The sequence below is a fragment of the Dendropsophus ebraccatus genome, chromosome 3 (assembly GCF_027789765.1).
Source record: "Dendropsophus ebraccatus isolate aDenEbr1 chromosome 3, aDenEbr1.pat, whole genome shotgun sequence".
In the NCBI taxonomy this organism is placed as follows: domain Eukaryota; kingdom Metazoa; phylum Chordata; class Amphibia; order Anura; family Hylidae; genus Dendropsophus; species Dendropsophus ebraccatus.
In genome coordinates this window covers 57,055,571-57,199,749 of record NC_091456.1, presented here as the reverse complement: position 1 = coordinate 57,199,749, position 144,179 = coordinate 57,055,571, and the positions used below count along the sequence as shown (strand labels likewise).

At 41.5% G+C, this 144,179-nt stretch overlaps 1 protein-coding gene across 11 annotated transcripts; it reads right to left on the bottom strand.

The window, feature by feature from the left end:
- Window positions 1-24,116: 24,116 nt before the first annotated feature.
- PRUNE2 (prune homolog 2 with BCH domain) lies at window positions 24,117-119,951 on the bottom strand. Of its 11 annotated transcripts, XR_011362129.1 has the most exons (13): window positions 107,532-107,639; window positions 84,064-84,125; window positions 79,988-80,188; window positions 68,101-68,277; window positions 64,626-64,728; window positions 55,149-55,280; window positions 54,447-54,533; window positions 50,363-50,461; window positions 40,533-40,568; window positions 38,720-38,755; window positions 36,437-36,470; window positions 31,052-31,099; window positions 28,412-28,439 (listed from the first exon to the last, which is right to left on the bottom strand). XR_011362129.1 is itself a non-coding variant. In XM_069961817.1 (12 exons), the coding sequence occupies exons 2-11, from the start codon at window positions 84,098-84,100 to the stop codon at window positions 36,458-36,460; spliced, it is 921 nt and encodes a 306-aa protein (XP_069817918.1). In that variant the 5' UTR covers window positions 84,101-84,125; window positions 107,532-107,639; the 3' UTR covers window positions 24,117-28,439; window positions 36,437-36,457. The 11 variants fall into 11 exon arrangements, 8 of the variants coding, with proteins under 8 accessions (XP_069817918.1, XP_069817915.1, XP_069817916.1 ...); XM_069961817.1 differs by lacking the exon at window positions 31,052-31,099 and having other exon boundaries at window positions 24,117-28,439; XR_011362130.1 differs by lacking the exon at window positions 38,720-38,755.
- Between the last annotated feature and the right edge of the window lie 24,228 nt (window positions 119,952-144,179).

Below are 144,179 nucleotides of genomic sequence, written 5' to 3'. Positions count from 1 at the left end.
AAGTATGCAGAGAGCTATTTGCGGGTTACACACATCTTTAAAGATTGAAAAGTGAATAATGGGGGTGACAGTGTCACTTTAAGGACTTTTCATGAAGAATGTAAAATAAAAATAATGCCACAAAAATACAGAACAAAAAGCAACACACGTTATTTTTACACGCTTTTTCAAACTGAAAAAAATGGAGCTGTAACTGACCTAGAAAAGGCACCCAAAAGTAAGAAAAAGCTCCAATAAAGAAGAATCGTTTTAGGCACAGGGGGAATTTACGGCAACAGGGATTCTGGTCTTAAACAAAGCCCTGTCCCCATGCACCCTGCTGGATTTACTAAGAGGTGTAAGCTGCTTAAGGCCCTATTACACGGAAAGATTATCGGCCGTATTCGGCCAATAATCGTCCTGTGTAATAGAAGGCAACGATCAGCCGACATGAACGATGTCGGATGGTCGTTGCTGTTGTTTGTCTTTCAACCACTGCTATCCTCTATGTTGCGTCCTCTATCCTCTAGCGATCACCCAGGCAGCCACCCTGCAGCTCCCTGCGGCCTCCCCTGCCCTTACCCGCTCACTGCCGCCGCATGTAATAAAGCTGAAAGCGCTCGTTGCTCCTGTATGTGACCCCCTGATTTTTATTTAAACTGGGTGTTTTATGTATAAATCTGTGCCCTTTCCCGTAGTTCAGGTGCGTCAATGATAAATTCCCCTATTGTGTTTTACTTTTGTTTTCCCTCTTGACTTTCAGCTAACATCTGGCTACAGCGTTTTAGTTAAATGAACTATGGCGGATGCTTTTCTAAGCAGTTTTTCCAGGCACCCTATGAATTAAGTAGAAATATGATGGGCAAAGAGCACAGTAATATGAATTCAATTATTAACATAAAATATTTATTGGAAAGCATATTGGCTGTTTTGGGTGTATTTAAGGACTTGTCTGATTATGTAATGGTCCAACGTCATTGACATGTATATCTAATTATGAACAACATAATGATACAGGACTGGTGGACATGATTTCCTTACAGCACATATTCCATCTTGCTCAATGGAAAGCTTGTTAGTCAAGAGTAGAATAATGTTGTGACAATTTTTTTGCCCTGAAAAATCCCCATGAGCCAGCATTCATCTTCTGAATACTATTTTGTTTAATGTGGCATTACAGTCTCCAAGGACCCAGTAGTAAAAGTCAATGAAAATAAGCGATCTGGACATGCAATAAAACACAGTCAGCTAATGTTTTTAAAAGGTCTTTGAGATTCATTCAGGGAATTTCCCCATAGTGGGATTATTAATGATTCAGTTCAAATCATCTTTGTGGCTTATTTTGGTCTTTTATTTTATTTTTTACTCTCTTACTTTTCTATAGTTATTTTACATTTTGTTGAAAAAAAAAAAAAGGAACAGCTCAACTAGTGGCCACATGACAGGCCTATGCAGCTTTAGAGATTATTCTGATAATTGTAATTTTCTAGAAAATTACTAGGCTCATTAGGCTGCTATTAGCAATCCCTCCACCGAAATCCTAAATCCTCTAATGTTCACCTAATGCTGTAAATATGTATGGTTTTACTAACTCAGATATGGATTTCACCATTTAATAACAAAAAGAGGAGCTCTGCAAGCTATGTGTGCAAAATTACTCCCAGATAAAGCGCTGCGGATTTGAGAATTTGTAGCATATTCTGAAAACTGAAAAGTTCTAATAGGATTTTTTTTTCAGGCCTAACTACCAGTTGATGTCAGAGCTGCTATTATTTAGATAATCTGGGGCAATTAACAATAATATGGGGTATTTAACAACTTAGATCAAATCTTGTCAAATGTAAAGCATATAATGGTAGAATCTTTAAAATTCACAAAAATATTTTTCTTTCAAATCAACTGGTGCCAGAGATTTGTGATTTACTTCTATTAAAAAATCTCAAGTCTTCCTGTACTTATCAGCTGCTTTATGTCCTACAGAAAGTGGTGTATCCTCTCTAGTCTGACACAGTGCTCTCTGCTGCCACCTCTGTCTATGTCAGGAACTGTCCAGTGCAGTAGCAAATCCTCATAAAAAACCTCTCTTGCTCTCCAGACTTTAAAGAATGCCACTTTGTGCAGGACATACAGCAGCTGGTAAATATAAGAAGGCTTGAAATTTTTAATAGAAGTCAATTACAAATCTCTGGCACTTTCTGGCAACAGTTGAAAAATTTTTGGTGAACTTTAATGCCCTCCCCCCTTAAAGTCAACTACGTAAATCCAGGAGAATATTAAACTGACAATAATCATCGGGTGGAAGAATAGATGCAAGAAGGAGGAAGTCTACAGAGCAAAGAAGAGGAAATTAAAATGGATTGGGCAAACAACAATTCTTTCCCATTACACAATGTGTCAATGTACATTATTTATGTAAGTATCCACCATGGAATACAGTTTTGGGTTCTAATGTACATAGGCCCAAAATCTTGGCTTTATCACTTCAGGAAGAAACCTATTTGACATTTGGGACAGCAGGTATTCCTTGGGTATTGTTTTGCTATATTTATTTTGTGCCTTGGATTACGAGCATAATTTGTTCTGGCACCACGCTCGTAATCCAAATCACTCTTAAACCAAAGCAAATTTTCCCATAAGAAATTATTGAAATGCAGACAACTGGTTCCACATCCCCAAAAATAATGATTTTTTTCTGAATAACATGTAAAACTAATGAAACAAACATTTGGAAAGCTGGATATGTGGTATTTTAAGTTACTGTACAGTATAGCTATCAGCTTGTGGTGTATAATGTATAGTAAGTGCATAAGAATGAAAAAACAGCAGCATTTTGTAGATTAGCGTAGTACAACAGGCTAGAATAGAGCAACAGGGCTGCTGTCAGAGGGCTGTGTGGTCACATGACTGCAATAGGGAAGTGGCGTGTGTTCAGCATGGACCAATCAGGAAGTGAGAATCCCAGAGCTGTTCAGAAGGACAGTGACAGAAACTTTTCTATACAGCAGCGTGTATAGCCAAGTATAAGTGCAGGCAGATTATAGCAGGAATGGAGGGGATGGGAAACACAAGGGCTTACTTGATGCTATATAGTAAAATAACAGACATATCAATTTATAGAAAACCTGGTAGGGATATCTGATGGTAGTGGATCGTTTGCATTGAACATATTGGGAAAACATACAATTAAATAAATAAAATATCATTTACCTGAATGGAGGAATGTAACTTTGTAGAATTAAATAAAGTGCATAGATACAAAACAGCCCAAATGGAGGAATAAAATATGCTAAGTAGTATATTTTCAGGACTACAATAAGATCTAGTGAAGCATAGGAAATGAAGATGCGACCTATGGTCGTGGTGAGACAGAGTGAATAAGGAAAGGGCCAATATATTTGAAGAATAAGAATGTGACATCACTTCTGGTAGATATAATTAGAAGTGCGTCACATGAGAAGCGAAAATCAAAAGGAAGAAATGACAAAGTAGGACAAAAGACAAGTAAAGAGCATGGGAAGTCAGTAGAATAGTAGAAATAGAAATGTAGAATATCACACAAAAAATAAAAATCTTACTATTTAAAGTGTCACTGTCATTATAACTTTCAAAATCTAAATCAACAGTAGATGTGATGTAAAGCGAGTCTGCAATATACATTAAGTTTTTTTTTTTTGTTATCATGCTGTAAAACAAAGTTGAACATACCAGAAATGCAGGTCCAGTCTCCTGAAGGCAGATTTTCTGACTTGTGCTGGTTGTAAATAACAGACTAAAGACAGGAATTCCGGCCAGTACAGAGAGTCACAGCTCAATGTGTCCATCAATCACATGACTGCCTTCTCTCTGTGAGCGCTCAGATGGCCTGGGATACACAGGACTTCCTGTTTTCTGACTGTTTCCTGTTTTTATGAGAAAAAAAAAATCAGAAAAGAGGAAGTGCCGTGTTTTCCATAATAATTAAAAAAAACAATGAATGTAAATTGCAAACTTGCTTTATATCACATCTATTCTTGATTAAGATTTTGAAAGTTATAACGACAATGACACTTTAAAGCCTGTGAACCGGAAGAATACTGATGGGATGTGTTCCAAATGGCAGAGGTGGCTATGACAAAGCAGAGAATCATGTATAGATAATGTAAAAACTGTAGACATTGATCTTAGACTCTGTATAGATGAGTGAGTGAGCTGTTCTTACTGTCTGTCCTGCAATTTTGTGATCTGCATGATGTCAAAGAGACCAAACAATTCACAGGTGACAGGTCCCTATTGAATAGTAAGATGTACAATACTGCACAATGACTCGTATTTGTCAGGTTATGCCAACAGACTGCTCTTTTACTTATGCAAAGAACAAATTCTAATGCCATTTTGTATGTGACCTGCACTTAAGATTTATTAGACTAAACTGGGTCAAGGCAACATTCTGTAACCAAGTTCAATTGAAAGCTGGTATTGCTCATTATAATACAATGAAAGTTGGCATTGAAACTATATTCTCTGAAAAGGCAACCCTTAATTCTTTGATCTTTTTACTATAAAATAATTAAAGATGAGCAAGTAGTACTCGATCAAGTATGAAAATGAATATTGCACTATTCTACGTATTCGTTCTCGATTGAGTATTGGGTGAAAACACAGTACAAATTTGATTCTCCTTCCACCATGGTTGCCGCTTTTTTTTTCAAGCCAATAACCATGCAGGGAGGCTGTGACTGGCCCTAGGAGCATGCATATATTGCAAGAACAGCGTCTACATTGATTGGATGGCTTACTCACATGACCTCGAACTATATTGCCTTAGCTCCCACTGCTCAACATCAGATGCCATCTTGATACTAGTTAGAGAGGGATCTTGGACTACGGGCAGTTATGATTTTAGATTATTTTAGGCAGGAAAGACCCCAAAAGCCCTTCTTAACACCTTAGCATCCCATGACGTACCTGGTACGTCATGGTGGGGCAAGGGGGGTTCAGAAAGGGGTCCCGCCGGGACCCCGCTCTGAACGGCACCGCTCCCGGCTGCTATGTGTAGACGGGGAGTGCCTCTATTAGGTCCTGTTGCTGCGACAGCTAATTAAGCATTTTAATGCAGCTGTCAAACCTGACAGCTGCATTAAAATGCTTTGTACCTGTAGTCCCTGGTGTCTAGTGGGTCGTACTTTTGCCCGGGCCTCGGCGTCGCAATGACGCTGATCCCGGCTCGGCAATACATTGCTCTGGCCTGCAGCAGGCCAAAGCAATGTATCACCGATCTAATGGATCATTGCTGTGTATATACACAGCATTAATCTCTATGAGAGATCAGTGCTGTGTATATAGAAGTCCCCCAGGGTTAATGTAAAAAAAGTAAAAAGTGTTCTTATTAATAAAAAATCCCCTCCCCTATTAAAAGTCCAAATCACCCCCCTTTTCCCATTTTATAAAAATAAATAAATAAAGCATATTTGGTATCGCCACGTGCATAGTAGCCCGAAATATTAAATTATCACATTCCTGATCTCTCACGGTAAGCAGCGTAAGCGCCCAAAAAATTCCAAAGTGCAAAATTGCGCATTTTTGGTCGCATCAAATCCAGAAAAAATGTAATAAAAAGTGATCAAAAAGTTGCATATGTGCAAACAAGGTACCGATTAAAAGTACAGATCATGGCGCAAAAAATGACACCTCACACAGCACCACAGACCAAAGGATAAAAGCGTTATAAGGATGGGAATAGAGCAATTTTAAACACATTTAGTTTTTTTAAAAGGTTTTCATTTTTTAAAAGCTGTCAAATAATATAAGCAAGTTACATATCGTTGTAATCGTACTGATGTAAGGAACATAGATAACATGTCAGTTTTACAATAGGGCGAACGGCGTAAAAGCGAAACTCCCTGAAATCAAAACAAATTCCTTTTTTTTTCAATTTGACAGCGGTTTTTCCAGTTTTGCAGCCTATTTTATGGAAAAATAATGCCTGTCATTGCAAAGTACAATTGGTTTCGCAAAAAAAAATAAAGGCTCATATGGATCTCTAGGTGAAAAAATGTGCTTGCTGCTGGCGAGGAGCAGCGAGCATTCTGCTCAGCCCGCATCCTTGACTTCATCGGGCAGTTAAGCAGGTGGTGGGGTACACCGCTGTTTAAACCAGAGCAGCGCGACCAGGTGGTCAAAGTGATAGCGGAAAATACTTCAAATGAAATGAGTGATCCCACCTTTGGCAACTACCAGGAGCTCTTCTCAGGTTCTTTTTCTCAGACTCCTCACAAGTACTGCAAGTATCGCAGCAGGTACCTGATGATTTTGTTTGTACTGATGCCCAAACATTGGAGCATCCGCCATCTCCAGGTGATGATGGTGTGGACCGGCAACTTGAGTGTCAAATGATCAGTGATGACGACGAGACACAGTTGTCAGAAAGGGAGGTTGCTATGTCCAATGGTCGGGAGGAGGAGCAGAGTGAGGAAGTGGAAGAGGGGGTGGTGGACGTTGAAGTGACTGACCCGACCTGGGCAGGTGTTAATGCTAGCAAGGATAGCAGGGAAGATGGTGAGGCATGAGCAGCAGCAAAACAGGCAGGAAGTGGCCGAAGAAAGAGGACAGTACAGATGGAGAAGGCAGGCTAGGGCAAGCAGGCCAGCATCTCTTCACCGTAGCACCCCCTCACGCAAAGCTCCCCTATCAAGGCCTCAGTCTTTGTTGGAGTGGAGATATTTGAAAGAATATGTGGATGATAAATTGAGCGCAGTTTGAGCAAGTTGAGTAGGGCCTCTGAAAAGAGCAACCAGGCCACCTCAGGCATGTGGCGGCACATGGAAGCTAAGCACTGGACTGAGTGGGAGAAAGCATACAAACGACAACCTGCACCAGTGGGTGACGTCACTGTCCTTTCCCCTGTTTTGGGTGCTGGCACTGCAGTCCAGTTCACCAGCCAGAACACATGCACACATGCTGCATCTACCCCTTTGCCTTCATCTGCCACTTCTTCTGCACCATCATCCACCACATCTACTTCCACGTCCCTTCAGTTGTCCATATCCCAGTCTTTTGAGCGCAGGCAGAAGTATCCCTCCACTCACCCACCTGCACAAGCGTTAAACGGCCACATTTTTTAAACTGCCGACACTGGAGATGTTGCTGTTTAGGCTTGTTGAAAAGGAATCTTTCCGTACCTGATAGCGGCAGTCATCCCTCACTTTTCGGCCCTTAGCCATCACTATTTTTCTCGCTCAGCCGTCGCAGCCTTATACCAGCACATGTCCAGTAACATCAAGCATGCCCTAAGTAATGCGGTTACCACAAAGGTCCACTTGGCCACCGACATGGGGACAATCGCTTGTGGCCAGGAATGTTACATTTCACTGTCGGCACACTGTGTGAACATTGAGGAGTCTGGGACCTGGTCGCACCCTGGGATGGCACACGTGCTACCCATGCCCAAGATTGTGGGCCCTAGGTCTGTCAGGGTTTCCGCAACATTTTATGACAGTACGGACAACCCCCTACTTCAACAAAGAGTGTGAGCTGTGATGACGCTATTGACAGCTTAAAAAGAACACTTCTCTGTACACCTAAAGAATCTCTGATCACTATTAGGGAGAATGTGTTCTGGATGAAGGAGGCCAGGATAGAAAAAGGCATAACAATGCTTTACACCCAGAGCACATTTGTGTCGGTTTCGCAGCGCCAATTTCAGGAGGAGCAGGAGGAGGATTCTGTTGTCTATACTCAAGTTGGGTCCATTCCATTTGCTCAGCACAGATGGGGCGATGAGGAAGAGGCAGAGGAGGAGATAGAGAGTTATCCAACTGGTGGGGGAAGCGTAGTCATGCCTTTTCAGAATCTGGCATACATGGCTGACTTCATGTTAGGCTGCTTTTTCCAGGACAAACATATTTGACAGATTCTGGCTAGCAAAAAATACTGTCTCTTCACACTCCTCGACTCCCAGTATAAGGATTACATCTCCTCTCACTACGGTAGAGGAGAGGAGCAATAGGTTGGCGCAATACCAAGGGAGAACCTGATTCAAAACATGATGGAAATGTTCCCACCTAACATCACTGGTGCCAAGCAGCATAGGTCCGCCCAAAGTGTGGAAACATGCAGCAGGTTTACAACCAGCATGGGAACACTCTTTAAGGTGTGGAACACTTTAATGGCACCCCTTTGGGAAATTTACACCATGCGAGACAAGTATCCTCGGATGTTGATTGAGTACCTGGCTGACAGTAACCCTGTCCTTCCTGATCCCTGTGTCCAAGACAGGTGGCTAGAACTGTCCCTCTATGCCTTGGAGCTGCTGGCCTGCCCTGCCACCAGCGTTCTCTCTTAGAGGGTATTCAGCGCATCCGGGGGATTATCACTGACAGGCTGAGGCTTATAAAACAAAACAAAACAGGTACTGGATTGACCCAGACTTTGCATCTCCAGTGGTGGAAAGCAGCAAGACATGAAGTCCCTGGATTTACCCAGACTTTGCATATCCAGTGGTGGAACGCAGTAAAACATGAAGTCCCATGCCATACAATTCCCATGCACCCCTATCACCCCAACAAAGTGTGTAAAGTGTATGGTTTAGCCAACTTCCTCCTCCTTTTACGGATACGATTACAGCAATTTTTTAAGGCTGGATGCTTCTGGATTCCTGCTCACAACTTTTGGAGGGCTCACCTCAAGGGCCTCAAACAGATTTTTTTAGGGCTCTCTTTGCTGAAGGGCCTCAAACTGAATTTTTGAGGGCTCACCACAAGGGCCTCAAACCCACCTCAAGGGCCTAAAACTCCATTTTTGAAGCCCTCCAAAAATTCTGTTTGAGACCCTTTAGGTCAGCCCTCACCTCCAGACTTGTCTCCCATTGAGTACATATGGAACATGATTGGTCAGCAATTGCAAAGGGAGTTGCTAGCAGCAGATCTTTATTATTTGCATACCCAAATGCATTTAGTGTTGCAGAACATTCTTCACAGAACCATTAATAACCTTATTAATAGTTTGCCAAAGCATGTAATTGCATGTATTTCAGTGTGTGGTGATCATATGCCTGCTTTGTTTTGATAACCTGTTGCCTTTGGTTAAGACCCACTAGGTTTGGTCACTCATGCTCAAACAGTTCAACTGTCTCTTGATCTATCCCTTTAGTACTGGCAGTTGGTTTTCACTTCACAAGCCAGCAAGAGAATGTCAGGAACGTAAGTGAAGTACAGAGGAGAAGGGTCAGAGGGAGGACAAAAACAGTGAGCCCTAGCCTGGACCCACTCCCTTGGCCCTGCCTACTTTCTACCAACAGCCCTAGGCGACTGTGGACAACCATGGTGAGGGTCCCTTATATGAAGCTATAGTGAAACCACAGAACAATAGGAAAAAAGGAAGCACAGCAGCACCAATAGGAAAAATAAGCAAAAGGGTGCACGTCTCACCAACCGGGCCCCGGACGGTCACAATCCAAAAAAAGAACAGAAGGCGGCACATCCAAAAAAGGTGTCCAAGTTTATTTCAGTACATCAGAGTGCAACGTTTCGGCTATATTAGCCTTTCTCAAGCAGTGGTACAACACACAGTGTAAACGAGATATATATAGCACACAGCATAATCAATGTGAGTAATCAATCAGTGATAAATCAATTATTACAAAGCATCAAAAAATATCAAATGTCATACTAGTATATGTGGAGAAAACATGTCAGCATATACGGGGACCTAGGTCCTAAGTGACCCACAAAACTGATCGTGTAGCACAGCAATCTATAAATATGAAATCTTTAACATTTATCTAATGAGATCCCTATCTACCCAGGTGCTCTTACTAATGATAAAAGATAACTTAACAAATAAACCCATGTGGGTATACATACATCGGGCAGGCTCGGGGATACGGCAGGCATGGGAACGCCGTCCCTCCCGGGTCACGTCACACCGCAGCGCCGCTCCCCCGTGTCACGTGATCGGACCCAGTCACATGACTGCCGTGTCTGGCATCGGGTCTGAGCATGCGCCGTGTGGGCGACGCCGTCCGGAAGGACGTCACTCACCATATGCAGTAAAAAAATGCCATGTTGTGTAAGGGCATCTATGCCCTTAGTCACCCAAACATTAGAGCTATCAAAACAAAAATTATTAACTAGAACTCATCATAAATAGCATGTATCGTACTGGGAATAAACCATGTATTAAAGGAATAATAATGAAGAGGAAAACACAGGTCATACATGGGGTATGTAAAACATTTAAGGGAAAAGAACCAATTGGCCATATCTTGTGAAGGTAAAGGGGCTCATATATTGGGATATAAGGACCGCGGACCAAATGCCAACTAATAGTGCTTCTGCTATGCCATTCCGACACCAAAGTCACCGCAGTTGGGGTGCTGAACTTCCATCACGCCGTGTTTCCACCTCGCGTCAGGGTCTGCAAATGGAACCGTCAGTCCATCCCTAAGTCCTATATATATATACCGACACTGGCCTAGTTCATGAAAGTGGCTTACGCAAAAAAAAGTGGGTTTTTACCACCTATAAATAATCCTATTGTTGACACATTTATGCATACGGTTAAATGTCAATTAACTAAACTCAAAGAGAGTCCCTAAAAAAATTTTTTTGCCAACATGACAAGAGCAGAAATGACAGCTTTACATAACATACAAAACAACAAATCACTCACCATCAAACAGGCCGACAAAGGCGGGGCGGTGGTGGTGATGGACACTAGTGATTATGTAAATGAGATGCTGAGACAACTGACTGATACAACTGTTTATGAACGACTTGATGGTGACCCTAAATTCAGGATAAAAAACACAATTGACCAACTCATCTCTGAAGCTCATTCCATCAACATCATAGATACAGCACTCAAAGAATTCTTGACAGTTAAATTTCCTATTACACCGGTCCTATATGGACTACCAAAAATACACAAAACAACAGACAAACCTCCTGCCAGACCCATTGTATCTGGCATGGGCTCTCTATTTAACCCGCTGGCACAGTTCTTAGATAGAGTTTTAAGAGAACATGCAGTATCCGCCAGATCTTACATTCGAGACACAGCTGATTTTTTGAACAAACTTACTGAAATAGAAGTTCCCCCTGACTGCATTCTTGTTTCATTTGATGTGAAAGATCTATATACTTCCATTAACCACACTAGAGGCCTGAGAGTCATCAAACAGACATTAGACACCTGTGAGTTTTCCCAACATACAGTCGATTTTTTGATGAAACTTTTGGAGATTATTTTGACTGAAAATTATTTTTTATTTCAGGACAGTTTTTTTGTTCAGCGGAAAGGGACAGCTATGGGCTCCAACGTGGCGCCGACATATGCTAACATCTTCATGTCGGCGCTGGAGGAGTCCCAGATATATACCTCACACCACTTCGGCTTAGTGCTGAGGTGGTGGAGGTATATTGATGATATTTTTGCCATCTGGACAGGAACAGAACAGGATCTACATGATTTTTTCAATTTCCTGAATTCAATTGACGAGGACATTAAATTCACAAGGGAATTTTCAAGGGAGTCCCTTAATTTTTTGGACACCCGGGTCTTCGTACAAGACAACAAACTACAGACTGACTTATATTCTAAGCCAACTGACCGCAATACACTGTTACATTTTGACAGTTTTCATCCTCGTGCTATGGTTGAATCTCTACCATACAGCCAACTTCTTTGAGTTAAACGCATTGTTCAAGACCCACAAACATGTGAGACACAACTGGACAGGATGTGTCACAGATTCTCAGAAAGGGGTTACCCCAGACGCATAGTGGGTGACATGAGAAACAGGGTTACACAGGTAGATAGAGACACCTTACTATCCCCTAACATTCCACAACCCAAACCACACAGAGTGGCTTTTGTTTCCACTTATGGTACAGAAAGCAAAAGGGTAGCAAATGTTATCCGCAGATCCTGGGGTATACTTACTGATGCTTTCCCAGGAATTCACCACACCTCCCATTATGGCATATAGACGCCCCAGAAATTTGAGGGATAGATTGGTAAAGGCAGATCTAGGCCCCAACACGAGAAGCACACAAACATTCCTAGGCGCACCCAAAACTGGGAGTTTTCCATGCTTGGGGTGCGGTAACTGTAATCAAATGATCAAGGGGGAGGAGTTCATTCATCCACTCACAGGTCAGAGATACCCAATTAAACAACATCTAACCTGCAGGTCTGACTTTGTGGTATATATTCTACAGTGCCCCTGCAAGAAACTGTATGTAGGGGAAACCACGGGCCAATGTCGATTAAGGATAAACCAACATAAATCCACCATCAGAACAGGCAAAACTGAACTCCCAGTACCCCAACATTTTTTATGGATCACAACCATACAGTCAACGACCTCAGATTCACTGTGGTGGATCAAATCCCTAGACTGAGACGAGGGGGCGACAGGTTAAAAAGGTGCGAGTTAAAATGGATATACATGCTTAACACACTTACCCCCATTGGTATGAATGTGGACTTCAAAATTGGACCATCCATGAGTGCTTAAATTCTTCTCCCTGCCCTTCTTTTCCTTCCCGTTCTTTTCCCCTTTCCCCCCGTTCCCCTCCCTTCTCCCCCCCCCTTTTCTTTTTCCCTTTTCCCCCCCTTCCCTTCCCCCCCCCCCCCTTTTTTTTTATTTTTTCCTTCCCCCCCCCCTTTTTTTGTCTATTCCAGTGGTGACCACTCGGTCCACCAACGATATATGGAAACAGAGTACAACACATTCTTCTACTATTTATTTTGATTATGCTACATAGTACAATGGTACGATAATATGGGAATGCCTTTTTGATTCTTTGTATGCTTAATAGCCTTTCTCTCTTTTTTTCCAGATTTCTGGATGTTGAACATTCTAAAACCCAGGAGTGGGACATCGCAGACATCGTCCAGGACCTGAATTGGGGATTTTTTTTAAAAAAAAATTTCTATCTTTTTTCATGCCTATATATCACTAGAGCAATTATTTATGATTTTTTTATGGTTATCGCACTAGTATGTCACTCATTTCATTGGAGCTATCAAATTAAAAGCTTATGCTTTATTAATTATGTTTTGTCTATAGTCTTTAGTTTATCACAGGTCCATTATTGAACTAGGCCAGTGTCGGTATATATATATAGGACTTAGGGATGGACTGACGGTTCCATTTGCAGACCCTGACGCGAGGTGGAAACACGGCGTGTTGGAAGTTCAGCACCCCAACTGCGGTGACTGTGGTGTCGGATTGGCATAGCAGAAGCACTATTAGTTGGCGTTTGGTCCGCGGTCCTTATATCCCAATATATGAGCCCCTTTACCTTCACAAGATATGGCCAATTGGTTCTTTTCCCTTAAATGTTTTACATACCCCATGTATGACCTGTGTTTTCCTCTTCATTATTATTCCTTTAATACATGGTTTATTCCCAGTACGATACATGATATTTATGATGAGTTCTAGTTAATAATTTTTGTTTTGATAGCTCTAATGTTTGGGTGACTAAGGGCATAGATGCCCTTACACAACATGGCATTTTTTTACTGCATATGGTGAGTGACGTCTTTCCGAACGGCGTCGCCCGCACGGCGCATGCTCAGACCCGATGCCAGACACGGCAGTCATGTGACTGGGTCCGATCACGTGACACGGGGGAGCGGCGCTGCGGTGTGACGTCATCCGGGAGGGACGGCGTTCCCATGCCTGCCGTATCCCCGAGCCTGCCCGATGTATGTATACCCACATGGGTTTATTTGTTTATGTTATCGTTTATCATTAGTAAGAGCACCTGGGTAGATAGGGATCTCATTAGATAAATGTTAAAGATTTCATATTTATAGATTGCTGTGCTACACGATCAGTTTTGTGGGTCACTTAGGACCTAGGTCCCCGTATATGCTGACATGTTTTCTCCACATATACTAGTATGACATTTGATATTTTTTGATGCTTTGTAATAATTGATTTATCACTGATTGATTACTCACATTGATTATGCTGTGTGCTATATATATCTCGTTTACACTGTGTGTTGTACCACTGCTTGAGAAAGGCTAATATAGCCGAAACGTCGCACTCTGATGTACTGAAATAAACTTGGACACCTTTTTTGGATGTGCCGTCTTCTGTTCTTTTTTTGAAAACACAAAACAGAGACAAGAAAAATGCCAAAGAATACTTATACAGGCAGGGGTCAAACAAAAAAGCAATGCCACACAAAATTAGGAACCAAGAGAGTAGTCAGAAAAACAAGAGTGGAGGTCAGGAAAGCCAGATAATAATGTAGAAAAGGATATGGGGATGCTTATATGCTAGTAATTCTAATAACCAGCAAGTACTGGGAGAATGAGAAGACATTATAAAGGAAGTCCGGGGCCCTGTCCAGAATGTAATTGGACAGGCCCCCTTATCCTCACTACAATCACCTGTAAAGACCTATAACTGCCAGTCACAGATACCTAACGAGCACAGCTTCAGGATTCATTATATTTATGAGAATATTAATAGAGATTGTAAAACTCATTGCTTACTAGCTCATTGTAAATCTGCCGGAGTGCGCTCTTGGAGGCCAGGGCCACACCCCAGCCGAGGAGGAGGAGGACATCGCTGAAACACAGGGAAGGTAAGGTTCTGATAGAGGGATTTTAGGAAAGTGTCTGCACAGGCAACAGCAGGGTCACATTTAAGTGAGGAAACCAGGAGGTAATCAGATGCATAGGAAGGAAAAATGGCGCTAAAAACAGCAGATTTGTACTGCTTTAAAGTTTATAGTAAATATCTTATTTTACCTTCTTTGCTTCCTGACACAAACCCTTTAACGTCCTCCTGTCGTTATGCAGGTCTATATTGACCTGCGGTCCTGCTACTAAAAGATAGTGTTACCATGGCTACCAATTAATTCCAACCATCAACAGGTCATCAGGGCACGGACGAGTGAATAGGCCAAAACTGCATGCATCCTCTTGGCCCTGGCGTCTCTCTGTTGGCCTGTCCTTATTTATGTACATACAAATGAATAACAATAAGCCACCAACATCAATAACAAAACAACGTATCAGGGTACAGGACATACGAATCAATTTATTTGCAAGTTTGTAATAAAGAGACTAAATTAGTCATACTTGACTTGCATATCTGAGAGTTCATTCAGACCTAATGGTCCGAGAGCTTCCAGTCTCAGGATTAACTGTTGTTATAAAATTCAAAATCAACAGTAGATGTAAAAAAAAGCATGTTTGCAATCTACATTCTTTTTGTTTTCTGTTATCATGCTTTAAATGTGTTTAGTCTGTTTTTTACAACCAGCACAAGACTAAAAATCTGTCTTCAGGAGACCGGACCTGGATTTCAGGTAAGTATAGCTTTATTGTTAAGCATGATAACAAAAAAAAATAAAATTCATGTAAATTGCAAATTTACTTATTTCACATGCCCTGTTTATTCAGAAAGTTGTAATGTAATGTAACTGACACTTTAAAGGTCTGCTGTGTCTATCGCCTCCTGCTGGTAAATGTTTAATTTGTAATAGGCCCATGAAACATGTATTGGATAGTACATCCCCCATGCTCAGAGTGTACATGTGCAATAAGACTCCTATGTGCATCCTCCACCCATACGCTTATGCTCGGCAAATCTTTTAAACAAGACAAATAGTCTTACCAATGTAAAAATACCTGCAACTACATATCACTGAATATACTACGAAGGGGTACGACAGGTAATGAAATCCTTCACCACCCAGTTAACTCCTCCTAAATGTACATCTTAACATTATTCCGATAATTACAATAATTACAGTGACCACACTTGTAATCGCCTGGTAAATCATTCCTTTATAATCACGTCTCTTTCCATATTTGTGAACTAAGACGGCCTCTCCCCAATTCGTCCATTAAAATGAATGTACCACTTTCATGTAACCTTATTAATGCTGCAGCGCTGATTGTGCTGGCCCTTTTCTCAACCCGTGCCCAGTTCCTGATATCTCTGCTGTTTTACAAACATGCTAAAGGGGATTAAATGTGGAGGCAGAAGCCCTCCTGGAGCTGCTCTCTATTCACTACCTTCTCAGATCTTTCATCTTGTAGTTCCATAAGGGATTTTAGTACATACCTATCCTCTTGATCAAACTGAGGGTGCATACTAAAAGCCAGAACCCCAACCTCAACTGGATTCTCCCCTGGAGTACTTCTTGACTCTCCTGTCTAGGCCTATTGAAGAAAAACTTTTTAAAATGTAACTTTCTAATTCTTTTATGGTAACTCCGTCATAAATTCAGTGGAATCAAAATCAGTGCTTATATTAGTAGTGGTGCACAATCAATGGTCAGTGTCAGGTCTGTTAAATTAATTACTGCTGTCACCACCCCCCTTCAACTCCCCCCCACGATGTCTTCAAGGGTAGAGATAAGCAAAGCAAGTCCAGTAAAGCTGACACAGACCCAAGAGTGGCAGCCCACTCAGCTGGTTATTGACTAACTCAGACAACGCCAGTGATTGGCTGAGCATGTGGCACAGGGGAAGCATGGACAGGTATGTATTGTTACTTGTAATCTCTAGTCATGAACATTGACAAATACCTCCTCCAGGATACGTGCTTCCTTTTGTACAGGGGAGTTGACAGCAGTTCACACTGTCCGATAATAAAAACACTTAAGTGGTAGTGCTAAGACTTTTCTGTTTTTGAGTATTTAGCAGGTCCTGTGCCTTTTTGTGTTATTTTGGGACATACTTGAAATATTACATGCCACTTTTATTATATCTCAAACTGTTTGTCCATGTGCAAGGAGCTAATGTAATTACAGTGTCAGACAAGATTCTTCTATGTATATGGACTTGACAATTTACAATCCAATCTTTCAAATATTTATAAAATTAGAATTAATGTCTGTCTGTCCTTTGTAGGCATCTAAATGCCTGAACTACTTGACCCCAACTTTGGCACAAAGGTGTCCAGGAACAAGATCTTGTAAGTAGAAAATATATAATTCAAAGCAAAAAGATGTTGAACCTGGCTACACCCAAAGCCTCGCTGTTTTTATTAATTATAACTTCCAGGAAATCTTTCATCATTCGCTTCTCACGGTATTGTATTACTCTACATGTTCATTAACAATATGCTTCTCATCTTTTTAGTGTCTGACTACCCCACCTTTTATATTTTCCCTATACATTTTCCCTGTCTGGGAATGAGCTCTTTGTCATAAGGCATTGCATGCAATTTTTATTATTCTGACAGTGGATTCACTTTATCAAAGATTGTCACAAGCAGGATTGATGTGTTTAGCCCAAGGTAGTCTGTGAAATGCCAGGAAAAGGCCTCAGAGTTGGGAAAATAAATTGTGAGTGGCTTTAAAACTAATGGATTTAATGCAGCTATAGTTTAGAAACATAGCTAGGGTTGTAACTACTGGTGACTAGAGATAAGTGAAGCAAATCTAGCAAAAATATGAGAAGTTGACGAAGTGACTTTTTGCTAATTTCATTAACAAAAGTTGCCCCCCCCCCCAAAAAAAAAAAAGGTTTATTCACTTGTCCACGCTCCCTTGGTGTCCTTCTTCAGCTGTCTCATGCCCACTCAGGCAATCACTGACTGAAAGATAGCACCATGGCTAGTGATTGGCTGAGTGTGCTGTCACTCTCGAGATACAAGAGTGACAGCCTGCTCAGCCGATCACTGGCTGTGGTGTTGTTCTTTTTCAGTAAGTCAGTGATTGGCTGAGTGGGCTGTCACTCTTTGCTTAGCCAATCACTGACTGAGAAGGGACAGCGTACAACCAGTGATTACCTCAGTGGGCTGTCACTCTCTAAACAAAAGTGACAGTCCGCTTAGCCAGTCACTGGCCGCTGTGCTGTCTCTCTGTCTCTGTTCTCAACATCACTGACCAAGTAACAGAGCCATGGCCAGTGATTGGCTGAGCAGGCTGTCACTATCGAGATACAAGAGTGACAGCCCACTCATCAAATAACTGACTGAGAAAAGACAGCACCACTGCCAGTGATTGGCTGAGCAGGCTGTTCACATGGTGTATGGTGTTATATGCATTTAATTAGTTTTTTCACCATAACTCACACTGGGACCTGTGCTAAGGTTTTTTTTCTACTATGGATTTAAAATCCACATTGTGTAAAACATGTGTAACGTTATTTATTCTGTGCAAAAAATGGGGCTCATCCATGTCCAAACTATGGCAAAATCTACAGCAGAAGAGAATAAAATACAGACAGAAAACTAAGGGTATATTTTGGACTGCTGTGGATTTTCCTGTATATTTTTATGTCTGAAATGTGAGTTTTGGCATTTGGTTCATTACAGGGTTATGTATTATATATGTTCTGGGTCACCACAGCAGGTGGCAAATATTCACACAGTTATTGTGGAAACGCTCGTGTTAAATTTATGCGTGCCCAGATTAATGCCATCTCTGCTGCTCTCCCCAGGGCAGTGGGCGTGTGAACCCCCCCATAGGGCACACTTATGGGGTAACTGGACAGGACTAATGGTAAAATGATTATTGTGGGTATGTGTATCACATGGCAGCCTGTCATTAAGCAATTTGTAATATGGCATTGTTTATGGAAAACTGGCAAAGAGGTGGATGATCAACCAGTTTTAGTATGATCAACTGATTTTAGTAATGAACAGGATGGGGCCACAGACACAATACTTGGGAGAATAAAAATGTACTTGTGTATCATATAGATTCCTGTAGCTAGATAACAAAGCAGACACTTGGGCTATTTATGCAGAGGATAATTTTATTACCCTTTGCCTTAGTTATTATTATTACTGAACAATCTTTTATTTTCCAGACTTCCCTGTAATTTCCAGATTTCCCTGTAATTTCCAGATTTCCATTACTGTTTCTTTGTAAAACTCGTGATACACAGGACACTTATTTTACCAGACTGTATTTGATCAGGAACAGGATTAATCTAATTTTCCAAATGTAAAAAAAGACACAAAACAGTTTTCTTTCATTTTTTTCAAGGACATCTCTTTAATAAAACATTGACAAGGAATTACGCAGTAATGATACCATAGGAAAGCACAACCATGACTTGACACTAAGGTGATAAATACATGTGGCATGTCATGAACACTGGATAAATTCATGAGCATATACCAAGGATTGGGAAGAGTATATGATATTTAACTATGTAGCCAGCTTTTGTTTTCTTATATGGCACTACAACAAAATAAAATTGAAAGGGAAAAAATCGATAGCTAATGAAACTACATGAAAAAGGTTTATTAATAATTTAAGTTAGGCCAGTCTCATCAGGTTAGTATTTCTCATTAGTGTTTAGATGCCAAAGCCAGGATTGGCAGATGGAAAGGTTTGCACACCAACTCCTGGTTTTTCCTTACACATATTGAAGCACCTTAGACACAATGTAGCCATGGACACAATGGACTCCTGACTATGATAGTGCCACTTTATGGACATATCCTATTCTAGAATATCAGATCCCCACCAATCAGCTGATCACTTCTCAGCTGGCTTGCTATGATAGCCATCTTGCTGCAGGACACAGGAACATTAGACGAACTGTGAAGGCTTAAACACCCAAGTGGGAATATTTTATTGTATGCTTGCAAAAATCTACACGGGATTCACAGACAGGACTCCATTTAAGATCTGCGTATGGGTACACTGATCTTAATAACCCCTTCCCTCTTGACTTGAAGGTTATGTCAACACTACTGAATCCTGGCGGATCCCCTACCATGGATTCCCCAGCTCGCCCCCATTCGCGGATGCTAGGTTTCATTCTAAAGTTTGTCAGATTCCGCCGTACAACCGACCATCTGAATCTGGAAAACCAGCGTCTGCGAGCTGGCGTGAGCTGCGGAATCTTCGGCGCGTGCTCCACCGGGATTCTGTAGTGTGCACATACCCTAAATGTTAAAAACTTTTTAAATCTGTTGCAAAATTTACGAGGCTTCCAGGAGGCTAAAGTGGCATCTCCGTATCCACTGCTGAGGTAAACTGCTCCACGGAGGAGGTAAACCATTGCAATAACACAGGGTACACAAACAACATTCTTTTGGATCTTCTGGAGTGACGCCTCTTCCATTGGGGTGAATTGTTATGTTTTGGAGTACTTGCACTTACATCAAATAATTTTATAAAGAGCAATTGTCTAATAGATATTTGTGGAATTGCCTTCCTAAATCTGTGAAAAAACAGCAGGAAAGTCAGAATAAAGGAAAAGAAATGGACATATGTATTTATTTGTGTATATATATATATATATATATATATATATATATATATATATATTGTGTTAAAAGACATGATACAGTTATAGGAATTTTATATTTAAAGGATAATTGCTTATATTACTTTCTTTTTTTCTTTAAACAATTCCAAAACCCCAATTAGCAAATGGAAGCAATGCAATGCATTATAACTAGGGATGAGCGAATGTACAGTAGTAATGAAGCGCTTTGTTACACTCGGCTGGCAGCTTTCAGGCTATTGCTTTTGAACTGTGCTCCGGGTGCCTGGAAAAGCTGGGTGTGGTCCTGGGAAACTTCTCCCACAATGGCATCCAGCTTTTCCAGGCACCTGGAGCAGAGCAAAGTTCAAAAGCAATAGGTGCCTGGGAAAGCTGGATGCCATTGTGGGAGAAGTTTCCCAGGACCACACCCAGCTTTTCCAGGCACCCGGTGCAGATTTCAAGAGCAATAGCCTGAAAGCTGCCAGCCGAGTGTAAGGGTATGTTCATATCTTGTTTTTAGCCGCACGTCGGGCTATATGGCAGAAATCAGTGAAAAAAGGATGCTGCCGTGCAGCCCGACGTGCGGCCGACTCATCTCTAGTTATAATATCAGCCCTTTGATCTAATAGAAAAATGTTTTTTGTTTTTTTTTTGTAGTTTTGATATTTTAACATATAGTCTGACAGGTAAAGGAAATACATCAATATCCTATTTCATTTATTATTCAGGAAAAACATGTCCGTGTGTATGTTTTAATAAGATAGACTGTGATATGTCACCTCTGATATTGTTATTGAACATAAGTAACTTCTTATGTAGTGAAATTAGTCAATTTTACGATTAATCAGGAAAATCGTTAATTAAGCAAAACTCTATATCTTTACTGATGCTAAGTACAAAAAATAGTTGTAGACACTAGCAGAGAATAATAAGCTTTATATTACTGTATGGTATGTCACTGTACTCCTTTCACTCCTCATTTTACTCCTTCTTTCTTGTTGGAACGTTGTGATATCAAATGTTTGATACAACATTCACTGCAGTTTTCTGTCTATTCATACATAGTTCTCTAAGATCCTGCAACAAAGCAACATAGAGTGTGATAAAGGTTCACACCTCTGGCACTGGCAGATGTTTGAGAATCGCTTTTCTTTGAGTATATATATATATATATATATATATATCAGTCTTCCATATGCCACCAGCTGTTAAGGTGTTTGTTTAAACTTTTTTGTAGAGCATATTAAAAGCAAGAAGAACCTGCATCATGAGGGATATGTACATAGGGCTCTTTCTATTACCATACCTTATGTAAACAGTCTTCGGCTCCTGTGATCACCATTGGCTACAGAGCACCTGTCGTATACTCTGTGTCAGAAGCTTTATGCAAAGAAAATCTCTATATCTCCCTAACTACCCTTATATCTTGGGCGTTAGGAAATTGCCTTTTTTCACCCTTGTTTTTTCAAGACCCATAACGTTTTTTATTTTTCTTTGATGAAGCTGTATATGGGCTTGTTATTGTTTGTTATTATTATTTTTTATTTATTTATTTTACAGACCATGTTTTTTTAATAGTATGCTTTTAGGTCCAGATTTATTAAAGGGTGTAAAATATACACTGGTTTACACTGCCCCCAGCAACCAATCACAGCTGAGCTGAAAGCTGAGCTGTAATTGGCTGCTATGGCCGGTTTATACCCTTAGTATATCACTCCCATAGTGTACATATCAATCTTTTTTATTATAATGGGGAAAATACAAGAATATGTATTTAAATACATAATATGTTTCCATATTCTGAGAGCCCTAACTTTTCTAGTTGACAGAGCTGTAAATGTTTTTTTTAAGATGAGTTGACATATTAATTTGTATCATTGCAGTGTACATAAATTTAAATTAATTTTTTCAATTTTTTCTTTGGTAGGCAATGTGTTATTAATAGCCACACTGGATTCAACATTGCTTTATGGCAACATAGTCATAAATTAATTAGGGTTTTTTTAAGGGTTTAATTACTGGAAAACTTAAGGTGACTAATTCTTTGATGCCAGCAGTGAATAACCATATGTGACTGCATAAAAACTATGATGATGCTAACAGTGTATGGAGCTCAAGCCTACGCCACACCTGGTGACACTCAGCTGCTTTCAGCAGCTGAGGGACGCTGCTAATAGCCAGCACAGAGCAATCTCTGCTGCTAATAGCCAGCACAGGGCAATCTCCGCTGCTAATAGCCAGCACAGGGCAATCTCCGCTGCTAATAGCCAGCACAGAGCAATCTCCACTGCCTGCTATTTCAACTGATTAGATGCCACTGTAGAAACAAAGAGCAGCATGTAAACCATATGGACACCAAAATTTAAATTTCTTGTGTCATTAAGGGATTTATAACAGGAAGACTTAACTGTTTAACTTAACCACTACAAGACAAATCTCTAGAGGTCATTTATATGTTGAAACCATTCAGATGCTAGATGTCCATAGGATCATTTGGTGTGCTAACATACTAAAAAGTCAGTCTGGTGTACTAGGAATTACACCCCGGCAGCTGACATTAGGCCAAATTTTTTATTTATACAGCTGGATAAATTGATGCTCTGAAAGGTTGTAAACAGTGGTAATGGATGAAAGGGTTGGCCCATGGATCATGTATCTGTCATAAATTATTTGTCTATGTCTCAACTAAATGACCCACATGTGTGAATGTCATATTATTATTGGAGAATATTACTTATTACAAATAAGTGTCCACTAAAAATTCACAGCAACAGATGTTTACTGGTAACATTTCACCACATAGAGATCGATGCACGTAGGATTAATGTTTAATGTCTACTCCATTGTACCACTATTTTTATGAGGCACTGCATTCTCCTCTAAAATCAACCCATCTCACAGATTCAAGTGGCCTGCCCAGCATACCTCTCCTCTGCATGTACTCAGCGGGCACTAGAGAAAATCTATATAATCTACCCAATGTTAATGCATTCAGATTTGATATGGGTTAAATGTTTGGAATTCTTTGCAGATGTCTAATACAAGAATTTGGACTACCTATTTCAAAATCATACCGCTCTCTTTTTCAGGCCCACATTGTAAATTAAACTTTGGAAAAAGTTGAAAAAGAATACTTCCCTGTAACTTTTCTAATTAATAGTCAGTAAATATATTGATGCAAACTAATAAATCACTTTATAGACAATGCAGTTCTTGGGAGATACAATACATAGCCATTATAAAGGTAAGAAAATTCTGATTTTGGGATTGTTGATGTGAGATTTCTAGCATTAGAAAGTCACTCAGATTTGTAGCCACTTAAATCTATTGTTTACAGGTTCAGACACATAAATGTAATAGGAGTTATGTGAGTATTGGTAAAATCTTCAGTATGTTTGGAAACCCTTTGTTTCATGTAACCTTTACCTGGATTCTATGTTTGTTTATTCTCTTTCAGAGTGTTTGTTTTGTAAAACCATTATATTATTGGCCGTGACACTAATCCTAATAGGGAGAAACCACATGCACAATTTATATAGTCGTGATTTGGTTTATTTGGGAAGAGTCCTTTGCATTTGAGATTGTTTTCATCTATTAAATCTACTAGAAAAGATGTCAGGATCTAAAGCCCCTATTCCACGGGCCGAATTGAGGAGCAAACAAGCCCTCTCAGCGCTCGTTAGCTCCTCGTTCTCCGCCCGCTGCCGCCGCTATTCCTCGCAGCAGCATCGAGCAGGTGAGTCCGGGGAGGGCCGGGGGAAGCTGCGGGGGGGGGGGGGGGGGCTGCCTAGGTGATCGCTAGATCATCCGGGCAGCCCATAGCATACAGCAGCATCTGCTGCCGACACTCCTATTCCACCGAGCGTAGGCAGCAGATCGTTGCTGTATCAGTCGTTTGTTTTTCAACATGTTGAAAAACAAACGACTGCAACGATCAGCCCACATGAACGATGTTGGATGATAGTTGCCTTCTATTCCACGGGACGATTATCGGCCATATCGGCCGATAATCGTTCCATGGAATAGGGCCTTTCGTCCTACATAATGCTTGCTTTTGAAGTGATATTTTCTCGTAGGTGTAGGCTATCCAAAAGGATGTGTCAATGTCTGAACAGGATCCTTTTAATTTGCCTGTGGACTTTAATCTATCCTGTAATAAAATTACATATTTATTTACTAATTGTTATTTGTTATTTTTTATTTATCATTTAGGGAAGTTTACTTTCCTCTTCTTGCGGACCTGCTTATATTGTATCATCAAAATTGCATCCACTGGATTTGACTATTGCTGTATACTGTAAACCATATCAGCTTAAGTTTGCAATGTCGAAATTTTGTGATGAACTTAAAATGAATATAGCTATTGATATTGAAAATGAGTCTAAATTTTTTAGTGAAATTTACCAAATACAATATCTAAAATGTTTACTGGAATCAAAACTAAGTAAAATATAGCCATTAAATTTTGGGTATAGGGCGAAGCAAAAACTTCCTGTGCAATTGAGGGGAATAAAAAAGTTTATTGGGCTGGGGGGGGGACATTATTCATCATCTTCCTGGTTCCTGTGACATTTTATTCAAGTGGGAACTCTCCACTCACTGGGTTAAGCAGTCATTTCCAGCCTGAACAAAATGTCACAGGAACCTGCTGGAATGGACCGCAGTGGAGATGTAGCGCTGTCAGAGTGGCAGCTGGGGGATCGAGGAAGGTGCAAATGCTTCTTTTCCCATTTCTACTGCAGCATGATGTAGTTAATAAGTTTCTCTCTGTCTGTAAAACTCCTTACATTTTCTAACAGTTATAAACTAACCATTCCCCGAGCCCATTGTCCCTGTAAATAATGACCCAGGCAATCAGTTATTCAATCATCCCACTCCCAACAACCTTTTTAAGACTTACCCCTAGGTACAGAAAACCTATTTAACAGTGACATCATTGCACAACACATATCAACCAATATTTTTGGAACATATATTTGGAGTCTGCAAGCTTCCATAGGCTTTGATTCCCTCAGTAAGGATGCTATGTGCTAAACCTTCCCTTTAATTATAATGCACCCTATCCCCTTTGAGAAGACCACCCCCTTATCCAAACCAGATTTTATGTGACAAATTATAAATCTGATTACACAATTATAATATGATTACACAATCGGCTGATTACACATCTGCATCTGTTTCTCCCACCCCTGGTGGGGACGTCCCCCAGTACAGCTGCAGAGTACACTGTTCTACGCTTTATATAGAGTTGTGCCTAATACTTGCACAACCTATCCAGGTGAGTGGATCCCTGCTAAACCCTGCTACCACACACCTGGTTACCTTTTACCACACGAGGAAGCGCCCCCTCTCTTTTCTCTTCTCAAATGATAAATCTAGCATACATTATTCATAGTGGTAATTTTCTTTGAGAAGACAATTTCAAAGAAGACAAACTCTTAAAGACACTCAGTGACACAAATGTACTTGAAGGGATTTATCATTGTTGTCCTTGGCGTACATTGGCAATAAGTCCCACATTTTTGTGGAACCAGACTGGTTTGTACATACATGTGTGACTTTTTATAATTCTGGCCCTACTAACCTGATGCGTGGGCAGGGGATGCGCTAAGGAGTGGCCTCCTCCTGTGCCCGATTTACTATGATTTACACCTGTAATCAGCTGTTAAAAAGGATCAAAATCTATGACAACTCCGAGTGGACACAGTATTTTAGAGACGGCTTCACGGCAACCAGATTTTTTAGGAGGTGTGTGCCTATCGATAAATCTGGTGTGGGATATAGGGGCAGGAAATTAAAGTCATACAGACATGTCTAAAGTTTTTCTCAGTCCTTAACTGATCATGAAAACGAGCAGAGAGAAGACCGTGCTTAGCAGTTCGTTCTCATGATTGGTACAGGTCTCAACACTTTTTTTTAATGATGATGGGTACACTTTGAGTTTAGGTTAGGGTACAGACACCGGTGTTGATAAATCCCCCCCTTGTTTTTATATTACTTGCCTTAACCTGTTAGGGATTTTCTCTTTGACTTGCCACATTGGTAATGAAGAGCTGAAGCTACGTCAATTGACATTGGTTTTGTCAATTAAATATATCTATCCATGAATTGTACTAAATTATTTTTATGCATTCATTGATGGTTCTAGGTCATACCTGCTAGTTTATTAAGAACAATACAGATGTTTTACATGTAATGTGGAATTGAGGAAGAAAATTATTTAAAAAAATAAATGGTGTCCAGAATCATCTTCTGTCCATGTGGCTGTTGTAAAGCATTCACGACATTTGTTACCCACATCAGTTCTGAACTGAACACCAAGTAGGACTGGTATCACCGGGGTCTGGATGTGGAACACCCCTTGCATCTGTTAAAAAAGCCTACTATAGTATTATGCCAAGATAAGGTAACACAACAAGGTGCGTCTCTTTCAAAAGCAAATGCTAGAGGAAACCTGACCTGTTGCACAATGCACCGCCTTAGTGGAGCCCGGCTTCTTTTTTAAGAATGTATTAAAAATGGTAATCCCCTTACATTACTTTGACTAAATGAACATTAAGATAGAAGATTTCTTTTTCAACATTTCCCTTAAGGACTGAGTTTACAGTGTTTCCCATTACAGTGAATAAAAAATACTGAGCAACTATGAAGAAAGCAATGCAATGTATACATTTATTCTTATGCATATGCATGATCTGAGACTATTGGCATGCAGAGTGTGTTATGGTTTTGTATGTGCACAAACATGTACCATGTTACAGGTAAAGTTCTACTAGCTTGTTACAAAAAAAAGAGCTATATGTATGTATTTTGCACTGCTGACTGGTTTCTTTCAATATAATTATAGAAAGATTCAATAGTTACTATGGTGCATAGGGCTGCATGTAGTGGTGTACAAACAATGCATGTGCTGCTTCTGCTGTAGAGGCACCACTGATGGCCTCATATCTGAAGCTTACAACAGACAGGAATCTTGCTATAAATTGCAATGCAGTAATATTTACATATTATATAGCACTGTCATTATATTACTTTAGTATGCATCTGTCCATTGCTCACTGTGTATAAGTAGTATGTGAGCACTGTATGGTAGTATTTGTTAAGGCAATGTGTGGCACTGCTACTTAGGCACGGTAGAGTGTATTATTTCTGCAGTATACAGTGTTGGCAGCACTGTATTGCAATATTATTTAGGCTACTGCAAGGAATTATGCTAGTAACTGTCTTGTTTGCCCAGGGTATAGCACTGTATGCTATCTACTACTATGATATCTAGTATCTACTGTACTATACAGATGGCCCTGATGATGCACATTAGTTTTGGTGGCTACAAGTTGTTATTATTATTATTAAGGGGAGTCTTAAATATTTGTGCATGCTGTAATCTTCTCATTGATTAATAAACTCCAGGCAATGAAAAAGAACCAGAGGTTGCTGGGGGTGGAAGCAGCGCCATTGCTTACAGTCACCCACTGACATCATGGTCCTGCTTAACCATGGTCATTGACTGGCTGAAAGAGTTGTTCTTGTTGTGTTGTAACGACACAGGAATCAGAAGATAGAGAAGACCAGAGGCTGACAGTGAGTGACGGTGCTGCAGAGGCACCGGGACAGGTAAGTATTACTTCATTATTATGCTCCCCTCCCTGATTTTTTTTTATTTGTGCCCGGAGTTCACCGTTAACTGTTATTTTTCACATTGGTAGTACTAAAAATATACTACATGGTGCTTAAGTTACTTTAAAAGTCCACGACCATAACAGCTAAACAGGATATTTACCACCAAAAGTAAGTGTTTCACCATAGCAAATATTGAATCAGACACGGGGGGGGGGGGATTTATTATTCCATGCGGCCGTGCAGAGTGGCAAAATTGCGTGAATTCTTTTTCAAGCTTAATTTTTGCACAAAACATTTTGCACAAAGTGGGAGTTTGTGCAACATTTTAAGTGCAAACAGGCGGCTTTCAATCTGCCACTCTGCAGGGAATAATATATCGCCCTTTTGTTTTCTTCTAAACTGCAAGTCTAATGAAATGCAACCCTTTCCATCTATGCAGAATGACTCAATAAGTTCTGATCGAGATGCCATTTTAAATTAAAGAGATTTCCTTATTGTGTTCTATTATTAAATTACACTCTTAAAAAATAAAGTACATAAGATATCTTGGCCTATACATCCACAAAATAAAACAAGAATTATCCATGATGATTCTCAACTCTTGTGTCCCAAAGTGTTATACGTTGTCTTCACTCTTCTTCTCGAATCTTAGGGGAAACAGAAAATGCCAATGTTAGGAGCATTATCTCACGTGTAAAAAATATACATGTAATACAATATAGCAGTGCATGCAATTTAATGGTGGATACACTGACAACAACATGCATACAGGTGCGGAAGAGCTGAGCTTGTCATTTGGAACAACTCATTGTATTATTGGACTATGTTGTTTGGGGTTGTCCACTTGAGAATACTGAATAATGACAAGTAGATTTTGCTGCTTCTTTATTTGAAGGGTATATACATATTACTCTATTACTTTATGTTCTGCTTAGTGAAGGTTCATATCGGTTTGTTAACTCTTTGCTTGATTTACATTTGTCTGGTATAATCTGGCATCAGAAAAACAGGAATGAATATATCCCATTAGTTTCAATATCAGTTCCACTCAGTTCGCATCTGTTTTGTTTTCTTTCCATTTTTTGAATAATGTGAAAAAAAAATGTGGCATGCACAAAAAAAAGTGAAAAGCAAATGTACATTCAGAATTTCCCATTAAAGTCCATGGTGATGGATGTAAATGGAAGGGTGCTCCCTTTGTATTAGTCTTTTTTTAGGATCTGTTCATCTGCTTGAATAAATATGTTCAAAATGAATGAAATAACTGAGATGTGAATTCAGACGGTCACCTTGTTGATATCTGGGTAGTAGCACATTTATCGGGATTTTAGCACAATAATAAAACAAATTGCCTGTATATCAACCTGTCTGCCTGTACTTAAAGCCCTATTCCACGGAACGATTATCGTTCATAAACTCGCTCCAACGACCGCTCGTTAACGATAATCACCCTCATGGAATTGGTGTAAACGAGCGAACGACAAAGACAAAATCGTCATATTGTCGTTCAAAATAGTTTTTCAGCATGTCGAAAATAAATCTTTGGTCTTTGAAAGATAATTTGTAAAATTAGAAATCTTTCAGTTGTTCGTAAAAACGTTCAAAAAAAGTAGGTGTGTCGTATGGTCATGATCACCCCGGCAAACGTTTTAACGACCATGTAATGACCGCAAAATAATCGTTACACTACATGTGTCGTTTACGTTCCCACCTTTGTTATGTGTTATCATTCGCTAAAAAAATCTTTAACGAGCGGTCGTTGGAGCGAGTTTATGAATGATAATCCTTCCGTGGAATAGGGCCTTCAAGTGGTCACATTTTAGTGTGTCTTTAAACTGAACCTATAAAAATTACATCAGTACATTTTTAGTTGGCATTGTTGATGGGGTATTCCACCTCATGCTTTATTCCCCTGCTGGGCATCTGCACCAAAGCAGCATCTTTAAAACTAGGGTTCAGGGTTAAAAAGTAGTGATGAGTGAACGTAAATGTTTGTATGTTTGCATGAATATGACGCTAATTGTTTGTGTCCGCCGATCACAAACACTTTGTTAGATGATTGGAATGGTCATAACAAATTTCGAACATATTGTATGCCACTGCGTAATTTACGCTTAGCGCTTGATGATCTATACGCATGTGCGTAACTCCAGACCGAAACGTACGCAAATGAGTGCAAATCAAATGTGTATGCAAATGCGTAATTTATGCTTTGCACCCGTAATCTGTCCCCATGTACGTAGACTGAAATATATGCTTCTACTGTACGTTCGTTATTTGTTCGCGAACACAAACCGATTACAATCATTTTTTTTATGTTTGTGTTCGGGATCCGAACCGAACATCAGGATGTTTGCTCATTACTATTAAAAAAGTTTTTTGAGTAAAGTCAGGCTGGACAGAAAAACTGAGGTGACAGTATCACAAACAGGTGCTCTAGGATCTTAACTAAAGCATAAACATAGGGCACCATTTCAAAATGCATGCTTTCAACATGGCTATGCATGTTTCCTACAGTGCTGTTTCCATATAAATTTTGAATCATGATGCCCTCCTTCCTGGAAGGAGTGGGATGGGGGTTTCCTCCTACTGGGGGTGGGTTGGCCTGCCAGTACTTCACCCCGTCCAGGAACTGGGCCGCGATTAAAAAAAAAGGACCACGGCACCTGCGCCGTTTTATCCATATGACAATCTTAGAGCTAATGTACTGATGGTACATTCACTTTAACTGAGTGCCCTAGCTTATACCCTGATTAGTAAACACTGTCCTAGAAATAACTGGGAGCAGAGGCAGCTATAGGCCTTAAGCCTTATGGTCAGCAGCTCCTCATCCAACTCTAAACTTTTCACAAGTATTCCAAACATATCGCATTATTTCTCTATTTCTTCTGATTTGGAAGAGTACTGGAGAAGAAGCTGGGAGGGACATAGGCTGCGCCTATAAAACCTGTCAACACTAATGTAATCATATTGACAGCACCCTTGGTATAGTTACAATTTCCATCCCCTGCTTCTTCATTAACCTTCCAGCCAGGCTTTCATGTTGCAGCCTTTACGCCATTTACATAAGATCATAAGTACCCTAACCTCTTACAATAACCTGAAGTAACTCTAGTCTGTTTACATGCTCCTTTCATGTTGTAGTGATGTATTCTGGACGTATCTTGTATTGTGGGATTGTTTGGGTGTCTGTAGTAGAATGAAGCATATATTTATTGCATTGCAAGACATGTTTGACTAGACCCGAGAAGAATCTTACTCCTGATCCAGAGAAGACATTTCAGGCTCCATGGGTAAGCATCCAGCTCTGGTTGCAATAAAAAAGAACAAGTGGCAGGGCATGTCATTTACTTGCACAGTTATTATGGGACATGGCGCTCATGCATTTTATGAAGCACATAACTTGCTGCAGCCAACACAGAGAGGAAACCATTCTTTTTGTGCTTTCTGAAAAGGTGGTGAAAGATATATTCCATGACATTTACACTAATCCAATATGCCAGGATGAGCATGTGGTAGAGATAGGAAGTGCCTAGCTGTACTGTAACTATATCATTATACAGGAAGGGAGCTGCACACTGAAGAGATGCACAAAGCAGTTGTTTACAGGCGAGACGTGATGGGCGACTCTCATGATGACCTCTTCAGCCGAGTTCAGTTAGTCTTGTGATATGGCAATTGAATTAAAACCTTTATACATGAAAGTAAAACAGTAAAACATTCCCATATGAGTCACATTAGAAGTACTGGGACCTTCTAAGTCAATGAAAAATAAGACAAAGAAACCTGTCAATACACAACAGTTTTTTGGGGGATTTTAGATTTTACTCATAGAACACAACAATGTACAGGACTCTTAGGTCTCTAGTTCCCTACAAACCTTGCCCTGTACCTCATAGCTATAGTAAACCGTGTTTTGACATCATGCATTGCTGCAATTTGTAACAAAAAAAAACAACAACTTTTGGCTATGTTCACACTATGTAAAACAACGGCCGTTATTTGACATTGTTCATCTGGCAAATACTGCATTTTTCTACTGAACATTATTTCAGAATCTGGACGCCATATGGGTGTGCCTAGAAATCAATTAACCATTAACTTCCAGGCACATTACAGCCGACACGACAGGCACACAGTGTGTGAACTGTCAATTATTTTGTGGCCGCTGTTTCCAGATAACGGATGCGAACAATTGACAAGTCAATTATTTGTGCGGCCATATTGAACAACGGGCATTTTTCAATACAATGTGTGAACAACGGCCGTTGTTTCAATTGATTTCAATGATGTTCATTTTTTTTCTGACAAAAATGGCCATTGTTTTTTTCGGCAACAACAGCCATTCCTGTCAGGAAAAAATACATAGTGTGAACAAAGCCATATGGTAACTGGTCATGAAGGAACACAATACATTGGCAGGTATAGATGAACTTTAACATTAAGTTTGTGTTTGTCCGAAGTGAACCTTAATCGAACCACACTTAAACAGCTAAATGATTACAGGGGTTTAACTGTCTTAGTACAGTTCAAAAAATTTGCTCATCTATACTTACCTGTCTGGTAAGCCAATCACCTGGCCGCGGCACTGTACCATCTCAGTCAGTGATTGGTGGAGTGGGTTGTGACTCTCGTCTTGGGAGTGACAGCCCGCTCAGCAAATCACTGGCAGACTGGGACGGGACAGCGCCGCCAACAAGGATTGCCTGAGTGGGCTGTCATTCTCAAAACAAGAGTGACGGCCCACTCAACGGACTGGAAACATGGGAGACCTGGAGGAGGACACTGGGGGAGCATGGACCACCATTTTTCTGAACTTTGGGAAGTTTGGTTCACTCATCTCTAGTGATCCCCGATCCCCTCAGAATAGCGGTACCATGTGTAACTCTGACTGGGCATGTGGCTTTTCAGTCATTTGAACCATCCACTGGCCTTGATTGACAGATCTCTCTTTATATGCAGATAGGGAGAATTATCAATTGGGGCCAGTGAACCACCCCGTTCCTGGCTGAAGTTACAACTATCATTACTCTAAAATGGTACAGCCATTCTAAGGGAATCCTAGATCACTGCAGTAAGAGGGCCTATCAGTGCTTCATGTCTCCTGCAGTTCAGGCAGCATTAAACTAGTAACAGAGTCCCTTTAACACCATGCTATATAAACAAGAGTTGAAACCAAATGCTTTCAATAACTGGATATAAGTCTTGAGCATTACTGTTAAGAAATATTACCCCACTCTTCAAAAGATAACATACCTTTTATACAGCTATAGTTGCTTTGAGGCAGATATAATGGCCTCTATGCAGAAGTACACGGACAACTTGGCGATCATCCAGGTATTTTATTTTATTTTCACAAGAGACCCACATTTATAACACTTTTAGAGTGCAATGGTTTCCGCCTAACTTCTTTCTCATAAACGTTATTATCCAGCTGCTTTTTATGTAACGTTTTAAACACTTCTTTACACTCAGGCTATATTTCGCTTTGCAGTTATTTAGAAATCAATTTGGGATTTTTTGAGACTTCCTGGATGAGTTGTTCCCATCATCCTGACCACATGGATTCCTCACTATTTCAGCTGCCTCCAATGGGATGTAGTAACTGTCACTGTGGTCCAGTAGAATTCCAAGCCTTATAAATGGATTTATAACTTTTTCTAGACTGATATATTTAAGTGTTCACTGAGGTTTTAAACTACTTTGCGTAAATCAATGGGGAATGTGAAATTATGAACTTTTGTAGTATACTCTGGCTAAAAAAAAGTTTTTTTTTTTTTTTTTTTTTTATAGAAAATTGGCCCTCTACACGCCCACCAGGTATCGGCCTTCTCACTAACCTGCGATCCACTCTTCGTCACTAATGCAATTCCATCTCTAGCAACTAAGCACTAGAGACAGTGATGTAGAACCAGCTCTGCTCTGTGCGTCCTCCCTGCTATCACTCACAGAACAGTAAGAAAGAGCAGAGCATGCACAAACCCGCTCATACAGTGAGGTCATGAATATGTAAAGCGAGTGCAGAACCCTAGGCACAAGATTGCAGCTGATTGTCCTCTGTCCGCACGCTACCCTTGGGGCTACTGTGCCTCAGTGAACTGTGGGAATGAATGTTCCCTCATGAGTAGTATGGGCAATGTTGTTGTTTACCTGGGAATGCTCTCTGCCCTTAGGAGACAAAGGAGCAGGACACCGAACAATCATGTGAAACACCCCCAAAAATGTCTGTACAAGACTGTAGATTTTTTTCTTTGTTTGTCTTTTTTTTTTGGGGGGGAGGGGGGGGGGAATGATCTTTGTGATGACAGGTACACTTTAAACTTTTTGTTTGTTTGTTAAGTTTTGAAAATGTACGCTGGTCCTAGGGCAGATGAATCCCCCCATGACAATTAATAAGCCTGATGATGATGGGAAATAAGACACAGAGTATGGTCCATGTAACAAGTCTTTCTATATACATAATTTAAAGGGAACCAATCAGCACGATTTTGTTGCTATAGCTCCCAGCGGCACACAGTAGATCTCTATAGCAGCTCCCTTACTGTACTAGCTGTGTCTGCTGGGTTATCTTTATATCAGGGTGCAAGGCCGGGAGAGGGGCAGCAACTAGTCATCTGGGCAGAGAGCTATTTGTGACTAGCCACGGTTCTCTGCCTGTGCGTTCTGTGGGGATGATTGACAGGCAGAGAGACCAGTTAGTGGCCTCTCTGCCTGTCAATCATCCCCACAGATGATGTTATCAGCTGTCTTTGAACTCCATGCCACTCCTCCTTGGTGCCCGGAAAAGCTGGGTCCAGTCCTGGGAAAATTCTTTTGCTCATCTCTAATTTTCGTGTTTAACCTCTGTATGAATCTTAGACTTCATTTGTGCCTTGTACTTCCCCACAAGTCTAAAAGACCTACATGAGTACATTTTTTATCTTTTAAATCCTCGACCTTCTAGTAATTATAGCCTGACTATGACAACTAAATCTAAGGGTGCTATTACACGGCCCGATCATAAACTGTAAAAAAAGCACTGATCTGCTAGATTGCTAGAAATTACATGGGCCAACTATCAGGCAGCAAGGGCTGCACAGACATTGTTAGCGATGTCCGTGCAGCCCTTGGCTTTAGTGTAAAATAATAAAGTATTAACTTACCTTATCATGTTGCCTGGTGTCCTCGGAGGCCTTTCCTGGTCTCTGTAGCTCTGCCTTCTGTTGCGGTCTCTACACTGACAGTCTGTCAGCCACTTAGCCAATCACTGGCTGCTGCATGTCTTGGCCATTGATTGTCTGCGGCCTGTCAGTGCCGAGACCAGAACAAAAGGGAGCAGAAGGCAGAGCTGCAGAGACCTGGGAAGGCCTCAGAGGACAACGGGGAAGACCTTAGAACAGCAAGGAAGGCCTGAGGGCACCAGGGAACCTGGTAAGGTAAGTTAATACTTTATTAGTTTACACTACATTAATCACCCATCGTCCACTCATCACTATTAAACGTAGCGATGCAAGCTCGACGCCAGATGATTTTAGGTCTGGGCCTACAGTAAAGAAACAAGCCAATGTTTGTTTCATTGGATGAAGATTCTCTCTATTACACGGAGCGATAACCGATTATAATATTAATTAATAATTAAATAATATTAACTATAATTATAGGTCCGTGTAATAGGCCTCTAAGTGTACACAAGTGAGCAAAGAAATACAGAAAACATCAAGAAACTGTGTTTGTTTCAGTAACCAGAGTAAAAACTTGAATATTTTAGGCAACATGTATTTTTCTAATGATGGGTTTATTTTAGAATAGCCCAGTATTTACTTATGGTAAGTCCACCTCTCTCTCTCTATATCTATATCTATCTATCTATCTATCTAATATATATATATATATATATATATATATATATATATATATATATATACACACACAGCGGACTACACATGTCTTGGTTATAAAGCTTGAGGTATGTTTCTCCTTCACTGTATTAAATTTACTATTGAGAGTAAAGTATTTGTATTTAACCATTTCCTTTAGTTCTGTATGTATACAGTAAATATATTTATTACATCACCACAAGGAGAGTGTTTTTCCTGGCACTTATATAAAGTCATACAGTTGTAGTCAGTAACCTTAAGTTTTACTTTGCCAAAACATCCTTGGGTAGAGAGAGGGTTCTTTCAATCAGTTATTTACCTTAGTGACCTATTTCTAGCAAGAATAGTAAAATATATGGTCAAAGGGGAAGCATAATAAATGTGGTCCGCATAAGGAAAGCACTATATATATTATTCTGTTGCTTTAATTAAACCATTGCAAAGAATAATGAAGCTATTGTTACTGGCAATGGGGACCATTTCTAGTTTCCTCCTTTACACGTATGACATAATTCTGGAAAAAGAGCGCACAGTATAGAGCATGTGTAGTGTCTGAATACAGACTATGTGGATCACTGACAATTAAATGGCTTGGAACAAGCAACAGCAGGGTGGAGAAGGCACTAGTCATCCACTAGACAGGGAGTGTTACTGTACAATGTGTTAGCAGCTTCAGTTACATATGCCAAATGAATTGCCAGTGGTGGTTAAGAGGTTAGTTTCTGGCACTGGGAATTGTTATGAAAGCCAAAAAGTTTCTCATGCTGTTGTAAATAATTTTTTTTTACCTGTTTCTGTAATATATTTTTCTAAATACATACGCTTTTCAGGGGAAAAAAATAGATATAAAGGTAGATATAAATAAATAAATAAATAAATTTATATAATTCATACAGTATAACAAATATACTCATGTAGCAGCTATGACTGATGATAAACAGAGAAAGAACTAATACTTAAAAGGGTATTCACATAAATCTCTCTCATATATATATATCTCTATACATATATATATATATATATATAATCTCCTAAATAAGGCTTACAATATGTAGCTGCATGCTGGCTAATTTATTTGGGCCTCCAGCATAGCACACCACCTAGAATGCACACTTGTGTAAACTAAGTCTATAGCTCCCTCAAGAGTGATCATAAAGAATTACTATGCTCCATGGTAGAGGGGCTACTGTAATAAATCCTGGTCACTGCAGTTGAGGCCTCTAGGAACATACAGAAAATTATTGACAGACAAATGTTAGTTTAACCTTCAGTAACACAAGTTTTTTTTTTTTTTCCCCCTTTACTATAATTTTTATCCATTGGTTACACTGAATATACAACATTTGACAATGGAAAACTATGACATAAAATGCTAATAAATCCTGTGAAAATGTAATACAGCACATAAACAATTAGATAACATAAAAAAACCATGTAACCGGATGGCTCAGTACTGCATAGTCACACTGGTAGTCCATGCTTTACTTACTTGATGATGAAGCCCATGGCATAGCATTATCTTTACACACATAAGGTCATTTACTGTAAGCAAAAATGTAGGTCATAAGGTTTTTCCTTATAGGCAACTGTGCTGAGATTTGCCTTCAGATAATAGTTCTGCTAATTAAAAGATCCTAGCTTAAAGGGGTATTCACGTCCTCATTAATAATAATAATAATAATATTTATTTGTATAGCGCCAACAGATTCCGCAGCGCATTCATTCATTCTCAACTAATACAGTTAGAGTGAATGTACCATTAGGTAATTTGCTTTTAAGTGTTGCACATGAATAGAACGGCGCCGGAGCAGGGAAGACAATGCTGCGGTCCTTTTTTTAACATGGTTCCTGCACATGGTGCTGGTCTTTTACCGAGCACCAGCCCTGACTGAAGCAGTGGAGGCAGGCCGGCCAGTCTATTCATGTGCAACACTTAAAGCCAATGTACCTGATGGTACTGTACATTTGTTTTTAACTTGCAGGGCAAGGTCAAGAAAAATTTTTTGCAAACACATTAAAGGGGTTTTCTGATTTCAAAATACTTTTCCCATATCCACAGAATACGGGACAAGTATGAGATTGCAGGGGATATGACCTCTGTGCCCCCCAAGGAACTCTGTTTTTGCACCCTGACTTTGTCATGAATGGAGTCACAGGGCGGCGCATGACCCACAGCTCCATTCGTTCTCTATGAAGGCGTCGAAGTGTGTCGAGTACAGCACTTGGCTCTTTCTGACTCTATAGAGAATAAATGGAGCTGTGGATCATCCAGTCAGGCCGCCAATAGAGAGATCCGCTGGGGGCAGAGAGGTCAAACCCCCATGATTGCATACTTGTCCCCTATCTTGTGAATAGGGGGAAAGTATTTTTAAATCAGAAAAGAGATAGCAAACTTGCCTTGCTGCTCCTGTACATCCCATGTTCAAATGTTGTCTATCTTACCGACTATTACTCTGCTCTAAAAGCATATATAGTAGTGAGACTGGATATAGGAACCCTACATAATGAGCTTTCAAAAAGGGGAGAAGAGCCAGGTAAGTTTGCCAAATGGATGTCAAAATCAGTTGAGATGGGAATACCCCTTTAATAATGTTAATAAATTTGTGTGAGTTCAGCATTTACTATATGTAAAGAGAATACATCATCAATAGTTATGGACCAAGTATTTTAGAAAAATATAACATATGTTCTGAATTATGAGAATGTAATTTAAGACCTATCATTTCTTAGTCATTAGGGGTCCCACCCATGTCTGGCCCTCCTATAACACATCATTTAAAAGGTAAAGGCACAGAAATGGGATTGTTCATATTAAAAGATCATACTGGTAGTGTAAGTGATGGCTGATTTCTGGTGGTGATAGATTTGATCTTTTCGCCATAGATCTTCAACATTGCAGAATGTTTTTGTTTGTTTGTTTGTTTTTTAATCTTTTAGAGGTTAGAGATATTAACCTTTCCATTTTTGCTTCTTGTAAAAGACCTTCAGAACATTCCAGCACCAATAAGAAAGCACAAACACATCCATGAAACAACCCTATTGTAGGCACTTGTAGGCCAGCAATTTCTTACTTTGCTGCTTCAGTTTCTTTCAGTTCTTCATCCAGTCTGCATCAGTTATTAATTGAGGTAATAAAAACAAAAGAAAAAATGGGAAAGAAGCAAGCATAACATAAGCAAAGCAAAGCCAGATTTTAGGGCAGTCATAAATATTGTAAGCTTGTGCAGTTGAGTTCAGCTTGTACTGTGCTGTAGGGAATGAAGAGACTTAATCTAGGCACGGTTACATCTAGTACAGCGTCCACATGCATTGGCTGCTCTATTCTTCTTCTACATATTTCTAAATGGTCTCTCGCTGGGCCCTTATTATTAATATTATTGTTTTGGAATTTCCGAGGTTTTGTAGTGGACCAGAATCCATTTAAATCCGAAAACATCTAAAGAACTTTGTTTTTATAACCATGTGATACAAGAGATGGCTACATGCAGCAAGTGTATTATGATTTATATACACTGTCTGTGTCGCATGGGGGAACTTTCTATGTATAATATTATTCTTTGCAAGTAGATCAAAGTGACTTTAAAAGACATGTTGTTACAAAAGCATAAAGTGTACTCTAAGAAGGGGTTTAGCCTAACCACAGAACACTATTCTTTTCATTTGAACTTTACATGTGGACATACAATTGCACCAATGTCTACTAACTATTAAAGACAAAAAGCAACTAAGCACATGGAAGGGGTTTTCTTTGAAATATTATTTGATTAACTATCCTTATATATCTGCTGGTCAGCTATTTGCCAAGTCTGTGCTGCTGCCATACAGAGTAAAAAAAAGCAGGGAGCAGATGTCCCTATGCCATGTATCGTGACCAAGCTGGGAATTATAGATCAGCTCCCAGTGAAGTGATTGAGAGCTGAGCTGCAGTAACCCAGCACGGCCACCACATAATGTATGGAGCTATCTGCTCAGATAAGTGTGGGTTATCATTATCCTAAACAAATTTAAGCTTTGTTCTTAACAGTTCCAGTCTCCTATTCATTGGGTTTCCAGTGCTTTTGATGGCAAAATCACATATATGCCATATAAATATATATATATGGCATATACAGCACTGTTCTTAACATCAAAGACACCTAAGCCCCAACAGAAACATTTCAACATCTATTAGCATTTATTTGGCCTTGATTCCTGAGAACTGAACTGATATAAAGAGACAGGCTGATTAGTTAATGTGGACACTCCCTTGAATTTTTTTTGTCGGGAATTTGAAGCCCGAGCTATTGAGAAGCATAACATATATTGTTCTTTTGAAATTGAGCAACTAACATTCTTCAGGTTTTCATGACCCGAAGTCAGAGGTCTATCAGGTGACTACTCAGTGACTACTTGTTTAGCATGTATTACGGAACAATGAAGAATCAGATAAAGTTAGGTGATGCAACCAATGTGGAAAGGGCTTATATATTAGGGGTAGGTTCTCCTTTAGTAAACTGCAGTATATCTACGGCTATGTTTTCATGTGTATCAGATATAAAAGCCTTTGTTGGCCTAATAGAGATTGTATTTGAAAAGGCTTTCATCTGAAATGTGCAGTAAGATCTTTAGTCCCCAAACCTGGTTAAGCAGGAGGGAATAAGCACAAAGAGGGTAAGTAAAAAAAACATGCTCACTGCATAGAAAGCAACATATGATGTAATCATAAAGCAAGCTGCAGCCAGAAAGGACTACCTTTGTTGAGGTTCCTTTAGTTGTCACTATATGCAAAGCTATGCAGTGCCTAAGTCCACATGCTGGCATAGATAGGCATTCTTACTGCCGAGAGCTCAAGCCAAAAAGAATGCGCTATTAGTATTAGGAGTATGGGCTGTTTAATAAATTTACCTGACATTCCTTGGGAAACACCTTGTTTCTTCATACCTTCCGAGAGAAAAGTGATTGAATGGGTGTAGGAAGGAGTGGGGATTGGGGTCATTGTCTAAAAAAATGCTGATGTGCAGTTTCATATTCTCGGGTATAGTATGTCCGTGGATTTCACGGAATACACTAAAACACCACTCTGACTATAAGTTACTTCTTGTTACGCACAAAACAACTTTCATGAAATTTTAGAAAATTGCTGTCAAGTTCTCTGTTATACATATTATGGTTCCAGGGCCGATTCTGGGGTTTCTGCCGCCTGAGGCAAACCTCAGGCGGCCGCCCCGAGTGATGGCCGGCATCTCCCCCGCCCCGCAGCCAGCCACTTAAGGCTCATTCCGCCTCATGGCAGAAGCGGGCCTGTATGGTTCCTCCCTTCACTGTCATTAACTTCCTGTATTAGTAATCACATGTATATACATACTTCCTATAGATACAAAGCCAGTGGTCAGCTGGAGTTATTCTTTGCATTGCATACTGGACCCTTCCATGATACAGGATCGACTAAGAATCCCCTACGACTTTAATAACTGATGGCCAAATGATTGTCCGGCTGTCACTTATCTCTCTAGGAAGCGGCTGGGGGACTGGACCCACTGCTCTATTCACCAGAGGATAACTTTGCCAGTTGAGAAAACCCCTTTAACATTTTCAATGTCATGTGATGTGTTAGTTGTCAATCTAATGTCTGCAGCATTTATCTGGAAAAGGAGGATGAGAAATAGAACAAAGCAGTTTTGGCATTGACACTAGCACTTTATGTTTATACGCTTTAAGGTGAGATTTATCAAACATGGTGTAAAGTGAAACTGGCTCAGTTGCCCCTAGTAACCAATCAGATTCCACTTTTCATTCCTCACAGACTCTTTGGAAAATGAAAGGTGTAATCTGATTGGTTGCTAGGGGCAGATGGGCCAGTTTCACTTTACACCATGTTTGATAAATCTCCCCCTTTATGCTGAATGAATTATGTTGTTTACATATGTTTATATAGGGATGCACAGGTACTTTATAAATGTCTTGTCCCAGTAACATGGTCTCCCACCTCTTCTTTTTAAATGTGATGCCCTTTTTGTGATGGATTCAAATAAAGTTTGTTATATTGTCAATTGTTGAGTGATTATATTTACTTTTTTGGGTTTCCCAATATCAAAGATTGGTGTACGATGTTCACACAATGTAGCAAACAACGGCCATTGTTCGACAGAGCCGCAAAAATAATAGACATGTCGATTTTTTCAACCTTTGTTTTCCAAACAACGGCCGTTGCTTCTAGTTGTTTACACAGAGTACTTTTCTTTTGACTTGTCCTTTTCGTTAAAGTCAATGGAATTACAGGACAAGCCCAAATGGGACAGCAGTTAATATTGAGCTAAAATAATGTCCTATGGCTGATATTGAAATGTCATCCATAGGAACGTGCCAAACAATGGCCATTGTATGTACAGCATGTGAACATAGCCTAAATATAACATTCTTTATCCTGTACTGTGATTTAACGTTGCCATAGTTACAATGGGGGAGGGCAGGCTTTGTGGACAGCCCGGGGCCTATGGTACATTTCAGCTACCACTAGATTCAGCCCAGACAACAATCCTCTTTAAAGAGGTAGTGCCGCACTAAGAAATTATTCACTAAATAACACACATTACAAAGTTTAATGTATGTATGTAATGTATGTTATGTATGTGAATGGCCCCCTTCCCTGTGTTCCCCGACCCCCGCCCGTGGACCCAGAAGTGTAGTGCATTATACATACCTAATACGTGTCGACCCCCGTCCGCCGTCTTCTGACAGTGAAGTAATCTTCGGGAGGCCAGCCAACCGCTCCTGCCATCCCTCATAGCGGCCCCCACTCTGCCGCGTCATAACTATGCTCAGCCGCGATTGGCTGAGCACAGTTATGCTCAGCCAATCGCATCTGAACACAGTTATGACGCGGCAGAGGGGGGGCCGGCATGAGGGACGGCAGGAGCGGTTGGCTGGCCTCCCGAAGATTACTTCACTGTCAGAAGGCGGCGGACGGGGGTCGACACGTATCAGGTATGTATAATGCACTACACTTCCGGGTCCATTGTATAACTTTGTAATGTGTGTTATTTTGTGAATAATTTCTTAGCGCCGCACTACCCCTTTAAGCTTTAGGGCAATTAAATCCATCCATACTGAGAGTCCCATATACAGTACCTGTAATCGGAGATGTTTTATGCTTCCTGCTGCCCAGGGCTGGAAAAAGAACAGAGGGCTGGGAAAGAACAGAGGGCTGGGCACATGTGACTTATAAAAACACTTGTCAGTAGTGAGTCAGGTTCTGTTAAAGCTTCATGTCACTACAATTTAAGCCCAAAGGTAGTAATATGACTATAGTGGATAACTAGATTTGCATTTGCAGGAAAATACATAGTGCTTGAAAAGAGCGCCCCTTTACCAGTGACTTCCCTTTAAGAGAAACTTGGATCCCATTCCTTTAAGAGCGACATGGCTCCCGTCCCTATAAGAGTGACTTGGGTCCCATGCCTTTAAGAGCGACTTGGGTCCCTTTAAGAGTGACTTGGGTCCCGTCCCTTTAAGAGCTACATGGATCCCTTTAAGAGCTACATGGACGCCTTTAAGAGCGACTTGGATCCCTTTAAGAGCTACCTGGGTCCCTTAAAGGGACCCAGGTCGCTCTTTAAAGGGAATCATTTCACTCATAAAGGGACCCAAGTCGCTCTTAAAGAGACCCAGGTCGCTCTTAAAGGGACCCATTTAGCTCTTAAAGGGACCTATTTCGCTCTAAAAGGGACCCAGGTCGCTCTTAAAGGGGACCCATTTAGCTCTTAAAGGGGCCCAGGTCGCTCTTAAAGGCACCCATTTTGCTCTTAAAGGGACATATTTCGCTCTTAAAGGGACATATTTTGCTCTTAAAGGGACCAAGGTCGCTCTTAAAGGGACCGATTTATCTCTTAAAGGGACATATTTCGCTCTTAAAGGGACATATTTCGCTCTTAAAGGGACCCATTTTGCTCTTAAAGGGACACATTTCGCTCTTAAAGGGACATATTTCGCTCTTAAACGGACCAAGGTCACTCTTAAAGGGACCGATTTTGCTCTTAAAGGGACATATTTCGCTCTTAAAGGGACCAAGGTCGCTCTTAAAGGGACATATTTCGCTCTTAAAGGGACATATTTTGCTCTTAAAGGGACCAAGGTCGCTCTTAAAGGGACCGATTTATCTCTTAAAGGGACATATTTCGCTCTTAAAGGGACATATTTCGCTCTTAAAGGGACCCATTTTGCTCTTAAAGGGACACATTTCGCTCTTAAAGGGACCCAGGTCGCTCTTAAAGGGACCCATTTTGCTCTTAAAGGGACCCAGGTTGCTCTTAAAGGGACATATTTTGCTCTTAAAGAGTCACTGTCGTATTTTTTTTTTTTTGCAGAAATCAATAGTCCAGGCGATTTTAAGAAACTTTGTAATTGGGTTTATTAGCCAAATCTGCCATTATCTGCATGTAAAAAGCCTTTTCCCAGGTCCCCCCCTCCTTCCTCTTTTTCATCCACTCTGAAAAATCTGAAAATTGTGACTTGTTGCAGGAGACGTACCCTGTCTGTTCTAGGGAGAGGGGAGGGGGGAGGAGGAAGGAGGGAGTTAGCCGGCAGCAGAAAGCAGATAACAGAGGATTACAGGCAGGAGCTGGGTGACAGCTGTAATCTGAGCTCAGACAGGTCACTGGTGATGGTCAGAACAGATAACGGGTGAGGGATTTGTAGATTAACTCTTTGTTGTCCTGTTTTGGTCTTTTCTTTAGCTCTCTCCATAGGAGAACAATGAAGACAGGGGGGAGAGCTTCAAACTGCTTTTTCATGATAAAAATGCATTTTTCGGATAATAAACCCAATTACAAAGTTTCTTAAAATCGCCTGGACTATTGATTTCTGCAAAAAAAAAATTCACGACAGTGACACTTTAACCCATAGCTGCACCAGGACGTTATTGAACGTCCTCGTGCCGCTATGGGAGTTCAGAGGGGGGTCGCGCGGCGACCACCCTCTGAACTGCCGCGATCCCGGGTGCCGCGTGTAGCCCGGGCTCGCGGCTATTAGCGGGCACGGTCCGATCGCCGTGCCCGCTAATTAAGTACTTAGAAGCAGCTGTCAAAGTTGACAGCTGCTTCTAAATACTTGCTGATATGCATACCTGGTGGTCTAGTGGGGGGATCGCCCCCCTGCGGCGCGATTGCGGGGGGGCGATCCCTGCATCCATCCCGGGCCGGGGTCTGCTCCGTAATGGCGCTGATCCCGGCTCGGCATTCTATTACTTTTGGCTGCAGCAGCCAAAAGTAATAGGACACCGATCTTATGGATTCATGCAGTATAACTATACTGCATGGATCTCTATGAGAGATCAGAGTACATATACTAGAAGTCCCCCAGGGGGGCTTCTAGTATATGTGTAAAGTAAAAGAAAAATGTATTTTTAATAACACAAAACCCCCTCCCCTAATAAAAGTCTGAATCACCCCCCTTTCCCCATTTTATAAATAAAAATAAATTAATTAATTAATAAACAAACATGTTTGCTATCGCCGCGTACGTAATCGCCCAAACTATTAATTAATCACATTCCTGATCTCACACGGTAAACGGCGTCAGCGCAAAAAAATCCCAAAGTGCAAAATTGCGCAATTTCTGTCGCATCAAATCCAGAATAATTGTAATAAAAAGCGATCAAAAAGTCATATATGCGCAATCAAGGTACCGATAGAAAGATCACATCATGGCGCAAAAAATGACACCTCACACAGACCCATAGACCAAAGGATAAAAGCGCTATAAGCCTGGGAATGGAGCCATTTTAAGTGACGTATATTTGTTAACAACGGTTTGAATTTTTTACAGGCCATCAGATACAATATAAGTTATACATGTTACATATCGTTTTAATCGTAACAACTTGAGGAACATGCATAACAAGTCAGTTTTACCCCAGGGTGAATGGCGTAAAAACACATTTCCCCCAAATAAAAGAAATGCGTTTTTTTTTTCAATTTCACCACACTTTGAATTTTTTTCTGGTTTCCCGGCACATTTTAGGCAAAAATTACATCTGCCATAGCAAAGTACAATTAGTTGCGCAAAAAATAAGGGCTCACTTGGGTCTCTAGGTGGAAAAATGCAGGCGCTATGGCCTTATATACACGAGGAGGGAAAAACGAAAACGCAAAAATGAAAACTGGCTGTGTCCCCTAAGGGTTAAAGGGACCCATTTTGCTATTAAAGGGACATATTTCGCTCTTAAAGGGACCAAGGTCACTCTTAAAGGGACCCAGGTCGCTCTTAAAGGGACATATTTTGCTCTTAAAGGGACCCAGGTTGCTCTTAAAGGCACCCATTTTGCTCTTAAAGGGACATATTTCGCTCTTAAAGGGACCCAGGTCGCTCTTAAAGGGACACAGGTCGCTCTTAAAGGGACCCAGGTTGCTCTTAAAGGGACCCATTTTGCCCTTAAAGGGACATATTTCGCTCTTAAAGGGACCAAGGTCGCTCTTAAAGGGACCGATTTTGCTCTTAAAGGGACATATTTCGCTCTTAAAGGGACCCATTTTGCTCTTAAAGGGACCCAGTTCGCTCTTAAAGGGACCCAGGTCGCTCTTAAAGGGACATATTTTGCTCTTAAAGGGGCCCAGGTCGCTCTTAAAGGGACCCATTTTGCTCTTAAAGGGACATATTTTGCTCTTAAAAGGGACCCAGGTCGCTCTTAAAGGGACACAGGTCTTAAAGGGACAGATTTATCTCTTAAAGGGACATATTTCGCTCTTAAAAGGACCCATTTTGCTCTTAAAGGGACCCATTTAGCTATTAAAGGGACATATTTCGCTCTTAAAGGGACCAAGGTCGCTCTTAAAGCGACCGATTTTGCTCTTAAAGGGACATATTTAGCTCTTGAAGGAACCCAGGTTGCTCTTAAAGGGACCCATTTTGCCCTTGAAGGGACATATTTAGCTCTTAAAGGGACCAAGGTCGCTCTTAAAGGGACTCATTTTGCTCTTAAAGGGGCCCAGGTAACTCTTAAAGGGACCCAGGTCGCTCTTAAAGGGACATATTTTGCTCTTAAAGGGACCCAGGTTGCTCTTAAAGGCACCCATTTTGCTCTTAAAGGGACATATTTCGCTCTTAAAGGGACCCAGGTCGCTCTTAAAGGGACACAGGTCGCTCTTAAAGGGACCCAGGTTGCTCTTAAAGGGACATATTTCGCTCTTAAAGGGACCCATTTTGCTCTTAAAGGGACATATTTCGCTCTTAAAGGGACCCAGGTCGCTCTTAAAGGGACCGATTTTGCTCTTAAAGGGACATATTTCGCTCTTAAAGGGACCCATTTTGCTCTTAAAGGGACCCATTTTGCTCTTAAAGGGACCCAGGTCGCTCTTAAAGGGATCCAGGTCGCTCTTAAAGGGACATATTTTGCTCTTACAGGGACCCAGGTTGCTCTTAAAGGGACCCATTTTGCTCTTAAAGGGACATATTTCGCTCTTAAAGGGACCCATTTTGCTCTTAAAGGGACCCTAGTCGCTCTTAAAGGGACACAAGTCGCTCTTAAAGGGACCCAGGTTGCTCTTAAAGGGACCCATTTTGCCCTTAAAGGGACATATTTCGCTCTTAAAGGGACCAAAGTCGCTCTTAAAGGGACCGATTTTGCTCTTAAAGGGACATATTTCGCTCTTAAAGGGACATATTTCGCTCTTAAAGGGACCCATTTTGCTCTTAAAGGGACCCATTTTGCTCTTAAAGGGTCCCAGGTCGCTCTTAAAGGGACATATTTTGCTCTTAAAGGGACCCAGGTCGCTCTTAAAGGGACCAAGGTCGCTCTTAAAGGGACCCATTTTGCTCTTAAAGGGACATATTTCGCTCTTAAAAGGACATATTTCGCTCTTAAAGGGACCAAGGTCGCTCTTAAAGGGACATATTTCTCTCTTAAAGGGACCCAGGTTGCTCTTAAAGGGACCCAGTTCGCTCTTAAAGCAACATATTTCGCTCTTAAAGGGACCCATTTTGCCCTTAAAGGGACATATTTCGCTGTTAAAGGGACCAAGGTCGCTCTTAAAGGGACATATTTCGCTCTTAAAGGGACCCAGGTTGCTCTTAAAGGGACATATTTCACTCTTAAAGGGACCCAGGTCGCTCTTTAAGAGCGAAATGGGTCTCTTTAAGAGTGAAATATTTCCTTTAAAGGGACCCAGATCACTTTTAAAGGGACCCATTTCGCTCTTAAAGGGACCCAGGTCGCTCTTAAAGGGACATATTTCGCTCTTAAAGGGACCCATTTACCCCCTCAAGGAACCCAGGTCGCTCTTAAAGGGACCCGGGTCGCTCTTACAGGTACTTAGTTCGCTCTTAAAGGGACCCATTTAGAGCGGCTTGGGTCCCTTTAAGAGCGACTTGGGTACCGTTCCTTTAAGAGCGGCTTGGGTACCGTCCCTTTAAGAGCAGCTTGGATCCCGCACCTGCTACATGGCTGCCTCAGCTCTGCTATTTTACTGACTGACCTCTGCTACTTATAATGGTAAAGACCATTGCTCGGTTACCATGACAATCTTACTCATGTCAGGGAGACAAAATGGTTAAGGACCTTCCATATATTACATCTTCTATTGGCCAATAGTGGACATGTGACTGTGGATGGTGTGATACAATGCATGACGAGACCTTAGAGTTCCTATTGGCTGCTATATTTCAGCTATTTGCATATGTGCTGTGATTGGCTGTTAGCGGTTAGAGTGTGGCCATTATTTGCAATGGACCATTATTTTCTATGGGAAATTTGTGGTCTTTAAATGTAAATTTCTTAAAAACGACAAATCCGATCGAAACGAAAAATAGATAGCACACCACACACCGCCGAGGGCTTCAAAACGCAGTTTGAACGGAGTCTGTGCGCAAAGCGGTTCGGGCTGTATTACGCGCAGAAAAATGGCTGGAAGAAGAAACGGAAGAAGAAGAAGAAGAATACGGATTACAATATAGTGCTTTTCAAGCACTATAATTACTACCATGTAAACTGAGGACAGGTTCTGGTTCATGAACTTATATAAACTATAAGTGCAGCTCTTGTGCTGGAGGACATGGAGAATGTGTGTATTACCTGAATAACCTATTATTTTCAGAGTGTGCAATGTAATAAGTTCAGTTTACCTATATGGGGCCCTTCTAGTAAAAAAGAACATGGAAAACAGACATGTAAAAGTTAATTAAACAAGACCAGTTTCTATCATCTCTATTTTCTTCTTTTTTTTTTTTTTTTAGAAAAACTCCAAGTGCTGTATATGCCATTCCAGGAACAGCTGCATATTAGGTAAAATGTATATAAATGTATATGTTAAGCGTACTGTACGATCTCCAAGGCTAGACCCTTTTCTATATTAATACTTTTTAATGGATTACCTAGATTTTTTTACTGATTAGATCCAGATAAATATGTTATAATATTTTTATTTCATTTTTTGAAAATTATTATGGGGGAAAGCCACAATGCCTCAACTTCTGCTCTATTCTTTTAACAGCATTTAGAGATATGATTTACAACAGGCAACACTAGAGTTAAATAGATCCATTGATCCATCCATTAGTTTTCTGGGCATACTCTTTGACCTGTGCAGAAATCATTGTGCAAGGAGGGGGAGGTGAGCTGTAGCCATAACCTGTTATTATTCAAAATGAAAAATGAGAAAAAAACACAAAAATTCTTAAAAAATAGATTTAACATACAAATTTGGTTTAAACTATAGGTCTTTTCCAAATAACATATTGGGGGAAATTTATCAAAGGGTGTAAAGTTTAGACTGGTAAAAACTGCCCACAGCAACCAATCACAGCTCAGCTTCCAGCTCTGGTGAAAGGAAAGAAGAGCTGTGATTGGTTGCTGTGGGCAGTTTGCACCAGTCTAAATTTTACACCCTTTGATAAATCTCCCCCATTAACTTTTTCCGGGTGCTGGGAGGCAGGTCCAAAACCCAATCATCACGTCTGGGCAAAACCATACCTGCATGTGATGTCCAACAGTAGCACAGTGTTGCTGCAACATCTGAGACACCATGCAGCTACTGGATATTGTGTGCAGGTGAAACAATGATCAGGACTTAGACCAGCCTCTCCACGGTTCGCAAGGGATACTTCCGAGACATGGAATGACAGTAAGTAAGCTATGTTCTGCCTATGTGACAACCTTTTTAATCAGAAATAATCTTTGAAGAGGTATTCTCATCTCAATACTCCTGCATTGCACCCACAGAATATGCCATACATGTCTGATAGATGCCATCTCTGGGATCTGCACCTATCTCAAGCTTGAAGGCCCTCACCTGTCATCAGCCTGGGATCCACAGTTTAACATGTAAACTATCTTGAAGTATAATAAAAAGAATAAATCTAGTTTCATAACATGCATTTTAAGGGCAATGGGAGTCCAGTTCTTGCTAACTGTGTACTTTATCATTATTTAGTCCTCAAAAAACTGACCTTGTTGCTAAAAACAAAAACGGACAACATAGTTCAAGAAATTGAAGCCGGAGCTCTCATTGAATGCTGGGCAGGACAAGGGGCAGTTTGAGGAGGCAGCCTAGGGTGCCATGAGGGAAGGCAATTGGAAATGTCAATGGCCTCAATCACCAATTGTCAATCATTGATTGGCAGGAAGCTGACACCTAGCACTTCCCATGTTATTTTGTTACAGCTACATGATATATAACAAAGCAACGAAAAAAAGACATTCTTCAGTTGTTGATATGTTAAACAATTGCCCTGACACAATGACTTACTTGATAATACTTTCTGGGATCTGCACATATTCCATTGGAATCAACTCTTTGAGCTCAGCTAAACTGGAGACATACTTTATCTTGCTGCTAAACTTGGAGCTGAGAGAAAAATATATTTGTTTAGGTATCTAAACAGTATTAATCATAATCTAAATACATAAAAAAGCACTAAGTAATAATAGGGTACATAAAAGGGGTAGTGCAGCGCTAAACAATTATTCACTAAATAACACACATTACACGCTAGACCCAGAAGTGTAGTGCTCTATACTCACCTGATCCGTGTCGACCCCCGTCCGCCATCTTGCGACAATGATGTAATCTTCGGGCGTCCGGCCGAACAGCTCTGTCCCACGTGCCGGCTGCCTTCTGCCGCCTCATCAGCTGCTCAGCCGCGATTGGCTGAGCATAACTGTGCTCAGCCGCGTTTGGGGCCATTCACTAACATAACATACATTACAAAGTTGTATAACTTTGTAATGTGTGTTATTTAGTGAATAATTGTTTAGCGCCGCACTACCCCTTTAACATGTACTGTGCTTGCTGTAGATTGGATGCTGTGTTCAATCATTTAGTTAGGCTGGGTTCACACTGTGTTTTTGCAATCCGTTTTGTTCATCCATTTTTTGCAAAAAACAGATGAAAGAAAACAGATGCATTTGTGTGTATCCGTTTTGATGTTTTTCCATTGACTTTTATTATAAAAAACTGAACCAAACGGCTCAGTTTTTTTTTTTAACAGACACAAAACTGAGATCGACTAAGTTTTTGTGTATGTTAAGTAAAACGGAACTGTTTTGATCCTTTTTTTTTTTTGAATGGAAGTCAACGGAGCCACCAAATTCTCAGCAAACATTACACTGGGCCACTTCTGCCATGAGACGTATTAAGGATTCTGCCTCAGGTGGCAGAATCTCAGGTCCTTGAGGGGGCGGCACAATCCTGCCCTGTCACTTTTTTATTAAGTCAGTCTGACTGAATGACAGGGCCTGGCAGACTAATCCATGCACTGTGGCCTGCTGAACTCTGCAGGGCCTGCTGGCTCCTCCCCAACAACACATGTCTGGCAGGAGGGGAATGACAAATACAGGAGCCCCATGACAGGTCAGCCTTCCTTTTGTAGCAGTGAATTACTGGCACTGTTAGGGATCCCTGGGGGTGGGGTGGGCACTGTCAGGGCCAGCACTGGGGGGTAACCTCAGAAATAGTTTTGGGACCCCATCCCCAAGGCCCCTGAACAGCTCTGGCACATCACTCACATTATTAAGTTTTTAGGGACCAGTTTCAATTTCCGCCCCAGGCAGCAGAAAACCTAGAATCACCCCCGTTAGTACACCAGAATGTAAAAGACAGAGAGATAGGTAATCCTGTAGCAAAACCTTCCCAGGTACTGACTGGATGCCCGTCATTAGACTCCTACAGTCCATTCACAGAATAAATACTGCTGTAAAACCCATTTTACTTTTACCCAGCTCTTTTGGCTTTCTATATCAATATGTTGTTTAGCTAATGCAAGTTTAGCCTAAAAGTAAACAACAGGATGTCTTGAAAAGCCATATATTACTGGCTATATTATATTTTTACACTAATGGTTAGTGGTCGGGCATAGCCATTTATTTTCAAACTACTGTGCTTACTCTTTTTAAATAATAATAAAAACCATAAACATCCAAATGACCCTGATAAAAAGTTTAAAAACCCCAGTTAATACTTAATACTGTGTATTGCCCCCCTCTAACATCAATGACAGCTTGAAATCTTTTTTAGTAGTTATGAAACAGGCTATTTATTTTCTCAGATGGTAAAGCTGCCCTTTCTTCTTGGCAAAAATTCTCCAGTTCCTGTAAATTCCTGGTCTGTCTTGCATGAACTGCGTGCTTGAGATCTCCACAGAGTGGCTCAATTATATTGAGGTCAGAAGACTGAGATGGCCACTCCAGAACCTTCACTTTGTTCTGCTGTAGCCAATGACAGGTCAACTTTGGCTTGTGTTTTGGCTCTTTATCATTATGGAACGTCCAAGTACGTCCCATGCGCAGATTCCGGGCTAATGAGTGCAAATTTGCCCCCAGAATTTGCTGATAAAGTGCTGCATTCATCTTTCTTCAACTTTAACCAAGTTTCCTGTGCCTTTACTTTACAGTACGTTTGGCATTCCTTTCATCATAGGTCTTGTTGACTCCTCTCCAAAGGTAAAATTTTTAGTTGTGGCCAAGAAGTTTAATTTTGGTCTCATCATTTTAAATGACCTTGTTCTAGAAGTTTTGAGGCTTGTCTCTGTGCTGTTTAGCGTATTGTAGGTGACATACTTTTTGGCATTTGCCCATTAATAGCTTTCTTCTGGCGACTCAACCATGCAGTCCATTTTTCTTTAAGTGCATCCTTATTGTCCATCTATTTTTTAGAGAGTCCTGTGTTTCAGCTGATGTTATTTGTGGGTATTTCAGTTGTGGCTGAAATGTTTGTTAGTTTACCTGACTGGTTTGCTTTTTACAGAGCCCCTAATTTTCCATTAGTTAATCACAGATTGAACACTGCTGACTGACATTATCAATTCTTTAGGTATTAGAACAAAGTGAAGGTTCTGGAGTGGCCATCTCAGTCTCCTGACTTTAATATCATTGAGCCACTCTGGGGATATCTTAAAGGGAACCAATCATGTATAAATGACTATTCACCTGAGGAAGTGTGCTGATAAATCATTTAGCACACTTCCCATACATATCTTTATATCCTCCGTCCCTGCAAATGAAAAATTATAATCTTACTTTTATAGATTGGCGCACTGTATGGTAATCACCGGCAAGTAGTCATCTGGGCGTTGGGCTGTGGGAAGGTAGTCACGGTCCCCTGGGCGGTTCGACGATGTAATCACACCCCTCTGGGCGTGAGAGGTATAATTTAAACTCCAGTAAAGCTGTGACGTCCTCTGGAGTCGTGCTGTAGCTTCCGGCGGCATGGCAACATTCTCACAGCTTCACTGGAGTTTGAATCACGTCCCTCACGCCCAGATGGGCGTGATTACACCGCTGAACCGCCCAGGGGACCATGACTACCTTCCCATAGCCCACCGCCCAGATGACTATTTGCCGGTGATTAACATACAGCATGCCAATGTATAAAAGTAAGATTATAAGTTTTCATTTGCAGGGATAGGGGATATAAGGATATGTATGGGAAGTGTGCTGAATGATTTATCAGCACTCTTCCTCAGCTAAATAGTCAATTTATATGTGATTGGTTCCCTTTAAGCGCGCAGTTTACACAAGACAGACCAAGAATTCACAGGAATTGGAGGCTTTTTGCCAAGAAGAATGAGCAGTTTGACCATCTGAGAAAATTAAAAGCCTCATACACAACTACCACAAAATACTTCAAGCTGTCAGTGATGTTAGAGGGGGCAATACACGGTATTAAGAACTGATCAGGATCATTTGGATGTTTTTGGTTGTCATTATGATTTAGAGAAAACAGTAGTTTGACAATAAATGGCTTTACATAACCACTAACCATAAGTTGAAAAAAGTTTTGTGTTATCATTCTCATTCTCTGTAAAAAAAAAAAAAGGCAAGAAAATTAAAATTCTGCCGGAGTATGTAAACGTTTGCACACAACTGTATTGTTTGGAAATGGCCCATAACTTTGCCAGCTCCAAATATGGAATGAAAAATAAAAGGGCACTGACACTTTACTTCCAGGGCTTGGGGCCAGGAATACTCGTTCCTGACACTAGTGGCGGTATAAAATAATAGGATACGACATGGAGAGAAAGGAGCACTGCACCTCACACCTATGGCTGACACTAATGCCACTCGGCTACATTTAAAAACCAACGCTAGGATGTTGGTATATAATTTGATCGAACCATATTGCCCCATGTACCACGTGCCGGTCTCCTGTTTCACATGGTCTCCTGTTTCACATGGTCTCCACACTGTCGGTCAGCAACCGCCAACCCCGCAAAGTAGGGTGTCAGCCATAGGTGTGATGTGCAACAGCTCCTTTCTCTGCATGTCGTATTAAATTATAGCATATCGCACAATGTGTGCTCAATAAAATAGATTACAACTATACATATATTTACCTTATGAAAGGACGTGTCACGGCTAATATAGTTCTGATAAACCAAGATGGATGAACGATTATGAATGACTTCAAGTTCTTCCTTAACCTGTGATAAGGGATAAAGTAGTTAACATATGCATTAACATCCAATATTTACTATACATCATTTGTTACCATAGAAATATTGTTGTCGGATAACCATAGCAGCTTATGCAATCGTTGTGTGACCTGCAGAAAAACTTTGAGATAACAGCACCTCACATAGTGCATATTAATAACAAAAAAAGACTGTGGACAATATATGGGGGAATGTATTGTAGTGTCTAATCAGGACAAATTTTCTAACTAGTTTTAGACCTTTTTTTTTCTAACTTCTGTTTGGTGAATTTAATAACTAGTCACTAAGTTGACTAATAAATAGTCACTACAGATGAACTTCCAAGTTGAAAGCATTGCACTCATGCCTCCCAAAAATAAGGTATTCGTAGCCTTGCATCAACGGAATTTTTACAAAAATTGTGAAGTTCTTAAATCAGGCACAGCAGCCAAAAACCTCAAGTATATATTTTTGAAGCCAAAAATGAAGCCAAATTGAAGCCAAAACATATTTGACTGGCGAATACTAAATAGTAAATACAACTAACAACAAAAATAGGCACAAATACGAGTTATTTACAGAAAAAGAACAATGACAAATATCCATAGTCTATTGTTTTTTCACCTTCTATCTATCATTTGATAACACTTCTTCATCCACCCAAGTCCTGGCATCTTTCTTCTTGGTGTGGCTCCATTTAAGTACACAATCATATAGTCCTCTGCAACCATGAGTTCCAAGGTACTTATTACATATCTAGAATAGAATGGATAAAAACAATAAAATACTATATTTAACCCCTTAAAGACAGAGCCTGAAATGGCCTTAATGACAGAGACAAATTTTATGAATATGAACAGTGTCATTTTATTCATTAATAACTTCGGGATGCTTTTACCTGTCCGGCTAATTCTAAGACTGTTTTCTCGTGACATATTGTACTTTACATTTCTGGTAAATTGGAGTCGATACTTATAACAAATCTTTATGAAAAAAAAACAAATAACGTGAAAAATTGTGAAAAAATGCATTTTTCCAACTTTGAAACTTTTCTGCTTATACAGAAAGTGGTTATACCACATAAATTATATATTAAATAGCATTAGCAACATGTCTACTTTATGTTGGCGGCATTTATTAAACAATCTTTCATTTTTTTTAGACAATAGAAAGCGTAAAACATAAGCAGCAAATTTCCAAATTTTCTGTAAAATTTCAAAATCAGATATTTTTAGGGACCTGTTCAGGTTTGAAGTGTATTTGAGGGGCCTGTATGTTAGAAAGCCCCACAAAGCACCCCATTTCAGAAACTGCACCCCCCAAGCTCTGCAAAAGCACATCCAGAAAGTGTTTTAACCCTTTAGGAGAGTCACAGAAATAAAAGCTAAGTGTGTAAGAAATTTGAACATTTTAATTTTCTGTGCAGAGATTTTATTGTAATCCAATATTTTTCATATTTATTAACTTATTACCAGAGAAATGCACGCCAATATTGATTGCCCCATTTCTGCAGTTTATAGAAATACCCCATATGTGACCCTATTGCACTATTTGACACAACCACAAGCCTCAGATATAAAGGAGCACCTAGTGAATTTCAATGGCTCCGTTATATTTGATCATTTTTGACTGTACCACTTCAGGTTGGCAGAGGCTCTGGGGTGCCAAAACCTAAAAAACACCCCTAAAGGGACACCATTTAGAAAACTAGACCCCTCAAGGAATATAACAAGGGGTGCGGTGAGCATCTGGACCCCACAGGTGCTTCACAGATTTTCCTAACAATATGGCGTGAAAAAAGAAAAATTTATTTTTTACACTAAAACGTTGTTCTAGCCTTCAATTTTCCTTTTCACAAAGGGATGAAAGGAAAAAAAACACAAATGTGTAGCGCAGTTTCTCTCAAGTACGGAAATACCCAACATGTGGACATAAAGCGCAATTTGGGTGCAGGGCGAGCCTCCAAAGGGGAGGAGCGCCAATTGGCTTTTGGAAGCTGGATTTCACTGGAATGGATTTCAAGGGCCATTTCGCATTTACAAAGCGATTGTGCTGCCAAAACACTGGAAACCCCCCACAAGTGACCCCATTCTGGAAACTACACCCCTCAAGGAATCTAATAAGGGGTGCAGTGAGGATATGGACCCCACTGGTGATGGGCACAAATGTAGAAAAATGTGACGTGAAAGTGAAAATTTTAATTTTTTCACTTTCACGGCACATATGTGCCAGTCATCCAGGGGTACATATCCTCACTGCACCCCTTGTTAGATTTCTTGAGGGGTGTTGTTTTCAGAATGGGGTCATTTGTGGGGGTTTCCAGTGTTTTGGCAGCACAAGGGCTCTGTAAATGCGACATGGCGTTTATCATCCATTCTGGCCAAATCCAACCTCCAAAATCCAAATGGCGCTCCTTCCCTTTGGAGGCTTGCCCTGCACCCACATTGCGGTTTATGTCCACATGTGGGGTATTTACGGACTTGGGGGAAATTGCTCTACACATTTTGTGGCTTTCTTTCTCTTTTAACCCCTTGTGAAAATGTAAAATTCAAGGCTAGACCAACATTATAGTGTAAAAAATGTAATATTTAATTTTCACGCCACATTGTTCCACATTTGTACCCGTCACCAGTGGGGTCCATATGCTCACTACATCCCTTGTTACATTCCCTGAGGGGTGTAGTTTCCATAATGGGGTCACTTGTGGGGTGGTTCAACTGTCTTGGCAACACAGGGGCCTTTTAAATGCAACATGGCCCCTCGAAATCCATTTCAGCCAAATCCAGCTTCCAAAAGCCAAATGGTGCTCCTTCCCTTTGGAGGCTTACCCTGCACCCGCATGGTGCTTTATGTCCACATATGGGGTATTTTCGTACTCAGGGGAAATCGCTCTACACATTTTGTGCTTTTTTTATCTTTTAACTCCTTGTGAAAATAAAAAAATCCAGACAAGATCAATGATTTAGTGTAAAAATTAAACATTTTTTACACTAAATGTTGGTCGAGCCTGGATTTTTTCCGTTTCCACAAGGGGTTAAAAAAGAAAATGAATGCAAAACGTGTAGGTTAATTTCCCCCGAGTACGAAAATACCCCACATGTGGACATAATGTGCCATATGGGCACAGGGCAAGCCACCATAGGGACAGAGCGCCATTTAGAGTCTGGAATGGAGGATGGAGGCCATGTCGCAATTACAAAGCTCCCGTGCTGCCAGGACAGTAGAAACCCCCACAAGTGACCCCATTCTAGAAACTACACCCCAAAACTACTCTCCTGGCCACACAGAGGCTTTGTAATTGCATCATGGCATCCTCTAATGGGAATGGCGGCCATACCTACTTAGCTGGGGAAAAGGGACAATTCTAATTTATTTGGAGGTATTAGGCCAATTATTAGTTTATAAGGTTGAAAATGACAGGTGTCCATCAAATTCAACCTGTGTTGATGCAGAGGAAGGCAAAAAACCCTTGTGAGGCAGACGACAATAGCTTCATCACAGGGGAAAAATTCCTTCCCGACTCCATAATGGCGATCAGAATAATCCCTGGATCAACGTGACCCCTGAAATAGGAATAAGGGAAGGAATTTAGAAAATGTAGAACTCCAATGACGTGTGGTGCGCCTTGAAGCGATCCAGTATGCAGAGGCCGGGGTGATCAGGACAGGCGTCACACTGGAAAATGGCGTCCTTCCTGATCCCCCTGTTACGCCACACTCTGCACTTCTTCTGGGGTCTCCTGTTTTCCAGTGTGGGGGACGTCACCTGGAAAATGTTTCCCTCGTGCGATACAGGGTCTCCCTTTCTCCAGAAGCGCTGGGTCCGCTCCATGGCTGCTAAATATTAGGGCTCTATTACTACCTCCGATATTTTCGGATCGTGCCGCAAGCTACAGTAGCTCGGGCAGCGAGGGACCGGAAGAGGGGGTGCTGGTATAAAAGTTATCCCCGTACAGGTGGTAACCTTTATCCAGCAGTGGGAAGATCAGTTCCCGAACGATCTTCCCACTAACTCCGAGGATGGGGGGGGTCATCTGGGGGCTGGATTCGGCTGTCCCTTCCTTCATACACTCTAAGGGTACGTGCACACTGCAGAATGACGAAGGATAACCCTTTGTGCATTCCGCAGCTGCCACCCGCCGGCGGACTGATGGAGGCGCGCGTCTCCGCTCATGTCACACTCCATTCTATGCACAGGCGGATTTCGCCCTCTGTCCTAAGAATGAACGTGTTCATTCTTTGGACGGACAATGGAATCTGCCCGTGCATAGAATGGAGTCTATGACATGGGTGGAGACACTCACCCGCATCAGTCCGCCGGCAGGTGCCAGCAGCGGAATGCACAAAGGGTTATCCTTCGCCATTCCGCAGTGTGCACCTACCCTAAATCTATAAGTGTACCCTGAGGTACTCTCACAGAGTTTGGAGAATTTCACGCCATACCGTGATCTCTTATTGGTACGGTACTGGCGGGAAAGACGTGTCTGGGGGGCAGCGTACGCTACGCTACCCCCAGACACGTCACTGGATGATGAGGAGGATGAGGATGAATGGAGGAAAGAAGGATCCCCCCATTCATCCTCACTGGCTGTTTCAGTGTGGGAGGCAATAATAACGTATGCGTCCGACACCGAAAACACCCTGGGGGCCATCTTTATACGGGGACTAGTATATGGGGTATGTAAATGTGTAGTGTTGTAGTGTAAAACTTTATTTCATGTAGTGTGGTGTAGTGTAGTGTTTTTTTACGTCTTTTTGACAGTAAGAAAAAAATATCTCTACGCCAAAAAAGAAGCTGCTGATAAATGCCGCACTTGTGTGCGGTACTTATCAGCAGACAGTGGCGGTAGGATATAGGGGGGAAAAACGCCCCTACGCCAAAAAGGAGGAGTTGCTGATCAGCGGCGCACTTACGTGTGATGCTGATCAGCACTCAGCGGCGTTAGGGTGAATAAAAAGTTTAAAAAAAAAAATTTAAAAAAAAAAAACAAAAAACTTTTTTTTTAACCTAAAGCAACTGATCAGTGAATGATATTCACTGATCAGCTGCTAGGGGGCAGTACAGAGAAGCTGACAAAGACTGCCGAAGATAGGGGCCACGGAAATGCCCGAAGAGCCGGAAATTGCCGATGGGACCCGATCGAACCCGGAAGTGAAGACGCGAGGACGCGCGGGACCCAATCGCTGCTCCGGACTCCCAGATCTGGTGAGTATAGTGCACCTACACTATACACACCTGTTCTGCACCCCTCAGCTAACTAGCTGAGGGGTGCAGAACCCGGGGACACTGTTTTTTAACGGTTTGATCGCCGTGATGGGCCGGCCGGTACTGGCCGGCCTATCACGGCGATCGTGGAGGTGGCATCGGCGCCATCTTTTCCCCGGACACTAATGGTGATTGGTGCTGTCTCGGACAGCACCAATCGCCAGTGCTTTCCGGGTCACCGGGTCACCGATGACCCGGAAAGCTGAATTTAGCTGCTATATGCTGTTCTGTATTGATCAGCCTATAGCAGCGATCGTCGGCACGGGAGGGGTTAATCACCCCCCGTGCCGACGAGCAGAGATGGCCTGCTATACATTATAGTAGGCCATCTTCCCCGACCGCTGTGTGTGAACACACAGCAATCAGGGAAACATCGGGCGTAAATTTACGTCCATTTACGCTAAGTACCAGGGCGCGGGGGCGTAAATTTACGCCTGATGTCGTTAAGGGGTTAAAAATCTTTCATAGAGTTGGCATACACTCCTTCACTTGCTCCCCTCCCATTATAATACAAGGGAACCCCTATCTATGATGTTTGTATGCACTACAAGGGGACATGAAAAATAAAACTATTTGTTGACACAATCAAAATGTGAAATACAACATAAAAAAAAAAAAAAGCAATTATAAAAACAAGTAGTCCATGTGAACCTGATCACAGCAAAGAAAAAAGTAGTAGAAAAGTGAGGGTTACCAATGTATGTAAACCCATACACTGTTGCACAGAGTAGGTAAATCTTATTGGGCTAACAAGCAAAAGCTAAAGTGCAAAGTGGAAAAAGGGAAGTAAGAAAGTCACACAACTAAGAAATACTGGGCCATAAAACATCTAGGTAGAGACAAAAGGAGAGGATGAACCCCAGGCAACCTTGTGTTTGCTTTGCGTAAATGCTTTGTCTGGGGTTAAAAATGTAATGTGACAGTAACGTTACAGTTAAACATTACCAAGAATAAAGAGTTACAGTCTGAGACAGCCAATCACTGTCTCAGATGGGAGAACGCTGCAGCCAGTAATTAGCTGAGTGGCCTTTCACTGCAGAGACTGCTTCAGACGTGCAAGCGGAGGCTGCGGTGAGTGGGGAGAAGCCAGAAGGACACCGGGGACAGGTAAGTATAAAGTTTACACATTCCTCAGCTCTCAGCCACACATCGCTGCATGTAATAACACCGCCATACAATGATTTTTAAACATGTTAAACCAATGATTGTTTCTTTAGCTGATTGTTGTCTTTATTACATGGATTAATAATCTGCCGATTGGATCTAATCGCTCTGTGCTCCTTTTCTTCATATAGTAAATAATAAACAAGTATATTTAACTGCCCACACTTCCTGGTGTCCTCCTGCCTCTCCCCAGCTGCAACCGAAGCTTCTACACCCATCTCTGAAGTGATAGGCAGCCAATCACTGACTGAGATGCAACAGCTAATGACGGACGTCTATAATGATCATGATTGCTGAAAAATGTCATAGTGTAAACTAGTGTATAACCCCTAGACGAACCTTGCGGGTACAGCACAGGCGCCTGTCACCAGACGACTCATGAAGTACCCGTGCGGCACAGTGACGTGAACAATACTGATCAATATTTTGCTATGGCAAAGCATTGACCAGTGTATACAATGTAATAATTGCATTTAATAGTCCCCAAGTTTTTTCAAAATATCCCAAAGCTCCTCCCCCAATAAAAGTTTAAACCACCCACTTCCCATTATACAAATAAAAACGAAAAAATAATTAAATAGATTATTATCGTAGTGTGCCTAATTGTCTGATCTATTAAAGTAATAAAGTTATTAAGTGATCAAAACATCCAATCTACACACATATGACAGTAATAATAGTATAATAGTAAAAACTAGAGATCATGGCACCATAAATAATATTTTTGGGATTCCACCATTCATTTTTTGGTAGATTTAAAGGCCATTACAAAGTTTACTTGTTCTTGAAAATGCAAAAAAGAAAATTGGCGCAGTCATTTAAGTCATTTTGGGCTGGGTCATGAAGGGGTTGAATGGCACATATTTAAGTAGAGAGATACCTCATTTACTTCCATTAGAAAATTGTGATTTTGGTCATGCAAAGTTCTGGCTCACTACACCTGAGGCATGCAACCTTGTAACAAATAAGAAATAAATCACAACTGTAGTATACTGCCCTTTGTACACTGCAGCAACTGATCCTAACTACCTGATAATTCCACATCTATTCCTCCAATACACGTGGCTCTGGCCTTTCATGCCACCTGAGTATGTCAGAACAGAAAGGGTAGCTTTGTCTTTCTATGAATCCTAACAAGGGGTTTTTCATAGTGTTTTTCCAGTTGACTGAGCTAATCTGGAAAGTGCATTGTGAATTCTTTTCTTATATATTAGAAGACAATAGTTATGCAGGTGTAAGGAAACTATAAGCTGTTTTTCATGCATAAAGCAGATGAACAATTTTGACCATTGTTATCGGCAATTTTGGCATGAAATTAAAGTAGATTTTTAAAAAAGTCTTTAAAAGGCCAAGCAGTAACCATATACCAACATATTTATGAACAAATTAATGACAGCTTTAAAGAATAAGGCTATGTTCAAACACTGCCAAAATGATGGCCGTTTTTTTGGAGGGGGGGTGGACAGCCATCATTTAACAACAAATAATGTTATGAAGTTAAACCACACCCCTCATTAGGTCAAACACTAAAAGTGACCAGCATGGTGAAAAGTGCAAAAAATAAATAAATGGCACAAATGCTTTATAAACGTGTCTAATGTGTACGTTACAGAAACTGATCCTTACTACCTGTTTATTTTACATCTATTCTTCCAATACACAGATGTGTGGCTCTGGCCTTTCATGCCAACTGAGTATGTCACAATAGAAAGGGCAGCTTTGTCTTTCGATAAAACCTTACACAGGGCTTTTCAGAATAATTTTCCAGGTGATTGAGCTAATCTGGAAAGTGCATTGCAAAAAAGAAAAAAATGCTTAAGGGTGGCTTCACATGTACCGGAAGTTTGCAAGGAAATCCGCTGCGAATCCTGGTACAGTCACTTCAATGGAGTTATATACCCACAGCAGAATTTTTATTCCGCTGCGAGAATGTAACCCGGCCCCTTTAACCCTCGCCGCCCTCAGCAAACGTTACCTGCTCAGCACCGCAGGTCACTGATTGGCTGAGTGGGACCGACGGGAGCTGGGAGCCTCACATGCAGCCGCGGCACCTAGCAGGTAATGTATGCTGCGGGGGGGGGGGGGGGTTAAAGGGGCTGGGTTACATACTCGCAGTGGAATAAAAATTCTGCTGCGGTATGTAACCACATTGAAAATCACACTACTAGGATTCGCAGCAGATTTCGCTGCAAACTTGCAGTGTGAAATCCGCTGCGGATCCGGTGTGTGTGAAGCTACCATAAAGGAGAAGTTTGTTGGCTGTTGGGGGTTGGGGATTGGAAATTATTATGGGCGGAGGGGGGGGGGGTTGGGGACAATATGCTTACCCCTCCCAGTGGAGCATCATGGAGCTCCTGAACCCCGCTGGCTGTCATCCTCTCAGATTTCAAGTACATCACAACCCAGATTCAATATTACAAGTGGATGGGATTAAGCCGCTCAGCCAATCACTGACTGCAGCGGTCTCCTGCCCCAGTCACTGACTGGCTCAGCGTTGCATCCGTCAGTGGGGTCTTGACATAGTTGGAGGGAGCTCAGAAAACAGCTGGCAGGGTCCAGGAGCTGGAAACGGCTCTGCGTGGGCACTGGGACAGGTTACTTCTTTTATTCCCCCCCTCTGGCCCGTAATGAATTTTGTCACACACACAACCAGCGGACTGCTACTTTAATAAATTTGTCTAAAAAAGAAATCGAAGACAAAAAATAGCAGAAAATACTTGAGAAAGCTAACCAAAATACCTTATAACTTCCGACCTTAGACATGTCAAACCAAATTTTCTCTGGGTTTAATAATTTTTAAAGGGCAACTGGATAGAAGCATCTACCCTGCTGACATGTTCCTATAATGTACAGGGTACTGAGGATGAAGGAAAGTTTCTTCCCTCAGCACCATTTTCAGAATAATACCAGTTTATTTGATACGCTAATGATGTGTTTTTAGGGACATTTTTATTAATTAAAATAAGAGAAAACAAATTGAAAGGCTGCTGACACATCATTTTCTTTATTGTTTGAGAACTGAGCCATAGCCAGAAGTGGATCCAGCAAAAAGCATATATATTAATCCTTCCTTTATATTTCCTATGCCTTTTCAATCCATTCCTAGTTTTGGCACAAAAATTGCAGTGGCAGCTCTCCAAAAAACTGCTGTGTGTTTGATGGCAGCCTAAGGGAAGACCAGATGGGCCATGGAGTCTTTTAAGCTGTCAATCTTCTTTGTTTTTAGATTATTTTAGCTCTGTCTTATTTGCGAGCTCGGCTCCCAGTGACTCCAAACATGTCTTTAACTTAATAACCAACAGGGAGGACAAACATTAGATAGGAAAAGAGCAAAATATATCATTTTACTCCAGAATGCCAACAGATAGGATTTGTACCACTAGTCTTGGCAATACTTGACGTCATAAATCAACACTAGATAATAAGATGCTGAAATGGTTCTTTTCAACATAGTTGTCTATAACATTTGTACACTTTTTTCTTTGAACTATTTACATGTAATTGTTCTCTCTTACCCGCACCTATCCTTTTGGTCTTTTACCCTTTAGCAAAAAGTGACGTGTTCTTTGTCCAAATAAACTCAAACCATATGTTTTCATATGAATTGTGCCAAGATTTTGCAGACTCTTTGTCACAATAAAGAGTGTGATCATGTTTATGGGAAGTACTCACAGGAAAAGATTTTCCATGACATAGCTATAGTCAGCACGACTGCTGTCAGGAAGAAAACAGGCAGCAAATACAATGATGGCATTCACTCCCTCGCCATAGTAACCTGCCAAGAAAACAAAGTGAAGAGTTATTACTAAAGATTAAACATAATAAGCATTATGTAAGACATCATCTACACACACAAATCACTGAAATAATGATGATGATATTATAATAATAATAATAATAATAATAATAATAATAATAATAATAATAATAATAATAAATTAAACTTATATGCAGTGTTATAAAGAATATAGTACATAAGCCACAGATTTGTTAAAAGACCGTACTTACCTATATAGGTACCTGTGCTTGTTTTTTTTACTGGCCAATGAGCGTTACTAGAAATGCCTGACACAGCATCCAAATCAACCAAAATTATTCCTTGACTTAAATCTTACATTTATGGGAAGAAATCGGCACATTGCAACGATCCCCACTGAATGTCTCAACATCCTTTTAGTAATAATATTATGCATACTACACTATTCCAATGGAAACATAGTCATCAGAGCTATAGCAGAGACACCAACCTTGGACTGGTGAGCAATGTGCAAGAACTGCAGAGGAAACGCATGAAAAGAGCGCATGTGGTATAAAAAAACAAAACAAAACGTGTGTTTTAAACTGATCTATTAGGCCCCCTTCACACGTCCGGAAAATCTGTCCGGATTTCCTATCAGGAAATCCGGACGGATTTCCGGACTCATAGACTAACATTAGACACATTTTATTATTATTTTTACACTTATACTAGAAGCCCCCCTGGGGGACTTCAAGTATAGTCTCAATGATCTCTCATTGAGATCTATGCAGTATAGTAATACTGCATAGATCAATGAGATAGGCTGCTGCAGCCGAAAGCAATAGAGTGCCGAGTCGGGATAAGTGCCATTACGGCGCAGCCCCCGGTCGGTGCTGGATGCAGGGATCGCCCCTCCACCATCGCGTAGCTGGGGGGGGGGGGCATCCGCCCACTAGACCACCAGGTAAGGGCTGCAACAAGTATTCAGATGCAGCTGTCAACTTTGACAGCTGTATCTGAATACTTAATTAGCAGACACGGGATCAGACCATGCCATGACATGTTATCTATGTTTCTCACTTCAGTATGATTACAAAGATGTGTAACATGTGTAACTTTTATATTATTTGATGGCTTTTAAAAAATTTAAACCTTAAAAAAAAAACTAAATGTGTTTAAAATTGCTCTATTTCCATCCTTATAACGCTTTTATTTTTTGGTCTATGGGGCTGTTTGAGGTGTCTTTTTTTGCACCATGATCTGTACTTTCTATTGGTACCTTGTTTGTACATATGCAATTTTTTTTGATCACTTTTTATTAAATTTTTTTCTGGATTTGATGCAACCAAAAATGCTCAATTTTGCACTTTGGAATTTTTTTGCTCTTACGCTATTTACCGTGCGAGATCAGGAATGTGATAATTTAATAGTTCGGCTGATTACGCACGTGGGGATCCCAAATATGTTTGTTTATTTGTTTATTAATTTATATTTATTTAATGGGAAAAGGGGGGTGATTTGCACTTTTATTAAGGGAGGGGATTTTTTATTAATTAAAACACTTTTTAACTTTTTTTTACATTAACTGGAAGTCCCCCTGGGGGTCTTCAATATACATAGCAATGATCTCTCATAGAGATCAGTGATACATTGCTCTGGCCTGCTGCAGACCAGAGCAATGTATTGCCGAGCCGGGATCAGCGTCAGTGCGACGCTGAGGCCCGGACTGGGCAGGAGATGGGATCTCCCCTCCTCAATCGGAGATCAAGTATAAAGTATTTAAATGCAGCTGTTAGGTTTGACAGCTGCATTTAAATTCTTAATTAGCCGACACGGCAACAGGACCTGCGTCGGCTAATAGAGTCACTCCCCGGCTGCAGATAGCAGCCGGGAGCAGCGCTGTTCAGAGCGGGGTCCCGGCAGCACCCCTTTCTGAACTCCCCTCGCTCCGCCATAATGTACGAGGTACATTATTGGAGTCCTCTGCATTATGTCACTGAGCGCTGTAGTCCTTTCTATGCACATAAAAAAATACACATTGGGAATCTGTGTCCTTTGAACTAATTACTGATGATCTCTTGGGGACTTGGGGGGGAGGGGCAGAGTATATTTAAAAGTATATGCATTGTTTTCTTTGGTATGCTGCTAATAGACTAGCCACATACTGTTATAGCACTGGAGGTGAGCTTCAACTTTGGTTACAGTAACATGCCATAACTTCTAAAGGTAAATCATAATGTTCCTCCAATATTGGCATCATTCCACTTTTTGAAAGGCAATGTTGATCCTAGAAAATATTTGAGGAACTTAATACTTTATTAGGCTGGGTTCGCACTACGTATATTTCAGTCAGTATTGTGGTCCTCATATTGCAACCAAAACCAGGAGTGGATTAAATACACAGAAAGGCTCTGTTCACACAATGTTGAAATTGAGTGGATGGCCGCCATATAACAGTAAATAACTGCCATTATTTCAATATAACAGCCGTTGTTTTAAAATAACAGCAAATATTTGCCATTAAATGGCGGCCATCCACTCAATTTCACCATTGTGTGAACAGAGCCTTTCTGTGTTTTCAATCCACTCCTGGTTTTGGTTGCAATATGAGGACCACAATACTGACTGAAATTTACGTAGTGTGAACCCAGCCTGAATGAGGTTAGGGGTCAGGGTTATATTTGAAGTTCATGATGCCCTTAGGAACTTTTATATTCACAGTCATATTGTTGAAACAGGGCTCATGTGTACCATTACCTGGTATCTGATAACTTAGTGATCAGACTTTAGTAAGAGACATCAGTAAGGTCCTGTCTTTCTACAGGGTCCTTAAAGTTGTCCAGGATTTCTCAATAAACTAGCATTGTATTGACCTCTTTGGGTTCTGTTTATTCTACATACACTTCTATTTTTATTTAGAGTGCTTATTGTGTTCTCAGGCTGTCTTATCTACTTCCTGTGATGTCACGTTCCCTTTCTGTTTCCTGTTCCTGCCAGTGAGGGATCAGTGAGTCATCAGGTGGGTGGGCTAATACATAAACATTTCTTTAGCCCCACCCCTGTAGGAGGAGCTAACATCTGAGTCCAGTAGAAACTGTAGCAGACAAAAACATACAAACAAAAACAAATCCAAAAAACAGCATCAGAGGAAGATGCCCCGGGAAACAGAGGCGGAAAAAGGTCAGAGAGAAAACAGAAAGGGACAGATTACAAATTATTTCCTTTTCCAATAAGAAACAAATGTTGGATAACCTCTTTAAGGCACAGAAAAACTTATTTATGAAAACAGAGATGGCATTATGCCACTAAGTTATTAGACTATATGAAACCTTCCACATTTATAATCAGTGGATATTTAAAACAGCAGAAAGTGACTAAACCTTTAGGTGTCTGTACTCATATCCATACCTCCATGTGAAATCACTTTCTTGTATGGCTCAATGACTCGCATATCAATTCGTTGCTCTTGATCACCGATGATGACAGTTCTCCATAGCTTATTATCAGCTCTTTCTTCTTCTGCTGTGTATTCTTGGATAGATTCTAAATCTCCCTGTAGTGAGTGGCCGAGTGCAGGACGATCATCTACAATGAATTATACATGAATTATTTAATCAATGTTACTTTTATTCTTTACTATTAAAGGGAAACTGTCCCCAAACTGCTTAAATGGCTACATAGCTATGTAAGGGGTGAGACTATCCAAACGTTGAGACATGGTTGGAAAGGAAATCTGTCAAATAAAAAATGCAGTCCAATCTGCAGGCATAATGTAGAGCAGGAGGAGATGATAAAAACTGATGTAGCTTTGTGTAAAAACTTCCAGTGTACCTTGCCCCCATTCATGGAAATCTCTGCTTATTGTGGGCCAAGTAGTCATGTGGGCTGTCCTAAACAGTGATGGACAGCTCTCTTTACATGCACACTTATACACAGACAACTGCCAATCACTAAGTAGGACCGCCCACATGACTAGCCCAAAATAGGCAGATATTTACCTAAATAATTTACCTAGTTATCCTGGAACTTTTCCCAAAATACTATATCAAAACGAGAAAGAACAAAAGGGAAGGACCGCGCTCAAGATAAACCAAAATGTCAAGAGGATTACGGAATTCACTTACTTCGCTTGGGGGATAGATAACCGGTATCTCATCCCCCTCCAAGAAAGCCAATTAAGAGGAGCAATCCCAGTCCATGCGATGCGACGCCACATAAGCAATCACCGAGTGTATAGGATAAGGTTTATTTGACAACGCGTTTCAGTGGCATAGCGGCCACCTTTCTCAAGCCAACAGTACACAATAATAAACAGACAATTTATACAGTGATAGTAACTTACAGATGTTTCAAATCTCGTCCTTAATTTCTCTGGGCACGGGATCGATGCCTCCTCCCCGCGACTTCCGGGAGTGTACGCCGAGTGCGTGTCACGCTGGACCGCAGTGCGCCACATCCGCCACGCCGCCCGCCGCAATGCATCAGACTGCACTTTACTAAATGTTACCCCTTTAGAAAAAGTTAACAAAGAAACATATGGGAGTTTGTGCAATAAAGAGATGTTCTGGATATTTCGTTTGGACAGTTTACACCCCAATGGCTTAAACGAATCCTTAGAACAGATTTACTAGACACCCGTGAGAAAACAGAATGAGTTAATTTTGCATTAGAAATGATATACCATCATGGCCCCTTTTTATTTATATATATATATATATATATATATACATATGTATATATATATATATATATATTTATATGATCATATATAGAATTTTTTATTAATTACATAGATATAGTTTTTTAGAAATTTACAGCACAATATACACATATGGTTTTTAAAGTTTAATTATTTTGGTAGTATAATGTCTATCTATTAACCCAATTATGAATTCTTAGAACTTAATGTTATGTACGTTTTAGTGGTAAATATGTTCCTGCTTGTACTCATTCCACGTGCGTTCCAGGTTGAAGCGCATGTGTTAGAGTTACGTCATCTGGACGCCGCGGGCGCCATGGTTGACGTGTTCTTCCTCCCTTGCGTTCCGTGGTGCGTGTGCGGACCTGGCGTCGGGCCGGCCGCGTCCGCTGCCCAGTGATGCATTGCGGCGGGCGGCGTGGCGGATGTGGCGTACTGCGGTCCAGCGTGACACGCACTCGGCATACACTCCCAGAAGTCGCAGGGAGGAGGCATCGATCCCGTGCCCAGAGAAATTAAGGACGAGATTTGAAACATCTGTAAGTTACTATCTCTGTATAAATTGTCTGTTTATTATTGTGTACTGTTGGCTTGAGAAAGGTGGCCACTATGCCACTGAAACGCGTTGTCAAATAAACCTTATCCTATACACTCGGTGATTGCTTATGTGGCGTGGCATCGCATGGACTGGGATTGTTCCTCTTAATTGGCTTTCTTGGAGGGGGATGAGATACCGGTTATCTATCCCCCGAGCGAAGTAAGTGAATTCCGTAATCCTCTTGACATTTTGGTTTATCTTGAGCGCGGTCCTTCCCTTTTGTTCTTTCTCGTTTTGCTTTTGTTACCGGTGTGGATCTCTACACTCGGGCACCGGACCTGCGCCCTCCCCTTGTGGATGCATAACCATTGAATCTACCTGGCTCTAGGTGTTGTGGGTGTTCCAAGCTATACCGACAATCACCGGGTGAGTGTCACTCTGTGTTTACATCTTTTCTTATTGGATGAGCGCTGCTCTATGTACTACTCCTACCAAAATACTATATATCAGTCTGTCCAGCTCCTCCTGCTCTATAACATGATACCTGCAGATAAGTCTGCATTTGTAATGTGACAATAAAGTACAATATTTCACCTATAAAACATTGGTTTCTAACACCTAACCACATACCACACTACCAACAATAGAGGATAGCCCAATAAAAGGCCTTATACACACATGCCATGTACATGCTGCCTTTACAGCATTGCTTCTAAAACAGAATATCTGGGTAATATGAAATACAATAAAAGCTGGACCATTTTTTTTTTTTTTTTTTACAATTGTTTCCATATGAACCAGGTAAAGTATGGACCCCTAGACTTAAATGAGTGGGCGTTAAAAGATCCTGGCAGCATACTCATGCTGCTATAAATACAGGCAGTATGATAAAGTGACAGGTGCCCTTAATGGCTATCTGTCATTACAACTTTCAAAATCAAGATTTTGTCAAGATTGACAAAATTTTTAAATACGTGTTTTTTTTTTTTTTCTTACTGATCAAGCTTCTGTAATATAGAGAACAGTGCCAAACAGCACTTACGATCCATCAATCTACTGCATAAGGCATTCTTTCTCCTTACAGTTGTTCTTTTCCCATGCTCAATGTTGTTTTGTGCCTGTAAAACCACAAAAATCTGTAATTGAAAAACTGAAATCTGGGAATCATGAAATTCACTCACGCCCATATCGAAATCCATTGACACTGCTAGTATGAACAAAACAAAAGTTTCTGTTGACCATGTTAGCTTTCTAAAGCTGCCATTTCAAGATCACACCCTGTATTTACATGAAGAGTTAGCAACCCTCTCCTAGTTACCATACGCTTATTAAAGCTAATGTGCTCGACTGCTTCAGAGGAAAAGGTCAAATAATAGCAAACAAAGGCGCAATTGTGAGCATAGAAACGGAAGAATTGGCCAATTAGAAGACTCTCTGTTTTATCTGCGCTTCATAGTTACTCTTCCAAATAAATATTGAAGTAGGCCTTTGTTCTCAAATTCAGCATTCCCTGGCATGCTTCATAATCTAGTTGACAAGCGCTAGCAGGTTACATAGCTATGTCTTATCCAAAAGATCATCCAGACAGGATTGAAAACTTCTTGATCACTCAATACCAGAATGAACTTTTAACCCTTGTATGCCCCAAATATCCTGGTGATGTCTAAGCTTTACCAACAATTTCTATATCCCATATATGTGATAAAGTATCTTCATATGCAGTGGAACTTCAACCCTAATCCTTGTTATTGTGATTCTTTGTACGAATTAGACATCTCAGCATGCTACTGAAATATGTTTGGTGTCCTAGACAACAGTTCTTGAGTTATACTCTTCTTTAAATATGCCATCACTGTTCGTGAGTAGTTACCCAGCTTTTATATCGCACTAAAAAGAGACTCTACCTAAAATAGCAATAGCATTTCATTAGCTAACCTATCCTTTTGATGGCTAACCAAAAAAAAAAAAATATATATTTATATATATATATATATATATATATATATATATATATATGCAAAAAAGGGGTCCGTGGAGCCTCAGTTACGAGTCTCAAAACACGGGAATAGCCAGATATCCCTCTCTCCAGAGAAGGAAGCCCATTGCCAAGGGGTGCCTCCTAGTGGGGAGAGCTGGCTATTCCCGTCTTTTGAGACTCGTAACTGAGGCTCCACGGACCCCTTTTTTGCATATTCAAATTTTGCATGGGACAATCAATGGAGACTCGTAAATGAGTACTCCATTGGAATTTCTCACTGTTCTCCCTGAGTTCAGTGATTGTTGTGTTTTGTTGGTCTATTTATCATTGCCCCAGTAGCCAGAATCCTGCTCCACACTGACGAGGGGCAAATACCCCGAAACTGCAGTCTGTGGATGGATGCCTAGCCTTGGTAACCCTTGTCTTATGTCGTTATACTCGCCACAGAGTTAGACTTTGACTCACAGGGGCCACCCTGGTGTTTCCCTATTTAGGTCCCAAAGCTCGCTACAGAGTGAGGACCTGAGGGACTACGTATCAGGGTGGTTTAGGTGCTCTCCCCACTAGGAGGCACCCCTTGGCAATGGGCTTCCTTCTCTGGAGAGAGGGATATCTGGCTATTCCCGTGTTTTGAGACTCGTAACTGAGGCTCCACGGACCCCTTTTTTGCATATTCAAATTTTGTATGGGACAATCAATGGAGACTCGTAAATGAGTACTCCATTGGAATTTTTCACTGTTCTCCCTGAGTTCAGTTATTGTTGTGTTTTGTTGGTCTCTCTCTCTCTCTCTCTCTCTATGTATATTGCAAGCTTTTGAGAGTCTCTATGTCTCTTCATCAGGGACAAAAACCTATGGGAATACTCATGCTATCATACTACGTATATTGGTTTTCCTGTTACTTACATTTGATATTTTTATTGATTTCATTGAACAATGATTTTAATAACTTATATAAACATAAAGGACAACATACTGACCTTAAAGTGCTACTGTGTACCCCTTCCTGCAGTCTGACTTCTCTACACAGGTGTAAAGGGTAAATTTTGCACTTTTCATACCTTATATCATATCACACGTCATGGTGCTTCTTCAAGTAAAAAGTGATCTTTTATCATCTGCAGATTGTGCTAAGTGGGCGGGGCTTCAAAGGTTTTGAACTTTTGGATGAGACAAGATGGAGATAACATCTTGAAACTGATATAGTGAAAGATTTGTCTTTTGTTTGCATATCTGATAAAGGCAGAATACCAGGAAATAGTCTAGTTACCAGGAAAAGGTCTAGTTACATCCCTGACATGTACATGTAGAATGACACCACCACTGTCTGAAAATACCACTGTTGATTTGCAATGGTTGCTAGAAAGAACAGTTGATTTCCTATATCATTTGGATGTGTTGTAAAATAATAAACTACAATACTCACCTCCCCTGCTCCAGTGCCAGTGCTCCAGTCTGCCCCAGTCCCTCTGTTTTTATTAATCTTAACAAGTTCTCCAGGGAACGGTGATGACGTTCTAAACACACCACCGCCTCAACAATTGGCTGCAGTGTGTTTGGAATGTCTTCAGGCACCGGGCAGATCAGAGCACTGGCACTGGAGCAGGCAAGATGAGTATGCTGTAATTTATTACTTTACAGCCCTAGAAGGCAATAGTTTAGAGGTTTATTTATACGAAATTGAAATATCCCTTTAAATTGAGCAGAATTTGTTTAGCATCCTAGGTACTCTAATAAAATACTATACATATGGATCTCTCCACATTTGGGCTCATCAAGGAAAACAAATTATAGAACTTTAACACATCCCATATATTTTTTTTATAATTATCTTGACTAAACCTTGAAGAAAACTTTGGATGTGTTTGCTAATAACAACACACTATGTGGTAGGCAAAACAGAACATGCTGGAGAGATTAGATCATCAAGATCATTCTTGGCAAATTTAAAGGGCTGGCACCATTTACAAAGTTCCCATATTATTTGTTAATCAATGCCAGTTTGTAAATATGAATGTTATGTTTATGGCCGTAGAAGTAGATTCTCTAGCTGCAAGCAGTTTGATGCTAGTGTAGACTGGGGTGCGATTTTTTTTTCTTTAAAGGGATATTCCAATGAAATGTACAGTGTTAGCGATACTGAGCCTTCCCTAATGTCTATTCTTAAGCATATTAGCATTAGAATAGACATTACAACCAAGGACGCTGTCTGCCTCAGGGGCGCTGCAGCTGCAGTACAGTGAAGAGGACTGAGCAATGACTGACAGTTATCCCCGCTCACTCTACTTCACTGTAAGGTGGGAGCAGCACTACTGACACAGGCTGCTTCTCCAACACTAATGTCTATTCTCATATTAATATGCATTTGAATAGAAATTCGGGGAGGCTCAGTATCACTACCAGTACATGCAGCAGCAATAGTTATATCAAAGGGCACTATTACATGAAGCGATAATCGTCCAAATTAATCCGAGTATTGGTCCGTTTAAGAGAGACAACGATCAGCCAATGAAAAGATCATTGGCTGATCATTTATTTAGGCCCAGACCTAAAACCATCGGCCGCCAACCGTGCATCGCTATGTGTAATAGCTGTCAGCTTGGACAAGCTGCTCTAAAGCCACATTGCATGCTGTCGGGACGGATATAGAGCATGGGAGAAGACCTGAGCGTGGACAAGTGAAGTATTTACTGTTTGGGCAAGGGCTCCTCGGACATCGCTAATGATGTCCATTAAGCCCTTGCTAAATGATTTTCAGGCCGTGTAACTGGCCCAGTAAACGAGCACCGATTTCGCAGATATTTTCACCAGAATACCCCTTTAATTTTCACAAGGTATTCAAGACAAGGTATTCTGGGTCAGATTACCTGGAAGAAGTGCCTAGTTAGTTACTGATTAATGGCAGTAGCACTATTGAGCAGTATTGTAGTCAGAAACTAAGCTAAGAGTCCGCATCAGGACATGCATCAGACCAAAGGAAAAGATGGCAGCGTAAGTGGACGGCTTCAAAACAGGGCTAGACAAGTTCTTAGACCAAAATAATATAAATTCATATGTATAGAACTTATCATCCCTCCCCCTTCCCTGTATCCATCCCCTCCTTGGTTGAACTTGATGGACATGTGTCTTTTTTCAACCGTATTAACTATATAAGATCAGGATCTATAGCAAAAAAATCGAGAACCCCAATCTGCAGGTAAGGCATAGCAATCTGCTTAACCTTTAACCCTATTTGTAAATCTACATCCTGGGAAGGTTCCATTTGTACATCTTGATGTACATGTACAGTACATGATGGTGTGGTGATCTGATGTAGACAAGCTGTGTCTATGCAATCGCCATGTAGTAAGGAGTTTTATTTGTTGATAAAACAAAATTACACCAACAAGTGAAAAGTAAAGTTCCCTGAGTTGCAACAGATTTGATTTAGAGCTAATTTTGCGCTAATTCTGTCAGTCGACTACACCATGGGTTCAGCTTTCAGTATAACGTATAAGGTGTGGTGGCCTTTTGAGGTATAAACGCAGGGGCGGTCTTGGCATTTCTGGGGCCCCAAGCGAAGTTATGTCTGGGGCCCCTCCCTCAACACAGTAATATATTCTCCTTGTGTGCTTCCCCCAATAGTATATACCCCTTGTGTCCTGCCCCCAGTAGTATATACCCCTTGTTTGCTTCCCCCAGTAGTAAATAGACATCTGTGTGTTCCCCCAGTTATATATAGCCCCCCCGTGTGCTCCCCCAGAAGTATATAGACCTCCTGTGTGCTGCCCCAGTTGTATATAGACCCCCTGTGATCTGCTCCCAGTTGTATATACCCCCTGTGTGCTCCCCCACTAGTATATAGGCCCCCTGTGTGCTCCCTCAGGGGTATTTAGCCCGCCTGTGTGCTCCCCCACTTTGATATAGACCTTCTGTGTGCTCCCCCACTTGGATATAGACCCCTGTGTGCTCCTCCAGTAGTATATAAACCCCCTGTGTGGTTCCCCCAGTAGTATATAGACCCCCTGTGTGCCCCACTAGTATTATATAGACCCATTGGGCGACATGTATCATCCGGCGTATGGATGATTTTCGGCGGAAAGTGCCGATTAGCGTATTTTTTTATTCGCAAATGGCCGATTTGCAAATAAAATATTTGCAAATCGGTACTTTCCGCCGAGTACGCCGGGGGGCAGGGAGGGGGTGTGAAGGGGGCGGAACGGAGGGCGCGGACTCAGAGTCCGCGCGATTCACCATCCGTTCCGCCAAAAGATATGCCGAAAACCTACTCCAGTCCTCAGCTGGCGTAGGTTTTCGGCGGTGCGCACCAGAGCGCACGGGATTTATGTAGAGGCAGTTGCCTCTACATAAATCCCCGTAGCGCTGGAGATGCGGGGACATTTATAAGTCCGGCGTAAAAAACGCCGGACTTAATAAATGTCCCCCATTGTGTGCTGCCCCAGTAGTATACAGACCCCTGTGTGCTCCCCCAGTTATATATAGACCACCTGTGTGCCTCACAAGTAGTATATAGACCCCCTGTATGTTCCCCCAGTAGTATATAGCCCCCCTGTGTGCTCCCCTATTTGGATATAGACCTCCTGTGTGCTCTCCAAGTTGTATATAGACCCCTTTCTGCTTCCCCAAGTAGTATATAGACCCCCTGTGTGCTGCCCCCAGTAGTATATAAACCCCTCTGTGAAGCCCCAGTAGTCTATAGCCCCCCTGTGTGTTCCCCCTGTTATATAGCCCCCCCTGTGTGCTCCCCCCATTTATATAGACCCCTTATGTGCGCTCCCCCAGTTAAACAGACCCCTGTGTGCTCCCCCTCCCATATAGTATATAACACAATAAAACAAACACTTATACTCACCTGGGTCCGGGCGTCTCCTCTTCTCTTTACTCTTGTGGCCGCAGGAAAGGTTTTCCCTGCGATCACAAGAGGCCGCACTCCCCTTGTCCTGGCGCCGATGCTCCAGTGATGTCACCACAAGGACAAAGCTGCCACTTGTGACTGCAGGGAAAACCCTTCCTGCGGCCACAAGAGTGACTGACAGGAAGGGAGACAATGTCTCCCGCCCTGTCAGTGCTGTTGCATGTAACTATGAGCGCTCATTACGAGTGCTCATAGTTACAGTTCAGATGGCAGCAGCGAGCAGGGCAGCGGCCCTGTCCAGTGGTCTTGAGCACAAGAGCGGGGCGTGGGGGCCCCCCTGGATGTTGGGGGCCCCAAGAGATCGCTTGGGGTGCTTAGTGCCAAAGACCGCCACTGTATAAATGACAGATAATGTAGTTGGAAAAAGGGATCGGGCATGATGGAAAATCACTCCCTGACCCCTTTTGTTCTCAGAGAGATAAACCACTGTCAGCAGCTGCCTGCTGCTCTCTTTGCGCATTCTTGTGACCAGTTTGGGTTTCAATGCTCAAAGCCCCAGCCAATCAAAATGTTTGGCATATCCCTAGTAAGAATTCTATGAATGTAAAGTCACAAATGTGCACTGCTATCTTCATTATACTCTATACAAGTACTTGGTTTGCTGTTTCCATAACCACAATAGCCAGGGGCGTAACTAGAAATGGCTGGGCCCCACAGCAAACTTTTGATTGGGGCCCCCCCCTCCTCGACCAACCACTATGCCATCAACACACCCAGCTCTACACAGGTTCTATACACCATATAAATTACACTGCAGTTATATTAAGTGACTCACAGGGGACGCCTTCTCTCATTAGAGTTGTTTCCTTTTCATTTTCTTCTCCATCTGTCCTGGGCCATTATAAGAACTCCGAGCCACGAATCCACAGAATCTGCCAGACAGACAAATTAGGCTCTGTGTAGACAGCTTATAGATTGCCCCTTGTTCAGTCCTCCATATAGATGGCCCCATGTGCATCTACTATAGTAGAGATCCCCCTCTGTGTAATCCATTTATAGTAGATGACACCCTCTGTGCATCACCTATATCAGAGGTAGGGAATCTCTGCTCTCCAGCTTCTGCAAAACTACAACTCCCATCATGTATGGACAGTCAAAAATAAAGCTGTAGTTTTGCAATAGCTGGAGAGCCAAGGTTCCCTATCCCTGCCCTACAGTATATGGTCCCCTCTGTGTAGTCCTCTTAGATGACCCCTCTGTGTCGACCCCCCCAGTGTAGTTCCCCTTATAGATGCCCCCTAGTCCCCTTCATAAATGGCCCCTCTGTGTAGTTCCCCTTTTAGATGGCCCACATTCCCCATAAAAGTAGCCCCCAGTGTTGTCCATCCCGGTCCCGCATATAGGTAGCCCCCAGTGTTGTCCATCCCCGTCCCGCATATAGGTAGCCCCCAGTGTTGTCCATCCCCCATATAGGTAGCCCCCAGTGTTGTGCATTCCCATCCCCCATATAGCCCCCAGTATTGTGCATCCCGCCCATATAGCCCCCAGTATTGTGCATCCCCCATATAGCCCCCAGTATTGTGCATCCCCCCATATAGCCCCCAGTATTGTGCATCCCCCATATAGCCCCCAGTATTGTGCATCCCCCATGTAGCCCCCAGTGTTGTCCATCCTTAGCCCCCAGTGTTGTCTATCCTTAGCCCCCAGTATTGTCCATCCCCTTCCCCACATAGCCCCCAGTATTGTGCATCCCCTTCCCCATATAGCCCCCAGTATTGTGCATCCCCTTCCCCACATAGCCCCCAGTATTGTGCATCCCCTCCCCCACATAGCCCCCAGTATTGTGCATCCCCTTCCCCACATAGCCCCCAGTATTGTGCATCCCCTTCCCCACATAGCCCCCAGTATTGTGCATCCCCTCCCCCACATAGCCTCCAGTATTGTGCATCCCCAGCCCCCACATAGCCCCCAGTATTGTGCATCCCCTCCCCCACATAGCCCCCAGTATTGTGCATCCCCTCCCCCACATAGCCTCCAGTATTGTGCATCCCCTTCCCCACATAGCCCCCAGTATTGTGCATCCCCTTCCCCACATAGCCCCCAGTATTGTGCATCCCCTTCCCCACATAGCCCCCAGTATTGTGCATCCCCTTCCCCACATAGCCCCCAGTATTGTGCATCCCCAGCCCCCACATAGCCCCCAGTATTGTGCATCCCCTTCCCCACATAGCCCCCAGTATTGTGCATCCCCTTCCCCACATAGCCCCCAGTATTGTGCATCCCCTTCCCCACATAGCCCCCAGTATTGTGCATCCCCTTCCCCACATAGCCCCCAGTATTGTGCATCCCCTTCCCCACATAGCCCCCAGTATTGTGCATCCCATTCCCCACATAGCCCCCAGTATTGTGCATCCCCTTCCCCACATAGCCCCCAGTATTGTGCATCCCCTTCCCCACATAGCCCCCAGTATTGTGCATCCCCTTCCCCACATAGCCCCTAGTATTGTGCATCCCCTTCCCCACATAGCCCCCAGTATTGTGCATCCCCTTCCCCACATAGCCCCCAGTATTGTGCATCCTTAGCCCCCAGTATTGTGCATCCCCTTCCCCACATAGCCCGCAGTGTTGTGCATCCCCTTCCCCACATAGCCCGCAGTGTTGCCCCTCTGATTAAAAAAACAAACACATAACTCACCTAACCCCACGCTCCCCCGTCGGTCGCGGGTCTCCTCTTCTCTCTGCCTCCGCCCGATGAGCAGCCCTCTGGTGAAGTCCCGGCAGCGTCATCGCTGAGCGCTCAGTGTGCGCCGCGGCGGCTGGGACTTCCGGTTTGTGTTCTTAGTACCGGAAGTCCCAGCCGCGGCGGCGCACACTGAGCGCTCAGCGATGACGCTGCCAGGACTTCACCAAAGAGCTGCTCATTGGGTGGGACACTCTTGTGATCGCAAGCAGAATGCTTGCTTGCGGTCACAAGAATGATTGACAGGGCGGGAAGCCTATGGCTTCTCGCGCTGTCAGTCAGAACACTGAACACCCGGGAGGCCCGCTCGGCCGCCGGGTGTTGCAAGCGGTCATCTTCGGGGGGGCCAAGGCCACGGGCCCCCTGATATTAGGGGCCCCGTAGCAGCCGCTACGGCTGCTACGGCGGTAGTTCCGCCCCTGACAATAGCCTGTTACCACTGTTAATACTCTGGTAACATGCATGCTGTCAGTCTGTGCTCTTACCATTTCCAGTGTAGTCAAAGGAATCAGCTTCATCTGGAGTATCAAGATCGTCTACGTTAATATCAAGTTCATCTGGAGTATCAAGATTGTCATCAGAAAGGAGAGAACCTTCGCTGTGGTCCAGGGAAAGGTTAATGTTGGGAGCTGTGAGCTTGATTTTCCTGGCATGGGAACCATTTAGATCCAATGAATTGGGAGGCTCTAAAAAAAGAAATAAGAAAAAAAAATCTTTACTTTTCACGGTAAATACTTGGTGCTATACAGAATGGCCATCACCATAGAATGTACGACAAGTACAAAATGCTTGTATTACATATTGACACAATTTAGCTTTCGAGCTTCATGGGCAAGGAAATGCTGGTGTATTGCTCAGGCTGGTTTATATCAGAAATCTTTATTGTTGTATAAAATATATTTGTGCTTCTAGTAAACCACTCTTTACTGGTAATAATCCACCTACATTTACATATCTTTCTATAGTAAGGGACCGTGTTAGCCAGAAAAATCCATGTGGGGGTAAATACTTTCCATCAAAGTATTTTAGGATCGATACCTTTATTGGCCAACAAAATTGTTATAATTGCTAGCTTTCTGGATTCAAAAGATCTCTTTGTGAGACAAGTTTACAAATGAATATCTTACAGAAACAGCACAAACGGGAAGACGGAGAAAAAAAAAGACATCTGTGAAAGACATCACATAGATAAGTCAGTGCAATAAAAAGAACGTGTTGTAAATCACAATTTTTTTTTTTTTTTACTTGTGATTTATTTCCTGTTTTTTTCAGTTGTAGAGATAAAATTATTCAGAATTTGGTTGATTTCCTGTTACCAGAGAATGATGGAAACTCAGATAACAGTCACATAGTCTGTCATGTCTTATTATATCGATGTGATAAACATTTATAATAACTCTGCAACCTGAATAATCCACCTCTCACCTCACTCCTCCTCTGCCAATCCCTTCACAGGCTCTCCATTGCCCTACAACTTCAGTTTAAACATACAAGGCCATTCACAACCTGTCCCCTCCATACTTTCTCTTACTTGGTCTTCCAAAACCGCCATAGTATGTGAGTGTTACTGCTCATCCTTTTCCAGAATGTTCCTTACTGTAAGCAAATATTTAAAAGACTTTATCACTGCACTATGTAAACCTCACTGACACAGCTACCAGTGTGATTTTTCTATTCTTTTGTACCTAGTACAGTCTGTCTAACAAACTTTATTACTAATTCTGCACCCTGAGGCAGTGAGGTTCCATCTCACACGTCTTGTTCTTGGCATTGCAGGCTGCAGGCTGTTGACTGTCAAAAAGTCGTTCCGATGATTGCTTATTACGGCTGTCTATAATGATCACTTTTTTTGAACGACTATTGAATTTAGTACATAAAATAGTGAAAGGACGGTGAAAAACAATGTGTCTTAACAATTAAAAAAAACGTCCGCAAAGTCAGTTTAAAACGAAGTGGCTAGAGTTTCAAAACCTAACTGTACCCTGAATCTAGAATAGATTGTCCGGCTCCAAGGCTGCTCTGATTTGCTATCATAACTATGTGCTAATAATGACTATTTGATTTTTTTTTAAAAATACCCCCTCTAAAGCTTTACTTTATGTTATGACCATTGAGTTTTATGTCGTTTAAACACTTATCATACTCGGTTAGACATGCTGAACTGTTTGGTTGTGTTTTTGATGTTCTGTTCTGCTCTGTATGGAGCAATGTATTTGTGGTATTGTCGCATGATGGTAATGTTTGTATTGCTATAAACCTTAATAAAAAATTTGAACAAGAAAAATAACGTCCGCAAATCATTGTCATGAACATTAATTTGACTTCCGCACAAACAGCATCTGTTATTTAACACATTATGGGGGACATTTACTGTATGAAACTGTGAACCTTGCATTTTCTGGTACAGAGGGGTCTGATGTTAAAACTTTTATTCACACATGCTTGTTTTGCAAATACATTTTTGCATCTGGCCCCCGTACGCCAGACACACCAGAGGGGCAGATAGGGGGCAGAAAAAGGGCAGAACAATTTAACAATTTGAAATTGCTTAAAGCAAGACAGTGGACATTGACTTTAATGGGTTTGGCTACATAATATTATGACCATATTCAGATAGAAAACTGTTCTCTTACCTGGCACCATCTTTCCTGTATAGTCTGCATTTTTATTAGGATATTTCATCCTAACTCTCTAGATATAATCTCATTTAACATCAAATTCAATGACTGTGTTTTATATCCTAATGTGAGTATGTGAGCTAAAAAAAAAGAGTAAATGTAGGCTTTAAACTACTGTTCTGGTTTGTCTCATTGTAGGTTCCCTGATAAGCCTGTGTACATTTGCTGTTTCTCAATATCAGCATTATGCTGGATGAAAGCCGCTCAGTCCTGAGACTGAATGGGAATAACTGTTCTCCATGAAAAGATATTTATGGAAAGCTGCAATTGAAGTTGGCAACAGGAAAGTAAGATTTGGCTCAGTTTCTTGAGTATATTAGCCCTAGTGCTCCTTGAAAATGTGTTCATAGAGAGTAAGCAAGCTAAAAGGTTTAGAGTGTGTATGGAGACAAACTTTATTCAGCATTTTCTGTCCATTCCCACACAATGACCCAGATTTATCAAGCTGCTTGAAACCCACATTGTGTGGTTTTTCCCACAGCAACCAATCAAATCTTGTGTTTAACACCTTCCCGCTCTGCGGCAGTAAGGTAGTTAACACTTAGGGGGGGATTTATGAAGACCGGCATACAAGTACGCAGGTCTAATATTAGGTCCTGCCCCCTTTTCCCCGACTGGATTCACTAAGAGGGTGATCATGATTTATGCCTTTGAGCAGCCCTAAATCATGATAAATGAGGCATGGGAGGGGGCCACGCCTTTTACCCGCCTTATCACGCCCCCACAAGCTCCGGCAGCCCACCTATCAGGTGAGCGGGGCGTACGGGAGGCATACGCCAGGGAGAAGGGGCAAATCTGCACCTTCTCCCTGGCGTACGCTTCGGGTGTATGTTTCATAAATATCCCCCTTAGTGCTGTACATGTATAGCGATGGCGTTGGATGAGTTTAGAAGCCCACATGATCAATGATTGGAGTCAGCTGTCAATGACACTCAGGCTCCCAGACAGGCAGAGACCTCTGCATGTATGGGGTTGAAAAGAGGAGGGAACCATGGCAGTCAATACTGCTGTGTACTATACTAGAGATCACAGCGACAAGACCACTAGAATTACAAGTAAAAAAGTAACAAAAATTTAAGTGTAATCAAATTGTCCTACAACCAAAAAAGAATTATTATTATTAATAATAATAATAATAATAATAATAATAATAATAATAATAATAATAATAATAATAATAATAATAGTGGCCTATAACGATAAAGGGAAACTGACAGCACAGATATGTATATATCCATGCTGTCAGTTTCCAGATCACCCAGCAGTACATACTTACCTAGTGCACAGCTGCTGTGTCTTCAGCTGTGCTGTGCCCTGCCTCCTGCAGATGATTGACAGCCGGAAGAGGTGAAGATACAGCAGCTGGACAGGAGAGCCAGAAAAACAGGATGCTGGATAAGTATGTACTGCTGTGTGATCTGGAAACTGACAGCACAGATATATGTTTATCCAGGTGGTCAGTTTCCATGGCTGCACATTCAATACGTCGACCATTCATGCAGCCCAGCTGCTCGATTTGTCGTGCGTGTAATGGCCCCGAAAATGAGCGCTTATCTTATTGACTGGCGCTCATTTGTAGCCTCTGCGGATGACAAATCTTTAAGTCTAAAAGAACTTTAAGATTTTCCAAGACAATTTTAGTATACCTGGACAAACAATTGGAAAAGCAAATCACTGGATCTCTTTTCTGCAATTTCTGCAATTACAAAGCTTGCTGGTTTTCTTTCACAAGTGAAGTTAGAGTCAATTTACTTGCTAAGTCTATAAATAACTTTCCACACTGCTTGGTACCAATCTCGGTGTGACTTCACTCACTTGCTGAATAATTAAAAACACAAGAAAAGACATTCATAAGAAAATCAGATTCTGTATGATCTTCCTACCTGGCCTGATTTCTGCTGCATCAAATGGGATGTCCATTCCCACATCATCCGATACAATTGATCTGAAAGATAAGAATTGCATAAGTTGATTTATCTTGCTCACAAGAAAATGTACAATAAACGGATATAAATATGCAAAGTGTATTGCAAAAAATTATAGGCAATTGCAATTTGAATTATCACCACCAACCTAATATTTTCATTAAAACCCAGAGTATATACTGGTGTGCTCATGAATTGTCCACACTAATTCAATCAATCAATCACACTCCAACCTCTCCACCATCGCAAAGACCAAAGAGCTGTCTAGGGACACCAGGGAAAAAACTTTACACCTGAACAAGGCTGAGATGGGCTACAGGATAGGCATGCTGCTTGTTGAGAAAGCAACAACTGATTGTACAATTATTAGATAATGGAATAACACAAGATGACTGTCAATCTTTCTTGGTCGGGGGTTCAAAGCAAGATCTCATCTCGTGAGCTAAGGATGATTCTGAAAAAGGCCAGATATCAGCCTCGAGCTACATAGGAGGACCTGGTCAAAGGACCTAAAAAGAGCTGGGACCACAGTCTCAGAGATTACCGTTAGTAACACACTTCGCTGTCATGAAATAAAATCCTGCAGGGCACACAAGGTCCCCCTGTCGTGCCAGCACATGTCCAGGTCCGTTTGAAGTTTGATATTAACCATCTAGATGATCCTGAGGAGGCATATGAGAAGGTCATGTGGTCAGATGAGACAAAAATAGAACTGTTTGGTATCAACTCCCCTCGCCATGTTTGGAAGAAGAAGGTTAAGTACACCCCAAGAACATAGTCCCAGCTGTGAAGCATGGGGGATAGCATTATACTTCAGGTGTGCTTTTCTGCAAAGGGGTTACGATGACTGCAGGTTACTTAAGGGAGGATGGATGGGGCCATGTATCGCCAACTACCTCCTTCCCTCATTGAAGATGGGTAGTGGCTGGGTCTTCCAGCATGACAATGACCCGAAACACACACGCAGCTAGGGCAACTAAGGAGTTGCTTCCTAAGAAGTATTTCAAGGTCCTGGAGTGGCCTAGCCAGTCTCCAGACCTGAAAGTAATAGAAAGTCTTTGGAGGGAGCGGAAACTCAATGTTGCCCAGCGGCAGCCCACAAGTTCGATAGATCTGGAGAAGATCTGTATGGAGAAGTCGGACAAAATCCCTGCTGCAGTGTGTGAAAACTTGGTACAGGAAATGTCTGACCTGTGATTGCAAACAACAGCTTCTCACAGATGAATTGTCCTTATGATAAAAGTTACAGACCTCTTCATTCATTGTAAGTGGGAAAACTTACAAAATCATCATTGTATCAAACACTTTTTTTCCCCCACTGTACATCTGTAACAACAATATTAGCGGCTGATAGGGAGGTAGAATTCTGACAGCAAGCTTGGGAATTGGTGGTTGGCAATGACCAATAAGGATGATATAGGTGTTCTGCCTTGTTACAATCCCCATAGGTGAGTGCATTTGGATAAGTGCTTTATATCACTATAAATATATTATCCTGCCCTATGAAACACTTTATTTTTCTAAGTACTGAGTAGTAGTAAAAATTTGTGTTGTGTGGTCATTAACAGAAAGTTATCTTTTCCCTTCCCTGTTTCCTTTCCTAGGTCTCCGTAGCCAAGACCCCATGCTTTTTATGCCAACTTAGATTAGTAAACAAGAAATGTTGAGATGAAATGTTTGTACTGTCACTTACCGATCGGGATCCTGATCACTCTGCCGGACCGTCGGAGGTATCTTACCTTCCTCCGTGCGGTCCGATCGGCGCTCTGCCTGTGGCAGACTCAATGAGCAGAGAGCCTATGGCATAGCAATAATCAGTATATATAACACCAATAAACGTCCTGTCTCCCCCAGAAAAGTTCAAACTTCAATAACAAAGCTTTATTTAAACCATCACAAAAAACAAAAACTCATAAATTAGTTAAAGTGCATGTGCATGTTTGTAAACCATATAATGAGCCTATTCAGCATAAATGCATATATCAAATAAAGTGCCAGTGCTGTAATACGCTGAACAGAGAATAATACAGGATATACTATTGCACATGTAACAGTTGTTACCCAAAATGTACTGTGTCCCAGTCCGCTGGCCTCCCACCTCACTCCAACACCGTAAATTTGCCAGTAAATTGATTGATGGACTGTACACACTTGTGCTGCATGTTACTTGGCGGTTTACCTACGCAATTCCCCATCAACAGCGCCGCGATGTGCGGAACCGGAAGTGACGTCAGGCGCATTGCGCCGTCAGCCAGCCCAGTAACCCGTCACCACATCGCTGCCGCAGGGTCAAGCGTATTGGACCGCACACAGTATGGCATAGCAATGATCATTGTATGTAATCTAAACATCGCATGTAAAAGTCCCCCAAGTGGACTTAAAATGTGCAAAAAAAATTTTTTAAATATTTTTAAAATACCCCAAAGCCCCTCCCCTAATAAAGATTGAAATCACCACCCTATCCCATTATACAAATAAAACATAGAAAATAATTAAATAACTATATTATATACCATAGCGTGCGTAATTGTCCGATCTATCAAAAAAACAATAGTCATCCCCTACGGCGTATGGCGCAAGCAAAAAGAGGAAAAAAAGTGTCAGGATTACCGATTTTTGTTACATTATATATAAAAAAAATATTAATAAAAAGTGATGAAAACGTCTGAACTACACAAATATGGTATTAATAAAAACTAGAGATCATGGCGCAAAAAATTACATCTCATACAGCCCCGTAGGTGAAAAGCTAAAACCGCTATAAGCGTCACAATAGGGACATTTTATTAATAATTAATTGCAAAAAATATTTAGTAAAAAAAAAATATATATATAACATTAGAAAATCTGTGTAAACTTGCATATAGTCGTGTTCGGACTGACCTATAGAATAATGGTATCATGTCGCTTTTACCATATAGTGCATTACATAGACACAGGAAGCCCCCAAAAGTTACAATATTGCATTCTTTTTTCCAATTTCACCAATTTATATTTTCAAAAATATTATTTTTGGGGTTCCATCATACATGTTATGGTAGAATACAAGACGCCATTACAAAGTACAACTACTCCTGTAAAAAACAAGCCCCCACATGGCCCTTTAGATAGAAATATGGAAGTGCTAGAGCTCTTAGAATGGGAGGAGGAAAAAAATGAAAATGTAAAAATGAAAATTGGAGTAGTCCACTGGGTCTTTTGGGCTTGGTCCTCAAAGGGTTAAGATAAAAAGAACATGTGAAGGGAAACCCTTCTAATATATAATAACAACAATGAATGGACTTATGGCTATGTTCACACATAGTATTTCCGTCAGTCTTATGGCCCGTTTTTTCCAACCAAAACCAGGGGCAGAATTGAGAGGGCAGAATTATAATGTAAGGATTTGAACTGTTTCTGTTTTTTTTTTTTTAAACCACTCCTGGTTTTGGTTGAAAAAAGACTGACCAAAAGACCAAATGAAATAGTGTGTGAACAGAGCCTCAGTCATGAAAGCTGTATGCAAAAAAATGACAGGTACACTCATTGGTCTAATACATAATGGTACTGTAATAGTACAATTTCAGTCTGGTTAATTCAGTTTAGTTCCGTCTGGTTTGGATGTTACAGGAAGCTGCTAGTTCAAAGCTGATGGTTAATAATTAATGGAGCTACAAGCTTATCTTTCATTTGCCTTTGTACAGTCAATGTAATCAAACTGGGCCATGCTGATATTATTACACTTAGGAAAATCTTATAGAATGTGTTATGCATATAATAAAAAAAGAACTACCAGGAATGTAATATAGACGCTCCAAGTGTGAAAGAATTTAGACGTAGAGTGTCACCTTGGTTTAAGAGTAACTTGGATTGAGAGCGTTTTGCAAGAAGAGCTCACAGCTTTTAAAATTGTAACTTGGTGTAAGAGCATTGCTTTGGTTTAAGAGCTCGCTGTACTGGGTGGGAGGGGGAGTAGAGGAGGGGCATGGTCTGCATAGCGGAGTCTACAGCTCTGTACTCTGACCCAGGAAGTCTCCCTCACTTTCCAAATCATAGCAGATCCACTTCAGGCTGGGGCTTGCATTAGGGGACAGGACTGTGGAGGTAATCTCTCCATAGCTGTAACCCCTCTCCCCCCGGACAGAGAGTGCTGCTATACTGTGCCCACATATGCCCTGCTCATTCCTTCATGCTCCTGTCAGCCCTTGTGTTTCCCATCCTCTCCATTACTGTACAGTAACTTATAATATCTTATATTCTACTGTTTCTCATTGTTTGTTTCATCTGTTCTACATGTTATTCGGAATAATAAATAATTATTTTTGGGGTGTGGAACCAATTGTCTGGAAAATTTGCTTTGGTTTAAGAGTAGATTTGCATTACAAGCACGGTCCTGGAACAAATTATGCTCGTAATCCAAGGCACCACTGTTTAACTATTACACATAAAATTACAATATCACCTTTCCACAAGATTTTAAAGTGATGTAAGGCGATTCATGCTTATTTGACCAATAGAGGATTCTTGTGGTCAATTAGGTCTGTATAGTTACCAATGTTTTAATTCCTTCAAAAGCTATTTATTGGGGTTGAGGTCAGGGCTCTGTGCGGGCCACACTTCTCACATCATGTTTATATCTTATTTTGCTCACTGGGCACAGTCATGCTAGTACAGGAAAAGGCTGTTATGTTATTGCATGCAGTAGTATTAGCGGTACCCTTTGTAAGGGAGATAGGTAATATATAGAGATGAGCGAACCGGGTTCGGGTTCGAGTCCATCCGAACCAGAACAATCTGCATTTGATTAGCTGGGGCTCTAAGGCTCTAAGGTTGTCTGGAAAACATGGATACAGCCAATGACTATGTCCATGTTTTCCACATAGCCTTAGGGCTTTATCCAACTTCAGCAGCCACCGCTAATCAAATGCCGAAAGTTCGGGTTCGGATGGACTTGAGCATGCTCTAGGTTCGCTCATCTCTAGTAATGAAATATAAATCATATGTTGTAAATGTTCTACAAGCTTCTAGTCAGACCAGTAACACAAGGAAGCTTTTGAAATAAAGATCTTGGGGCATTTATTGGAAAAGTTTCTGACGTTTCTAGTGTTATTGTGAAATGGTCATAAAACATTGTTTCTACAATTAAAGGGAAACTATCCGCAGGTTATAAGCTAACCTGCTGACATGTCCCTATAGTGGACGGGGAACAGAGGATGAAGGTAAATCTCTTCCATCCATGGCCCTATTTTGGGAATATCAGCAATTAATTTAATATGCTAATGAGGTCACTGTGCCAGTTCCTTCCAATATTGGGGTGGTGCTCTGCTCTGCTATTATTAGTTTGGAGGGGGAGGCTGGCCAAGATGGATCAATGCACTAAGCGTGGTAGCCCTATCCCCAGTGGACTAAAACACCTCATTAGCATATTGAATAAACTGCTAGTATCCTGAAAATAGCACCAAGGATAAAGGTAAGAAACCATGTATCTGTGTTTTCCACGCAGCCCTAGAACTGCATCCAACGTCATCAGATGACGACACTTCCAGCGTTTGGACTGACTCAAACATGCTGTGATCATCTAGTAGTGGATAGTATGTAGAAAAAAAAAAACTTTAGTTATTCCATTTAGCAAAATAATATTATTTAACCTGGACACAATCTCAGGGCCTATAATCCTGGAAGAAAATGGCTACAGGGTAGAAAAATCATCTGCAAAGCAGTCAAGCATATAGGTGGATCTTGCCGTGTGCAAACAGTATTTGCACAAAAAACTAGCTTAACAGCCAGCTTATACTTTCCTATGAATAGAGCCTCAGTTCTATAATTAGTCACTTCCTAGAAAATGGATGGGTTCAATACCTGACGCTGGTATTGTATAGATAAGAAAGGTCAACTCTGAAAAGAAACCTGGATTTGTAATATGATAACTTTCCATTGCTGAAAATGACAGTAAGATTGGTTTCATTCATTCATTTTTGAACCATTGCTCTGATGTGTACAAAATTGTAAGATGACGATGTCGTGTATAAATTGACATGGAAGAAACCATGCTGTATATCACTGTAAGCAGACTGCATATTTACTAACACTTTAATGCCAAAATCTGGACATTTAAAGGGGTTATACAGCCTAAGAACATGTCTGCTTTCTGCTAGAAACAGCAGCACTCTTTGGGTGTGGTTTTGCTCAGTGTTCAATGAATGGAGCTGATTTGTAATACCACACACAACCTTGGGATAGTGGTGCTGTTTTTGCAACAAAGCAGCTGTGTTTTTTTTTTCCAGTACCAGATAACTTCTTTAAGCCCCCCACCAGGACTACCACCACCAGCATCACCTGGGACCCCTAAAACAATTAGATGTAGTTTACATAAACCATGACTACTTTACATCACTGAAAGTGTACTGCACGTGTGAAGGCACTCCATAAGTTTATTCTTTACAGAACAGAACTTAAAATTAACAGCACCTATGATTTAAAGTTACAGGACCTAACAGGTGGTATTTCCACAATACTGGCCCTGATTTACTAATGTGTTTCCATCATCACATTGGCATTTTTTTTTTTACAATTTTTCCCTCTCAGTTTCTTGTTTTACCACATTTACTAACATTGTGTGCCACAAAAATCTGTAAAAATGCATACAACCATCATTTTGCATTTTAAAAAGTGGGCATGTAATGGGTGTGCCTCTTTAGAACCTGCCATATTTATTAAACAAACTGGAATTTTTTATGGATTTTGCATTCTAAAAGTCAGCTATCCCTAGTGTGGCAGGAAGTTTGGCGTTTTATCATGTAGAGAATCTGCCAGATTTACTGAGGGCAATTAGACACAATAATAAGTCGCTTTGGGAAACTAAAGCCCTAGATGTCTAGTTCTTGAAAACCAGACAATTTTAGTAAGGGCATGTTCACACATTGTATGCTTAAATACAGTGTGTGAACATGTCCTAAATCAGGAACACTGTGTCAAGGACTATTGGAATTTTGCTGTATATGTGAAAGAACAATGAATCTTTAAAGAAAAGAATGCATAAAGATGAGAATAACCTTGTCAAGGAAATACATGCTAAATTTATTCAGCTTAGAGAACTGACATTGTGCAACCCTGAGACAGGGGAAAGAGTTATTAATTTTTTTTATTCTTAGAGATGTATTTATAGTAATCAAACCAGGAATGTTCAGCTTTCAATAAGCGTATTTAAGGTACAACCCTCCTTTTTCATACAACTAACTATACACCAAGGCACCACACCTGCACAATAAAAATGAGTCAGACATTCCAACCTAAATTAATACATACAATTTAGATCTATAATTTATTGTTACATCAAGTCATAGATTCTTGGTGTTGAATAACTGTATGGTTGTAGGATATTTACATGTTTTATAGCATGGGTCTCCAAACTGCAGCCCTCCAGCTGTTGCAAAACCACAATTCCCATCATGCCCGGACAGCTAAAGCTTTGGATTTGGCTGTCCAGGCATGATGGGAAATGTTGTATTGCAACAGCTGGAGGGCCCCAGTTTGGTGACCAATGCTTAAGAGTAGTGTTTCTCAACCTTTTCAAGCCAAGTCCCCCCATGCGACGAGATGCTCCAGCCGAGTACCCCCAAGGATGCCATCCATTAAAAACATTGCCTCAGGGTAGATTCATGTGTACCTTTCGCAGCAAAATCCACTGCTATACTCTGTACTGTTATGGCCTATGGCTCTGCGCTGTGAAAATGTAGCCACAGCCTATTTACCTAATTAGCTGCCGACCCTTAACAGATCATACTTACCTGCCTGTACTTCCACCTCCTTCTCTGACTCCCGGCTCACTGACAGTCTGTTCATCTAATCAGTGGTTACGGTGGGACAGTGCACTGATTGGCTGAGCAGGCTGTCAGTAAACCGGGTGTCAGAGAAGCAGGTGGGATATATCCCACAGAGCTGGATAAGTCCCCCTGCAGCCAGATACCTCCCCCCATGTAGTCAAGAGGCCACCTTCTATGTAGCCAGATATCTCCCGATGTAGCCAGATACCTCCTTATATGTAGCAAGATATCTCTACTGTGTAGTCAGATACCTCCCCCATGTAGTCAGATACCTACCCCATGTAGCCAGATACCTACCCCATGTAGCCAGATACCTCCCCATGTGGTCAGATACCTCCCCCATGTAGTCAGATACCTCCCCCTATGTAGCCAGATACCTCCCCCTATGTAGCCAGATACCTCCCCCATGTAGTCAGATACCTCCCCCTATGTAGCCAGATATCTCCTCTATGTAGCCAGATATCTCCTCCATGTAGCCAGATACCTCCAACCATGTAGTCAGATACCTCCCCCTATGTAGCGAGATACCACTCCCTATGTAGACAGATACCTCCCCCATGTAGTCAGATACCTCCTTATATGTAGCCAGATACCTCCCCATGTAGCCAGATACCTCCATCCCATGTAGACAGATACCTCCCCCATGTAGCCAGATACCTCCCTCCCATGTAGACAGATACCTCCTTATATGTAGCCGGATACCTCCTTATATGTAGCCAGATATCTCCCCCATGTAGTCAGATACCCTCCCATGTAGTCAGATACCTCCTCCTATGTAGCCAGATACCTCTTTATATGTAGCAAGATACTTTCCCCATGTAGCCAGATGACTCCCCCATGTAGCCAGATACCTTCCCCAATGTAGCCAGATACCTCCCCCATGCAGTCAGATACCTCCTCCTATGTAGCCAGATACCTCCTTATCCAAGAAGATGTAGGAGACCGCACATCCAAAAAAAATATTCACTTTATTCACACCAATGCAACGTTTCGGCTCTATGTGTGTAGCCTTTCTCAAGCAGTCAGATACCTCCTTAAATGTAGCAAGATACCTCCCCCATGTAGTCAGATACCTCCCCCATGTAGTCAGATACCTCCCCCCCATGCAGCCAGATACCTCCCCCAATGTAGCCAGATACCTCCCCCAATGTAGCCAGATACCTCCTCATGTAGCCAGATACCTCCTCCTATGAAGAGCAAATATCTCCCCATTAGCCAGATACCTCCCCTTATGTAGTCAGATACCTCCCCATGTAGCCAGATACACTCCCATGTAGCCAGATACCTACCCCCTTGCAGCCAGACATCTCCGCATGTAGTTAAGATACCTCATTCTATAGCTAGATACCTCCCCATGTAGCCAGATATCACTTTTCCTTTTCTTCTCCATCCGGCCCAGACCACCATGCAGCTACAATTTATCTCTTGCCAGAGAACCTGCCAAATATCTTAGGCGCCACAGTTTTCCTTTAACTTCCCTCCCTTTTTCCTATAGGCTCCTATACAGTAATAATTCCGCTGTTTGGCGTCATGCGCAGTAAAGTGAGTAAATGTGTGGGTTGTCCCCGTATTTAGGATCCCTCATTTAAAAATAATATTCCCTTCTATGACCCCCCCCCATATAGTAATAATGCCCCCTGCCCTGCCCCAAAAACTCCCTCCCCCTCCTGCCCGAAAAAGAAAAAGAAATTCATACTTACGTAATCCATGCATGGAGCGGATCTTCCTTTCTTCTCCAGCCTCTGAGCTGAGAGATCAAGGGGAGAGTAAGGTCTGAGGGGGAAAGGAAGGAAAGAGGGGGATGGAGGAGGTGAAGGGGGAGAGGAAGAGAGAAAAGGTGAAGTGGGAGAGATGGGGGTGAGAGGAGGAGATGATGGGGGTAAGAGGAGGTGATGGGGATAAGAGGAGGAGATGGGGGTGAGAGGAGGAGATCATGGGGGTGAGAGGAGGAGATCATGGGGTAAGAGGAGGAGATCATGGGGTAGGGAGGAGATCATGGGGGCGAGAGGAGGTGATGGGGATGAGAGGAGGAGATGATGGGAATGAGAGGAGGAGATGATGGGGGTGAGAGGAGAAGATGATGGGGTAGGAAGGAGATGATGGGGTAGAGAGGAGATGATGGGGGTAGAGAGAAGATGATGGGGTAGAGAGGAGATGATGGGGTAGAGAGGAGGTGAGGTTGGTGAGAGGAGGTAGTGGGGGGTGAGAGGAGATGATGGAGGCGAGAGGAGGTGATGGGGTGAGAAGAGGAGATCATGAGAGTTAGAGGAGGAGATGATGGGGTGAGAGGAGGAGATGATGTGGGTGAGAGGAGGAGATGATGGGGTGAGAGGAGGAGATGATGGGGTTGAAAGGAGGAGAAGGGGGGGAGAGGAGAAGAGAGGGGGTTGAATTTGACATTGGAGGCACAATCGGCAAGCGCCCCATAGCACCAGCAGGTGGGTGATGCTGCTGGGGAGGGAGAGAAGTCACAGCCTTTCCTATCAGCCGGCGACCGCAGGAGGCGCTGGCAGTGACATCCCCGGACCCCGCTTGCCATAGTATCCCGACTTCCTTTCCCTGGCGGACCGCACTCTGGGGATAGTGGCAGCCTGCCCTCCCCTGGCTCCTGCCCTCCCCATGGCCGCGCATCGGGCGATGGGTCCCGAGATGGAAAGTGCGGGTACTTTGCGGCGATTGCCCCCTGACACCGAGGGCGCATAGCATCCGCGCCCTTCTTCTCGGGACCCAATTGATGCTGAGCCAGGGGGAGGGCGGGCTGCCGCTATCCTCAGAGTGTGGTCCGTCAGGGAAAGGGAGTCGATGTACTATGGCAAGCCGAGCGGGGTCCGGGGGTGTCACTGCCAGCGCCTCCCGTTGTCGCCGGCTGAAAGGAACGGCTGTGACTTCTCTCCCTCCCCAGCATCATCACCCACACAGAAGGCTGGTACCGCGGGCGAGCTGCTGCTGCTGGAGGGAGGAAGGTCAGAGCCGACGTGGGGATAGGTGCTGGGACACTGCTGGGTGATAGTAGTGTCCTGGCACTAAAACCAAAAGTTTATTCCCCCCCCTTTCCCGCGTACCCCCTCAACCTGCGGAGTGTACCCCCTGGGGTATGCGTACCGCAGGTTCAGAAACCCTGCTTTAGAGGATTGTTCATATTAACATAAATACATAAATACATATGCCTAAATCTGAGGTCCACCTCTCCTGGGTCTATTTAGTTGCTATTTTTGTTTCTAACATATTGCAGTGTCTAGCATTACATTTTGTAAGAATCGCTGTAATAATATAATATCACTATTCATTCACTATTCATGTAAAAAAAGATCCTTGCACCACATTCACACATCTGTATCGCGCTCCGCAGCTGCATACCCCCAGTTACATTCAGTCCTACAGATTTGCACTCATAGACATCCACATTAGCACAGACCCATTCATTCAGAATAGAGGATCCGTGCAGCAAATGTTGGCAATATAAATGGCTCACCAGTATGTTTTGCGGCACAGACCCATAACACATACGGGGGGGGGGGGGGTATGGGGCCACAGATATGAATCGGTCATTACTTTGTCTGCAAGTATTTTTCACTGTCTTAAGCCTTGTTTACATCCAGAGACTCATATTTTCGTATTCGAGTTAGTGCACATTGATGTCTATTGGGCTCTTCACACGATCAGTAGTTTACAAGGACGCAAAGCAATTCTGAAAAAAAAGGACATGTCCTAGTGCAGACCTTTTTTTTTTTTTTTTACGGATCCTCTCATAGAAATCAATGGGATCCGCTATTTTTTACAGATCGTAACCGGTTTGGCATCTGTATTTCCATAAAAAAATATGGATGAGTTATAATTGACATGTTGAAAAAAAAAAAGGATTTACAGTAATACGGATGCACTACATATGCACTACATGTGCACAATCTGTGATTATTAGCATATTGTACAGGTGGACAGCGAGAAGGATCTAGGGACTTAAAAAAAATACTGAACATACTTACTATCCCCAGGTACTATACTTACCTTACTATTACTAGCATTTTTGGCAGCTTTTTTATTCTATACATTTGTATAAAAATACATTTTTTTATTTGTATAAAAAATTTCTGGTGCTTTCTAAGTCGTATAGAGAAGACTATAAGGAAGTTACATAAATAAATCCAATTTCTAGAGCATGCTGTGTTAGGGGAAAAAAACTAACTCAAAAAGTAAAAAGAAATGCACATTTACACCAAGAGTGGTATATTGTTTCTGGTGTGTTTAACATTTCAGAATATACTATCATGTAACATCTGGCCTCATCAATTTTAGGCAAAAAAAATGCCAGAAAATATAAAATTAAAAGCAGTTTTGTTTAATGTTGCTAGTGAAACCACTCTGACATTTGTATTAGACATTTGTTTCTCCCCTCTTTAGTTCATCCTAATAATCTGCACCTCTCATTCCTGTCTCTCGGACTTCTTAAAGTCCACAAAGCTTTAGCTGTACCCTGAAAACTCACCTTTTTAGGAGGCTTATCGGGTTCCCTAATTTGGTCTCACCCTACTATCACTGTTCCCCATGTAGTACCAGCACTTAGACCTGTACACAAGGCATTGGTTGATGGCTGGTTCACTCATCTTCACTTTAATTTCCACTGCGGAAATGAAGCACTTTATCCACAGAAGATTATGGGTCTCCATTATGGTCCTTGGGTTTGTTTCCTCCTCCACCTTCTTTTCATGATCTTTCAGCCCTTTGTCTGCTATCTATGTGGCTCTTATGGAGAGGGAAGTCAATCACAGTTCTTACCACCCAAAAGCAAAGAGGATGGGACAAGTCAGGATTGGTCCCCTCTTAGCAGTAGCCAGAGCTGTCCCCATGGTTTATAAATTGTGTATACACTTGCAAGTTTTCTATAATTTACCATAAATTTAATAAATTTTTATGTGGTTTATTTTATTTTAATTTATGTTTTTTTGTGAAATCACCTACAGTCTGTCTATAGCAGGTATATGAGTCTTATAATAGTCCAGACTGGGCCAGCATCTGCCATCTAACACCTAGGTGCCATGGTGGCTACTGACCACAGTTTTAGGGAGTTATAGCACAGTGATCATAGTGACCTCTGATATCAGAAGCTGCTTATACAGTGTTTCCAAATTCTAGTCCTCCAGACCCACCATCAGGTCATATTTGAGGATATAACATACAAAGAACACCTGTTATAACACCTGATGCACTGACTATAGTTATATCACCTGTGAAATACAAAATGAAATTCTCCCAACATGACCTGTTGGTGGGCCTTGAGGACTGGAGTTGAGATACACTATACTAAAAGGAGTCAGATGTAATGTACAGCTGGCACATGCCGCATATAGGTGGGCACAGCTCCAGAGCTTGCACCAACTTATTCCACATGTGGGAATGGGTTAAAAAAGTACCACGTTTCCAAATCTGTGTTCACATCCTTGAGGCCAGTACCTAAACATTACTTGTACATCCTGGATGTTGTGGCAGTGTTTAATATAAAGGTCCAACCTTTCCAATCAGATAATTTATAACACACAAAAACAATCTTTGTGCAGAATAGATGTATCACTGATAACCTGCAATCCTATCTCTCCAAGTTATATACCAGTTATTGCTGATAAAGAACATTTGGCAGACAACTGACATATTCCATCCACTAGTGTACATACAAGTTGATATCAAAAGCCCATTTACTAAGGTGCAAAACAAATACATGGGTTGCTAGTTGCCTGTCCTATGTTTACCATGTAAATGGTCTGCATCCTTATTTAATGCCTCAGCATCAGCTATATACACACTATCCAACCCGGCATCTAAAGGCAGCTTAGAGATACATGAAATATCAACATTAGTGGAGACTGAAATATTTTAAGAATCTCCATGATGTGGCCAGTCAAAGACAAGGCTCTTCTATGCCTAAAGGTGGAGATTAAGGACAAGAAAGAAAGTAGCTACTGAGAACACACTTTTTTTGAATAAATTAAATAAATAATAAATGAAATAAATTGGATTTCAAAAATTCCATTCCAACACACCCCGACTGTCAAAAACATAATTTCTATGATGGAATCGAGCAACAGCCTTAAGAAAGACTAATAGCAGAACCCTCATTTCACTAGATGGGAAGGGTCTTGGTTACAAACAATCTGCAGGGTCCTCCACAAGACAATATTGCAGCATATCTATCAGCAGAGACGCCAGTAGACCACTGAGTGGAAAAAATGTTGAAGAGACAGGTTATCCAGATACTGGGGATCTAGAGGTTGTCAGAACCAGACTGAGGTCTCATGTAAAGCAGTAGCTTTTGTTATCTATTGACCTTGATGGGTCCACATCAAATCTGCAATAGTTTGCTACAGACCCATTAATATCAATAGATAGCAAAATTTACTGTGGATTATGTATATGTCATCATATCCTTGATAGTGTAGGTTGGACATTTATTTGACTTCTGTACCCATTCACCATACCACTATCTCCCATATTGCTGCAGACAACAAACTGTTGCAACTACTTTGACAGTTTTTGTCAATCTCCTAATCTTTTCCTCAGTGACATCACAGACTATTATATATTACTAGAAAATGTACCCGGCGCTGCCCGGGTATAAAGTGTCAGTGTGTTAATTAGATTTGTTCTAAGGTGCCCAGGAGGCCAATCTAAAGGTATTGTTTCATCTGAGTTAATCAGTGGAATTAGTGTATACCTGTAGTGCATAGTTGGAGGGGTTCTGTATACCCACAATGTATAGTTTTTAGGGGTCTCGCATATCTGTAGTGCATAGTTGGGGGGGCTGTATACCTATAGTGTATAGTTGAGGGAGGTCCTGTATACCTGCAGTGTACAGTTGGTGAAGGTCCTGTATACCTATACTGTATAGTTCGGGGGTCCTGTATACCTGTAGTATATAGTTGGTGCCGTATACCTGTAATGTATAGTTGGTGGAGGTCTTGTATACCTGTAGTTTATAGTTTGAGGGTCCTGGATACCTGTAGTGTATAATTGGTGGAGGTCTTGTATACCTGTAGTATATAGTTCGGGGGTCCTGTATACCTGTAGTAAATAGTTTGAGGGTCCTGTATAACTATAGTATAGAGTTGGTGGAGGTCCTGTATACCTGTAGTGTATAATTTGGGGTCCGATATACCTGTAGTATATAGCTGGTGGAGTTCCTGTATACCTATAGTATATTTGGGGTCCTGTATACTTGTAGTATAGAGTTGGTGAAGGTACTGTATACCTGTATTATAGAGTTGGTGTAGGTCCTGTATACCTGTAGTGTATAGTTTGGGGTCCTATATACCTGTAGTATATAGTTGGTGAAGTTCCTGTATACCTGTAGTGTATAGTTTTGGGGTCCTGTATACCTGTAGTGTATAGTTTGGGGTCCTGTATACCTGTAGTATATAGTTGGTGGAGGTCCTGTATACCTGAAGTATATAGTTGGTGGAGGTCCTGTATACCTGTAGTATATAGTTTTGGGGTCCTGTATACCTGTAGTGTAAAGTTTGGGGTCCTGTATACCTGTAGTATATAGTTTTGTGGAGGTCCCGTGCACTTGTAGTGTATAGTTTTGGGGTCCTGTATACCTGTAGTGTCCTGTATACCTGCAGGGTTGTATTTACCCGTATGGCAGTGTTATTCAGTCACAGAGTGTCGGTATTGGTCATGTCTGGTATGGGGGTGTTATCCAGTCACAGTATGGCGGTATTGGTCAGGTCTGGTGTGGCGGTGTTATCCAGTCACGGTATGGTGGTATTGGTCAGGTCTGGTATAGCAGTGTTATCCAGTCACAGTATGGCAGTATCGGTCAGGTCTGATATGATGGTGTTATCCAGTCACAGTATGGTGGTATTGGTCAGGACTGGTGTGGCGGTGTTACCCAGTCACAGTTTGCCGCTATTGGTCAGGTCTGGTATGGCAGTGTTATCCATTCACAGTATGGCGGTATTGGTCAGGTCTGGTATGACAGTGTTATCCAGCACAGTATGGCGGTATTGGTCAGGTCTGGTATGGCAGTGTTATCCAGTCACAGTATGGCGGTATTGGTCAGGTCTGGTATGACAGTGTTATCCAGTCACAGTATGGCGGTATTGGTCAGGTCTGGTGTGGCAGTGTTATCCAGTCACAGTATGGCGGTATTGGTCAGGTCTGGTGTGGCAGTGTTATCCAGTCACAGTATGGCGGTATTGGTCAGGTCTGGTGTGGCAGTGTTATCCAGTCACAGTATGGCGGTATTGGTCAGGTCTGGTATGGAGGTGTTATCCAGTCACAGTATGGCGGTATTGGTCAGGTCTGGCAGTGTTATCCAGTCACAGTATGGCGGTATTGGTCAGGTCTGGTATGACAGTGTTATCCAGCACAGTATGGCGGTATTGGTCAGGTCTGGTGTAGCAGTGTTACCCAGTCACAGTTTGGTATATCTGTTGTGCCCTGTATATACATGTACTGTATGGATGGAGTAGGGGGTCCTGTATATACATGTTCTGTATAGATGGAGTAGGGGGTCCTGTATATTCATGTACTGTATAGATGGAGTAGGGGGCCCTGTATATACATGTACTGTATAGATGGAGTAGGGGGTCCTGTATATACATGTACTGTATAGATGGAGTAGGGGGTCCTGTATATACATGTATTGTATAGATGGAGTAGGGGGTCCTGTATATACATGTACTGTATAGATGGAGTAGGGGGCCCTGTATATACATGTACTGTATAGATGGAGTAGGGGGTCCTGTATATACATGTACTGTATAGATGGAGTAGGGGGTCCTGTATACATGTACTGTATAGATGGAGTAGGGGGTCCTGTATATACATGTAATGTATAGATGGAGTAGGGGGCCCTGTATATACATGTACTGTATAGATGGAGTAGGGGGTCCTGTATATACATGTACTGTATAGATGGAGTAGGGGGTCCTGTATACATGTACTGTATAGATGGAGTAGGGGGTCCTGTATATACATGTACTGTATAGATGGAGTAGGGGGCCCTGTATATACATGTACTGTATAGATGGAGTAGGGGGTCCTGTATATACATGTACTGTATAGATGGAGTAGGGGGTCCTGTATATACATATACTGTATAGATGGAGTAGGGGGTCCTGTATATACATGTACTGTATAGATGGAGTAGGGGGCCCTGTATATACATGTACTGTATAGATGGAGTAGGGGGTCCTGTATATACATGTACTGTATAGATGGAGTAGGGGGTCCTGTATATACATGTACTGTATAGATGGAGTATGGGGTCCTGTATATACCTGTACTGTATAGATGGAGTAGGGGGTCCTGTATATACATGTACTGTATAGATGGAGTAGGGGGTCCTGTATATACATGTACTACAGGGGAGCTTACAGTCCTGGAGCCTAACATCAGTGGCACATACAGAATGGCTGCTAACAACAGCATAGTGTGGTTCTACAGTGTAGCAGCATCCCATGTTTTTCCAAAAATATGACCTTCCTCAAAAATAAGCCCTAACCCTTTTTTCTGGAAAAAAAAAAAAGTAAGACCCTGTCTTATTCCCGGAGATACACAGTAATGCAGACCCTTTATGTACTGAAAATTGTATTCATAACATCTAGAATCTTTATATACTGCTGTTAGACATAAAACAGTCTCCCTTCCAATGTGTGTCACAGATTTCTTACAGCTTATTATCTGTGTTACGAGTATATATATCTGTGTTTATACAGTATATAAATAATAAAACAAAAACTAATATGAAATGGCACAAAGAAGCTAAAATGTAACGTTACTAAGTTACTGTAACTAAAATGTCAACAAGGTCGCCCATAAAAAAACAAATGATCCAAGCTGCTTAAGGGAGAAACATTTTCCAAAACGCTGTTCAAGGATTGAAGTGCCAAGTAAATAAGAGTATGGTCTCTGAGATGAAAACTGGTCTTTTTTTTTTTCTTAACCAGGAGACGGTGCAATGCCAATAGCAGCAACAACATACTAGAAAAAAATCTAACTTTTTGGTCTTTGCAGCGAATTCAAATTGTAAAACTTGTTAATACAATGTCTTATAAACTGGCTACATTAATGGAAATATCCATTATGTTAAAGAGAAACAAAGAAAGAACATTAAGGAACAATATGACGTGTTTGATGAAGACATTGGAAGGGCAAAGGACACATTTTAGCCTGCATTGGTAGACATTTCTAGATTCTGGTTAGTATTGTGTATTACACACACTGAAAGTATATGCTATAGTGACTCTGTAGCTAGAAGGTTTATTTTTAGAAACCTCAGACTATGCAGAGAGAATGATTACAGCAATTGTAACGCAATTATAGGCCATGTTCACACAAAATATATTTTCTTAAAAGTATGGCTGTGATTAATACCAAAATATACATAACCTTGCCATCTATGGAATCCCAGCCGGAGCGTGTACACATAGTATACACTCCGGACGGGATCCCTAGCGGCGCTCCAACCAACTGACATGTCAGTTTTCTGCCGCCGCTATTCATTTTTTCTTTTTTTGCATCACACAGTCAGATTAGTACTCGCGCTACTTTCCTGCCTACCTAGTACAACTAAGCCCTACACTGGCTCTCTTCCTACTCCACAATCTATCCCTGCCAGCTAACAGAAGGCCAGTGAGCCAAGCATCAGGTGACCTGGGTCTATATACACTCAAGTCACCTGATGCATCCGGTCAATCACTGCTATCCCCGCAGCCAACATAAGCAAACCCTTCCCTACATGTTTATTGGTTAATTCAAGCCACCTTGAGTGAGCAGTAAGCTGGTATGAGCATGCTTGCTCATCTCTAATCTCCACATTTGTAGGGACCTGTACTATTACACTATTAATAAAACACAGAATGGCCTGTGATTCTAGTGACCCACCCTACATACACCAGATCTAACCAGCACCAAACCTTTTCAGATTACTATAGAGACTGTGCATGTGACCAGCGATGCTCGCTCACAGCTACTAACTTGTCAGTTACTTTGTGTAAACAGCAAAGTGTGACACTTCAGTTTCTTGAAAGGAAAACTCCCATGAAAGTAACAAATCTTAGGCAGGAAGTTTCAATGTGACATACTCAGTTAATGGATTGCCATCTCCACCAATCAGTGACTGGGGCGGGACAGCACTGCAGTCACTCACTGGCTGAGCGGGCAATTTATCAGCCAGTCCATGGCATTGCAGCTGGAGAAACTGCAGGAGGTCAGATAAGCGCTATGAGGGCATGGAGACTGGTAAGTATACTTTCTTTATCTTCCTGCACCCTCTGCCTGCCTTTCACTTTTGAGTTTCACAGGACTTCTCCTTTAAAGGGAATCTGTCAGCTGTAATTCATGTTCCAAACTGCTGACACTGTTTGATGCTTTTAATTCAAGAAGACACGCAGTACCTTAAATATAATTGTCTGTGCTTCTATAGCATACAAAATGCTTTTGTTCTTTGGTACAAAGTGTCAAAGAGGCTTTTCCAAGCTCCTGAATAGGTGCAAGCTGCATTGTCTCCTCTCTCCTCCATACCTGTTTAATTAACACCTGGAAGCTGAGTCCCAAGCAGGTTTAGGTAAGGGAGGGGGAGTTACAAACGAGTGCACATAATGCGTACATACTTATTATATACAAATATGCACAATGCATACACACATCATACACAGATATTAACAAATGCACCAGGGGCGTAGCTAGGGGTGCAACCAAGGGGGGTCGGTGAGTCTCAGGGGGACCCCAACCGATTATGTTACCCATAGGGAACCTCAGTAGATGACAATGCTTTCCCAATAATAAAGGATATTTTCTACTACATTATTCATAGTGAACAGGGACTGAGAACAGTGGAAAAGACTTACTACATTTCACATATATAACCATGTAAAAATTAAAGGGGTTATCCAGCATTGCAAAAACATAGCTGCCTTTTTCCAGAAACAGCGCCACTCTCCTCTAAAGTTTGGATGTGGTAGTGCAGCTCAGTTCCACTAAAAGAGAATGGAACCAAATGTTATACCACAAACAACATAGAGGAAGCTGTGGTGCTGTTTCTGTTTTCTAATTAGTCATCCATCCATTCTATCTCTTTATCTCATATCTATCTGTCTAATATCTATTGGGCAGCATGAGGACTACACCATAGCTGATGGTCAATGACCAAATTAGCAACACCCGAAGGGGATAACCACAGTACTAATGGACTACATGTATAGTACAAATGCTGGATAATAACAATAAATAGTCCAATAGGCAATTCAAGGCAACTATACTTAATAACCTATATACGAAAAAGCCAGACTACTGCAACATAACTAAATGGAATAATTACTTTATTAATTCATAGAAACAATGTAGGAGAAATAAGCCCTGATAATCATGGTGTACAGGGTATATAAGAGTAGTCAATTTATGCCTCCATGTAGTCTTTAAACCCAATTTTAGCCCTCATATAGCCCTCTATGCTCTCATATAGTAAAAAGGCTACTATCTATACCCTAACATAGTAGATTATGCCCCCTTGTTCCTCCATATAGAAGATAGACCCTCCCTGTGCGCTCCCCCTATAGTAGTTAGGCCCCTCCTTCATATTGAAATTCAGCTTCTCTGTGCATCCATTTAGTAGTTAGGCCTTCTGTGCCCCAATATAGTAATTATTTCCCTCCATGCTCTCATGTAGAAGTTAGACTCCCCTCCATGCATCTATCTAGTATTTAGACCTCTCTGTGTAGGCAATCCCCCCCCCAAAAAAAAATGTAGTATCCTCCATGTAGGCATCCCCTCTAGCACCATCTCCTGTAGGTAATCCTGCCAGTATGTATTCCCCATGCAGCCACCCCCTTCCCCAGCAGTACTCTCCCTGGTAATCCTCCTGATGGTTAGATACCACCACCACTGTGAGTACACTAAACCTCCAAATTAGGTACCCCCTATTCAGTTAGCCAGCACATCCCATACCCTAACCCCCATAGATAACATCCTTCCCAGAAGTTAGCCCCATAACTTCTGGGGAAAAAAGCCATACTTACCTGCTGTGCGGTTGCAGTACTGTATTCTTCTTATGTCATCTCTCTCTCTCCCTGCTCTGTACGTGCACGAGTGACATCACTCAGGTCCCACAGCTGTAAGGGAGGGAACGGCCTCTTGTGGCCACAACAGTGATTGGCAGGGTGGAGAGCAAATACTCTCATCACCTTGTCAATCACCCTGCTGAATTCAACTGTATGTTCTCCTCGCATATAAGCGCGTACAGCTAAATGGTTAGACACAACATTCGGTAGCCGTGTGGACCCCCAAGAGCACTGGTTGCTGGCCAGGGGCCACCTACAGCCAATAGACATTTGTTAAGTCTGTCTGCAAAAGCAATAGCTCACTATATGCGAGGCAGATAGTGAACCAGGGCCACACATGAAATAGTTCTAAAAACTGCAAATATGAGGTAATATTTTTTTCTTTTAATATCTGCTGTCTTACAGAAAAATTGATTACAACTGAAGAAAATCTCACTGGGATGTATAAACTGATCACAATGATCACAAAATGGGGCTTTGTCCTGCAGGCTAAAATTGGCTGTGTCCTTCCTTTCTTTTCCTTCCTTGAGACTTTAAAGATTTATGTCCGTAAGTATATTCAATTTTAGTCTATTTTTCTGTAACACATCAGGTCTTAGCAGACAAATAAAACTCTTTCTGTATTATGTATTTTTGTTGTGTTTTGTTTTTAAAGGGGTACTCTCAGTAATGGATTGGCTGAGCGGGCTGCAGAAACAAGTTCATCTGAGAAGAGTTGGTGGCAGCGGTCAGCGGGGAACCCAAAGACACCACAGGAGGACACCAGGGCACTGTGCTGAGGTATGAATATGTTGTTATCCACGGCCATCCTCCTCTGTTGCTGCTTTTTGCATTTGTGCTTGTTTACATAAAGAACTTCCAGGTCACAGGGGTCAGCAGTGACATCACAGCTCTGCAAGCCAATAGCTCCACCCCTTCTTATCTGCATTTAGCTCCGCCTACTCTACCCATAGGCAGGAAATGTCTGTATTACTACAAGTGCCTTTTGAGCATCATGGTGGATCAGTGTCTGCCAGTTACTTATATTATCAAATAAAAAATGTTTTAGCGTCCTGAATCTTTTATCTGTTTTAAGACTATAAACCGCACCACACATGTACATGTTAGGAGTTGTAGTCCTGGATTACATATACACTACAGTAGCCATCCTACAGATGTGTGTGTGTGTGTGTGTGTGGGGGGGGGGTTAAAAATTAGCCAGGATTCTGTTTACCACAGCAACAAATAGAATGGTGACTGATATGAGATGACGTAGTATCTCTCCTCTCCATATTATACTGCCCTAACACTGTACATCTTTACAGTACAATAATAACAATATTGCTCCCTTATTTATATAGATATTGTAGTCACTCATATTGGTCCCTGTACCCAATGGCGCTCACAAGGTTTTAGAGAGTGTGATAAAATCCATGCAGACATTGGGGGACATACATACAGCTGTGGATCAATACGGATGCCTGCCCCACCCACCTGATGACTCACAGACAGGGAACGTGACATCACAGGAAGTAAAGAAATCACAGTTATGTCATGTGACTGAGCCTGAGAACACAATGTGTGCTCTAAATAAAAAATAAAAGTGTATATAGCATATACAGCACCCACAGAAGTCAATGCAATGCTAATTTATTGAAAAATCTTGGACAACCCCTTTAAGTCTTTCTGTTAACATTTTATGCACGAGGCCTTTCATCATTTTGTATGCCATATTTACACCGATATTTTTTAAAGAGAGTTCTGCAGAACTGGACACAGTATTACAGATGTAGTCTCACTAGAGCTCTATACAGCAGGATCACAATCTCTCTATTTATTAGTTATACCTCTAGCTATACAGGGAGACACTTGGCTCGCTTTCTCTGCTGCCTGACCACTCATTTTGAAGCTGCCTGAAATTGTGATGCCGTAACATCAGCACAGGACTTACAGAAACAAGATACAAGATTACAGAGCGGCAGCTGCAGCAGTATTGTGTGTACAAGTAAGGGTTAATTCTTTTAAGGCAGCAAGTGATGTTTACCAACCCCCTCTTCCTTTGCATATGCCGATCTCCATTGTGGGACTATTTAGCCTTATGATATGAGAAATATTTAGACATGTACTAGTTCTGTTATTTAAATCTAGTACTAATACATTTGATTTGCACATGCAAAAAAAAAAGACAGAGAGAAAAAATAATGCAATGCAAAAAAGGTGTAAGCAGCTAAACGCTTAGAATTGTAGGCCAGGTGCAATTCTGCATAGGCTGAGCCTATGTCTTTGGCTGCTGTATGCTGCACAGTAAATAGCAGTTCTTGTCAGTGTAATACATTATATACGATTAATACATATTATACAATGGAATATGCTCCATCATAATCCACCCCATTGCATTTCATCATTTGTAAAGAGATTATACATGGTGGCTAAGTAAACAGCTGCCTGGATGCGAGGAGAAGCGGAGCCTTGGAGCACAGTATCCAGCCAGCCCTGTCCCATTCTCCCGGCTGCTTCTTTTGTTAAAAGCGCACAAAGGCCTGTTTAAGCATGGGTTAACAATTGCAGTCATTCTCTGTAAACACAGATTTACCTTGCAAAGGCTTCAGAGGCGTCCCTTCCTGCCGAGACTTTGAGGACAGGATTACTGTATTTTCAGCATCCCTCTTTGTTTTGCATGGAATACAGCGTTCCACCATGTTCTGATCACATGATCATTGGGACATCTAAATAGAGATGATCACCTGCTCCCTGGCAGCCAGCTAAATGCAGCGGAAAGCAGAAGCAGATGCAGTGGTTTGAAGGGCAGTTTGAGGAGGACTCAATAATACTGACAATGCAGAGTCACAGGGGCTGTCAATACTGCTAGCCCATTCAATAATCTATGCATTATTTACAGAGGGAAGTCTGGCTCTTTTATCTCACACTCCTCCAGTCATAGTATATAGCTAGTGTGCTAGTGTGAAATGCACATTATGGTGATACTTTTATATAGTTAGATCCAACTAATTTGCAGACTATTGTATTTCTTGCTTATTTATCTGTGCAGCAGTAAGTGTCCATTCCCTAACACCCATATCGTTAAACAAAACTGAAAACCGATATTGGTATTATATTTTAGATGCCATTTTCAGGCAAAAGGATATCAACTTAGTACGGCCGTTTAGGGCCAATTCCGCGGTCCGCTGGAAGAATAGACATGTCAGTTCTTTCGGCGGAAGGTGGAATCGTGGGTAGAATGGTGTCTATGGCAAGGGTAGATATGCGGAATCCACTGGAACTTATCCATGCGGATTCCATAGTGTGAACCTACCCTAAACCAGTACACCAGTGTAGATGGTTGAATACAAAGTAGGTAAAATGCCCAACTGCTGGCAGAGGTCTTTGCAGAGTAGGTGAGTGTTTTTGTAAAGGGCCACCACCCAGGGCCATCAGTGATAGAGCAATGTCTCCAGATGGGGCTAAAGAAACTGCAATAGGGAAAAGTTACAGAGAAGATGGGTGCATACTGCGAGAAAGAAGAGTGCTGAGCCTGATGAGACCATACTAAATTCTATTTAAACTTGTTTTGGGACTGTAAAACATTCATTAAAAAATGTGGAATTGGTAATTGACATAAAATGCCATTGTATATGGCAGTAGGGGGAGGAAGAAAATACACTAGATAACCCTAGGCCATGAAGAGTATTTTGCTTCATTACCTGTAGAAAAGTATAAAGTTCCAGAACATTCTTTCTATAAATTGGTGCCCAGAACTGAACAGAGTACTCCAGATTAAGCCGCACCAAAGCTTTATAAGGCTATGTTCACACTATGTAAGAACACAACGTCAAACAACGGCCACTGTCTTTCATGTTCACCCAACCAATACTGCAGTATCGGCTGGATGAACATCATTTTATTTGATTAAGGGCACATTTGGGTGTGACTGCACTCCAATTAACCATTGACCTTAATACAACGTGATAACAACCATACTTTGTGTGAACAGACAGTGAACAATGACCGTTGTTCACAGTCTGCTGGTCGGAAAGTATTGACAAGTCAATTATTTCCACGGCTGTAGGGGAACAGTGGCTGTTGTGCAATACATTGTGTGCACAGCGGTAGGTATGTTATAACAGTGTTTTCTTTTTTTGAAAAGAGCAGCCGTTGTTATAATTGGCAACAACGCCCGTTCTTGTAAAAAAAGAATACGCTGTGTGAACATAATATTATATCCCTGTCCCCAGAGTCAGAGACAGTGGCGGTCTGCTGACGCCGCTACTATTACGTGGAGCAATGGCAGCAGATCGCTGCCAGGCTGATTGTTGCCGTTTCAGCCTGTTCAAAGACAACGAACGGCCGACATCATACATGTCGGCTGATTGTTGCCTACTTTTACACAAAAAGATTATCGGCCGTTACGGCCGATAATTGCCTCATGTAATAGGGCCTTTAAAAGCAGCTGATTGACATTGCATGCTGCATTATAGTCTAAGTACACCCAGCTGCTTGCTTCCCTATCAATGACTCTCCCAGTGTAAGGCTGGCTTCACACTACGTGTTTTTCAGTTGGTATTGTGGTCCATATTGCAACCAAAACAGGAGTGGCTTAAAAACACAGAAAGGATCTGTTCACACAATGGTGAAATTGAGTGGATGGCCGCCATATAACAGTAAATAACTGCCATTATTTCAATATAACAGCCGTTGTTTTAAAATAACAGCAAATATTTGCCATCAAATGGTGGCCATCCACTCAATTTCAGCAGTGTGTAGACAGAGCCTTTCTGTGTTTTCAATCCACTCCTAGTTTTGGTTGCAATATGAGGACCACAATACTGACTGAAATATACGTAGTGTGAACCCAGCCTAATGCTACATTTACACGGAGCGATTATCGGGCGAATTTTCGCGATAACGATCGAATTTGAACGATAATCGTACGTGTAAACGCGGCGAACGATCGAAAAATCATTCAGTTTGATCTTTTAACATGTTCTTAAATCGTCGTTTGTCGTTCGCAAAAAATTCGCTGATCGTTCCGTGTAAACAGTCATTCACTGATTTTACCTATGTGTGAGATAGGCTTAAGCAATCGCAAAACGATCGCAAAACGAATTTTCTGTACGATATATCGTTCCATCTAAACGCTGATCGTTATAAAAAAAATCGTTACTTCGAAATCGTTAATCGTACGATCGGGCGAATTATCGCTCCGTGTAAACTTAGCATTAGGGTGCGTTTACACAGAAAGATTATCTGACAGATTATCTGCCAAAGATTTGAAGCCAAAGCCAGGAATGGATGTGAAAAGAGAAGAAATCTCAGGCTTTCCTTTATGAACTGATCTCTGTTTATTGTCTGTTTCTGGCTTTGGCTTCAAATCTTTGGCAGATAATCTGTCAGATAATCTTTCTGTGTAAATGGACTCTAACTCCCCCTAGGACATATGCTGCATGCAGGTTATTAGAACTCAGGTGTATAACTTTACATTTATCCACATTGAACCTTATTTGCCAAGTGGATGCCCAAACACGCATATCCTTAATAGACTGTGCAGTACTACAAAGCTTGGTATCATCTGCAAAGATAGAAACATTGCTGTTAATTCCATCCTATATATCATTACTAAACAAGTTATATAGTAGTATCCCGGTTTTCCAGGCGGTGCTCCCGCTGTATCCATCTTCTGCACGGAGGTTTAAGACAGCGGGAATCATTGCTGAGAGTCCGGGTTCGTACGAATCTGCAGTGTCCCAGAACAGCCCTCTTATCCCCACACCTTTATTATGACCGGTTCTGTTCTGGAAAGCTATGGTCCACTGCAAACTGCGTGTATTGTGTCACCCCCCTGCAGTATTCAGGTCTGCTATTTCATTCATTTCTTGTATGCATATTCAGTTATCAGTGCCTAATGGTATTATGTCGCCTTCCAGTGTTCAAGTATGGTACTTCTCATGTATATTTCTCTGTATATGCCTAATGGTGTGATGATGCAATGGCTGGATGTCACGTGACTGTGCCCTGTTGCCATGGTACCCCCAATGGTCATCGAGCTTTGGCTGGGGTTACCATGTGACTTCCTGTTCTACCTCAGTCTATTCCCTACCACAGAGGGGATAGGTTGGGTCTGTCCTCTCTCCCTGCTAAGAGAGAGGCCTGCGTGTGCTCTGCTGCTCCAGTACACTGGCTGTTCCAGTTCCTGTCTCAAGACTCAAGATTCTCATCTGGGTGTCGATTCTTCAGTCATTCCTCTCATCATCTTCTCTAATCATCAACAGCAAGTATCTCATTCAAGTCTCATTCCACCCAGCATCTCAACCTCAGTTTCACTACTACTCCCATCATTTAGCACGCTACTCTCACAGCCTATTGCAGCATCAACCATTACTCTGCTTTATTCAAGATTGCCTTATTCCCGGTTGCATCCGGAGAGACTGTTGCTACTAGTTACCACCGTTACAATCAATATACAACTACCGTTGTTTCTGAACCTTGGCTTTGGTGTGATAATTGGTGCCCTGACTAAAGACAACGAGGAATCGCATGCCTAGTCTCCACTCGGTCAGGAGTCCGGTTTCCAGCTGCAATCCCTCGTGCCTAAACCGTGACAACCATCTAGCTAGCAGCTGCCCCGGTTCCTGCCCACAACAACATTTTCTCAGCGGAGTGGCCCCTAGGGGCCAGGGGCATCGCAAATCCAAACCACGGCAGGTTCGGACCATCCCTAGTAGGAATCATTGACCACCACTCTCTAGGTACGGTCCTTTTGCCAGCTTATATTCCAGTCAAAAATTAAACTTTCTAAACTATACTTTCTGACTATATCCACAGTCATCCCCCTATCCAGGCTTTTACCTCTTTACCTCTCACCTCTTCATAAAAACATGTTAGGTTAGTTTGACAACTTATAATACTATTCCTAGTACATATTCCTGTTTCTAGTGCTTCATTAACCCCTCAAATAATTTTCCCACAGTGGACAATAAGCTGACAGGTCTATAATTACCTGGAAAGAGGTTGAGCCCTTTTTTAAGGTCAGCACTAGGAATTCACCAGGCAATCCACAGATTCCAAGGCCACACAAGTGAACAAATACTACTGTGTAATGCCAAATACCACATTTTGCAACCAATTAGCAGCAACCAAATACCACCATGCAGCACACATAATACCCAAGCAGCACCAAATACCACAGTACAGCACAACATAACTTTTAAGTAGCATGGGTTCTTTAGCGATATTTATACAAACACACTATGACCACTACTATAACCACAATACTGTTACTGACTAAATCCAGTTTACCAGACAAATAATGCCAACAGTGACAGTTTACAAGGAACAAATACTGACCAAATGCCACCACTGCTACTGAACCAACTCTACAAAGGTCCTGCAGACCATACAAGTGACTAGAGTACAGTTACATTCAGTGACTCAAAGGGGATGTCTTCTCTGAGTGAATCACAGGGGCTTCTCCTCTGACTGGAGCTCACTTCTCCTTTTTTCTCCATCTGGCCTGGGCCATCATGAGCATTTCTCCCAGCCTTGTCTCCACAGAATCTGCCAATCATTTTAGGCTCATCTCTCTCGCGCCATCCTCATCTCTTCACAAACTCCACACCTGCATTGCTTCTCTGTGTCCTTATATATTGGGTTGGCCCAACTCTGTGGTCCATATTGAATTAAGCCCCCTTCATGCCCCATACAGTATTAGGCCGCTCTGTGTAACTACAATATAGTATTAGGCCCTTCTGTTTAGCTTCCATATAGTATTACACCCATCACTGTAGCTTCTATATAAAAACTGTATATACAAAAATGAGAAAACACTTGGCACTACTCCAGTGCAAACAATCCATGTACTGTATATAAAATTAAGTTGTTCACTTGGGGTCTTTATAGCGACTCTGTACCCACAATCTGACACCCCCAAACCGCTTGTACCTTCGGATAGCTGTTTTTAATCCAAGAGCTGTCCTGGGCCCCGTTGGGCTGGTAATGCAGTTATTGTCCTAACAACAATTTTTAACCCCTTAACGACCGCGGGCGTACATTTACGCCCTCACTGCCTGGGACTTAACACAGGAGGACGTAAATGTACGCCCTAGCGCGGTCCCGGGCTATGGAGCGGGCTCACGAGCTGAGCCCGCCCCATAGCGGGTGAGGACCGGCTGCAATCTGCAGCCAGGCCCAGGCCCTCACCCTCAATGGCGGGCCGTCGCAATCAAGCGGCAGTCCCCCATTAACCCCTTAAATGCTGCAATCGCGGTCGCAGCGTTTAAGTATAGGTGACCGTAGCATCTCCGGTCACTTAGCGATCGGGACCCCCGCAGCGTGTCTGCGGGGGTCCCGAACGCATTTCCTGACTGCCGGAGGTCCTCTCCTTACCTCTGTGCAGTCTTCTGTTCGGTGTTCTGATTCAGCCTGCCACAGAAGATCACAGATAACACTGATCTATGCAATGCTATGCCATAGCAGGGATCAGTGTGAGGAATCCAATGTATGAATGTGAAAGTTCCCTAAGGGAACTATAAAAGTGAAAATAAATTAATAAATAAAAGTTTTACAAAATGCCCCAAAGCCCATCCCCCAATGAAAGTGAAAATCAGCCCCCCTTTCCATTTCATACATAAAACACATAAAAAGTAATAAAGTTAATTAACATATTATATACCATAGTGTGCGTAATCGTCCAATCTATTAAAATAAAACAATACTTTTCCCGCACGGTGAACGGCGTGAACAAAAAGCGGTAAAAAAAAAATTAATGAAAAGCTATCAATACATTTGATCTAGAAAAAAATGTTACTAATAAAAACTAGAGATCATGACACAAAAAAATGACACCCCATACCACCCCGTAGGTGAAAAAATAAGTGCGCTATGGGAGTTACAATATGACCATTTTAAATATGCCTATTTGCAAATAATTTTTTACTGCTAATAAAAATAGTAAAACATTAGAAAGAAGGTTAGGAGGGAAAAACGAAAACGCAAAAGTGACAATTGGCCCGGTCCTTAAGGCCATTTCAGGCTCTGTCCTTAAGGAGTTAAACTGGCAGCCCTGTGCCAAACAGCCGTGGCCTAGATTGTGTATGCATTAGGCTGGCACAACCTCTGTCCCTCCTCCCCGCTCTCCTCATCATTAGGAATGCTCCAGGCAGATTGTCTCATATTCCTTACCTGTGTCAGCACTGCACATGGGCTGGATCGTTAAGGCACCTCTGCAATGTTCAGACAGGAGAAAATGTTCTAGGGGCATTCCTAATGATGAAGAGGGTGGGGAGGAGGGACAGAGGGGTGGTGCAAAGTTAGGGCACATATATTCTAGGCCACGGCCGTTTGACACATGGCTGCAAGTTTAAGGCTGGATTCACACTACGTATATTTCAGTCAGTATTGTGGTCCTCATATTGCAACCAAAACCAGGAGTGGATTGAAAACACAGAAAGGCTCTGTTCACACAATGTTGAAATTGAGTGGATGGCCGCCATTTAATGGCAAATATTTGCTGTTATTTTAAAACAACGGCTGTTGTATTGAAATAAGGGCCGTTATTTACTGTTATATGGTGGCCATCCACTCAATTTCAACAATGTGTGAACAGAGCCTTTCTGTGTTTTCAATCCACTCCTGGTTTTGGTTGCAATATGAGGACCACAATACTGACTGAAATATACGTAGTGTGAACCCAGCCTTAAAGTTGTTTTTTTAGGACAATAACTGCATCACCTGCAGAACGGACCCTAGGACAAATCTTGGATTAAAAACAGCTATGTGAAGGTACACAAGGTTTGGGGGGAAAAGATTGTGGGGTACAGAGTTGCTTTAAGCACAATGGCTGATGTGGTGCTCTGCATGTAATGGCAAAAGATCCATGTATAGCAAAAATTGAAGAAAAAATTATCATGCGGCACTCACCATATCTTCATAAATCCTCTTTTACTTTAATCATAGTAAAAAACAATCCCAAGTGTTGTACAGGTTACATAGCAGGTGTAGGTGTGCTTCACTGGAGCTCTAGTGGAGCCGGCAGTGTTATTGTTTGGCTGGTATCCCTGAGATCAGCGATCTGTTTCTTTAATTACTTTACTAGGCATTGCTCCCACCTAGCCAGAATCCTGCTCCACACTGCTGTCTGTGGATGGATACCTGGCCTTGGTTTTTCCCTTGTCATTATATTGACTTACAAGGCCACTTAATATGGTGGTTTAATATGCATCCAGGTCCCCACTGTTAATGATGGGTCGCCGCGATCGTGCCGAGAACGCGCCACGATCCCGCCATTAACCCCTGCAGTGCCACTCACATCAGTGGCCGAAGCTGTGCTCCTGTCACTGACCGATCGGGACCCCCGCAGCGTTACTGCGGGGGTTCCGATCGTTCTATCTGGCTGCCGGAGGTCTCTTACTTTCCTCCCGGCAGTCAGATCGGCGATCCATGTATAGAGTCTGCAAAGGCAGGTTCTATGCAATGATCGCAGATTACACTGATCAATGCTATGCTATGGGTCACTTCAAGGCAGAAAATAAATTGAACTAGAAATGTGGCATTAAAGCTGCACTCTACTCTTTCCCTTGCCCTGCAATGTGTCCATGCGGCAGTGGTCATCTGTACTGTATATGCGAACAAAAATTGTGACATACAGTTGTTGCCTCCATGGACAACAAGTTGCACACATAAAATTCCCACATGATATTTGGCAGTCAAATGCCATATTTGTGAAGAAATTACAATTTTCACTCTGCACCAACCACCTTTCATCTTTGCTCACTATTAGAGATGAGCGAACCTCGTTCAGCATTTGATTAGCGGTGGCTGCTGAAGTTGGATAAAGCCCTAAGGCTATGTAGAAAACATGGATATAGTCATTGGCTGTATCCATGTTTTCCAGACAATCTTAGAGCTTTATCCAACTTCAGCAGCCCCCGCTAATCAAATGCCGAAAGATCTGGTTTGGATGGACTCGAGCATGCTCAAGGTTCACTCATCTCTTCTCACTATACCCTTAGAATAGTTCATCAAGGGTTGTCAAGCACAATACAGTAAATGTCACCATTTAGGCCTAACACATCAATCAACACTTCTGTATTTCCCTTCTGAGCCCTGCTGTCTGCCCATCGCTGCTGGAAAAACCAGAAGTGTAACATGTTGGGGTGTGAAGAAGCCTGAGTACACAGCTGCACTGGGCAACTAACGGGGTGAGTAATTTATTCTGATAGATACACAGCAATTATGCCATCTTGATTGTTAATCTACTATACAGGGCATTGTGCAATACATACTGATCTGATACATACAGATGTGCAAATCTAACACTACTTTTGGGAATATCTGCTTGTCTTCCTGACACACAAGGCTTTGTGCAACAGGCAGAGATTGTGAAATATTGTGTTTGTTCTAGAGAATGTCACATGGTTACTCACCTGCTAATGATGTATGTCCCAAATATGTATGGTAATTGTTGAAGAATTGTATCCAGGCTGTTTTTCATCTTATTTTGTTTTATATGTATTTTATGGCATTATTGGTTGTTGTTATGAATTATAAAATATTGATATTAATTTAAAAGTATTTTTGTAGGATATATATATATATATATATATATATATAGATAGATAGATAGTGGTACCTTGGTTTAACCCCTTAGCGACCCATGACGTATCCTTAGCGACCCATGACGAACACCCGAGAGGGGTCCCGCCGGGACCCCGCTCTGAACGGCGCTGATCCCGGCTGACATGTGCAGCCGGGCAGTGCCTCTATTAGCCGGCATGGGTCCCGTTGCCACACCGGCTAATTAAGCCTCTAAGTGCAGCTGTCAAACCTGACAGCTGCACTTAGAGGCTTTCCTCCGTGCATCCCTGGTGTCTAGTGGGACGGATCTCCCCCCACCCGATGCGATCGCGGGGGGGGGGGGGGGAGATCCATTCTTCTGCCCGTGCCGGGCCTCAGCATCGGAATGACGCTGATCCCGGCACGGCAATAGATTGCTATGGCCTGCAGCAGGCCATAGCAATCTATGACCGATTTGATGGATCTTTGCTGTGTATATATACAGCATTGATCTCTATTAAAGATCATTGCTGTGTATATACAAGTCCCCCAGGGGGGCTTCTAGTTACAGTAAAAATAAAAGTAAAAATGTTTTTTTATTAATAAAAAATCCCCTCCCCTATTAAAAGTCCAAATCACCCCCCTTTTCCCATTTTATAAATATAAATAAATAAATAAATAAACAAACTTGGTTTGGTATCGCCGCGCACGTAATCGTCAGAACTATTAATTAATCACATTACTGATCTCGCACGGTAAACGGCGTTAGCGCCAAAAAATTCCAAAGTGCAAAATTGCGCATTTTTGGTTGCATCAAATCCAGAAAAAATGTAATAAAAAGTGATCAAAAAGTCGTATATGCGCAATCAAGGTATCGATAGAAAGAACGCATCATGGCGCAAAAAATGACACCTCACACAGCCCCAAACACCAAAGGATAAAAGCGCTATAAGCATGGGAATAGAGCGATTTTAAGGGACATATATTTGTTAACAATGATTTGAATTTTTTACAAGCCATCAGATAATATAAAAGTTATACATGTTACATATCGTTGTAATCGTAACAACTTGAGGAACATGCATAACAAGTCAGTTTTACCATAGGGCGAACGGCGTAAATGCAAAACTCCCCGAAATCAAAACAAATTCCTTTTTTTTTTATTTGACAGCGCAAATGATTTTTTTCCGGTTTTGCAGCATATCTTATGGAAAAATAATGCCTGTCATTGCAAAGTACAATTGGTTTCGCAAAAAAAATAAGCGCTCATATATGTCTCTAGGTGAAAAAATGCAAGCGCTATGGACTTTTAAACATAAAGTGGAAAAAGCAAAAGTGCAAAAACGAAAATTGGCTTTGACCTTAAGGGGTTAAAAGTTGAGAGCGTTTTGCAAGAAGAGCTCACAGTTTTTCAAAATTGTGACTTGCTTTAAGAGCATTGCTTTGGTTTAAGAGCTCCCTGTACAGGGTGGGAGCTTGAGTGGAGGAGGGGAATGGTCAGCATAGTGGGGTCTACAGCACAGTACTCTGACTCAGTAAGTCTCCCTCACCTTCCAAATCATAGCAGATCCACTTCTGGCTGCGGCTTACCTCAGGGGACAGGGCTGTGGAGGTAATCTCTCCATAGCTTTAACCTCTCTCCCCCGACAGACAGTGCTGCTAAACTGTGCCCACATCTGTCCTGCTCTTTTCTTCATGCTCCCTGTAGCCTCTGTCATCCCTTGTGTTTCCCATCCTCTCCATTCCTGGTATAATGTGCCTGCACTTACACTCAGCTATACACACTGCTTCTATAATGTGCCAGTAGTTACACTCTGCTATACACACTGCTGCTATAATGTGCCTGCACTTACACTCAGCTATACACACTGCTGCTATAATGTGCCTGCACTTACACTCAGCTGTACACACTGCTGCTATAGTGTGCACACAGCCATTCACACTGCTGCTCTATTCTAGCCTGTTGTACTACGCTACTGCACTATGGGGATCTGCAGCTCCATCCTGTATCTACAAACTGCTGCTGTTTTTTCAGGTTTATGCACTTACTATACTACACTAAATGGGTTTTCTGGGCATTTTCCATTTTCCTGTCAGGAACTGGCTGTCACACTAGGCTCCCTGCACTGCTGGAGCTTACGGCTGGCCTCGTGCAAGTGTCGATGCCGAAGCGTACGCCGGTGCATATGGCCTGTTGTGAGGAGCACGCTTACTGCGTCCCTTAAAATGGGCCCAGACGTTTGCCAGGGATGCGGTGGCATTGCATTGTTGTTGCCGCCGCCAGGGTTTCACCGCCCCCGGTCGATCGGCCCAGGTGTAGTGATGAGCGAATAGTGAAATATTCGATATTCGTATGCATATCTCCCGAATATTCGAATATTCGATCGAATAATCGATCCCATTAAAGTCAATGGTAACAAGTATTTGATTATTGAAAAAACATGTATTCGACCACTTGAAGGTAAAAAACGGAAGCTGGGGGATGACTTATGACTTTGCATCGCACCAACCATCTGTTACCGACCTTGCTGCCTGACCCCAAGTTTGTTATACTTCTCTGCATTTTGTGTTACACCTGTTCAGTAGTGATGAGCGAATAGTGAAATATTCGAATATTCGATATTCGTATGAATATCTCCCAAATATTCGAATATTCAATCCCATTAAAGTCAATGGGAACAAGTATTCGATTATTGAAAAAACATGTATTTGAACGCTTATCGAATATTTGGCGAACTATTCGATAATATTCGATAGATCGAATACCTTACTATTCGATCGAATATCTATTTTATCGAATAGTATTCGCTCATCACTACTGTTTAGGCTAGGGACTGTCGCCCAGTTTTCCGCCTCCACTTAGGGCAGTTGCATTAAGAAGGCAGGGACAGTGGGGTGGGTGCCAGTGCTAGGGCTTCAACTGTCTCATGTCCTCCAGTTCCATAGCTGACATTTCCACAGGATAGTCCATCAATGTCTGATTGTAGGGTGTCAAGTTCCAACACATACAAAATAAATGGCTGGAAGCAGTTGACTTTGTTCATTGTGTAGTGGTGGCACCAGGTTAGTACAGCACAGACTTCACTGACATCAATAAAAGCTATGTTGCTGCAACCCAATGTGACTGCTACGCAATGAATGAAACCAGCTTATTTTTGCCTATCCTTTTTTTGGTAAAATGTCTGAAAAACCCCTTTAAGAACTGAATTTTGTGCCAAAAAATTAATTGTTCCTGAAAATTATCAAAAAAGTCCGCTTTAAGTGCAGTTAATAATGAACGATTTGGTGTGTTATAAGTATCTTTTTAACAACAGAAAGAAAAAAGTAAAAACGACAAATTTTTAAGCACATTTTGGCATTTTGTTTACAAATATACTCAGATCCTACCTTTGATCCGAAACATTTGAGGTAAAGTCAGCTGCCACCTGGCTGCCAAGTACGCCTCTTTCAGAAGGATGCTGTAATGGTATTCCTTCTTCCCGTGACTTTAAAAGATGATCTATTTCCACCTGTGCTCTGGTGGCACTGTCGTCTAGTTTGCACAGTTCAAAACTTTCCTCAAGGTCTATATAATGCGTTTCCCTAACTGATGTCCGATATCCATCCCGTCTTTCAGATTCCATATATAAAACCTCCCCCAGGTCTTTATCACAGTCTGCAGTTTCTGCCCTGCTGAATATGTCCTCGGGTGAGGTATCCGAGGCCTCGGTCTGGCTCAGTATTATACTCCAGCTGTGCTCATGTTCTGAGATTTCTTCTGATTTCTTTTTACTCTCTCTTCTTTGAGGTAGAGTAGAAAAAGTTTTTTCTTCTAAATGAAAGGAGTGGAATCCAGATCCGAGGGTCATTTGGTTTTCGCTTCCATTTGTCATGGAGATTGACTGAAATGTATCTGGAGACTCCACTGAATAAGCTGTATTTTGTTGAGGCTCCACACTAGTATCTCTGAATGGGAAAATGTTTAATTTGCTTTCAGATGCCAACAAATAAGGTGAACCAATCTCCAAGCTGCTGCTATTTGTTGCATCTGGATTAACAGTGTCTTCATCCTTCTGTATGTTGCCCTCTGCTCCCAAGTCTACACTAATGTCACATTTCCACATCTGCACTGGAAGCTCAATGGATTCTAGAAATACAAATAAAATTTAAAGTCAAATGCAGAGAGATGACATGCTAGAATATCTAGTATGTAGTCAATATAGTCCATATTTGCTCCATAGGCTTTGGATTTGGAATATATTGTATTTTGTGCTTCTACATAATGGCCACAAATTGGATACATTAACAATCCCAGTCATCCTCGGAAATAAAAGTTGAGCTGTGATTGGCTGCTATTTGTCTGAGATAAAAGGGCGTCCGTTTTTTGTCTCAGATTGACAAATCTGGGCCAGTATGAACACTGGGAAAACATGGAGGATGAACTAAAAGAGTGGACTTTTCTGCCGTCAAAATGTGAGTTTTAGTTCCTGTTGAGCTGCAGTTCAGTTTTAGCGTAGATCCACACTAAGGAATTCTCTTAACCCCTCCCCCACACACACACACACACACTCCCACTTCACCGTCCGCCCATCTCAAAGACTCCATTCTATGGTCGGGCAGATTCTGCCGTCCATCCCAAAGAACAGGTTCATTCTTTGGATGGACAGCGTAATCCGCCTGACCGTAGAGTGGAGTCTATGGGATCGGCTGGGAAGAAGCTGGGGGGTGCGCTTGCGAGCGACAAAATCTGCAGCAGGTTATTTGGGAGAATTGCTTAGTGTGGACATACCCTTACATATGATGGGTTATTATGTTCTGTTTTAATACTGGTGGAGATGGATGTCACTGGTTTATTATGGGCCTGTCATTTCTGATGACAACAGACCAGCATGCTGAGCTATTCTGGATGAGAAAAATAAAGGAAACCTGATGGAAAAGAATTAAGGAACTCATCATGTTAAACTGCAGTCTAACATGCAGCAAAATGAGTGGAGTAGTTTTCTGTATATTTTTGTATTAAAAAGATTTAGTATAACTTTTAAATTTTTCATTTAAACCTCTTCTCCTTCTGGCTTTAGGGGTCAAGTGAGCGGTCCTACTAAATGCTTGACACCTAATCCATCTGCACATTCATACACAACAGACTATTAATCACTAAGCCTGACCGGACCACCCACTGGACTCCTGAGCTCTGCTGAATCATTTCTCACAAAACTATACATTAAGCTTCTGAACTACTTCTGCTCTATATCATGCTGCAAGCAGACTTGACTCTGTGATCAATGTGTCAGGTTCCCTTCAAGGGTAATGTGTTAACGTCTCTCTTAACAAGTGTTAAGATGCAGGTCCACCTTTTAATCCTGCATTGTGGTGTCAATGAGATGCCTAGAGCATCCATGCATCCATCCATGCCCTAGGCTTGCAACAACTCTCTCATCTTACTGACCACCTTTCTTCTTATTAGTTATGCCCCTGTGGCGGGTAGGGCAGGCAGTAGGAACAGAGAGGCGCTACAGGCCTATGACATGAATGCTATAGTAGGCCCCGCCTCATTGATGCAGTGCTGCTGGATTAAAAGGGCGTTTTTATAAAAGGGATGGCACCAGGAGATGCTTGGACCCGGGACCGAACATTTATTGACCGCAGCATTGTAACAGTGCAGGCAATTTATGGTGGTGGTGGTGGTGGGGATTTCAGGAGTGTCTATAGATTTGCTTGAAATATAGACCTAACATGATTTACTAGGATATTAAACAAGCTGGTGGAAACGTATGCTTGGAATAAATAAAGAAGGATGGATGACTTTTACCTGAGGATAAAGAACTGATTTTCCTTTTTATGCATTGGGGGAAACCTTCCTGAGGGAGAGTTTACATGGACAGATTATCCGACAGATAATTGAAGCCAAAGCCAAAAACAGACTATAAACAGAGAACAGCTACACCTACAATGAATTTCTATGCCCAAAAGGAATAATCACAAATTTACTACCAAAAGTAAAAAAATATGAAAATCTTTATTAACCCCTTAACAACGCATGACAGGTATACCCATCATGTGGTTGTTAAGGGTGAAAAGAGAGGGCTCCCGGCCTGAGCCCTCTCTGCAGCTATGTGCAGCCAGGGACTGCGGGTATTAGCCAGCACGGGCCGGTCGACGCTGGCAGCTAATTAACTATTCATTCATTTGAACGGCCGGTCTCTGCAAAGATCATTCCTACTTAAGTACCAGCTGGATGATCTTTCCGGCCGCAGTGTTCTGATGTGGGCGCATCAGCGCGTGCCCGCATCAGAACTGCACATAGCACACAATGAAGCAAGCGTCCGGAGCCGCTTGCTTCATTGTGTGAACTGACAGAGCTTTCTGCGGTCACAATTCACTGAATTGCGACTGCAGAAAACTGACGTCAGTTCTTTGTGGCCCGTATGGGAGGCCGGGATCCCATAGCAGTAAAGGCAGTGTTCTGCACCGTACAAAGTGTTATATACACAGCATTCATCTCAATGGGAGATCAGTGCTGTGTATATAGAAGTTCCCCAGGGGGGCTTCTAATTACTGTGTGAAAAAAAATGAAGTGTTTTTATTAATAAATAACTCTACGTCCTGGGTCGTCTAGGGGTTAAACATGAGGAGGAAAAAACGAAAGCGCAAAAATGAAAACTGGCTCCATCCTTAAGGGGTTAAATGCTAACACAACAAACAACATAAAAACAAGACAAAACTACTACACTACACTACACTAGCTTTTGTGCATTTATATAAACAATGTAGTCTATGATTTGTTCATTATACTGATAGCATGTTATTTTGTTGCACTTGCACTTTATCACATGTATTTATGCTGTAGGAAGGAATTGAGAAACCTGTAGCACTAGCACTTTATATTGTCAGGATTTGTCCCAGTAACATGGCCTCCTGCCTGCCCAAGTCTTGTTTTTATGTTGTTTGTTGTGATAGTATTTAATAAAGATTTTCATATTTTTCGACTTTTGGTAGTAAACTGGTGATAATTTCTTTTTGGCATAGATATCCATTGTAGGTGTAGCATTACATGGAGGAATCTCTTGCATTTGAATAGTGAATAAATAATCGTTGTTCTCGGACGTATAAGAACAGGTCATAAAGGAAAGACTGCGATTTCTCCTCTTTTCAAATCCATTCCTGGCTTTGGCTTCAATAATCTGTCAGATAAATCTGTCTGTGTAAACACACCATTAGAGTTGTCTATATTTATTAATGTATATATATATATATATATATATATATATATATATATATATATATATTGATTTCATTATTACAGACTTTTTCTTTTTTTAACATTGATGGATTGTGTTCTTACCGTTAGACAGTTGTAATGGACTAGTGCTGCCATCTGCTGAGAAGATTTGTTGGTGCCATCCGTCTTCGTCTGTGAACTGTGTTTCCATCTCGGCTATGGTCTTTCCTAGCAAAGATTCCAGGTCTTCTCCTATAATAGTATCAGTACTTTTCTGTGAAATATCTTGCTGAGGTCTTTGCCTATGATCACTGCTCACCATGGAAGTTGAACATTCTGGAAGCATTATGTTGGATGTTTCACACTCCTTGGTTAATATTACTTGGCTGTTATGATTGCTGTAGATTAAGTCATCATTAAATGAAAGAGGTGAATTAAGAGAATTATCACTATTAAGATCAAAGTCAGTGTCATCTAGCGACCCAATGTCTGTAGGGTTGGCTGCTGGATCTAATGTCTCCACAACGTTTAATGACTGCAATGTATGGTGGTCACATGCAAGTGATGGGAGAGAATGAGATATTATTGTTTCTTCACCATAACAAATATGTTGTCTTTCTTTTGTAGTTTCCGACAGGGCTCTTATCCTAGGAATACTGCTCGTGCCCACGCTTAAATGCTGTCGGTATGTTTGACTATATTCATATTCTCGGCACAGATCTGGACTATCAGAAGCCTGAGAACTGTTTTCACAGCTATACAATACATCAGGACTGTCACTCAGTGATAATTTTGTGTATGCTTTCTCTGTCATATTCCAAAGATCTGGTTCTACACAAAAGAATGGGGAGGATTGTTGAGTGTAGTCATCTAGGATGTCTGGAATATAGTCACTTTGATTAGGACTTTCTAAGGTTAATGCCTCGCACCGTTCAAAGCTACTTTCCATGTTGTTGTGTTGATCCAGAACATCACAAGAAATATCATCCTCATGGACAAGATGGGACTGTTTAGTAGTATCCATATCATCTGACGCTTTTCTTTCGCCATCATCTTGCATGTTACCAGACAGAATGCATGTGCTTTCTCTAATACCTTCTCCACTATTTATTGCATTGTCGCTGGCAGTATAGTCTTCATAAATGTTAGCTGGAACCTCTGTGTTGCAAGGCAAACACTTTACATTGCTTGGGCTTACAGTACCAGTATTTGGATCAGTAAATTGATGAGGTTCAATTTTCGATTGGAGGTATGTTTGGGATGGTGTGTCTCGTTCTAGGCAATCTAATATTTGCAACTTTTTTTCATCTTCATTTTGATATCCAGTTCCTGTTGGGTCTACAAGTTGGTTATCCTCCCCACATTCAACATCAATTGGGTGCAAATTGTTTAAAGTATGGCAACTTAGATTAGGAAAACTGTTTGGATCCCCTTGTTCATCTGAAAGATTATTCAGACTTTCGGCTTTATGATCTACTCTATTATATTCCCCTATGGGATAATCAAGTTGATCCTCCAAACTTTCTTCTTCTGAGCCTGGGGTAGTTGAACTGGATTGAGTATCATTAAAGAATGTAGATGCAGTTTCCAAATCCATTACCTTCTCCTGAAAAATGTTCCTATCTATTGGGTTGGAAAGGTCTAGAAGGTCTTTTGACTCAGGACTTGATGAAGATTCAGAATCCTCACATATTTGAGTGTTCCAAATATCTAGATTCATGGGAACTTTACTGATCATATTGGGTGATGTATTTGCAGGGTTAATACTGTCCTTTGTTACGGTTCGATAGGTGTTATTCTTTGACGCTGAGGCATGGTCTATATTATTTCCATATGAATTGCCATCATGCAGCATTCCTAAGTCTTCAGCTAACTCTGGGCTTGGTGAACTGGAATAGGAAGAGCCACTTAGGACATTTACATCATGACAAGGTTCTATTTTCAGATCTTGAAGAACACTTACATTAGATATAGCCAAACCTAAATTAACAGATGAAAAGTTATTGTGGGTATTAACCTCATTTCCATATACCACAGTATGATCAGACTCTTTTTTTTCAGGGTCTTTGTAAGGCTTGCATTTGATGTCACTATATAATATATTTTCCTTTATTGGAATATTCCTGTTAGGAGATTGCTGTTTAGTACAAAAGCCTCTCTCATCAATATGAGATTTGCATGTGTTGTTTGCCTCTGGACTCAATGGACCTGAACTCTGTGATTTTCTTTTTTCATTGTTGACCTGATGTAGGGTGTCATTGACTGGAGACAAGTTGATAACAGAGATCATATTTTTGTCATAGTCATCACATCCTTCCCTTACAGTTAACACCGGAGATTTATTTAACAAATTGACATTTTGTAAAGTATCTAAATCATCAGGAGTGTTCAAAGAGGAGGATTCTGTGTCATACTGCTGGTCTGTTTCTCCATTGTCTAAGTCTTCTTCCTTCTCATGTGAAGTCACATCTTCCCGATGTTTGCTGATAGCATCAAACTGATGCTCAGTGAAAACATTTACTACTTTATTCAGTATATCGGGAGAACAAGGTTTGATATTTGGTAGCTTAGCAGAAGACTGGTCATCAAAATCATTTAAATTGACCTTGACATCATCAGATTTGGCTTTTGCATATTGCTCATGATTTTTTAGGAGAACGTCATCTGGTAATTTACTTGGTGAAGAACTCCGATGATCATGTTGTAAAAAATTACTTTCACTGTTTGCCAAATGGAACTGAACCATGTTATCTGCACATGTTTTGGGTACATTTTTATCACTGGGTAAATCTTTCTTACTTTCTATCAAAGTTTGCCTTTCTGTGCTTTTAAGGCTTACGTCTTGCCATGAACAGGATGTCAGGTTGTTCATATAGTCACTTTTTTCTATGGGGTAGTTTGCGCCATCTATTTTGTCAGATGTTCTATATCGCAATTCAGTACAATGATTTCTGTTCTCTGTATGAAAAGAACCACTGTCATTCAAAGTCATCATGTTGTCTTCATTGTTAACAACCATGGGCTGGTCACAAACTAGTTCCTTTTTTGGTTCTTGTTCTTGAATATCATCTTCATACAAAGGAGAAGATACCGAGTCTGATGTCGAGTAATTTGTATCTGGAGGAGAAACAATACAATCATTGCTGGCTCCGGGGTTTGTAAAGTCCAGACATCTATAAGACAAAAATGGGTCTTGCCAATCAATTTCTCCATTAAGGATATTTGACTCTTTCTTACTTGGACAAATGTCCCACACGCAGAGATTTCTTTGTATGTGTCTTAAATCGTTTGATGACTCTCTGTCAGGATCAAAGCATTGTAATCGTTCAATCTGAGTGTCACGTTTTCGGTTTGTGTTCTCTTCTTCTGGTATTTCTTGGTCCGGTCTGTTACTGCTGTCATTCATATCATGGGTAAATTCTGAAGAAAGGTCACTTGCTTCTTCACCTACTTCATCATTTGCTTTGGAAAAGTATCTCTTATGATTAGCATGATGAGAAGTATCCCATGTATCAAATGGCTGGTTTGCAGATTGTCCAGAGCTATCGGGGGAGCCACACCATGGATCTGAAGTTGACTCAATCGGTTGGTTGGATCTCCATAAATCTGAAAATGTTCTGTTTTCCTGCCTTTTGTTATTATCATGATTGTCCCTGTTATTACAGTTAGGTACTTTCATATGAAATGAACCAGCTATGTTTCCAACTCTATGATTGTCTTTTTGCTTTTGGTCTTTCCATGAATCAGGGCTATTAAACACTGGTTCCTGCTCATTTGAACTCCACGTGTCGGCATTCAGCAAGGCCTCTTGTGTTAAGCTTGTTTCACCACCATTCCACCAGTAGGAATATTTAACCTGAGGTATGTCAGCAGCCCCTATTCCATTAATTTTTTCTATTACGTCTTCAGGAAAAAAAGTTGGAGGTCCATTATCTAGAGGAGAACTTTCCACTAGACTGTTCATTGGTGTAGGAGGAATCTTAACCTCCGCATGGCCAGGAGCATCAGCAGATAAAGGAGAACTGAATTCAACAAGATCGCTTACACTGGGATGTTTATCGCACAGATCCTCGTGGTTTTCAGGACTATGCATGAAATTGTCATCGAACTCTACTAAACTAACATTTTCTTCTAACAATGTAGCCTTTCCAGATTTGGAATTCATCAGTTTTGTTGAACAGTTAGCTATATCATCTCTGTAGAAATATTGTTGGACATGTTCTTTTTGAGCAGTAGTTTGCTGTCCTTCCGAGGAATCACTCTGGAAAAAGAAATCATCAGCCATAGAGTAGTCTGCCGAATGTGATGAAGATTCAGAGTGTATATTAGGGGCCAGATCAAAACTGAAGAGGTCAAGATTATCACTGTTGTTCCTAGTAGAAGGGGTTTCTTCTTCAATGATTACACATTCTGGGATGGAACTGTAAGAATCAATTCCAGGAACAAAATTGTTATGAGAACCAGCAACTTCTGCAACTGGACTGTCATCACTAAGAAACACAGAACTCTCCTTAGAAGACCTGCTACTTCTGATTGTTGCAAGGCCACTATCTGGGCTCACAAGATCGACATTGACATCCACTTGAGCCTGCACTGATCCATTAAGGTCCTGTTGATTATCTGAGAAGTTTGATGGATTTGGTTGTGGGTCTACATCAGAACCATATAACTCCATAATACCAGATGATCCCTGTGAGAGAGGTGCACTACCAGCAACAGCTTCTGTGGAGGAAGTCCTGCTGTTGGGAACCATACCAATACGTCTTCTGTTGATGGCATCTTTGATGATTGCTGCCACCTGCTCACAAGTTACTAAAGGACTGTCTTGCTGATAAACAAAAAAACGATCACACCCGTAATCTGATGGCTCAAGATCAAGGAAAGGATTTTGGCATTCTTCCAATTCACAGCACACCTATGAAATTCAAAGATGTTGTTTAATTGCACATGCTATTGAACACGTATATTTATAGATATGGCAATATTTAGTTATTAAATATAAGGTGAAGCTAGTATTACACATACAGACATGTCTAGAGGCTAGACAGCATTCCATCTACATAATTATAATTTAACAGTATATATTAAAATTAGCGTCCTACAAAGAACATATGTATGCCTAGGTATTAGTCACGATTGGTATTTGTAATAATGTGCACTGTGTCACATACTTTTTTTTATTTTCTACATTGTAGATTTATATTAAAGACATGAAAACTAGGAAATAACACATATGGAATTAGGTTTTAAAGATGTTAAAAATGCCAGACTATGCCTTATATTTTAGATTCTTCAAAGTAGCCCTCTTTCACTCCGAGGTTTGAACACTCTTGGCAATCTATCAATCCACATCATGAAGCAGTCACCGAGAATGGTTTTCAATTAATAGGTATGCTTTGTCAAGAGTTAATTTGTCAGTCTGGAAATTGCAAAAAACCTTCACGGTATCTTTAGGTGTAGTAATTAGGGATGGTCCGAACCTGTTTCGGTTCGAGTTCGTACAAACCCGAACTCTCTGCAATGATTCCTGCTGCCTGTCGGCTTCGTGGAGAGGGTGTATACAGCGGGAGGACCGCCTGGAAAACTGGGATACAGCCATAGCCATAGGCTGTATCCCAGTTTTCCAGGCGGTCCTCCCGCTGTATCCACCCGCTGCATGGAGCGGGCAGACAGCGGGAATCTGATGCTGAGCATTCGGGTTCATACGAACCCAAACCTCGGAAGATTTGGACCATCCCTAGTAGTAATGAAAGCCATCACATGCTTTGATAAAACTGGCTTTTGTGAAAGCAGACCAAAATGCTACCTCTGCTACAGGGGATAGGTTCAGGGGGGAGTTACGGGCCTCAGAGAAAGAGAATGTTTAACAGAGATCAAGATACATCACCAGATACATCTTATTATTAAATGTTCAGAGGAGACTGCACAAATGAGAACTTTATGGTCTAATTGCTGGAAAGAAGCCACTACTGAGGAACAATAGCAATAAGAAAATTGTTTGGGCCATGAAACACAGGCAATGGACATAAGACAGTAAAAATCTTTACTTTGTCTTGATGTTTCAAAATGTTTGGTTGTAACGGCCATGTCTCTATGGAATGCAGAAAAGTTTTTTACATGTTTGGTTCTCACTGCGCAGCATGGAGGAAAGTGTGTAATGGTGTGCAGGTGCTTTGTTGGTGACAATGTTGGTGTTTTCCTGACTAAGAAAAACATGGATGCTTTCTTCCAAAAACAGCATCATTCTTTCCTACAGTATAGGTGGGGTTTACAAATCAGTTTCACTGAAGTAAATGGAGCTTAAATGCAAAACTACACCACCCAAACTGCATGCAATAGTCCTGCTGTTTCTGGAAGAATGCATTTCTGTTTTTCTAAGCCTGGACAACCCATTTAACAAGCACGGCTACCACAGCATTCTGCAGCAACATGTCATTCCATCTGGTTTGCACTTAGTAGGACCCTATTTTGTTTATTTTTTATCTGTACAATGACCTCAAACACACCTCCAGTGTTGGAGTGTTGTGTCAGACGACACAGTCCTCTCGTCATCACCCAAACTAGGCCCAATTGAGAGGGTTTGGAATAAATTGACCCAGGGAGTAAAGAAAAAGGAGCCAACAAGTACCAGCAACTCTCAAAACTCCTTTAAGACTGTTGGAAAACCATTTACAGTCACCAATCAATAAAGCTGGTTGAAAGAATGTGCTCAATGCTGCCATCAAAGCAAAAAGCTGATACTTTGAAGAATCTAAACAATAAATCACTTTCTAGTTTAACACCTTCTTTCTTTACTACCTAATTCCATGTGTTTTTCTTCATAGTCTTCATGTCTTCAATAGGAATCTGGGAAAAAAAGGTGTGTCAGGTACCTGTATTGTAAATATTAAACTATGTTACTTACAGTTAACATAGATAGATAGATAGATAGATAGATAGATGCAATTATGTAAAATGTAACAATGTACACCCTTCACATTTTTGTAAATATTTTATCATATTCTTTGATATTCTTTTCTAAGCCCCTGGCAACAAAATTGAGTACACCTCTAAGGGAAAATCGGGCGATCGGAGAGGCGGCAGGGGTGGCGATCGGAGCGGCAGGGGTGGCGATCGGGGCGGTGCAGGGGGCTGCGGTTGACCATGGGGCGGGGCTACGGATGAGCGGGGGGCCGGGCTGCGAGCGGGGGCCGGGCTGCTGGCGTACAATATATCGTACCGTCTAAACGCTGATCGTTATCAAAAAAAATCGTTACTCCGACATCGTTAATCGTACAATCAGGCCAATTATCGTTTCGTGTAAACGTAGCATTATACTGAGCACTTGAGGTTCAACATGGCAACTCATTGCGAAAAACTCTCTAAGGATCGGAAAAAAAGAATTATTATTCTGCATATAGGTGGCCTAGGCTATAGGAAAATTGCCAACACCCTGAAACATTGTTGAACACCCTGAGCTGCAGCATGGTGGTCAAGACCATACAGCAGTGTAACAAGACAGGTTCCACTAAGAGTAGGCCTCGCCATAGTCGACCAAAGAATTTGAGTGCACATGCTCAGCATAATATCAAGAGCTTGTTTTCATAATAGACATCCAGTATGAGTGCTGCCCTTATTGCTGCAGAGTTTAAAGGAGTGAAGGTCAGTCTGTCAGTGCTTAAGCCATACACTGCACACTGATTAAAATGGTCTGCACTGATTTAAATTGGCCTATGTACCCAAGGAAGCCCCTTCTAAAGATGATGCACAAGAAAACCTGCAAACAGTTGGCTAAAGATAAGCAGACTATGGACATGGACCACTGGAACAATGTCATGTGGTCTGATGAGATAAAGATAAACATATGTGTCTTGCCTACAGTTAAGCATGGGAGAGGGGGTGTCATGGTTTGCATAAGTGCTGCCGGCTGTGGGGAGCTACAGTTCATTGAGGGAACCATGAATACTAACATGTATTGTGTTTTGAGACTCTTCATTGAGGCTCCCCGGACTCTTTAACATGTATTGTGACATACTGAAAGAAACCAAGGGTAAAGGGGCTGGAATGGCCAAACATCTCTTCAGACCTAAACCCTATTTAACATCTGTGGGGCATCCTCAAACCAAGATCTCTTACATCCACAGGCTCAGTGATGTCATCATGGAGAAGTGGAAGATGATTCCATTGGCAACCTGTGAAGCTCTAGTGAACTCCATGCCCAAGAGAGCTAAGGCAGTGCTGGAAAATAGTGGTGGCCACAGAAATTATTGACAATGATTGATTATTGATAATAAAATATTTACAAAAACATGAAGGGCGGACTGACTTTTGTGAGATATTATGTACACATCAAAATAAAATCAAAATAATAACACCCGGAATATCATCAGTTCTTACTTGGTTACACAATTCTGGGTTCTCCGAATAGACAGCTATTTGTTGTCTTGTTGCCTGATCTCCTGATGAGTAGCTGGCCAAAAGAATAAGTATGTCAAACTCGTATTTATCAAGAAATATTTTCAGATCATCAATGATGTTCCTGTAGCTCATTAAGTCCTGGTAGCAATGAAAAGAAAATAATACACTGAGATGTATGTAAGGCATGAACAGAAGCATAGAATCTATAACCATGACATTTACTGAAATGTTAAAGGGGTAGTTCACAAAAAAAAAAAATTCTTTCAAATCAACTGGTGCCAGAAAGTGGAAGATTTGTAATTTACTTCTATTAAAAAGTCTTGTAGCTCTTATCAGTTGCTGTATGTCCTGCAGGAAGTGGTGCACTCTGCTACCACCTCTGTCATTGTCATAAACTGTCCAAAGCAGTAGCAAATCCACATAGAAATCCTCTCCTGCTCTTTGGACTGGAAAGAATACCACTTCCTGCAGGACATACAGCAGCTGATAAGTACTGGAAAACTTGATTTGAAAGGATTTTTGGCGGGTGAACTACCCCTTTAATACATGACAATTCAATAATCCAATTCAATATTTTGCTTCCCAAATTATTGTTTTGAATGCAGATAGTACATCCTCATCTTATAAGGGTTGTCCAGGAACCAAAAGTATATTTTCTTTAATTAAGTAAGATATACAGTACTAAAGTCTTAAGACTACACATTTTGCTTTCTAAGTCCCCAAAACTCAGAATTTTTTTGAAAAATGATTTATTCACCTGTTCATTACAATATATAAAATATGTCAATACTTCGCAGTGTGTTGATAAAGAGCAGGAGATAGAATTTAACCCATCAGAAAAAAAATCTTTTTCATGTAGGTCATATGGACAACAGAGAAGGGCTGCCACTATACTTAATATCAAAGGTAGTCACTTTGGCAGACTTGACTTAATGAATGGCCACCATGATTGAATTACCACATGCATAGATAGCCGTAACCTCCACAGCTGATCACCATCACTTTTACAACCCAGTCCTATTTAAATAAGGGGTTATCATGGTTAGACAACCCTCAAAAAGACAACCTATTAACCATTAAAGCTATATAAAACTTGGACACCAGATACTTGAAATAACTACTTCACACTACTTTTGTCTGCTGAGATAGTCAATGATCATATCCTGGATCTACTGTAACTTGAAACAGAGAAAATTATAGCAAATTGTTTGTTGTATCTCTAAAAACTCTAAATGTAAAGATTTATTTAAATATTACAAACAAATCTAGAATTATATATCATATCTAATGTCTGGGTGAACTTTCTCAACTAAAGTAGAAAAATCCAAAAAGAATTCACTTGCATTTTTTATATTGACCACTAGAGGTCAGAAAACCATTGTGGGATCTTTGCTTGCAGTACTGATGTAGAGTGATGCAGTATGGGGATATATAAAACTAAATGGTAAGTCAATGTACATTTAACTTTATAGTACTATTTATGAGCTACAGAACTATCCATTTTCCAGTTTAATGATTGCATATTTATTATTAACTCATGGTAATGAATCCATTAAAATTAATTAAATGTTTCATTTAGACTTTAGTGTATATTCATAGTAAAAAAAAAATTATTTGTTGACAAAAAAAAATAACTTGTAAGGGAGGTTCACTAGTCCCCACAACCACTTACAGGGGGATTGATGGCACTGAAATTTTAAAGCCAAATCGGCAACAAGAATTGAGTTTTCTTATGACAGGAAAGGGGTATTTGCAAAAAAAATATGGCTGGGATTTAAATGCACCACAATGACATTAAAATTGTACAAATAAATGCACCAAAAACTAAGCCAAACTATAGTGCAAACTACAACAACACCGTCTACATATACACCAGATATTTAAAGAGAATGTACCGCTAGGTACATTGCTTTGGGGGTTTTACATGAAAAAACTGGCGGTGGCACGGTCCTTTTTTTTAACCACCGCCTGGTTTCTGCTCACTGCCTCAGTCTTTTCCTGAGCACCGGCCCTAGAGCACTGGTGACGGGTTAGCCGACCCCCAGTGTGACAAAACTCCCCTCCTCTCTGTGACATAGCTCCATTTGAATCAATGGAGCCGCGTCACAGAGGGAAAAGGAGATTGTCACACTAAAGGCCGGCGGGCCCATCCCAGTGCTCTGGGGCGGGCCAGTGCTCAGGAAAAGACCGGCGCCGTGCAGGAGGCGGTTAAAAAAAAAATAAACACACCACCGCTGGTCTGTTCATGTAAAAAACCCAAAGCGATGTACCTAGTGGTGCGTTCACTTTAAACTTCCCTGAACTAAGAATTGGACTGTTCTTTATAATCCACCCACCCCCCAGGCAAATGCTATACTACAACCTACACATGCATACAGCCTATGGCAACAGCTGAAAAATGTTAGAGGCCACAGGCCTATACCAGCCTTCATTTTATATAAATTATGCTGAAAAAAGTGATTTTAAGTTGACTTATCATTACCATTGGGACACCATCAATGATGATAATGGGGGGTCCCACGTGTCCCTACTTGAACGGTCCAGTAGGTGCATTTCCATTCAAAAACGGATTGGTCAGGATAGATTAGTACTGCATTTGACACAGTGTCATACAGTTAGAAACTCAATTTAAACTCCACAGGGCACTAGGGGCTTTTATTCTTATTAGGTGAGGGTCACACCTCCACCAAGGTGTCATTATGGGTAAACTTCTTTAAGAACTGAACTGTATTAAGCTTAAATTGGTTTTATTAGCTGTAATGAAAGTTAGATTCCTGCTTTATAATCTGATCTGTCTCTCACTAGCAGCAGCAGAGTTACAAAAAAGTTCAATCCTGTGGCAGCTTTTCTACCACCTACTCCTCCTGTGTACATGTTGAGAAAGACTAACTCTTTAGAACCAGCTGTGTCCTCCAATTTAGTCCAGTGACTAAAAATGGGAACCCAGCTCTCCTGACTGAATAAAATGGTGGACCCGCACACACGATGGATTCTCTAAGGAGATATAGAGAATAAATAGTGAGTGTGCCAACCCACTGATCCATTCAACTGAGAAAGTCGGATCTCCGCCCCTGAGATTGCGAGGGGGCCCAGAGGTTAAACCCCCTACAGTGAGCCACTTATCCCCTATCCTGTGTAGGGTACATGTTTTTTACTCTTTTAACCCCTCATTGACATGTACAGTATTTGCATGTATTCCTGGATGTATAGAGCGTATTAAGCTGCACACATCTGCCAGTATTGGTTAGAAATGGTGATAACTTCAGTCCTGGCCATTTAATTCTATGGTTGCCACAGTCTTTAGCAACAGTGGCATTTAGGCAAGAAAAAAGGGGACCCCTCTAGTACCTATCAGGCCTATGTATTGCAATCATATGGTTACAAAAAGTTAACATGGTAGGTGAGTGGCTAGTAAAGACACGTAGGACTGCCGCTTAGTACACCCTCTAAGAGACAGGACGTACTAAAAGAGCAGCCACTGCTCCATACACATCAATGCAATACAGAAATTTAGCAGTATATTGTGCAAGTGTATATTCAACAGAATGCTCATTTTCCATTGGAGGATTAAATAAAATAAAAAGAACAGCTTTATAAAGACTTTTATATCCCCATTTATCATATAAAAATAAAAGAATAGAAAAACATAATTGCCATTGCTGCATTCATAAAAGCCTAATCTACTAAAATATTCTTGGCGGCTATTATTAAAACTACAGTTCCGTCTACTGAAAAGTATAAAAGCTTACAGATCTAAGAATATGGTGAGGCAAAACTATTTTTTTAAGTATTTTTTAAAAAAAATACCTACTGGTGTTCAGAGTTAACCTACAATGTTTCTGTCTTATAATAAAAGTTAGTGTTGGTGCTACAATACCTTCAATTTACAACTACCTGTTAGGAAACCTTTAGCATTGATCTTTCCACAGTGTTTCAGAAGTGTGGGACGGGAACATAACACACTGGTTTCAATTGTTTCAGTGCTATTATTAGGTAAAATATAGCAATTGTTATTATTATTATTATTTATTATTAATAATAATAATAATAATGTCTTATTGGATATTCAGCATTATGGGTGCTTTAAAGGGGTTGTCCAGCGGAAAACGTTTTCTTTCATATCAACTGGTATCAGAAAGTTATATAGATTTTTAATTTACTACTATTAAAAAATCTCAAGTCTTCCCATACTTATCAGCTACTGTACAGTATGTCTTGCAGGAAATGTTGTTTTAATTTTAGTCTGACACACTGCTCTCTGCTGATCTCTGGCCGAGACAGGAACTGTCCAGAGCAGGAGAGGTTTTCTATGGGGATTCATAGAAAACTGAGACAAGAGTTCCTGTTTTGGCTACAGATGTCAGCAGAGAGCAGTGTCAGACTGAAAATAAAACACTTCCTGCAGGACATACAGCAGCTAAGTAGTATGGGAAGACTTGAGATTTTTTAATAGAAGTAAATTACAAATCTGTATAACTTTCTGATGCCAGTTGATTTGAAAGAAAAAGTTTTTCGCTGGACAACCCCTTTAAGTTTTTCACTGTGGCTTTAAAAACACATCTTGAAGGAATAAAAACTGCACAAACCCCCCATGAAAACCACCACATGCAGCATAACATATCTGATCAAACCGTGTCCAATAAACAGACACCATAATAGAAGCTCCATTGGTGTCCGGCATTTGGGACCAGTTTCTCCTGTTTGCTGCTGCAGAATGGGATTTAAAGGAGAGTAGAAGTGACACCTGTACTTTGTGTTAACTAACTCATTACAATCCACAACTGATTTTGTCAAAACTGCATCACAAAACCTAAGCAAAACACTGAGTAAACCTTACTGTATAAAAGCACAGTTATGGAGATTATTATCACTAGTATCAGTCCGTGATGGTGCTCGCAATCTTATCTGTAAACACACTAGTGTCACTCTCATAAGAAGCCGTTAACTAGTTGACAAAGGATGAGTAAACTTATCCTGGTGATGTAATCACTGTATGGAGATGGCTGGGGACTTCAGCCCGCTCCATGCCAGGCAACACCCAGGTGCTTTCAGCAGCCGCTAATAGCCAGCAAAGAGTGGCCTCCAATGTCTATTTTAACTGTTTAGATGCAATAAAAATAATATGTCCATGTGCCATTGGTGTATACCCGTGAATACCAGTCAGTGGAGGATTAAATGTACCCTGGGCCCTGGGCTGTCCACCCAACCTGCCCCCCCCCCCGGTCAATCCGCCCAAACCGCCCAAATTATAATCCACTACTGCCCCCCCCCACGCTGTCCCAATAAGCACTGCCTGCCTCCCCTCCCTGCTGGCCCCAATAAACATAATGTTTGGTCCCTTGCTGCTACCCCCAGTAAGCATTGTCCACCCCACCTCCACTGCCCCTAATAAACATATTGCCACCTGGTTTCCTGCTGTTGCCACCCCACCCCCCCTCAAGGTCACAGCTGCACAGAGGTTGTCAGGAGAGGAGGGGGCTGATCTTATAGGGGAGGTCACGGTCACAGCAGCACAGAGGATGTCAGGAGAGGAGGGTGCTGATCTATAGGGGAGGTCCCAGCAGCACAGAGGATATCAGGAGAGGAGGGCGCTGATCTATAGGGGAGGTCCCAGCAGCACAGAGGATGTCAGGAGAGGAGGGCGCTGATCTATAGGAGAGGTCCAAGCAGCACAGAGGATGTCAGTAGAGGAGGGCGCTGATCTTATAGGGGCGGTCACAGGGTCACAGCAGCACAGAGGATGTCAGAAAAGGAGGGTGCTGATCTTATAGGGGAAGTCGCAGGGTCCCAGCAGCACAGAGGATGTCAGGAGAGGAGGGTGCTGATCTATAGGGGAGCTCACAGCAGAACAGAGGATGTCAGCTGGCCCCCTCTTCCCCCCTTATAGCTGGCCCCCTCATAGATGGTCCCCCTCTTCCCTCTCCCCCCTTATAGATGGTCCCCCTCTTCCCTCTCCCCCCCTTATAGATGGTCCCCCTCTTCCCTCTGCCCCCCCTTATAGATGGTCCCCCTCTTACCTCTCCCCCCTTATAGATGGTCCCCCTCTCCCCCCCTTATAGATGTTCCCCCTCTTCCCTCTGCTCCCCCTTATAGATGGTCCCCCTCTTCCCTCTGCCCCCCCTTATAGATGGTCTCCCTCTTCCCTCTCCCTCCTTATAGATGGTCCCCCTCTTTCCCCCCCCTTATAGATGGTCCCCCTCTTCCCTCTCCCCCCTTATAGATGGTCCCCCTCTTCCCTCTCCCCCCCTTATAGATGGTCCCCCTTTTCCCTCTGCCCCCCTTATAGATGGTCCCCCTCTTCCCTCTCCCCTCCTTATAGTGGTCCCCCTCTCCCCCCCTTATAGATGGTCCCCCTCCCCCCTTATAGATTGTCCCCCTCTCCTCCCCCCCACCGTGCAGATATCACACACACAAAAAAAAAACACAACTCACTTGCCATCCGTTCCCCCGTTGAGCCTCAAGCCTCCTGGTCTGTCCCCGGCAGCGCGTGCATCAGAGAGCTCCCCATGCGCCAGAAGTCACAGTCACAGGCACACGGGGAGCTCTCTGATGCACGCGCTGCCGGGGATAGGACAGGACCCCCCTGGCAGCCACGCATCAGCCGGGGGACAGTACAGTGGTGGTTTATAATGTGGGCGGAATGCCATAGGCCCCCATGGAGCCTCGGGCCCCGGGCGGCCGCCCAAACCGCCCACATTATAATCCAAGAAAAAAATTGGTACTAAATACAGCGCTGTCCCAAAAGGAATCCAAATGTGCACCTTGAAAAACTTTAAATATATCTAATTTATTATCAAAGCACAAAGTTTAAGCGTTTCAGGAGGTAAGTGGGTCTCCCTTCATCAGAACAGTGCAATATCTTGATTGTATTTAGTACCAATTGTATTTGATTGTATTTAGTACCAATTTTTTTCTTGTGTTTTGCTGTTACTTTACGGGCCCTGTTGTTGGGAGTATCCCGTCCTCAGTATTTTCAGCTTTGCAGTCCTGGATCCTAGCCACCTGCCTATTACTATATCATTACGGATTTACAGCTACCCCAGAGGGGTGATATGCCTACAGCGCAAGGGGCAAAAGGTGAGTGGAATCACCCACTCCCCCTATTTTAGTGTCATCTCGGTAAGACACGAGGCGCCGGTGCCCTTATTTTTTTCTCTTTCTATTTGCAGCACATTATAATCCTCCACTGATACCCGTAGGTGGCCCTGGATGCACATGTATGCCCAGGGTCTTCTAGGGGTTAAAACAAGTGAAAAAAATAATGAAATGTCAAACCCCCCCTTTTCCAATTTTTTTCAAATAAAAGATGTAAGCAAAAAAATAAGCATATTATTTGATATCATCATGTGTGGAAATGTAACTGCACAGTGACTATAAAATTAACCAAATTCCAGAATTGTGTGGTCACATCACATCCAACAAACAAACAGTGTAAAAATGATCAAAAAATCAAAATCAATGCCAAAATTATACCTATAAAAACTACAGATTATGGGACAAAAAATTAGCCACCATACTGCTCTGTATACAGAAAAGTTAAACAGTACAGGGTCAGACAATGGCAAACTATTATATTTTTTAAATAAAGTTTTTAATTTTCAAAACCATTAAAACAAGAAAAAAATAAACAAATTGGTTATCATTGTGATCTTGCCAATCTGAAGGATATATTGTAGTAAACGGACTGGCACCAGGGAACTAATCAAAGGATTAGTGCAAGTCCCAACAGCCAAGAATACATATATGCCACAAGATTCCCGGCATTTATGTATAATAAAATTTCTATCAATTTACATCATTTGTGAGGTGAAGTCCAATTTTTTCAGTCTTTTTTTCTTGTGGCAAATCTGAAGGATATAGGCATTTCACCCGACAAATATTTTTTTTATATATTTAATATATTTTTATATTTAAGTTCTCATACAAATCTGTAGATAAAAAATAAAAAAGTTATGCCTCTTAAAAGGAGAGAAGGAAAAATAAAAACAATTCTTTTTAAAATTTCCTGTGTCATTAAGGGGTTAACCTATCAATATGTTTTGGAGCCATCGTAGTACCTGTAGGAAACCTATGCAAACACAAGGAAAACATACAAACTCCATGTTTTTCAGGTATGTATCCAGGACCCCAGGGCTATCATTAGCATTATTAATATATCTTATAATATTTTACCCCTTGATAGTTATACATATATTTTATTTCCTGTCATCTTTTTTTTATCACACATGGTCTGCATATTAAAAACTTTAAACAATGAATAATTTGATATCTGCCATCTACCCCAGTGATTTCAAGAAAAAAAGAAAAGCTTAAAAAACCCAGTTCGGGCGACTCTGGAACTAACTGTGTCAATATTAACCTGACCAAATTAAGAACAAACTGTCTTTCTTGTTCTTCCCTCTCCTCTCATGGAGAGCACAATATGGCTTTTGTCAGAGGTGCTTTATCATTTTGGCTCAAGGAAACTGTCAGTACAGTTTGGGAATCGTTATTCATGGGCCGATATCCTGATGGGTCTAATGAAGCCTTTCTGCTGACAAGTCATTTGCTAAAAATACCCAGCAATAGAAAGTATTAATGGGAAGGGAAATTCATTGACGTTCCCGAAGTAAAAATATTATTACAGCGAAATGAAGTTGATAAATCTTGTCTTCTGCAACATTTATGATATATATTTTGCTAAATGATGTACTGTTCTCCTGTTGATAAACTTTGTAGTATATGCTTAAATTGCAACATAATAGGGTAAACACCAATTGTGCTGCACACATGCCGAGCCAACAGTCTGTGTGCCATTTGTTGCAAATCTAAGCTAATTACCAAAAGACCCCTCTTGAAGATGAGACCATTTTTTTTGAAAAGTTTGAGGTTAGATCATTCATGTTTAACAACATTTTTCTTTTTTACATTTAGTACTTTACAATAGCATTTGTTTTAAAGTTATATATATTCACAGGAAGAATCTCTTACTTGTCCCATTTTGTCTTTTGAAAGCAAACTTATGGCAAAAATGTATTTAAGAAAAAAGGCTTAGAATAAGACACTGTTCAAATTGTATGTTGATTTAGACTATGTTCACACTATGTAAAAGTACGGCCGTTGTTGCCATTGGCAACAACGGCCGCACTTTGTGCGGAGGGGAACATAGCCTATTGTTCTATTGTTCTATGGAATCCTGGCCGGAGTGTATACACATCGTATACACTCTGGCCGGGATCCCGTGCAGCCGCGCGGCAAAGAACTGACAGTGAATTGCACCGGTAGGAAACCCTGACACCAACACGTTTTACAAGTAAAGGCCTTATTACACTAAACAATTATTGGTCTTACTTGGCTGATTACCAACCATTTGGGACGATAATTGTTTAGTGTAATGGCCCATGTTAAAAGGCAACAATCAGCCGATATGTGCGACGTTGGCTGATCATGATCTTTAAACATGTTGCAAGAGGCCACTCCATGTAGTAGGAGTGGGGACAGCAGACTGCCGCTCACTCCAATAGGCCAAATGATCAAAAAATAAAGCGGGCAGCCCCTTTCGCTGTCTGTGCATGTAATATCGCAGTGAGGAACAAGAGGGAAGCAACAGGTCGGCACTCACTTCTGTAAAATATTTAGAGGTGTAATGGGGCCTTTAGACATGAAAGGGTTTTTATAACTTGATGCTGCAGTGCTGCCTGGTACAGACCATTGTCAGGGGTGACAGATTCACTTTAAACAATAATTCCAAATAACTAAACAGTTAGGCTATGTTCACACTACGTAAAAGTACGGCCGTTGTTGCCATCGGCAAGTTTTCAGTTTTCTGCGGCCGCAATTCAGTGCGGCCGCTTGCTTCATTGTGTGCTGTGTGAAGTTCTGATGTGGGCTCGCACTGATGCGCCCGCATCAGAACCCTGTGGCCGGAAAGATCATCCAGCCGATACTTAAGTACCGTCTGGGATGATCTGGGCAGAGACCAGCCGGTCAAGGAACGGCCGGTCTGATACAACGTGGGAACATAGCCTTATACTGCAAGCACCGAAGTAAATAAAATTGGCAAAATAAGGCTTGTATAGAAACAGGCACATTTTTTTTATACCACAAAACTGGTGTATGTATCCAGAGAGAAAGTCCAGCACTCTGTGGAGGGACAATATAAATGATTCTTTATAGCAAAACCAGCATAAAAATGAGAAACAAGAACTGGTGTATGTGGTTAAAAAAAAACCTTATTGTGTTTTCGTATGGATTATCTTTATTTTAGTATATGGGCAGACTTTTTGGACAATTTTCAGTAAGGAGACAAGTACTCCTGGCAGCCTGGTATGTATGCGATACTAGTATGCAATAAGGCCCAGCAGAATTATAAATTGTTCTGCAGTGTTTTACCTGTGGACCTTGGTGGTCAATAGCCAGTATTAGCAGCCATTGTACATACCAAAGCACAGTTGTTGACAGAAAAGAAATCTGGTGCCTTGTACACATAAAGAATGATCTTACCATGCTACTGATACAATGAAAAGCAAACTTCTTTATGGTGGGAAATGCTTTTTAACCCCTTCGCGTCAGCAATAAGTATATATACGTTTATGACAGTGAGGAGCCTCTGATGTGTGTGGGGTTGCTGCAGTTTGAGCCGCCCCGCACACATCAATGTCCTCTAAGCGATCACAGCATTTAAGGAAGTCAGTGACAGGTTAAGCTCCTGTCACTGACTAATCGGGACCCCCTCAGCCAGATCACTTGTACCAACGGGCGGGGTTAAGTCACTTGCCGTGCTGTCGGATGATCCATCCGTGCATAGAGTCTGCCTTCGGGCAGGCTCTATGTACAGATCGCATAGCGTAGATCAGTGTATGCAATCTAATTATTGCATGTTTTACAGTGAAATTAAAGTGTAAAAAAAAGTTTTAAAAAATATTTAAAAAACCTTCTAACCCCTCATAAACGTTTAAAATACCTCCTTGCCCATTATAAAAATATGTAACATAAATAAATGAATAAATTAAAATAAACATATTAAATATCGTAGCGTACGGAATTTTCCGATCTATTCAAATATAGCACTATTGTTCCTGCACGGTGAACAGGGTTAACAAAAAAAAAACACCAGGATTGCTGGGTTTTTTTCCAATTATTATTATTATTATTATATCAGAAAATTAATAAAAAGCAATCCAAATTTTTCTTTTACATCAATATGATACCAATAAAAACTAGAGATCATGGCGCAAAAAAATGACTCCCCAACCAGCCCTGTAGGTGCAAAAATAAAAGAGCTATGATTCTTAAAAGACGGAAAGGAACATTAAGGAGCATTAATTTGACCCGAACATCCGGGCACCAATTACCTCGGTCATGAAGAGGTTAAATAATTTCAAATGATCAATACATTGAGCCTATAACAAATACATGTATTTTTAGAGTTAATGCTTTTTAAAAGAAAGACATGAAAATCCAGCCTGGGGGCCTGTGATAGGTCGATGAAATACAGACGAGAGAAGTGCTGTATCTGGACTGGAGTTACAATTATTTTAGAAAGGGAAATTGTAGGACATCTAATGAAATACTACAGGTTATATTACACAGTATAATCTGCGTGATTGAAAACTGCTGTCACGGCAGCTTTCAGTCATGTACAAATTAAGCCCGAATTTAGCTCCAACAAAGTAACCAGGGATGACAAGTATAAATATTAGGAAACGACCTGAAGGCTTTAGTGCACCTTATTAAATGTACTGAACATTACGTGGAGGATGCTGGTTAATCTGACCAAGAGCTGTGGATTTCAGCAGCTTACCCCCAGGTGTACATTTATAAGCCATCATTCATATCTTACAGAATAACTCCCATGCAAACACTGTAATGCAGAAACACATTTCCTGCTGTCGAGAACATTTCTGGCAAAATTAATCAACCATTCATCCATTCAAGCTCTTTGCATACCCTTTTGTCAAAGTGGGAATACGGAGAGATTTCCCCCCTCTTCCAAGCATTCATTTCAATGAGTTGTAGAATCCATCAAGCTCGCCTTGATTTATTGAACTGTCTCTTGTCTCAGCAGTACCACGACAGCAAATGAACTGGTAACTTCTCCAAAAACAGCAGAGATAAAAC

Excerpts from the sequence above, each read along its gene's own strand:
- PRUNE2 (XM_069961814.1), bottom strand. The coding sequence starts at position 84,100 with ATGGACATCCCATTTGATGCAGCAGAAATCAGGCCAG. Across the intron at positions 68,278-79,987 it reads CTTTGACTACACTGGAAATG|ATGATCGTCCTGCACTCGGC; the intron begins GTAAGAGCACAG and ends AATTCATTGTAG. Across the intron at positions 28,440-31,051 it reads ATGTCTTCTCTGGATCAGGA|ATTCGAGAAGAAGAGTGAAG; the intron begins GTAAGATTCTTC and ends GTTTCCCCTAAG.